The 128,082-nt window shown below is 38.7% G+C and overlaps 2 protein-coding genes and 1 long non-coding RNA gene across 3 annotated transcripts; 1 reads left to right on the forward strand and 2 right to left on the reverse strand.

Annotated features, from left to right (window-relative positions):
• The first annotated feature begins 1,600 nt into the window (after positions 1-1,600).
• LOC119141414 lies at positions 1,601-10,087 on the forward strand. The gene is made up of 2 exons (XR_005101922.1): positions 1,601-8,150; positions 8,247-10,087. It is a non-coding gene; the product is annotated as an uncharacterized LOC119141414 (long non-coding RNA).
• Positions 10,088-10,373: 286 nt separating this feature from the next.
• ARSB (arylsulfatase B) lies at positions 10,374-77,923 on the reverse strand. Its single transcript, XM_037373735.1, has 8 exons — positions 77,639-77,923; positions 74,451-74,637; positions 71,853-72,043; positions 71,083-71,290; positions 44,049-44,292; positions 35,185-35,255; positions 11,490-11,618; positions 10,374-10,931 (listed from the first exon to the last, which is right to left on the reverse strand). The coding sequence occupies exons 1-8, from the start codon at positions 77,897-77,899 to the stop codon at positions 10,666-10,668; spliced, it is 1,557 nt and encodes a 518-aa protein (XP_037229632.1). The 5' UTR covers positions 77,900-77,923; the 3' UTR covers positions 10,374-10,665.
• A 3,956-nt stretch (positions 77,924-81,879) lies between these two features.
• On the reverse strand, positions 81,880-127,516 carry DMGDH (dimethylglycine dehydrogenase). The gene is made up of 16 exons (XM_037372779.1): positions 127,380-127,516; positions 125,500-125,665; positions 118,440-118,538; positions 116,995-117,159; positions 116,335-116,539; positions 109,465-109,713; positions 108,080-108,278; positions 103,287-103,456; positions 102,980-103,133; positions 101,907-102,072; positions 99,205-99,335; positions 97,581-97,798; positions 96,441-96,598; positions 95,337-95,396; positions 84,082-84,216; positions 81,880-83,410 (listed from the first exon to the last, which is right to left on the reverse strand). The coding sequence occupies exons 1-16, from the start codon at positions 127,499-127,501 to the stop codon at positions 83,195-83,197; spliced, it is 2,613 nt and encodes an 870-aa protein (XP_037228676.1). The 5' UTR covers positions 127,502-127,516; the 3' UTR covers positions 81,880-83,194.
• Positions 127,517-128,082: the final 566 nt, after the last annotated feature.

Raw genomic sequence — 128,082 nt, forward strand, 5'->3', positions numbered from 1 at the left:
AATCTAAACCTCCCCTGGCACAACTTGACGCCATTTCTTCTTGTTCTGTCTCTTGTTACCTGGGAGAAGAGACTGACACCCACCTGTCTACAGCCTCCTCTCAGGCAGCTGTAGAGAGCAGTAGAGTCCCCACAAGTCTCCTCCTCTCCAGGCTAAACAGCCCCAGTTCCCTCAGCCACCCCTCAGAAGACTTCCCTAGACCCTTCCCCAGCCCCGCTGCCCTTCCCTGGACACACTGCAGCCCCTCTACGTCCCTCCTGCAGTGAGGGGCCCAAACCTGAACACAGGGTTCGAGGTGCAGCCTCACCAGTGCCCAGTGCAGGGGGACAGTCCCTTCCCTTGCCCTGCTGGCCACACTGCTTCTGACACAAGCCAGGGTGCTGCTGGCCTCCTTGGCCACCTGGGCACACTGCTGGCTCATGCCCCGCCGGCTGCCGACCAGCACCCCCAGGCCCTTTCCCACCAGGCCCTTTCCAGCCGCTCTGCCCCAGCCTGTAGCGCTGTGTGGGGCTGGTGTGACCCAGGTGCAGGACCCGGCACGGAGCCTTCTTGAACCTCATCCAGCTGGCCTCGGCCCATCGGTCCGGCATGTCCAGACCCCTCTGCAGAGCCTCCTGCCCTCCCGCAGATCAGCGCTGCTGCCCAGCTTGGTGTCATCTGCAAACTTACTGAGGGTGCACTCGATCCCCTCGTCCAGAGTGTTAATAAAGATACTGAACAGAGCTGGCCCCAGTAGTGAGCCCTGGGGAACACCACTGGTGACCGGCCGCCAGCTGGATGTAACTGCATTCCCTATCACTCTTTGGGCACGGCCATCCAGCCAGCTTGTAACCCAGAGCAGAGTACATCCATCCAGGCCATGAGCAGCCAGTTTCCCCAGGAGAATGCTGTGGGAGCTGGTGTCAAAGGCTTTACTAATGTCCAGGCAGACAACATCCACAGCCTTTCCCTCATCCACTGGGTGGGTCATGTTGTCATAGAAGGAGATCAGGTTAGGCAGCAGGACCTGCCTTTTGTAAATCCATCATATTACAAATGGGAACCTTTAATCCCACTCTACAACTGGACTAGGACTGGTTCATAAAACAAGCTGGAACCATGACTGCACTCAGGTTGAGTGACCAATATCCTGAACAAATTTTTTTTAAAACGCACTGGTTTTGGCACAGCCCTGTCTCTATTTCTCACAATATCCTCTCCTTTCCTCTCCCTCTTGTTATATGCACAACTAGGACACACAGCTGTTAATTAATCATTACTTAATTCAGAATCTTCTGAGTGCAGCCTGTGGGCAAAGATCTTTCATGAACACTGCATTTACTTGAAGCTATGGTTTTGAGTGGAAATACTCTTTCACTCTGATGATACAGAGGGATTTATGTGGTAATCGACTCCAAGACAGCAGTGGAAGGAAAAATACTTCAAGGGTGCTGCAGTTGTGTATGCATTTTAGGCTGAGAGTTATGGAGCTAAACAATGCCAGATGTGTGCTACATCTTGAGTTTCAATGATTATCATTGTATTGTAGTCATTTATGGCCAGGCTAATGTTTAGGATTAAACCAGGTGTTCCTAAAACATTTTCTTTCATTCTAATGCACATCAGAGTACATTTATGCAAAGCACAATGAAAATAAACTATGGATAAAACCAGCACTTACATATAAAAAGAAGCCATTATTTTATTTGAACATGCCATCACACAAACGTCATTAAATCACATTAAGTAAAAGGATGGTTAGTGGCTGCTATTAAAAAGTCAGCTTTTGCTAGTAGCTCATGATGCTTACAAATACATTTCTATAGGACATGAGAAGAACAGCTGTTAGATGATGTTGTTATAGCAGGGTCTCCACATCATCATTGCTTCTGAAAATCAGATACTAATACACTGAGTAATTTCACCTTGGTATTTAGAACCAGAGACTGAAAATGTGAAATTTAGAAGTACAACAAACTTAGATAAAGTAGAAGCTTGCTTTGTTTGGATTTGGGTTTTGGATTGGGTTCACACATATTTTATGTCACAAGTTAAATATAAAATGCATAATTCATTGAATAGTACAAAATTTCTCAATAATAATTGTGGTTTAATAATTAGACTTGACTCTCAACACCACACTCACTTTTCACAGCCAGCAAGATGGCTTCTTGCAATTTTATTTAATGCTATAAATAGAATAAACATTTGCATAGATAATCTTCCGTTTTGTAGGAAAATGATCTCAATTTTCTAGTGGCAGAATAATAATTGAAGAAATACTTGCTTTTTGCCATTTTTTTTACTATACCATGGCCTTTTCTTTACTATAAAGTGAATACTGAAAAAGTGAATTCTAAAAATTTCACATAAAACAATGTACATTAACTCCCTGTGTATTATGGGCCTGTTGTTAACAAGAAATTATAACTCAAAGGAATTTCAGACACATTATACCTTCTGCCTCTAAGAGACAATTTTTCCATCATTCATTTCTGCAAATGTTTCTTCAGAGTGGGCTACTTTCTAGGGCAAATATAAACAGAAATACAATTGTTCTACTCTCATTCCCTCCTACATTTTTCAAAATCCAGAGGGGATATTTTCATAAGTCTTTGATATCATAAATGTGCCTATTTTTTATTCAGTCAAAGGCTGTGCCATTTCAGCTGTTCTGGATGGGGTTTTTTTTCAGGCTGAATGTATGGCAAAAGAAAACTATCAGCAAATTCTTAGCCAGGCTTCTCCACTGCATTAGTCTCAGAGCTTTAGCTAGAAGCAGAATAATAGTAATGTGTATGTTGCTTCTATCCAGTTTAATATACCATGACTATGCTGTCTTCATTATAGAGTCAAGCCAAAACAGAACTGAAAAGGCAGGAGAATGACTTTGTTTCTACAACATATCACTGCTGGGGTCAGGAGGTGTGACCAGACCAGACTTAGAGCCATGTTGGGATTATTTCAGACAGTGCTTTATCAATCAAGTATGAGTTGTAAAACAGAGTATTTGAAAACAAAGCAAAGGGGACAAGAATTAAAGTTAAAATTCAGTACATCTATAAGGGCCAACTACAGGGCAGCAGTGTTTTCACAGTTTTGGGGATGGCAGTTACGATTTTCACAGCCTTTTAAAAAGGCTTCTCTTAACACTAATACACAGGACAGACGGGAAAAAATTATGATCCTCCAGAAATCAACTGTTTTCATGGATAACCCCGCGCTGATGAACAATATCAAGAAAAGAGTTTGGAGTCACAGAACTACCACGATTTTAATCTGCAGAGAGAAAAAAAAGTTATTTGCTATAGTGAGTTAAGCAGAGTCAAGCTGGAACTAAAAGTATGTCTGCTAGAGGTGAAGGCAAGCCTCTGATTTGATGCTTTCAACATTCATCTTCCCACCATCCAGAGAGCCCTGTTAAACCTTTATTCCCAGTGGGGCAGGATAAATGTAAGGTAACTTAAGGGCTTAGATGTCCCAGCAGAACTGTAGATCCTATGAAATGATCTGGGCAGGCCACAAATGTCCTGATCAAAGTTTTCCATTCATTACCATGGGCTCTATGCCCAAAACTACTCAACAAGCATTGCTGAATACTGAACAAGCTTACTTTGTTTGTACATGTATTCACTGCATTCTAACTTCTTGTTTGCTTGAAGAAATCACAAGAATGCATGGCACAAAGCAAGACAGAGCTCTTTTATTTTTATCACAGTCCTGAATGTCAGAATCTGGCAGCCCAGAACTGTGGCTTTGGTGTAGTACCTTGTTGTGGCTTTCAAGACTTGTCCAAATAAGCACTGAATTTCTTACATGCAAATCTAGTGATTCTGAATGTACTTTTTTCTAACTATAGTCCTGCAGACAAAATATAGCTGCCTTTTTTTGCTGTTGAGTTTAGCTAGAATTAGGGGATCAACATCCGGCAGCTGCTTTGATGACTGCAGCCAGTAGTCACTTTTTTGAAACTTGGCAGCAGATATATCACCAATATCTCTCTACTCCACCCCACAAAACCAACACTCTCTGGAGGGAACAGTAACGCAAAAGGAACTTAATGCACTATCCTCTTTGCCTCTGCTAACCATGGCATGCAATTATCACAAGGGCCGTCACTGAACTCCTCCATGGTTGGGTGGCTGACTCACTCTGCCTGCTCTGTGCCAAAATGTTTTTACTGTTCCTCACAGCAGTACTGCTTGATGTAGATGAGCTCATACACAAATTGTACGGCAACGGAAGAAGACACGTGAGAGCACTGGGATCAGAAAAAGCAGCTTGGGACCCCAGGGAAATCTCTAAACAGTATGTTTAACCAGGATCTTCCCATATAACAACGCAACTTGAAACTGAATCAAGTCCACTGCCTGCAGCTGACAAAGACCGTAAGCTGAAAGAGTTAAAAACACTCAGTTGGAAACCTGCTGGCAAAAAAACCCCCAAACTTAAAAACCTCCTCAAAGTTAGAACTGGTAGGTTTTTTTCCCTTCTCTTAGCAAAAGCACTACTTTCCCATTACAAACCTTAAGTTATTTATAGCTAGAGAGAAACGAAACCTATGGGTCCCAAGGGAAGGGCTGGGCTGTAGAAAGGGTCCTCTACTCCTCCACCATGTCACAGCTAAGGTTAATGCTATGAGAGAGACACAGCCTTGGGGTCCGCCTGGAGCAGGGCCTGCGGTGGGCTGCCAAAGGAGCAGGAAAACAAATTCTCCCTTGAAAACTACTACATCCTGGAAATGGTTTGGTGTTCCTAGGTTAAAAACAGCCCACACCTATGGCTAGATTCCGGATCACCAGAATTGACTTAATGTATTTTTTCTTTGTCAGGTTTTACTTCATTTAGATTGTTTGACTTCTGTATTCTCTGATTCACTTGCTTATTTCTCATTTGGGTTTCCCTGGCCCTCGGATTACAAGCATGGCTACATACACAGACTGCGTGTCCTTGCATGCCAGGCTCCATCACACGTGCCATATCAGTGGCTCTGTCACTACCACCACTTCCACCAGGACTCTGGTAAGTTTGCAACAGGGCATCAGAGGTCTAAGAGGATTCTCTGTGTAACCTCAAGCTCATTTACTGCTTCTTAATGAAAACATGGAAGAGCTTTGGGAATATACCTATATATAGCCTTACTGCCATTAAACCACTCTGTCAGAAAGTAAGATGAGAGGCAAATTCACAGACACCAACAGGGACTGCTAGTGGAGCTTCAACTCCACACAGACCACATGAGTTTGAACTCCACGTTCTTCTGTTCAGAGATTCTGAAGAGGATTAAACTCAGAATTTCATCCAAGACCCATTTATCAATATTTCTAAAGTTGGACAAATTATTTTCAGGATGAATACAGGGCTTTTGACTTCAAAACAGGTCTACATTTTCTGTTTTGCTGATAAATTTATCCCTTCTTTGTTTATGTGCATCTTTTTGTAAATAAGAAATACAAAATAAGTAGCCAGTGTGGGCATTCTTCCTAAACTTGGTTACTTTTCTGAAGCTTAAATAATTTCTACGATATAAAAATGAAGACTTTTGAATTCAAAATGCTCAGATGTTTGCTAGATTAAGAATGAATCTTAACTTGGAAAGGGATGAAATGAAGTTTTATTTAGAGAGTTCAAAATGCTTGCATTTTTGAATGTTACTCAAGTAACCACAAAACATATAAAAAATTCTTTATTTCCCAATTTGAAACAACCGTACAATACATATCTTTGCAGATGCCAACCTAAATGTGTCAGCCAGACGGGTTTTTTCTCTAACCCAGTTCAATTAAAATATTTTATGAAGGACCACCCATGGAAAATAATTAGGAAATAAAACAAATAATTATGGCACTGTAGCTGAGAAAATAATGAATCCTTGGATTTTAAAAAATAACAAGAGGAAACAGAGTCTCAATCTAATCCCAACAGAAGACAGTGACATGCCAGTCTCTTCCTAATAGATTAATTATATTAACTAATATATCAGCAAGATTTAAAATGCAGATTGTAGGACACAGAGAAAAGAGATCATATAAAAGCTCTGCCTACCTCTGAAATTAAAATTAGACATTCTTTAATCTTTTCTAACTTTAGCCAAGGAGCTGACATTAATGGGAGACTCAAACACATTAATTACTTGAGTTTTTACAAGTTAGTTGATGTTTCTTTTCTATGAAATTGTATATCAGCATAAAAAGAACAGTACCTGTATTAAAAATATCATTAACAAAAGTTCCCACTTTTGTGGATAAACTAACACCTTTCCTCATGTAACGTGAGTGTCAAATACTGAAGGACACAGAGAAATATAGGGCAGAAATTCCCCCTGCCCTCAAGTCCAGTCCCTTGTTATTATGGTAACCACAGCCTGTAATTGCTACTATAAACTAAAATATTTTATGTGGGTATTGACTGAGGACAGTTAGCTTTCTAGTCTTACCTGTCTGTTTGTGTAAACAGAGCGCTAAATAAATATGCACTATGAAATAAAGGACAATTCAAAACAAGTGTGAGACTAATGTGAATTCATTGGATCTACTTGCCTTATATACTGAGGAATGGCTGTCAAGTTCTCCATCTGCATTTTGATTGCAAGAACAAATTAACCAACACATGCTGAATGAATGAGGACTAATGTACTAAACATCTTTAGTTTAGAATAGAACCTCTGATATTTGGATGATTTATCTCAAAAAGGCATTTGAAGGCCAACCTGTATCATTAATGCATAATATGCAGAAATAGTAACTCTAAAAGTTGCACAAGGTGATTTGACATCGTAGTCTTTCAGAATCCTGTATTTCAAACCATATTACTAACTATATGCTACAGAAAATTAGGATATGAAACTTAAAGTTGCACTAAATGTAAAGTTATCAAATAGCATAAATCATTATATTGGTATAAAATAAACAAACTGCAATAATTAGGAAAGGGAACTGCAATAAAGGTTTTTCTAGAGCTACTGAAGGAAGATGCAAACTTCATCAAGGTGATGGAATACTTTATAATAAGGTTTTGTTGCTTAAGTTTTCCATCCCTTGATGTGGTCAGCAAATAACAGAGCCTGAGCCTCAGTTGTCATAAAGAATCTTCAAAAGCTCAAAAGTGAAACGCTGCTGTGCTCTGAAGCCTTTTTGGATCTCTCAAATTTACAGGACAACATACTCATTATTTTATAAGCTCATTAGGAAAGAAAACAAACACACATACACATCAAACAAGGGCTCAGTCCTCCTCGTACAAACTCATCTAACATGAATTCACTAATTCATGAGGTTTCTAACTCATAAGTTGTCTAATTCATAACTCGTAACTCACGCAATCTATGAGCAACATACTTATCTAGCTGATGATGAGTGCTCATCCTTCCCCCCCTGTCACAACACAGGCCTGCCCTCTATCACAGCGGGAAGCACGAAAACCTCAGTGGTCCAGCTGCTGTAGGATGTGCTTCAAACGCCTTTTGGGTAAGCTGAGGTATTTATACTTTCCAGCTTGGAAGTTTGGTCTATGTTATTTCCATAAGTTAGTGGATTCTGAAGGAACTGCCAATCAATAGCAAGGATTATGGCCACTGGAGACCGCAAGCTGCAGGTGATAATGGCTGTGTAATGACCTGTAGTCCTTCATGTGGGCTGCCTACATGTTGCTCTCATTTTGACTTAGTGGCGCTGCTCCCAACTCACATCAGGCCTTTGCATGAGCTGTGTGTTAGCTAAAATCTGAGCTGTTGAGTGAACAGTTACACATGATAGAAAGAAAAGCTTAAATGTATTTTGTGAAATGGAAAAACATGATCAGGTATCAGTTTGGACATCATCTTTGCAGAACATATATATTCTTTTTGATATTTTAAATACGTTGGTTAATATGAAAGTTGCCAAATGTAGTATAGTAAGACCTTCTGTCATAGCATATGTATTTCACCAGTGAAAATTGAAATTACCTGGGAGGAGGTCACAAACAAAACAAATGATTCTTCACACAGTGTCTAATTAAATTGTGGAAATGTGTGACTGTGTGAATACCAACAGTTTACAAGGTATTGTAAAGCTGTGCACTATGCCCAAAGACCCCAATGGAAAGGTTGTGCAACCTCATGGAAGAGAAAACTAAAGCCAACTAAAGATATAGAAGTTAAATCTCTGAGGCTCTGAGCAATTGTTTAGAAGGTGAGGGACAATTTGTAGAGCTTATCAAAGAGAAAACTGAAGCCAACTAAAGTTATAGAAGTTAAATCTCTGAGGCTCTGAGCAATTGTTTAGAAGGTGAGGGACAATCTGTAGAGCTTATCAGATGTGCTGGCCCTGGCCGTATACTGCTGCAACCATCTGCTTTCAGCCACGGATGGCTGATTGCAGAAGGATATTGAACCTTGGTCTGAAACAGAGTTCAAAACATCCAACCAGACCACAGAGAATATACATTTGCCCACTATAGAAGAATTATTTCATCCCAAACAATTTTTCTTCTTTCCCCATCTTCATGGTTGAAGACAGTGAAAGAATTAGAATAGAAAAAAGTACTGAAATAAAGAAGCAGAAGTGACAAAGGAGAGAAAAAAACATGAGGCTCTTTGGGAAAAAGACAAACAGCTGAACAGGCTTTTGGAGAGCTTTAGCTTCATTTAAACTTGTAGGAAATCAAAGGTGGAAAAGGCAAGCTAGATTTAAGACAGTGTAATGGAGAATCAACTGTACCAGAAAGCAGGAATTTCTGCTCATTTTTATATGCATTTTAAGTTTTCTTAAGTTTCATCTTCTTCATGTTTTATCTTTCAATTATAAAAAATGTACAAATTCTGTCAAGTCTGTCTCTTCATGAATCTGTTTGCTAACAATTAGAACAACTATTCTGAGGGGAACACTGGGAAAGGTGCGCAAAATTTAGTGCAGTTTACAGGAGTTGGTCCTGGAGCCAGAAAACAGGCAATTAGATCCCTACTTTCTGGAGAGGATAACAGGTAGAACTCTGCAGCCTGAGAACTTGGCTAAGGACACTAAGAAGCAGTACCAGAACTCTGGCCAGACTCAAGGTGTGAGACATTGTGAGAACTGGTGGGTTGATCTTGCAACAGTTTGATGAGTAACTGAGAAATACTGCTTGGTATGGTTTCTTCATGGCTGAGAGCCCACTTCAGGGTGAAAAGTCTCTACTATGGTAATAAAGAAACAAAATCTGAGTGAAAGGGTACTCACCAGGCAGGCAATAAACGTAAGGTTTTGTTCATCACAGAATCATGGAATAATTCATGCAGAAATTCATGCCCTTTGGAGGTACCTGGTTGTTCCTCACCACTACCACCCAAGCAGGGCCAACTTTAGGGATAGATGACACTGCTCAGGATCCTCTCCAACCATGGACTGAACACTCCTAGGATATGGATGTTGTAGCCCTGCAGTTACTGTATTTCATTAACCTCATGGTGTGATAGTTTTTTTCCTAATATTGAATTGGAATGCCATGTGTACCTTATATGCCTTTCAGCCTTGTGCACCTCTGAGAAGAGTCTGGCTTCATCTTCTCCATGCTCTCATGTTAGGTAGCTGAAGCAGCAATTTCCTCTTTCTTCTCCAGCATAAACTAACCCATTTCTTCAGCCTCCCCTTCTTTGTCTTCCTTCCCATGATCATCTTCATGGTGCTCCACTGGACTCACTCCAATTTGTCAATACTTTTCTTGTACAGGGAAGCCCAAAATATGATGTTATGCTCCAGTGCTGAATAGAGAGGAACAGACACTTTCCCTGATGTGGTGCCTACATTCTTGCTTACACAGAACGACATGTGGTTGGTCTTCTTCACTAAGAGGCCCCATGGCAACTCTTGTTCTATTTATTATCCAGCAGGATGCCTAGATTTTTTTCCCCCACAAAAACACTTTCTATCTGGTCATAGCCCATCATGTACTCCTGCATGGGGCTGTTTCACCCCAAGTGCAGGACTCTGCCTTTGTTAACTTCATGAAGTCTTTGTTCACCCATTTCTTCAGCCTGTGAAGATCCCTCTGCCTGACAGCCCTGCACTCCAGTTGACCACCAGTCTCTACACCCATTTGATACATTAACAGTGAATAAGGAATAGGGATTTTGCTGGTTTCTGGGAGGTTTTGGGTTTTTTTACTGTGGGTGATTTCTATCTGTTCCCTTTTCTGGATGGAGGTGCATGTTAAAGGCAAAAATTATTATGTCAACTGTTGGAATTTTTTCGTATTCTTTACAGATATGTAACAGCTTCCAATGCAATTTGTCTTCTGGACAAACATGAAAACAAAAATCAGTTTATTCCACAAGAAGGATGCATTCAGCATGTCTCTGCTGCCATGATTCCTGGCAGCTTTTTAAGAAAAGTAAACTCTTTCAAGGTTTTTAACTTTCTTCATTAATTTTTTTTTTTAATCATTATTGGTTAATTATCATTAAAAGTGTATTCTGGACAAAGAATATTTGAACAACAGATTTATAATTTTGCCAATATTTCACATACAATTGCTAAGAAGGAGAGAGGGGGAAAAGACCAAAATAAGGTTCCCAACATATTTGAAGAGTAAGAAATACTGAATTACTCAAGGAATAAGTTCATAATTAGCAGTAGTTTAATGAACAAGGTAAGAAATACGTGACTAGGACCCTGAGTCCATAAACCAGACTCTGCTACAGGGGTGTTCTGCAGGATGCAGTGCTGTGTACTACGCCCAAGGACCCCAAGCCCCTGTTGCTGCTGGATCACAGCGGGGATCCTCATCAGGGTAGAACACAGGCACTGAACGTTTATAATAATACTGAAGCCGTGACAGCAGTTTTTCCACGACATGAGGATATTTTTCAGACAAATCATTTTTCTCTTCAGGATCATGAACAATATCAAACAGCCAAAGTCTCTTTGTCGGTGGATCAGATGACTCAATTTTTGACTCATTGAACAAAGATGGTGGAGGGAACCAATGGCTACAGCCTGCAGAAACAGGAACAGACCAAGGGTTAATTCTCATATATGGACCAGCGGTGTGGAGATGTAGTTATACCGTAATCAACAAATTCACTAGGTCCTTTGACAAGCCACTGGACAGTGATTGTTGCTGCATTCCTTAACTCTAGCCTGGCAACAGAGTCTCTCTGGTCCAGGCCTACCTATACAGGAGTCCTATTTATACAAAAAAGGTGCACCATTGGGATTCAAACTTCCACGTCACTTAATTTCATATCAATTAATTTCATGGACTTTCTTCTTGGATTCCTTGATCTTTATGGGTCCCTTGCAACTTGAGATATTCTATGATCCTGATAGTTTCTACACTACTGTGAAAATAATTTGCATACAAAATATTTGCAAGATGAAAGATGATGTTGTTTGCATCTTGGAAGCGTCCCTTCTAGATTTTTGCACATGATCAAAAACCTGAGAAGTTAACAGAATAACTAAAAGAAATTAAAATATATTAAACAGAATTAAACTGTGTTTGAGGCAAGTGGGAGATATGACACACTGTACAAAATGGAGTTACTTCATTACCTGGATATCCAGTTAATAACTTCCATTTTCCATGTCGGATCGCTGCATGGATGGATATATTGAAAAGTGTATCATCCCATGGAGAAGAACTGCTCTGCGGTAAAGAAGTCCCGTTGTCAATTCCAAGACCTTAACGAAACAGTAAACTAAGTTAGGTACATTGCATATTAATGAAGTAATTTTTAGAATTATGTTGGAAAACAAAGCAGTATCATTAATTTATTTTTATGTATTGGATAAAAAATTTGTTATATAGATGTGCAAAGATCTGTGCTATGATTTACTGTATGTATTTAACTCAGAACTTAAACTGCACCTGAAAATGTTACCAGTGGAAAGTGTCATACCTGAGTCCAGATAACTGCACTCAGTTTGTATACAGATATTATACGCATATCTCATGTATCTACACTAAGAATAGTCATGATTGGAATTGCTAATTTTGCTCATATAAGTGTGTGTATCTTTTTCCCAGTTAGGAATATAGGACTGAAAGATCTCCTGAATCAATGCTACTCTGGGGGACCAAGTACCAAGTCCTGAATTGTACCCACATGCAGACAACTCTCTCTCTGAATTGAGCTGGCTAAAATACACACACATCCAGGTCTGGCCAGTGAGGTACTTCTGTGGGATGACACAGCATGAAGCATGTCTTCATGCTGTCTTTGGTAGAGTCACATATGATGTGACCCTATATCCAGACATGACAGAAAAATCTGAAGTGTCCCCTATGTGCAATTCCCTCCCAAAAGAAAACCTGAAGCTCCTTATAGGAGGGAGCTCAGAAAAAGCCCAAAACATGCATACACCAGGGATGATCAGGAGACCAGTTCTTTACTGAAACCAAAGGGAGTCAGACAGACAGACTGCATATCAGCTTGCATAAACAAGCTGACAGTTTAAGACATGAAATATAAGAGGTTTATATTAACTATATGAGTTGATACCTGTTTACCAAAAGAATACCAGAAGGCAACTCTATAATCAGACTAGAAACAAGATACCAGGAGGTGGAGAGAAAACAGTGTTGATTTTCTGGCATCTTTCAAGAGGTCACTTTCAATCAGTTTAGGAAATTTGAAGGACTTAGCTGACAGATTTTTACCACTGAAATGAAAAAGAGAACCCATGCGATGGATTCTCACAATGATCATGTGAGAATCCAGTATTAGAAGCAGAACTAGAGGTTTCTAAAAGAGTAGATTCTGTACAACACAGTGGGGCAAATACACATCTGATAAGACAGCAACAGAAAGTTTGGAAAGGAAATGCTGGGACAAAATCTCTCTATTTTTTGTGAAGGTCCAGTTAAGTTTCTACTTTATTACTGTGCTTCACACTTTCAGTCAGTTTTTCTTTAATAAGTACTTTTTGTGCATAACCAAGTTCCCTGCTTACATCTGACTTGTATAATGCTCCCAGATAAGGTACTAAGGGGGACTTGATGCAGAGATTATGGAGGATTCAACTCATCTTAGATCATGAAGCACTGAAGATGAAGGTCAAAAAAACCCAAACCCCTGTAAAAACAAGGGGTTCATAAATACCCCCAGAATAATCTCTTCTTGAAGATAAATCCACACACACCCATGTGATGTCTGTAGCAGATATGAAAGTTTAAAGATTAATATTGCTTACTTTTCAACATCATTGTTATGTATTATTCTGTCATACTGTTTGCATCTTTGCCATCTACTTTCTTAAAGAGCACAGTGAAAGACACTCAGCAGATCAAAACCCCACAGACATGTTTTTTAAACAATACATCTCAAAATCACAATATTAAGGCTTGTTCTAAAGGAAAAATTATGTGAGTTTGCATTTCTGATTTTAAGGTTTAGCATGGAGAATATGCTTCTGATTGCTGAGAAGCCATAGTATGTGAAGCCATAGTATTACACAAGGTGAATTACTTAACGTACTTCGAATAAACAGTATGAAAGATTGTATTTTTAGATATACTTTGAAAAATATTCTTAGCATGCCATGCATGAGACCTACAATAAGACTCAAGAAGATAAAATAATTTTTACCCCCCCTTATTTAGCCCAGGTAAAACCAAACTCCTAAACTAAGAAATGCTTTTACCAGAGCTTGTACTTGAAGTTGTTAGGTGAAATATTATCTTTCTTGAAAAGAAAAAGATCAATTCCCTCATATTGAGCCATTATAAACAGAACTCTGTCAGTCATGTTAACTCACCCATTGCAAGCACTTGTCCTGTGCCAAAGAAATGTACTATTATTCAGACAGTATATTCAGACCAGTACTGTATTGCTTCCCAGGCAGTACCAGTCAACTTTTATCAGACACACCAGCCATTGAAAACAGACTGATGCTTGTTTGAATGCTCTCTACAGAGGATATTTATAGGACTGCCAGTTTATTACATTATATAAGCACCACATAGAGAACTAAGATAAATAAAAATATTGCTTAATATGAGTTTTCTTCCCATCATATGCCTTTCACTTTAAGCTCAGATATTCCTTCCTCACCCTGCATTTGCCTGACTTTCTCCTCCTTGTCTTCAGCCCAGCTTTTAAGTTTCCACCTCTGTCTTCATTCTTCAGCTCAACCTTTCACCTAGTGCAGGTGGAATGCAAAATGCACAGGTAGCCTTCTCCCTCACTATATGAATTTTACAGGGATCCCTTTTCTGATTTGGCCAACTAAAGAAGTCACATTCTTTTTATTTCCTTTGCAAGATAAAACATTCATTCCCATCGCATCTAAGCAGTTTACCTCTACATCTGTTCTAGACTGTTGGTGTTTCTTTTTTTTTTTTTTTTTTTTTTTTCCATTATGGGTGACCAGGCGGTAACAACAGCCTGTGGACTAATTCAGGAGTCAGAGGACAGATGCTTTTTGTCGACCTGTGTAATCCAGTCTGCCTTCACATGCCTGCATACTGTCCTTACAGACTTATATATTAAAAATTCAATGCTTTTGCTTGTGCAATGAGGCTAGAAATTACATTTTTCTGGCATTTGAGCTTGAGTATATCAGTGGCTAATGAAATACTAAAGCTTTTTTTTTACCTTAAAAGAAAAATCCCACTGCCTCTGCCATGAATTCTCTTATTTTCAAACAGAAGGCACTGCTTCCTGAAGCTCAATTTCAAAGCCTCACCATCTGCCATATTTCTTTTTCAGTAGTGTCTTGGAAAATAATACAACTTTTATTAGTTACAAAAGCAGTGAAATTTTATTCTGGTATTTATTTTCAAATATTTAATGCTACAATGAATGGATTGAAATATTTTAATGTTTTGTTTGGAGTTGTAGGTCATCAAAAATATTCAAATAGCTTTTACATCTCTATAGAAAACCAAATCCTTCAGAACCTGTTGCCCTTACTAAGCAACTTTGGAGTTTATATCATATTTCAAGACCATCCTTAGTCTTAACAATCTTTTTAAAAGGAATTGAGTGGCCAACTTCCATTACCTGCAAAAGCAGTTTATATTCTAAATACTTTAAAAGCCTGGCCCTTTGCCACTTACGAAAACTTCAGCTTAGTTCTTTTATTCCCATTATCATACATTGTCTCTATAAACAGATGTATACTTCAAATTAGGATGTAAAAGCCTAAATAATTTTCAATCGCTAATTTATATCTTCAAGAGACCTGATTTTTCAGAAGACAAATGTCATCAACTCTGAAAAATCTATGCAAGATGCTCAGAAAGCATAAGTCAAAAATGTTAGTTGCATTTGCAAAAATAATTGCTGTTTTGATAACTTGAATAATCCACAGCATACTCTTCAGCCAGGATGTTGAAACATTTACTACTGGATAAGTATATAAATAACATTCTGAAAGACAACCAGCGAATACATGGGGCTTTTCTAAAAAGTGAATGATCTTTCAGTGCATTAAGCTGTGCTACTGCACAAAGTAAAACAAAATGGAACATAATGAACATAAGGCAAAAAAGCCAATCCTCACTGCATATACAGAAGAATGTGCTCTGAACAAGCTATTGCTATTTAGGAAAGAGTCTGTGAAGTTGTGATGAGCGCATAATGCCCAGTGGCAGTCAAGAAAAGCAAAAGCAGTATTAGAAGTCGCAAAGAATTGGACACTATGCCAATCACCCAGATCCTTGTTGTGCTTCACACAGGATACTGTGCAGTTTAGATCCCCATGTTACAAAATGGACACAGGAAAACCATGTGGGATACAAAGAGATGTGACAAAGAAGATTAAAGCTATGGAACAGCTTCTGTGGGGACAATGGCTAAATAAATAGGTCTCTTCTTCCTCAAAGATGGATAACTGATGAGGGATGTGACACAGGTCTATGAAATTGTGTGGCCATAATAAGCTGAATAAGGAACAACTGGTCTTTTCTAATTGGGGCAGAATAAATTATGAAGTCACATGCTCAAAATAAACAACAATATATACTTCCTTATCACAAACCCAAACTCAGCATGGAATTCCTTTCCATGGGATGCTGTGGATGCCAGAATTTTATGCAGGTGGAGTGATAAAAAGGGTTCACAAAGTGGGAAAAAAATCCATCAAGGATTTTTATATCCAAAATCACAACCTAAAGATCGGGAGCTCCGTTAGCTGCAGGTGGGGGGGGTCAGGCAACAGAAGTATATTTATGTGCTTGCCCTCATACACTCCTTCCTACACAACTGCTACTCTCAGCAACAAAATGAGCTAGACAGATTTTTGGCCTAATCATACACAAGACGTTTTACCAAGTTACTTTTTCAGGACAAGCCAAATATTTTGTTTACAAAAGAAAGTGCTATGTCAAAGCAGATTTATGCAATCCCTTGTATTATCTTAATCCCTGTATACACTAAACTGAAAGGGTCAAAACTTTCACAAAAGATAAGTATAGAACCACAGAATCAAACAATAACTCAAGCTGGAAGGACCTACAGGGATCATCGAGTCCAACTCCCTGCTCCTCACAGAACCACCTACAACTAAACCATATGGCTAAGAACATTGTCTAGATGCTCCTTCAACTGTAACAGGCTTGGTGTCATTTCTTTGAGAAGCCTGTCCCAGTGACTGACCAGCATCTCAGTGAAGAACCTTTTCCTAGACTCCAATCTGAACTTCCCCTGACGCAGCTTCATTCCATCTCCTCGTGCCCTATCGCTGGTCACCAGAGAGAGGAGATCAGCACCTCCCCTCCTCTGCCCCCCTTGAGGAAGTTGCAGGCTGCGATGAGGTCACCCCTCAGCCTTCTCTTCTCCAAGCTGAGCAAACCAAGTGACCTCAGCTGCTCCTCATAAGTATTGCCCTCAAGGCTTTTCACCATCTTGGTTGCCTTCCTCTGTAAGCATATGATTCATATCGTACAGGTTAACTGTAGTTTTACAAATATGTGAACATCATGAGTCACTTCTAGATTACTTTCAGTGCTAGTCTTAAAAGGAGGGATAATGTAAAGAAATGAAAATATTAATTTGTACTAGCAATGGCTTCCAATGCACAGATCAGTCCATACCACTGCAGACAAGTCAGTTCTTTGCTTAAGGCTTGTTTTTCACTTATACCAGAACATAAATCAAGAGTAAAGAATTTAAATAATGGATTCACGCTAGCTTTATACTACTGTGATAGATCAGAATCTGATACCTACATTATTTCCTGCTTTAGTCAGACAATTTTAAATTTAAAAAAGCCCCTACAATTTACATAAAATGTTACAAGTGGCAGGTTTTGCCATACTGAAGAAGATACTTGGTACATTAAATCCAGCAGTGTGTCCCAAAAAGTACTTAGTAACTGGTGATTCAAAGTAAAATAGAAAAGATAAATCAAAACTGCTTACTTTGCCCAGCTATCTGTTCTTTCACTTCACTTTCTAAGCACAAGGAAGATCATAAAAAATGATGCAATGTGCTTAGCTCTGGTTTTTTTCCTCCCAGCCTTTCAAAAAAGCTCTTCTGACCTCATTCAGTATCCCATGTGTACTCCTGATTTAACACATCATTCAGGTTAGGTGGGTAGCTCTTCCAGAGAAAAAAACTGTCTTCCCATGTATTTCTGCATACACTTAAGCCTTCTGCTTAACTCATTAGTTTACCTGTCCAACTGGGCAATGATTTCTGGGGGGAGAACACAGGAAGAAACATTTCTTCACATTTCTTCCCTGGTGATCAAATGTATGCTTGAGAATCAATCATCTACTCCTTTGTACATACAATCTTATTTTCCTATCAGAAACTTAACTAAAATTAAAAAATACTAATTTATCTGACCACCATGAAAAAGACAAAAATATCTGAAAATCCATTTCTTTTCTGTGTAACTCAAAACCTTCTAAATTCTTCTACTACTTCTGTGCACCAAAATAACTTTGTGACCCTTTGAAAAAAAAAAAAGAAGGGCTGATCCAGTTTTACTACATTTTACAGCTTTAGATGTCTTATCAGAAGCCCTCTACTCCTCTTCCTGTATGGGGCCTATAAATCCAGCTTGTTTATTTTCCTAAGTCTTATGATGTTCCCGACAGATTTCACTGATAGACTCTGAAATATTTTATATTCAGTCAAGAACAAACACTGGGAAAAAGAAAAAAAAAAAAAGCAGTTTTCCTAATGCAAGCAAAATAAAAAAATAGCAAAGAGAACAATAAAAAGCCACTGTAACACAGTACTTGGTAGGCAGGCTGGGAAAATTCAGATCTGTCACATATTTGCAAATATTTCCTATCATTTATTTCAATCTTTTGCTTTCTACTTTGCAAAGCACATATTTCAACTACCACATAACCATAATTTGTAAAAAAAGGTATAAGGATAGGCAACACCCATATTGTGTAAATTTGCAAGGTTAGAAAAAAATAAAAAAGGTACAATGTGATTTTTTCTTTTTAAAAAAAAGAAACCCTCATTCTTCAGTCTAAAAGATAAATTTGTGGAAACATTTTATTAAATGTAGTATATTTCTTAAGAGTATATTCATTTAACCTTTGGTATGTAAATTTTAATCATAAGAAGGAAAACGATAAACTGCAAATTTTCAGCTGAGATTTAAAAAAGGGAATATATATTCTTTATCTAAATATATAATATTTGCACAGATCTAATAAGCATAGACCAATTACCCTTCTCAGTCCTCTAGCTCTCCTTCCTTCTTTCAAAGAGACCAACTCAAGCAACTGGTAGAAACCTAAAATGTGGAGATATAAATAGACAGTACACCCAAAAATAAAATATTCTGCCTTAAGTCTATGATTAAGATGATGAAAACGATCCATGTTGAGAAGTTTCTTGGTTGGTAAGAGATCAAAAGGCACACAGTTCTCTCTAACATGCCATTTAGTGAGGTCCTGACCACAAGATTTAAAGGATCCAAAACAATATTGCTTGAGGCATGCTACATTTCTGTACGCTGTGGTCTACAATACTAGTGTGCAGGGAGGCAATGTTTGGTACATGACAGCAATGTTGTAGAAAGGCAATGAACATTAACTTATTATTTATTTAGGAGACAGAGCCCTGCCCAAAGAGTTAATCTAAATAGTTTAAGTGATTGTCAGATTTACTGTTTCTTCAATTTTCCAATACCCTACACAGTAATAAAAAAATTATTTCATAAGCAACTACAGATAATCAGTGCCCTTCATGGTCAACACAAGCAACTGAAGCTTCTACTTATGTTTTTTCATCTGCAGAACAGGGATGTTAGAAGTTACTGACTTTTGCAGTGTATTTCCAAAAGGAAGCAGTGACAAAATATCAGCATTCTCTATATTTCAATTTATATGACAATACATTGTAGCGGCAGCTTCAGCCATATGACAGGAAAAATACAATCACAAAAAGCTCCATTTAACTGCAACCTGCTTGATGGAAAAGACTGAAAAGCATGCATTAAAAAAAGCCACAAAACCTAGGGTGAATTAAGATTTTAGATGGCTCACACTCTTCCCAGTGCAAATTAGAAACACATCTATATAACAATACACAATATATCTATATAACATATATATGTTCTCTAATATATAATATAATCTATATAACGAAAACACAATAATAAGTACCTGCTACTGTTTTACAGGTGTAAAGTACATTTAAGAGTTTTCAGCCAAAGCAAGTATATCACCAATATTTCCTGTAACACAAGTGTCTGTGCATATTACACTACCTGGATGTCTAAATAGTTTGATACCTCACAGTTTACAATGCATGCCACACAGAGGATTCCCTAGGTATTCTCTTAGCAACTAAAAATTACCTCTGTAGTCCTCAAGACTTCCAGTTTAGCACAAATTTTGTGCAGCAATGCAATACTCCCTATCAGTTATTTGGTATTTCCAATCCAATATCTAAATAATACATAACATGTTCCATACAGAACATAAATTTTCTTCTCATACCTCATGGCCATCTCGGCCAAGAAACTAAGCAACCATGGGACAAGAGGAAAGAGCCTCATGGGGATACAAAAGCATCTAGTAAAACGGGAATCAAAAGTTTTGATTTCACACTGCAGAGGCCACCACTGGATTCCTAAAAGAATTTGTGCTGGGATCCATACTGTTGAACATATTCCAAATGACCTGGAAAAGGGACTGAACAGTGAGATCACAAAGCCTGTGGATGATCATAAGTTATTTAAAGATGACTGTAAATAATGACAGAAGGCCCTTATGAGACTGGGTGAGTAGGCATTAAATAGGCAATGAAATTTAACTTAGATACAGATAAAGTGATGCATGTGTGAAATAACAATCCAAAATTCACATATAAAATTATGGCTTGTATATCACCCATAACTGTCTGAGAGTGAAACCTTGGGCTCGTCACAGATTGAGCTGATGCTTTTTCACAATTAAGACAGCACCGATCAAAAAGAAAACTGAGTGCAAGGAATTAATAGAAAAGGGCTCATAATCAAAGCAAAAAGTTCTATGCAACTGGAAAACGGTAGTTCTGGTCTCCCCATCTCAAAAAGAATACAGTATGGCTGAAAAAGTACAGAAACCAGCAACAAAGTTGGGTGACATGCAATCTCTCATGAATTAAAATCCTCTGCCAGATGTACATTCTGCTTAATTAAATTTGTATGTTCTATGAAACTCCAGGGACCAGGCTGCTTCCATCCCCTGCATGACCTAAGGTTCTTCCCTTCTTGTGTGATGTTGAGCCAAATGCAATCAAATAATCAAAACCTTATTTTTTTAGTTGACAGGGGACATATCAATGTAACACACAGGCCATATAGTTAGAGTGCTCACTGCTCAGACCTCAGGAAGTATCTTGAGTGAAACCACATCATCTTGGTAGTTGTTAGCATATTCAGTGTGACTGCAGGCCCTACCTGACCTGACTAGACATCACCTACAATGCAAAACAGCACTACCACACAGTGTGCACCTACAGTGAGAAAATCTCATACATGCTGGAACACTGGGTAAGACATTCTTTACTCAGGAAATTCATTGTCTGCTTTTGCCAGTAACAGTCATATTCCAACCAGACTAGACCACATTCTCTGAACAAATAGGGTCTTGGTTACATTCTCAAAATCAATTACATGCCCTTTTTTTCAATCACTTAAGATGTTTTGTCAAAAACCCTCACATTACGGCTTTGCAAAATCTTTTTTTTTAGTAGATTCTCAGCTTGTTGCTATCAGAACAGTTAGAAGACCTCTCTGAGCTGCTGGTCCCCTGCCATGCTTACCCCCATGTGATGGTAACAGAGATTTCATCTTGTCAGCAGGCACCGCATAAGCCACAACTGTCACTAAGACAGTGTTGCAATAAAGCCCTGCTTGTTTGCAAAGATCTTTGGGAGTATCATTGGGACCACTCATGTTTTCATACATATCTCTGCTAGGAGAGGCTGGAGAGACATTGAGATCTGTAAGTGTGACAAAAGGCACATCATGGGGTTCTGTCAGATATGCCCTCGGAGCAAGGAACACAGCCCTAACAAGGTTGCAGCATGCAGCCAGAAGGCAAGAAACTACAGAACTGCAGAAACTAGTGCATGCAGTAATGCAGCTTATGCATATGTCCAAAAAAAGATACTGCATTTAAAATAATTTGATCTTGTGCATAGAGCTTGCCAGCTCACTGAAGACTGCCACTCCAGGAAGACAGGCTTTCAAAAGGTAGTGTCACCTGGCAATGACAAGTCTCAAGGGGCTAAATTAGATGTTGGTTGCTGTTTTTCTTTTTTTTAAATTCTGCTGAGATTATACTCTAAATCATTATGAGTAATTTAAAAAAGTTTCTTTACTCTGTAGAAATGTTTTTAATAGAGAGAGGTGAACAACTCTGTATGTCCTGGAGCAAAATTCTGCTTGGTAGTTTAACCAAACACTGGGAAAAAGCCACTCAGGCTACTTCCACTAGATCTTAAAAGAAACAAACAATAACTAGTATTATTTTCATAGTAAGGGAATGCTTATGCCTCCCTGCCTCTTGTGATCTGATCAGTACTCTATAAAAAACACAGAGATCCCCAGACAGAAGTCTGGGACTGGTGAACCAAAAGCCACTTACATACAAAACCAAAACAGAAAGAGAGTATTTTCTCGTAGGTTCATTATCATCTTTAAAATCAACATACTATTTTAGCCACGCAAGAAATCCCTATTGTATTCACCAGCTTCTATACATTGTCAGAAAAATGGTAATGGTATCATTCTCCTACTGCTTCCATTAAAATAAATCAAAGGTTTTGCACATCACAGATTCTGTTCTGATGCAAATCATTTAACTCTTTTATCACGATTTAAAACATCTACTTACATGATGCCCATTAAATAGAAAAGAAAGAAAACCCAAGCATTTAAAAAAATCACTGGTGACTACTTTTCTACCAATAGACACTGCATCCTCCAAATCACCTTAGCCTGTTTTTGTGCTACAATAGCAGAAATAGTAGGCAAAAAAACAGAGACTTTCTTAAATATTATGGAACTCCACATAAAAATTACCCTCATGAAACAGTCTTCAACCTCCTAGAAATCTCACCACACACACACACACAAAACCTGCATGATTGGCAGGCTCACTGTCCCTTGCTAATGCTCAACTGTGGAACAGCAGGAGGTCTGTTAGGGCTTGAAAAAACCCACACTGAAACGAATGGGAACCTTTCCATTAATTCCAGTGGGCTCTGGTTCAGACTGGTTAAGCATCAGTAGTAACAAAGAAGGAATTTACACCCTACCAACTTCTCTTAATCAAACAAATGAAGCTAAATTCCCCTTATCCATACAGTTCAGTAGACACAGTGTGTTTTCCATGAAACCTTTATGTGAAAGGCTTCCCCATTTGTATTCACAACAATAATTTCTGGCAACAAGACACATGTTTTAACCACCCATCCACCTCCCAGATTATCCCCAAATAAAAGTGATTCTGAAATAAAAACAAAAGTGCCAATACACAATTTACCATCTCAGAAGAAAAAGCTGAAGAAAAATAATTTTTAAAAAAATCAGTAAAAGCACACAATCCCATTAATGTTACCAAAAGTTGAGGCTTATGGATGAGCTGAGAAAACTGAATTCCAGAGTCATTCTCCCTGCTGCAAAATCCATGTCACTAAGTTCAGAAGTTAAGATCTATAAAACGTTTACTTAAATGTATCACTTGGTTTTCCCTGCAGCACTGAAACAACAGAATAAGGCAGATGTCAGGTAACAGACATGCAGCCAGAAAGGGAAACACAAAGTCAAGAAATGAACCATAACTTCACTGCAGTAAAATTCAAGAAGCCACCCTATAACTTTTCTTTGTGGTCAGTGCTGCTTCCCACAACCACATCTTCTGAACCTTCCTCCAACAGCATTTTTCCAACTGTCCATTAGTTTCCTCTCTGAAGGAGGAAATTCTCGGGTCATACCGAAAGCCCTGGTTAACTGCGTGCCATATAAATTATTGTTTTTCCCCTAAAGCAATTCAAAACAGATGCCAATTCAATGCTGAACTAATTTAATTTTCAGTAAATTGGAAATAAAGAAATGGCTCAGACTAATTAAATGTTTAACTTCCATACATTTTTCATAAAAAGAAAATTAAACTGAAAAGTAAGGGTTACATTTACATGAGGATGTACCTGACAAAATAAGAGGTTTTCTCCCCCTTCCAAAAAAATCTAGCCCAACACTGGGGATATGTTTCTGGGCTTTGAGGACCCACGTTCATGCCCTGTGTTATCCTTACTGTTACAAAGGGTTCTGAACTGGTATCTTCCATCTTTCAGGAGAGATTTCTCCCCAACAGACTGTATGAAACTCTAGGATAGAGGTTTTCTCCATATATTCTATTTCACATCATATAATACATACAAATGCTTTGAATGACCATACCAAAAATAAGCCTTTAACTTGGTGATGGGATATTTGGGTGGGTTTGGGTAACTTTGATTTCCACTCATACCAAATCTGTACATAAAACTTCTAATTTATATAAGGATGTAACCAAATTTAGCATGTACAACATTTGGAACATTCTTAACTTTTTATTACCTTCTGAATTTTAATTCAATGATTCATGTGTTTTTCCTAGCATTCATAGATGCAAAATATTCTGTAGGCACAGGGTGGTTTCCATTTGCAAATCTGGTCTATAGTTTGACTTGCAGGCAGTCTATAAATACGTCCAGATTAGGGACTCTAGATTACACCATAAACACCAGAATGGTACATGAAAAAAATAACCAGATTTCTTTCAGTACTTCTCAGTTTGGAAGTACCTGGATCTGGGTAGAACAGAGAGAAGGTAGCAGAGGTAGCAGGAAGGCTTAATGTGGGAACATAATATATAAGTATCTTTCAGCATACACTGTTTCTAGTGAAGGCTGTTTTAGTAATTGGAAAACTGTAGTCTTTACATTGTTCAGCTGCACACATAATAGAAGTAGTACAAATCTATGGACTAGGTCAGAAAAGACAGTGGATTTCCATTCTATTCGAATATCTTTGCTTTATGGTTTTGTATTAAGCACCGACATGCCTTAGTTTAACATGAGATTTTTTTTTCCTCTTAAATATCAGAAAACAATATATTGAACATCATTCAAGTTTTTAATATATACACTACACCACAGTGGTTATAGCATTAAGAGCAGTGACAGTACTACATTTTTCATTTCCACTGATATTAAACCAAGTCTCTTCCAAACACGCTGAAAAACACGATTGTCTCTAATGCAGTAATATAATTTACACAGTCCCTAAAATCTTAAACCGGTCATACGAATCAACTACTTACCTGCAAGATAAGACATTTGCAAAGAAAATTTTACTGAGAAATAAAAAATAAAAGAAAAAAAGGCATAGATAATATTTTTACAATTATGAGCCACACTTAGACCTTATATATCTTCCATTTGTAAACGTAAGTTCTTTTTAAATGCCTTGTTTGACAACAGTATGTAAACACATCACTGTTCTCCTTACATTTATAAATGGAATTGGAGGGTGGAAGATCTCCTATAGCTACAGAAGCATAAAAAGTCTTTGATACAAGTAAATGAGGATTCCCGAGGCAAAATTACCACTTGCTCATAAACAGAAAATTTTGCACTGTTTTACATGGATGCATTAGAAATTTTGTAGATGGTGCTGTACTGAAAAATTATTTTTAGCATTTCATACAATGGAAACTTCATAACAAAAATTACTTTTTGTTAGAATTGATTCTGTGAAGCAGCTGGTTGCTTAGTTTTCATTGAGAAATGTGTAAGACAAAGCAAAATCCAGCAGGAGTTTTAAGAAATTCTCCCTGTTGCTCTGGCAAAGCGCATACATTTTCTTACCATCGATGCAATTTGTGTTCCTCCTGCAACTGATTCAGCTCTGGGATCCAGTGCCCACAAGAAATTCATTCAGGCTAAAAGTGCTGATCTCACCAGGATCAGTTTGATCCTCTGCAAATTGTCTTAAGGTGTTTATTGGTAACTGCTGAACTTCAGCAAATCTCAGCTAATGAACTGTCAAAATGATATTAGATAGGTCTTCCACAAAATGCAGGAAATTTGTAAAGCTTCCTGATTATAATAGATAACGCTATAAATGTCTAGCCTATTCTTTCTTGGGATGTATGATTTGAAGTAACTTCGTTGTACTTCCTCTGAATTAACTGCTACTTCCACAACTGGAATTTTGGGAAGAGACAGAGAAATGGGAAGAGGTGGAGAAGCAGTCAGGAGAATATCTTATGGATACATATTACAACATTCACAGTCACCATCATCCACAATAAAGCTGAAATTTAGAGACTACTGCATGTCTCAGAAAATACATATATTTAAAAACCTTGATAAATACTTGCTCTATTAGATTTGTAGCTGTTTTACATCCATTGCAAATTCAGTCTTTCTGGGGGAAAATATACAGGGAAATATAGAAAAATAAATAATCTTCTACTGCGGGAAAAGTTAAATATCACAGTTTCCATGTCTGACTTTAATAGACAAACAACACTCTGAGCACAAGCAGATTATTTACACTGTTTTAAAGAAACTATATATAACAGTACCTTGTTTGTGAACAGACTGCTTTTTACATAGGCATTGCTTGTTGTACATTAATAAACCTATAATCAGTAGGTTATGCAGCGCTTCTTAGACTTTTGCCTTCTTATGAAGCACCAAAGACAGAAAATCTCATAGAAATCAAAGCTAAAAGTTACAAGGTGTAGCTTTGAAAAGCACTGCCTAATTAAGTAGCATTTTCCCTCTTCACAGTCACAAGCACCATCAATATGAGAGTTGAACAAGTTCTTCATGGTTACTTCTAGGCCTTCCACAGTGCTATGGACCACTGTTGTTACTGATGGTCTCTACTGCAGAAGACAACTCTTCTTACTAGAAAGAAAATGTTACATATTTTTTGAAAGGGCTCAAAGTCATATGAAGCACCTTCTTCCATCTACACTTCTACCTCCTCACACAGGTAAAGACAATTAATTTTTGCTTTTCTTCTCAGCCTTTTAAAGGCAACAGTTTTTTCCTTCATGACTATAATGAATAAAAGAAATTACATATTCTACAGTGTTTCTAAATGATAGCTCCTTTGTCAGTACTAGCCCTTTGAAAGTGGTGATCTTTCCATTTCAGTTATATCTGTATAATCTTTGTCTTTGCTCATCCTCACTTATAAGGCACATTTTTGAAGTTGCACATGTGTTTGCAGGTCTGATGCCTTAATTAACATGAGTCTATGAAAATGTTCCAGAAGAAAGGACAAGCTTGCTACACTTGCTTTGAAATGTGGATGGCTCTATGGGCTAACAAGGCCTTTGCATATATGTACTTTCAACTGATTTCTCTTTTTTTGAACTGTGATGTATGGAGCGATTCCTTCACCTCAACAAGGAATCTCTGAAAATGTCAAGGGCTCTCCCAGCCTATACTGTGATAATGAATTACTGAAAAAATAAGGGGCTTTGCTATTTCAACGAGGAAAGACATTTTGTGACCTTTTGATGCTTTATGGCAATAATGAGTTTTCTACAAAACTCTGAGTCTTTCTGTTACTTTATTCAAAGAAAAAAAACATTTGAGGAATGGCCATGACCTTAACCTTGGAAGAATGAATAGAATACTGATCTGGAAGAAACAGATGAACCCTGAGACACCATAACACCCTACCATCATGTTGACAAAGCTCAAGGCTGTGCCATAGACAAACTCACCCAGTAAAGCTCACCTATCTTAATTCACTTAGTTGAACACCATGAACATACAGAATCACTATTACACCTTTTAATTTCAGTTTTCTCATTGCAGTGTTTGATTCCAAAGGAAAGATTTATACTAGAATATCATGCTCAGTCTCTTACCTTTCAAAATGCATGCTCTTCTTAATTTCAACAAGAGTAAGCATACCAAAATACTCTCATCCCTGTTTCAAAGTATTCACCTTGACTTTTACAACAGATTGTATCTTTACAAAAAAACCCACCACACAAACAATTGAGTAAAATCCAGAATTACTCATAGTAGTAAAAATGCCTGTGAACATCCACAGGGTGAATTATTACATTCTTATAAAATCACAGAATAAAAAAAATATAATGTAGTTCTACATAAGAGCAAACATTAATACAGCCTGCAAGGTCAAACATCACAATATGACAGTAAAAGGAGACCCTTGACTTCCACTTTTGATGGAAAAATAAGAATAAAAATATTCAAAGTCTTTTGAACTGAATGGGAAAATATTTATGAATTGTTGAAGACATCAAAGACCATGTTAAGATGGCCTTATGTGTGAAATATCCAAATCCCACTTGCATCACTGTAAGGTGGCACTGTTCAAGTCAAAAATAACAGAGCCTGACTCTAACACCCTGTGCACAATTAAAACTTTAAGGTTTCCAGCTCAGAGATATTCAATTTGAAAAAATTAATCTAACATTTATGTCAAGACCTGCATAAAAATATAAAATATTACTGTTATGTTCACATAAGTATAGGATATAAGGAAGCATAAAAAACAAGCAGTACTGAGGGATTTCTGAATTCCAGTCGTGATACTGCATTAGACACTTTATCAAGTGACTTAACATTTCTAAATTCTAAAAAAGATTATCTACATCCCAAAGGAAACATGGAGATTAGTATTTATGAGGCTCACCAAAGGTACAATCCCTATATACTTAGTATTTAATACTGCAGTGATGGATGATTCACACTGACATGCAGGCAGGCTAAGAGCCAAGGCAACCACAGGCCAAACGTACCAACAGCAAGAGTTACACCCCAGAAACTTCATATAGCTGACAGCCAAAAGAAAAACAGCACTCATGTCTGATGTGAATGGCAGCTGAGCTGGCTGGAACAGCCATCTCCCATAACAGAGTGGAGCTAAGCTCTGCCCAGACTGTCAGACCAGCATGAAAAGCACTGTGTGAAGTGGTTGAGGACCACGCACAGCTCTAAGGTCAGATGTTGGCAACGCCTGCCTTATAAACCTAGACCGGGTCATTGCAATGTATGATTTTCTTATAATAAAAAGATGACAGAGTCCAGATGGGAGCATGCATATGTATAATTTTGTAGAGAAATGGAAATTTGCAGAAGCAAAGAATGCATCTGTCTTTTTCCCCATATTTGACCATTCTCCCATTCCAGCTGTCACTATGTAAGATCAGTCAGCTGACCATATTGGTTGCTTTTCTGCACATTCTTGACTCTGAACATCTGGGACTTAGCCTGGCACACACATGGAGTATATTTATCCCATTCAAAGCCCACACAAAGCATGCTCATCCATGCATACCTGCATCTTCTGCTACCACTGAATAACTCCATTGCTGGGGACTGTTTTTTCACCTTCTTTTTTTTTTCCTAAATAATTCTAAACCAGCTAGATCAGCTAGATTATCAGTAATAAAACTGGGGAAGAAATCACTTCTGGCTTGCAAAGTCTCAGGAATCATCTTTCACATGGGCAAAATAAGTAATAAATGGGGCCTAAAGGAGCCTAGAGTGTCTATTCCTTAACCAAGATGGATTATTCTGGTGTATGTATGAATATAACATATAATGCTACAGTCATTATAATGCAATTTTAATGCCCATGAATGATACATCAGTCCCAGAACGGAAATGTTGTAATATGTCATACGTTCATTCTGCATATAGCAGATATAGCCCCTTATAAGCAATCATTTATTTTGGCAATTAGTAGCACAATATACAAGGTAATGCCTTTTTTTCAAATGTCAAGGAGAGCAATGTAAAGTTTGATTAATTTTGCTCAAGGCAAATAAAAGTTTGGAAAAAAAAACGGAAAAAGTTTTTACAAGTTCTCTGTCTTGGTTGTCTGCCTCTATGAATAGATATCTTCAAAATAAATTGACTACAATTAGTAGCCTACAATTTTATTATGCCTTTGAAGTTTCAGTTTATGGTTATGTCTGGAATTTTAAATGAAGGTAAAAGTTTTTTCAGCCTAAAACAGCCCCACCCAACAACATATTTATTTTGAATACATCTTTGTAATTTAAAGATGACTCAAATTCTTTTTGAAGAGAAAGTGATGCTACAAGTGTAGTCTGGAAGATTTTATGAAATTCACTAAATTTAATTAATAAATTTAGCAAGTCAGATTTAAAAAAATGCAGTGTGTACTGATAGATTCTGATTAACAGCTCTGAATTAAAGGGTACTTTTCCTTTCACCATGTCATTTAGTCCTGATTCTCAAACTAAAATTACCTGCTGTGGGATATGAAGTTTCAATACTGCTTCAAGACAGGCCATCTAGCCATGACTGTGTGGTCAGAAATATGTTTGGTTTAGCAGTTAGGGGAATTTAGACTTAAATCCAGTTGTTTTTTAATTCAGCTGAATCACCAAAACTTGATGAAATGCCATAAGGCTGTCTAAAAGAAAGCAGATCTTTCACAATGGAAGAGCTGACGTCAGCTGCACAGCTGCCAAACCATCAACAACTTGGTGGTTTTTTTAAAGACAAAGTCACAAAAATGGCAAAGCATTTTTCTTTCTTCTTCCTTGCAATGCATGTAAATCAGATTTTCTATTTTTGCAACTTTTAAGTTACTTTATGCATTTTATTTGCACTTTCTTAACCTATAAATTACAGAGAAAATTACACTCTGTTTCAACGTAATTTTAGCTTTCTGGTTTTAATTTTCCTAGTATACTATCAAACTCTTAAAACAACAGAAAATGTGAATGTTTCAGACCCAAACCTGGAGGACTGTAGATCTTTCATACCAGTGTCCTGCTATTACATAATTGCAAACTCTCTAATAGATTACAGATCTACACTGAGACTCAGCAACTGAGACATATAGTCATAACTTTTGAAAATCATCAATAGGGTGATGAAGAAACATCCAGAAAGACAAAAGTGATGCCTTTTAGCAAGGAGGGAAAAGAGCAAGCACCTCTGAGGAGCCTCGGTCTCACTCCATCTGCAGAGCTCACCAGACTGGTTTAGTGCAGCCAAGGTCCAACCAGAAGATGTGGTTCCCCATTCCTTCCCCCTTAGGCTCTGGCTCCAGGTGCAGCCAGATAATGCTAGGAGGGTTGTCTCTCCCTCTGCTTCCCCATCTTCAACCGCACAGCCCTCCTCACCTTGCACTACCTCTGGCATCCATCAGCCCCTTCAATGAGCAGATTCAACCCACCCGACAGAGGAAAACCAGACAAGCAAGTTGGATCGGTCCAGTGCCATAATTGTTGCAAAATAAGCATCAGGAGTGTGTGTCTAAGAATGGGGAGGGGAGGAAGCACATTCCCAGCAGAAACCTGCTGGATCACTTCATCATGTATTATGAAACAGAAACCTCAGGGTTTAATTTCAGAGCCAACAGAATCAGTCTCACCTGTCCCCCCAAAATTCCTTCTAGTCCCATCCCATGTGCCAAAATGAGCTTTTGGCTATAAAACATATATTGGAAGGGAAAAAAAAAAAAAGAAACAACCAAAACCCAAAACCATATTATTAAAATCTGAATCAAGGTCCTGATCTAGTTCAAAGCCTGGCTCTGCAAGTAGTTTTGGTGACCCTGGGAGTGGTGGTGGAGCACTGTGGGAGACAGGATCTCCTCCTTGGTAGCAGCAGTGACCTACCTACACTAGCTTAAACTCCCTAAAACTACTGCCTCTGGCTGAGGTTCCCCAGTGGCCAGAGCTGATCTCAGCTGCTGGGTCCTGCAGCCAGTCCCTCCACCTGCCACCAGCCACACATTCCCCCCTGCTCCTAGTCATACAGCTACGGGACAAGTTGATTTGGCTGGCTGATGTGGTAGAAACAAAGGTTTCTTTCCCCTCCTCTTTCCCCCTGTCACCCAGAATAGTCTGAAGGTTGATCTGGTAGAAGACTCATGTTGTTGGCACATGATTTCCAGATGCAACCCAAGAGAAGGAGGAAAGAATGGGAGATAGGGAGAGGACAGGCTGGCCATCTTGGCAATAGTTTGCCACCAGACTGGCTTCATTATAAAGACTGCAACCCACCCCACTCCTCAACCTAGTTTTTTGGAGGTCCCACCCTAGTTTTTCACTCCACCACTTCCTCTGTTACACCACCGCAACTGTTGTAGGTCTGCATTGCAAACAAGTTCAGTTCATTGAGAGAAAAGATTGTTTTCAACCCTGACCACTCCACTGGGCAGTCAGGGACAGGAACCCTTTTATTAGCACTGCAGACAACAAGTGAGAAATTACAGTCTAAAACACATCGATACGTTTCAGACCTTCAGACTGGGAAGGTTTATATTTGAATGATGAAAGTCTGCCCTCTGAGAGAGAAGACAGTTACTTGAAAGAGTCAATGAAATAAGACCTGATAGCATTTTTTTTGTAAAATGGAACTGCAGACAAAATGTTTACAGTGTTTTCCCCCTTACACTGTTCAGTATTAACAATAGGAGGGAAGTACAGTACTTCGATAAAAGACTACTATAGGGCTATAGCATTTACCATTGGGCATGAGGTCCTGAAAAAAGGTAAGTAGATTAACCAGATTTGCTGGAGTAGCCCTTGCTGATGCCTAGGGGTTAGAAACCAGTGCTCAGTCTGAGAACTTGGAAAGCTGTATCATGTTACCCCAGAATCAGCAAACATGCAGGTCACGATCAGTTCTAAAAGACCACAGAGGCAAAGATGTAGTTAGCTCTGTAATCAAGATAGCATGTCCTACCTTTAACTTAACATTCTGTTGAATACTTGGCTGTAACAGTTGATACTAAATTAATTAATGTCTTTTGCACAAGGTCTTCCCTGAAGGAATGCTTATTTTGGTGTAAAAAAACAGAACAAAGCTCAGTTCCCTATTTCAGTGAAAAAAAGATATTAATTGCCTGAGATATCCCGTTATTCATGCTACTAAAAACACATAGTATCAGTTTATTCAGAGACAAAAATAAATGCATCCACTAAATAAAAATATTACTCTAAAAGAGTGTATACTTTATATATGCTATAAGCATAGACTATGCTAAAAGAGCATATACAATATACAACAAGAGTTCAGGAGAACCTGCACTGAGTGCAAGTACAACAGTAACTAATGACCTGTGTCTGCACAACTACAACAGTACAGCGTCTTCCTTAGTAATACTATGATCAGAACTTGTCTGATCATCCACAACATCCTGGAAGTTTTTCTGGTTATGTTTAACAGTATCTTGAGATTTAATTTCCTCTTTGCTCTTCACAGTACTCTGCAAACCCAAAGATCTTCTAGTCACTATTTTACTTTCTAATTCAATTTCTACAAATAAGAAAGTACTAGTATAATATGAATACTTCATCTGACACAAGATGATTTATGTGATGTGATTTTTTTTAAGTGGACTAGGACAAGATGGACATAAAGAAGGCAAAAGACTACACAGGAAGTGAGAAAGAACCCAACAAAATATACATACATATATTTTAGCATTGTAGGAAAACTGTACTCTCATTTTAAAACAGTTAGGACAAGGACGCAATAAACAGTCAAAGAAAGATCAGAACTCTATAGAGTGACACAGTTTAACACTTTGGTGCTAGGAAGACTGTATAGGCAGTTTATTTTAAGTTGCTTTTCTTTTTAAAACATGAAGAGAGCCATGGTCGCTGAAAATATGAAAGTACTTATATATTCCAAGCTTTGTGTCTCCCTAATCTAGCCATAATAGAGACACCAACATAATTTATCTGGATCCTAATTTTGAACTTATTATTCAGTTTGCACAAATGAAAAATGGACACTAAGTAGAAATCAGCTGAGTTACATATATAAATTACTTCTAATAACTCAGATCGCTAAATAGAAATTCTAATCCTTATATGACATAGCATAATTTCACTAGCTGGGTCAAACTCAGAATCATAATATGATGACTCATCCTCCAAAGCACAAAACCATTCCAACTTCCAGTTAACTTGTAAGGAAGTGAGCATGTTATGACAATAGATGAATTACAAAGAAAGCTGGATTTCTTGTCCCCAACACTGGACTATAAATTAACATGCTCTGTTGCATTAGAAACAGCACATTAATAAAAAGAACAAGGATCTGAAAAAGCACAGTTTAATGTGTATTTAGTCATGTATAACTGCGATACATCTTGTCAAACCCATCAGAAATACAATTACCTACTCTCAAATCCTTTAAGAATGGTATTGTAAAATCAAAACTAGGCAAAATGTAAGGTATACTAATTTGGAGGTCAACTTTACCTGTTCCTGACCAAATGTGCTTGAAGGAGAAAGTAAAACAGGTGGCACAAAGTAACCTGACAAAACTATATGCCTTTGCTGAGAAGAGACAGGGAAACCCTATACAGCACGTAAGGACATGTGGCTGAAGATTTACATTTCTGCTTTTAATTACTTCAGTTTTGAAAGGTACATAAAAATATGGCAAATTTACAGGCATGCATACCCCTTTGTGATGCTTAGAAGTGACACCTCATTCAGCGTACAAGCTCCACTTACTACAGCTGCTGCTCATCTGCCCCGCTCCTTGCCCTCATTGTGTGTAATGCACACAGAAAGTAAGGACATGCTACATGTAGCAAACAGTGAAGTATCATCAGAGTATGCCATCATGGCATAAGCAATATGGCAAAGTATTTCTTACACTTCGGTTCCTGAAAACCTCCTGTGCTCACCTCCCTTCTATTTACACCAAGAATTTGCCTACTCAGACACCTCCACTGAGCTCAATCACTGCAGTTCCCACAAGGAAAAGATGGTCTCTGAAGTATGCCTGAGAATACCACATCAGGGCATAACATTGTACAGGAATGCTACGACTCACTGAGCATCCTTTGAAGAGAAATTGGAGTAGCTACACCTTAATTCCATCAGTATGTAGCAATTAGCTGCAGGCAGTGCTGTCCAGCCAGCACTGAACAGGCACAACATTGCTTCTTCTGAGAAAAGCATCACAGAACCAGATGTGTATTGCTGAAGGCCACCTTACCCCCTTTCCATCCAGTTACTACAGCACAATGTGTACCTATCGTGCAGGCAACAGATCACTGTCCCCACTGCGCTACTTCTCCTCTGCCTGAGTTTACTTCTTCATGTAATAAAATACAGAAATGCTAGAAAAACACTGGAAAGGACCTGTTCCAATAATCTGTACAAAAAAAATCTCTGCTTGAGAGGTTTGTAGTCCTTAGCAAATTCATAATGTTGAATCATAAAACAGATAGTGCTCAGAGAGCTGTAGAATTGGCAAACTTAAGCTCCAGTTCATGAGATTATAGCATTAAAGATCCAAACTATGTGACTATGGAACAAAAGCAATCACAAGGCTTGGAACCACTCAGCTTCTCACAAACTCCATTTGCAATGTCATATTATATAGATGTATCAAGATATGTTAGGGACAGCTGTTCATTCAGAGCTACCTGTCAACGGGAAGCACTGAAGATAGGGTTTGCAGGGCTTTTTGGCAGTGTGCTTCCCTGCGCACCTCAGGCACATGGCTGTTCCTCAACATTTCCATGTCCCAAAGTGCTTTAAGTCATTATCCAGCAGTGCTTCAGAGCTCTCTGAAATAGGAAGCAAGTGTTGATCCTGATTCAGCACACAGCACCTGGGGGATGCTGCTTCTGTATTTTAAAGCTATTTACTTAAAAGCAGAAGGCATCCTACTGAATTTTGTTTCACCTAGAAGGAAATACTTCACTTAAGGAAAACAAGGAGTGTTCAGAACATCCACTGTGTGTTTCATGAGTCTTGAAAAATCCGTAGCATACTCACATGGGAAGTCATCCACAAACATGGGGTCTATGTTATGCAGCAGTTCCACTCTGGGGGAAGGTCTTCCTTCACTAGGAGAGATTTCAAAATGAAATGTTAATTTCCTTCTGCAGCTCATTATGATTCTGCATGTTTTATTTTAAGGCTTTTTGTCATCCTGATACAGAATGAGCTCATAACTATAAACTAATTGCTATCAACTTTAACCTGAATGCTCTTTTCCAGCCTAGTAGCAACAGGTTTTGCCCCCATCAGCCTTCCCTGACCTCACTGCTGTTTACTGGGATTATTCGTAAGTTTACAGAGTATAGATAGACGTATTGGGACTGCCTGAGCCCCATAGCAGCCCTCCTAGGGCTATGCTTTTTGAAAGGTGGTGATAACACACCGGGGTTCTGGCTGCTGCTGAGCAGCGCTCACCCAGCATTAAAGGCTGTCTCTCCAACCTCACCAGCAGGCTGTGGGTGGGCAAGATCTTGGGAGAGGACATAGTCAGGACAGCTGACCCAAAGTGACCAGTGGGATATTCCGTACCACATGACGTATGCTCAGACATAAAAGCTAAGAGAAAGGAGGAGGAAGGGTGGGCATGTGTTATTTACAATGTTTGTCTTCTGTAGCAACTGCTACAGGTACTGAAGCCCTGCTTCCTGGGAAAGTGGCCAAACACTGACTGCTGATGGGAAGTAGAGAATAACATCTTGTTTGCTTCTGTGTGCGTGGCTTTTGCTGTTGCTTCATTAAACTGCCTTTATCTTGACCTACAAGGGGTTTTTCCATCTTATTTTCTCCACCCTCTGTTCTACTGAGGAGAGGAGTGATACAGTGGCTTGGTGGGCACCTGGCATCCAACCAAGGTCAACCCACCAAAACAGAATTGGCCCTACCAAAGCAGGGTTTTACAGTAATCAACTTTAAAAATCAATTTTCACAACATAGGCTGGCATGGCACTTGCTATGCTCTCTGCATACCTGAACCAGTGCTAAAAGCATTTTGGCTAGGTGCCTCAAAAAACACAAAAGGCATTGGCTACCCCTCAAGAAACCCACCTCTGATTTGTATTTGAGGTCACAAGGATTATTTAATACTCTGAACCTTCTTGTGCGGGGAAAAGAAAATCATTTCTCTTTTCCTAGCCATTGGCTACATAGGTATGGAATGAGCCTTTGAACTCACTCATAAATTTTCTGAGTTCAGTAAATCCCAGTCCTAAAAAACTGAGTAAAAGAAACTTACTCCTTATGAAAGGCAATGTGAGTAGGAAGACATAATTAGAAAGAACCTTGGCTACATCATGACACAACAATATCTTATTATTTGAGCACAAACCTAACACGATTTTTTAGAAATTTCCAAAAACCTTAAATTCTTTTCTTTGTTAAGGAGCTTCATTTGAGACTAAAAAATTCAACTAGAACATCTAAACTATTTGACATTAAGAATAAAAAAAATCATAAATAATAATAAAAAGGTAATATAAATCTTAGTGGAAACCTACAAAATAACTGTGATTTTAATATAAAAAACACAAAATACAAAATTACACAATATTTACCTGTAATTGAAAATATTCTGTAACAACTGATTAAAATGAATATTGTTATATTCCATTTTTAAAATAATTTCTGGATAGTACACATTTTGAATAAGTAGAAAACTAACAAGGAGGATTGGACGAAAGATTAAAGGAATACAGGTAATACAGCCTTCCAATTAATACAGAGGAAGAAAAATAATTAACCTACAGTGTTAGTAATTCAGTGTATAAAAACTGCCATAAAAATGTTTTGCCCAAAGTATGCGTGAAATGTTAACCACCCCTAATATCTACAGTTATCACACTCTTAACTAAGGAATTCCTGGCCTTATTTAACCAAATTTTATCTTCATTTAAATAGATTCTTACTGTCTCTGGGTGCTCCATTTACAGCAGTGGTCAAGTGTGCCTTTCACCGTCTGTTCACAGGTAACAGTAACATGAACCAGTTAGCACAAGTTAAACCAGGATGCAAATTTATAGCATGTGAATGATTCTGTAGTAACTACTTGAGGACATATTCTTATTTTGCAGTTTCTGAACAGTATCTACATTTTTCAGAATCCTTTTAAAAGAATGCAAACGTCAGAGCTATGCTAAATAATCTAGTATCTTCCACCAGGGTCAAATACAGAAGAAAGAAGTAACTGACTCTGTGCGCTTCTCCTGTTTTTACACCCAATATTCATAAGTACCATGGTAGGTAGAAAGTCAAAACTGAGGATATTCATGCTGTTCGAGCTGACTAGTATTACTACCATATCATCAAAGGTAATTTCCTTTATGGCTTTTAATGTGGAGAGTGGATACTGCACACTAAATATGGCTATGAATGTTATCGCACAGCTAGTAGAACACAGAATGTAAAGATGACACCTGCATTAATATTTTTCATGCTGCAGTTGTCATTTTTATTGAATCCTTTTTTTTTTCTGGGACAGAATATTGGTACTAGCAACTTGGAAACATGGTTTATATATAATCACGAGAGACACTCCCTGAAGCTTATGGCATTACTGCATTAAGCTCTGTAGCACTATTAATTGGTTCTGACCTGTTTGTTCGGTTCGGGTGTTACTCCAGTAATTCTGTTGCACACAGCACAGGGGTTTATAACCAGCAGATGTTGTTCACAAAACAATAGCCAGAGAAAAGATGGTGGCATTGTACGTTGAAGAAAGTGGCCGGCTGACAGTAAAAGCTATCAGGAAGAAAGACACAATGTCCAGGGGACAACAAGTAGAGAATTTACACTTGTAGCTGAGTTCCCTTTCCCTGTGCTCCCTTCCATTTATGGAGCTCCATGCTGACCTTAGTCCCTGCAAAAGATACACAGCCTCAGCAACAGATTCACCTTGGCAGATGTTCTGCCAAGGATATTTTGCATCAGGAACATAGTCTGACCAACAGAGCTAGAATAAGTAAGCAGTAAGATTCTCTAGGGAATCCTGCTTTTGTGTTTTAGTAGCTTCCAGTGTAACCATATCTTGCAGTGCTCTAATTTTGGAATATTTATTTTTTACTCTAATATTCTAATATGCTGCTCCTCTCCCTAAAAATAAAGAACTTATTCTTTTGTTTGGTTATTATTCTACCATGTCTGACTGACTATTTAATTAAGCAGCTAAAGGTATTGTTTTGTAAAAAAAGTCCCCTATGTAAGAACATTTTGATGAAAGTATATGGACAAACTTCAGAGTTGGTATGAGAATCAGCTAGTTTATGCTGAGATATGAGATACGTCACTCTATCTTCTGCTTTGCAATCTTTTTAAAACATACAGAAAGATCTATTACTATTTAGTGAACGTGAACAAACATCTACATGACATCTTTCACTTTTATTGTTGTTGTTAAATAGGCAGAAGTTGTCCTTGGGAAGGAATCCAAGGTTTTTCAGGATAAATATGTTTATCTTGCACAAAAATATCCTCAGTGTCACTTAGCAGTATCTAAGCCTTTATAACCTTGCCCTATATTGTGTTTCTCGCGGTCATATCAGTACATGCTTTCCTGAAATAATTGTATTTCAGACATGCTGGAAATAAATACTATTCTCAGCTTTAGACTGCTCTTTTTTCAGCATTAATTCATACCACAACAATGAAAATTTTTTCAAACAGGTGTTTAATTCCTAAAATGAATGTAACCATTTGGTACATAAGAACTAAAATTGATCTTGCTTCATTTACCCCATCCAATCAATTCTGATATTTCCAACATTACAAAACTATAAACCTGAAATTTTCCCTGCAAAATGTATGCGTAAAACCTGAAAGCCTATGCTTGCTAACAAGCTTTGAATAAATATTAGTTATTTTGACGGCATTCTGTCCTGAAACTCTCAATGCCTATCATACTGCTTCATGTGCTCCACTATGTGGTTTTCCATTTCTCTGTTAAAGCAAAATAAAATCCTTTTTTCTGAGCACAGGCATACCAGATCTTCAGTACTTGAAACCAAAATATGTATCAAAATAATATATTAATCAGGCAAAATTTCTACATAAGGAAAATAATTTTGCCTAGTGTCTCAATTTCAATAGAGTAGCAAGCATCTTGAGAACAGATGTTTCTTAGAAATGCAAGGGCCTTTTGAAACACACTTGGAAGCATGCAGTACAGTTTATATTCCTTGACTGGCTGTACTTTAGTATTGTTTTCTATTAATTGTTCTTGGTAATCTCCATTACTATTTTTCTAAAATATATTAGTGATATTATCACTGTATTTTCAGAAATAATTTCTAACATGTACATTGTTTTAGAGGTTTCAGCTATATTGTAGTGTTACTCATGGCAATCTAAGGCATTAAAAAATACGATTCATGTAGAAGGTTTATACCTGAGATCGGAATGGTCTGATAGATGTCCAAAAATGGGTTGGTACAGTGATAGCATCCTAAGTTATTTTTTAAAGATATTAGAGATATTAAAGGGAAAGTTAAATTTCATTCCAAAGGTGCTTGGAGGAAAATAAAATTTCAGGAACTACTGGTTCAAAGATACACTGCAGCAAAAGTTTGCATGCAAAAGGTTTTTTTGGTGGCCTACAATATTTTACTGTTGAAAAATGTGAAAAAAAGTTATCAAAAAGGCCAAGACTAGTATGAATGGAGAAAGACTGGGAAGATCTGCATGTGGAAACAACAGCATGAACACAAAGCAGACAAAGGTTTCTCATAACGGCCTGTGTTAACAATGTCCAGATTAGCAGGTCAGCAAGACCCCAACACATCTAAGCCAGTTTCACAGGACAGGGACATCAGGACACAAAAGTCATGGCACTTGGTGACTCACAGAGGTGGAGGACAGAGAAGCAGCACCAAAAGGGTACAAGGCGGCACAACCAGAAACTGTGAATGGTTACCAACCTCAGAATAACACAGAAGGTATTACAAGAACTTCAGAAGCTGGAGTTCCCGCACCTCAGCACCATCACAAGAGATCCTACACCCAACATCTTGCCACAAGCATCGTGGTGCCTGGCTGCCAAATGGATGGCTTGAAAACCCCTACCCTGGTGCAGGGCTCCTGGGCAGGCTCCTTTAGACACACACACACCTTTTGGTGAGTGAGTGTCAGACTGTGAGAGTGCAGCAAAGCCTGCTTTATTTCCGTTTCTAGTTTAAATAAAATCACATTCCTCTTCTATTAGGTCTCTCATTGATACAATGTTGCAACAGTATTTCCTACACTACTAGGTCAGTAGATCAGTTTGGAAAGAGCAGACAAGCTTTTGAGTTCAAAGTCCCTGTCAAAGAGCTTTTAAGTAGCATGCAAATTTTTACCTTAGAAAAGAAGTTTAAGCAATGAGAGCAAGAACATTCTGTTTCCTCAGTTTCATGCACTGTATGAAAGAACCTTATAGTAACCTAAAAAGAATGCAAAAGAACGTATTTTTGTCCACAAGAAATGTGCTCCTGAACATTTTTTCGTCCTCCTAAACATCTTCGCTCCTAACCATTAACTTTCTTCTGGTTCTTCAAGTCAAAATTAAGTAGAGGAGGCATGAAATGAACAGTAGGATACACATTTACAGCACTTCTATTTACTACAAAAACTTATTAATCAGTGTTATGTTAATGTAATTACTAATTTGGACTACCAAACATGGCATAAATTTCATTTTGGTCTAGTATCTCAGAATTTATACTTAGGATTTCAAAATCTATATCTAACATCTACATTAGCTATATTGTGATCTATATTAAAATTATGTATTTTATATATTTTCTAAATTATATAATTTATATTTGTTATTATATATTATATATACTTTTCATATAATATATATTAAAATATATCGTATCTATATTTACATAAATACCATATTAACAACACATCCTTTAAATACTGATCATTTATAAACAGATATCAGACAGATACCAGAATGGATCCAATAATTTTGTGACTTCTGAGAGTATATGCATTGTCCCATATATTCTTTTGAATACCTAAATCAGGTTCCAAATGTATAACCCTTTTCCTTTTGATTATGAACATATGAAACAGTAGGCTCAGGACTGAAGTCCATGGAAAAAAATAAATCACAAGTATATGCAGCTATTTGTATTAGACTGGACTGAAAAAATACAGATGTAACACTGATTGGTTATTAATTTCCTTTCTTCAAATGAGGTAGAATCTTAGCAAATTATAATTTCACTCATTATGAGCCATCTGGTCCAAGAAAAGCAATATATCTGAACTTTCCATCAGACGTCACCAAAAGGGCACTGTGCCTTCATTGTTTGCTATCCAATATTCAAGTGACCTTTTGAGTTATGATCATGAAATTTAATACATTCATTTCTCCTGATTACATGAGAAGATCATGTGAAATTTGACATTTTAGCTGCAAGGTCAGCCAAAGAGCAGCCTGACAATTCACAAAAACTGACTTTTTTCCTCTCCATTGGTGGTCACCTACTCCATAGCAGTGCCACTGAACACCGCATTCAGTCCCTCCACAAAGAGAGAAGGTTCACAGGCCAGGAGCATGCAGGGGATGCACAGCTGTACCTGTCCTTCCCCACAAACAATTCTCCTGCTGAATAACCTGATCTGAGAAGCCTATAACAAGGAATACCTGGTTGAAACTAAACTTGAAGTAGACAGGAATTCTAGTAGCTGGAAGAGAAGTCTGTGGTTTAGGAGTAGCCCAGGATCTTGCTGATGCTGTTTTCCCACAGTAACAGCAGCACGTAAACCATTTTACTTTCTCTGGCTGGCTGGGAGTCTCCATTCCTTCCTGGCAGTTAATGGTCCCTGCCCTCAATTATACACATCCTTATCTTCTTCCACTTGGAAAAGAGCCACACAGTATACCTGGGCACCAGCCCATGAGCTTTCAGCAAACTCCAGCTAGGACAGAAAATTATCCCATAACTCCCAAGAAACAGAGGCAGCACTAAGAAAGAAATCAAAGTTAGCAGTTTCAGTACAGGTAATCCTACTAAAGGTACAAATAAAACGATTCTAAACTCAAGAAATAGGGTCTGGTTTGGGGAGAGGAGGGCAGGGGTGCAAGACTGGGTTGGGGTTTTTCTTTTTGACTTCAGGGTCTATATAGGGCTAAACAGAGACAGGTAGATAAACTCAGCTCTGCCTGCTGTAGTTTCTCAGTTTCAATTCTTAATCCCTAACCCACTTGTTTAGGAATTAATGCTGGTAATTCACAGTATAGGATGCTGAGACACAAAAAAATCAGTACTTATTTTAATGCACTCTGTAGAATATTGCAAAAAATTGAGCAATTACTACATAAATAGCTACATTTCTTCTGCAAGCTGGGTGGAAACCCTGGGAAAGAGACAAAAGGTTATAACACACTAATATAACATTGTATGACTGCTATAAAAACAGAACAAAGACTACCAAAAGAAACAAAACACTCATTCTCAAATGAACAGCAGGTAGGAAATAGAATTGGTAGTCCTTTTTTTCTGCTTTACCAGTATTAAACTTCCCATCCTACATGATTCTTATGTGCATTAAAACAATATTCGAAGTCCTACTAACATAAATATAATTTCTAAGAACACGGACAATAGGATTTAGCCCCATCAATGTATACATTACATGCAGCATAGCAGAGGAAGAAACAAAGTAATATAAACCAGTGCCACCATGTAATTTTTGCAAAACCTAGTGTTGGTCACAGAAGTTTAAAATTCTGCAGAAACTCGGGTTTTAAGGACTTTGTAATACATTTTAGTAGAAGAAAAGCTTTGAAAGATAAGAACTGACTGAGTGTAAGCCTTGACTGAAGATATCACAAAGGGGCAACACCAGAGTTTTTTCTGACTGTTTGTTCCAGTGAAAAAATCACCTTTACCAGTTAATAATTATTAAATTTATTCTTTTAGATTCTATTCTACTTACTCTGCTGAGCCCAAAGCTCCAGTAATAAGCACATATTCAGATGTGCCCAGAGCCTGCAGTATCCAGCATTTGTGATACTATTTTATTATTCTTTTCCAGAAGAAAAATGTACAGGATTTAACTCATTTTTCTTTGAATGCACAGAAGACTCTCCATTAACTGAACTAATGGGGTTTGGGATATCTCAGTTAATGGAGACAGCATGAGAGGTGCACAGTCAGACAGAGACGAGTAAAAGTCATTAGCTTGGTCTCAGTGTCAGCCCAGCTGGAGCTAAGCTGCTGCTTTTTTCCAGCCATCTAAGCATCCTCCTGAGTGCTCCAGCTTGCTTAAATCAGGCCCAACATCATGGCCTCTCAGGAACCAAGTCGGGTCTACTTTTGTACTCAATCTCACAGGCGTGTTGAGACACTAGGCAGCATGATACGGACCTGTTCAAATGGATACACTCTGAGCCAGCCTGACAGGTCCCGTAGTGAGCAAACAAACCATCAAAGTGAAATCCATGCTCAGTGAGTTTAATGTTTGCACAGATTTCCCACAAGTCCAATTCCAGGCGCATACTGCAGAGACACTCAACTGGGATCTGTAGAGAGCAGGACTGGGTCCATAAAATTTACTAACTTGTACTCCGTGCTGTGCAACATCAGTTAACATACTTCTGGATCACAGAGTGTTTCTGAAAAAGTATACCATGTTTACAAAGAAATTCAACATACCAAGTTAAAGCTGTATGGCAGTTCTGCATCTGTGGTCAGTATTAATTTGCAACCTGGATAATTCTCTCACACATAGCAAAGACAACTGCACTCATACCTTCCCTCTATTCAGGGAAAGTAAGATGTAATATTTCCCTGCACCTTGCTCCAGTTCTGTTCTCTGGGCTCATTAAATTCTTCCCATACCAGAATGCTAACTTAATGATATGACATGCACGTTACCTGATAGCTTTCCAAACATCAAAGCCATCCAAAGGCTTAGTGCCATTGATATGTCCTCCAGCAAGGTGCACCAGCGTAGGCAGCCAGTCAGAGATATGGATGAGTTCATGACTTTCTACACCTTTTTGTTTCAGCAAAGGACTTGCAACAAAGCCTACTCCTCTCACTCCTCCTTCCCAGAGGGTCCATTTTCTTCCTCTCAGTGGCCAGTTATTCCCACCAGCCAAAGTCTGTCCTCCATTATCTGGAAAAAAAGTCATTAAGAGGAACTATTGGCAAGAAGGAAACGGAAAAATCCTCATCACAACATTTATTCAATCATTTAAAAAAATACTTTCACAATATTGGTGTGTCATGCAAGTACTTGCATAGTGCTGTTAAGTGCTCATACAACATGTCACATGTTCAAAGCATGTAACAAGCATATGTTGATTCTTGCCAGAGTCTTAAAAATTACTACAATGAAAAGTTACTGCTAGGTAGAAGTTATACCATCACACAAGCCAATGATTTAGCAAGCCTTCGTTAAGAGCAACCTCTGATGTTGATTCTAAAAATCATTAGACATCCAAAGCTTCCAGAATCAAAGACTTCAAAAACTTAGTTCCAACCATTTCACAGGCACCAGGAAGAGTTGCTATCAATGCATCATTAGTACTCAGAACACACTGTTTTCCAAAGTGGTATGGTATAGTTATAACGGAAAACTGTTATTCTAGTGTACAGGAGAGCACGCATAGTCCCAGTTTAGAACTATTTTTTCCCTAGATTTTTAGGCAGCCATATTGATTTGTAATGTCACACAGGACAGACAGCTTTGCAGGCAGAAGAAGAAAGCCCTAACAAAACGAGTTGAAACCAGTTAAAACAGTTGAAGTGACTCAGAAATATACCAGATTTATTGTGTTTGATGAGAACATGTAAGATCTTTACAGAAATAGTTGAGTTGTGACTACAGTAACTCAGAAACATCTACATGAATTAAAGATAGCTCAGGTATCTCTGGCCAAGCTTCCACACTTAGAATAAAATCCAGATTCCTGAAGTTAACAGAATTAATGATTCTGTGAAGTTACTTTTAGTACTGCTGTACAGTTTTCCTTGTTTGAATCTATTGTAAAGATCTTAGAAGAGTCATTGATGGCAATTCTTTCAAGCATAATTTTTCTGTATTTTAATGAGGTTGAAGTTCTTTCAAATACTAGTTGTTGAACTGACATTCACTGTAATTTGACAAGTTTACATTGTATTTTCTGATTTTAAAAATGGGAATTTGAAGAAGAAACAAGAAGTACAAGTCTCACACCTTAAAAAAGAACTTTACTGTAACCACAACACAATAAAATTATGTCCTTTCTATTTCATTAATTAGGGATGAATGTAAACCCCCGCTGTGAACATCGTTCTACTGTACACAGAAGACCCTTTTTGTTCTACGAAAGAATAAAGTAGTGCATGTCTCTGTGAAGATGTTAAAAGGTGGAAGCCTAAGCTAAATGAAGCACTTGTCAAAAACAGCGTGAGTTGAAAAGTGTTAAGAGTTCTGTGGGCCAGCTAGCTTCCAGTTGAGCTGCTTGTGTGCCCAATACTCTTCAGTCAAAAATAAATAAAAAGCTTTATTGTCTTCAATATGAAATGCAGGCAACGAAATATTAGCTACCAGTATTTCTCACACAATGTTGAGCAGTGAGATCTGCGAATTTAAGTAGTTGCCAGTTACAAAACCCAAAAACACTCCCCCCCAAAAAAAACAACAACAACAACAAAACCCAAAAAAAGGACTTTCAACAATTCCTTCTACTCTTAATGTAAACAGGAATTCCTGTCAGGGGTACTCACAGGACAGAGCTTTCAGTAGCTTTTAACCTTCGATGGTCTTAAGAGTAAAAGGTATCTTATCTACACTACATTAGAGCACAGTTTCAACATCCAGTGGGATCAATTCTTAAGTTATTCTTAATATGTTGAATGTCTTCCTTGTATCAGAGGTTACTTACTGTACATATCGGTTTAATTCTAGCACATAAGATATGAATATCAGCAACAAAGCAGCAAGGAAATTACAGTAGTAGACTGTCTTTTTGAAGAATATAGAGAGAAAAGTGTGCATTTCCGCCTGGGTTACAGTAAAATCTTTATTATATTTTTTCTTTACTTTCTGTAGTTGAGTTGAAGACATTCACGTTGTGCCAGTTTCATTACACAATAAATTCCCTGAGACAAGGAGTCTTTCTAACATATATCCTGTAAAAATTCATGTGTTGTATCAGCATTCAGACAATTTTTAAAAGGGGGATTTTTTTTTCTTGTTTTGATGACTTTTCTGATAATAAAAAAACCCCAACATATGAAACAAGTTTCATCCCACTTGACTTCTCATGTCCACACTGCTAGGACATTAGTATTTCCTTCTCCATTGGGAATTCACATTCAAAAGACCGTTTCTGCTTAGTTTCTTTACTGAGTTATCAAGAGAGTGTTGAATGAGGGAAAAGAATGGTTTCTGTTTTCTGTTTTGATTATTGAAGTTTATTTCCTTTCTAGGTAGGCAGAACAGAGCTGATGTGTCTCTGGCAGTTTATATGCAAGTGATACCATTTTCCAAAGTTAAAGACAATTACTTCTATATGGGCTAAAGCAGGTCTTCAAATACCAACAGTTGTTAAAGATGAGAAAGTTACATAATAAGGAAAGATCATAAGGGAGTCTTTGTTGGTGAAATATTAAGCTAATCACTAAATAATAAGGGGACACACACACACAGAGAGTAAACAAGAAGCCACTGATTGCATGAGGTGCAGACGTGGCAGAAAGGCATGCATGAACAACCACTGCAGGACTGTAACTGGTGTTCTAGTCAGTCTTACCTACCAGGGTACGTCTAGACAGCAAGAGACAAAATGGATACCTGCTCTGTGTGTGTTCAGATACTCTTCCCCTAACACACATAGAACTGATGCATGCTAAAAGCTTGGATGGGTCCAAAAAGCCACTGGAGAGTTAAAGATAAAAAAACCAAACAAAAAACCAACATCCTGATAGTTCTTACATTAAAAGACATTACCTCTGTCTCAGGAATTTCTTCAGCCACAAACTGTTGAAGATTTGAAAGTGTTCACATAATGTTTTGTGAAAGGCACAATGAGTCCCAATACCCAATACCCTTTCCTAGGCATCTGCTGCCAGGCATTGTCATAGCGAGGGCATGCTTGCCTGGACGGATCCTTTATCTGTGGAAGTACAGCCACTCTTATGTTCTCCCAATACTAACTCCTCACGCTATTTTAGCAAAGTTTCTCAAATATGGAACAAACTCCAAAGTCCATATAGAAACCCCCAACAGTTTAAAACACACAACACCCACCTAGGTAAGAGACAAACAGGATCCCTTTTGCTTCATGTTCTACACTGGCTTCATATCCAATTCTAAATCCCCTTGAAGACAGTATTTCCTGAACGATTTATTGACATTTTTGCAACTGTTTCTCTCCATGACTCATCCTAATACCTAATCTCAGCAGACAGTCTCCAGAGCAAAGCTTTTGGAATCAAGGTACATACAACTGGAGGCCCTGGCTTGTAACATTTCTTATTATTAAAGCTTCAGCTTTGCTACTTCAGCTGAAAACACAAGCCTCCCTCAAGCATGATACTTCAATTCTCTCTTTCCTCTACATGAACATCAAATGTGACTTTCATTAAAAATAATAGGGAAATAGTCTGGAAAATGTAGTGAGCGTATTTTTTCCTATCTGTAAGAACCATTTTTGTAATTACATCTTCATAATTTAGACTTCAGTAGTACCCACAACAAATTATGTGCATCAGAAAAATCATAAAACCAGCTTGTCCCTAAAAAAAGGATGAAAGGGGAGAGAATAAGGCTATATACTTAGAAATTATGGTACTTGGCATAAGCATTACCTAGCTAATTTTTATTCAGTTTTGTTTGCTTTCTTAAATGGAAGCATCATACCTTTTTGAAGAGCTTTGTTGTTTGGTTTGGCTTGCTTTGATATGTGTTTAGCTACCTTTATTTTCTCACAGTATTTTTATCACTCCAATCATTGTGTATTATTTAAGGAGGAAGGTACCAGGATGCTTTTTTGCCATTCTGACAGATTTTTTTTTCTACAAGCTGAAATTTGTGACAATGAAAGAGAACACTGTGGAGAGACGTTCTCGCATATACAAGAATGGGCTGAAACAGAGTTTGCAGTAGGCATTACCAACAACCACAAAAAATGCACAGAAGACCTATGCAGAGTAAATGGCAAAATGACGGAATAAAGGAGAGAGACAGAAGCATCCTGACTACTTTAAAATGTAGTTTCAGTCAAAGTTGTGCACCCTTGAACTAACATAAGCCTTGTAGACTATGGAGGAATCTTTATAATGTAGTAATTTTATCACAAACACCAATGATATACTGCACTGATTTGGGAAGAGATGTCATTCCTACCATGGAAGGGAAAGCAAAAATCCTAAAGAGAAAAGGAAGCTCATTGACAGTTGTAAGCACTTGGGATGGAGCCTGCAATAGTTAGATTGGAGGGAACCATGTGGTCACAGACAGAACAGTTTCTTAAGAGCAGTAAATACTTATGAGGGTCAGGAATTGGTCAAAAGAGTCCCTAAGTACAAAAGCTAGGCTCATCTCTAGTATCATTCTCTGCCAATTTACATGAATCATGTGAGTACCATAATTCTCTTTTAATTTTGTGTTGACTTCAGTATTGAAGGAGTAGGAATCTGATAAGATCTGAACATATCTTAAAAAAAACCCCACACCACCCCCACCCCCCAGATTGCCACACTGAATAATTTCACTGGAACAGATACTAATAAAATTCATAGGTCTAACCCCACCCATCCACCCCCAAACCCAGTGTAGTTCTTCCAAACCCAAAACACCACCACAGTTTATGTTACTTTCTCCATACCAGTGTATCTGTGGGACATGTATCCTGATAACACAGACTGATAAAAAGCTCTCCAGATGAAATAACTTTTGTCTTCAAAATAGTCATGCACAGTACCCTAACCCCTTGAATACTTTTTAAAGTACTGGCAAAGCTGACCCTCAGTAAATACCATGTATTGCTATAGCAAAATAAAATTTTGAAGTGAGAACTTTTGTTTTCTGTTTTAATTAAAATATCTGCAAAGAAATCAAATGTTTTACTTCTAACTCTAGCAACTACCCAAACATGCCTTTAAGAAAAAAAAAAAATCTTAGACGGCTATTTCTACATTCTCTCACTCTCTTACACCTATTTAAATCCAATCACTTTCTCACCCATCTTAAAGTCTATGCAAAGCTGTTAACATTAAGATACTTTAATGGAGCAAGTAGAAAGATAGTACCTCCCTCGCAAAAGATTTTGGATGAAAACAGGACACATTTCCCACATAGAAAATCAGTTCAGAAAAACAGATTTTTAAAATCTATTTAATTCAATAAAAACCTTTCAACATAAGCAAAAGAAAAGCAAAGCAAACCTTGTGCATTTGAATATACCTTTTAAAATGAAGGCCAATGTTTTTTTCTCACAAACATCTGCTTTTGTAATTCATATTCATTGTCATATACATGAGAAAGGGCTTAATTTGTTAAATCTGTCATTTGTAAACTGTAAAAGATGTTTTGCAGGAGTTCTTAAAGGAATCAATAAACAAAACTAAACAGAGAGGCCCTTCAGTTTCTCCCAAACACTTCTCTGAAGTGTTGCCAGCTGCCAAACATTTTGACTAGGGCAGTATATATATGCAGTGATGTGGGATGTAGGTAACTAGTAAACAGTTTAATGACTAAAACCTCTTTGAAGAGCAGTTGGACAAAACAAAAAAACAACAACACACCCAGCAATAAAACAATTCTGAGAGCAATAACTAGTAAAGCACATATGGATTCAAGTCTTCAGAGGGACTTAGGTTTACTGAATTACCCTGGAACTGAAGCAACAGTCTGCTTCATACTACAGAGATAACCCACACTGAACTGTGGGAAAAACTTCATGTGGGATTTATACCTCATTAGACAACAGAAAAACGAAACAGGCAGAAGTGTTTGTCTTAAGAATGAACTCTGACAAATATCCTTCCCAGGATCATAACTATCTCTCACCTGTGCGCATTCCTTGCTAAGGCAAGTCCACAGTGGTTACTGAACTAGGGGGCAATATTAACAGCATTAATAGATGTCTCAAATCTTCACATACCAGAGCTCACTCCTCTGAAAAATTGTTCAAATTGATCAACAGGCTCAAAAGTTATTTTGGGAAAAGAAATTAAATTGAGGCATGTCCTGTTAATACTGCATAAAGCCAGTTTTCTAGGAAAGTAAGCTTAATCTCCCCCAGTTGTACAAAAAAATTATTGCCTATGTAGTGAAATGAAAAACTTATTTCAAAAGCTATAGAGAGCTTTGTGCTTATTTTTTGGATGGTAGGGGAAGAAAACATTTTCCAAAGAGCACTTAAGTACAGTATGGCCAACACACTTTCTTCAGCATGTGGACAAGTGGCTCAAGCAACTTCCCTTCTGCAACTTCTACTACCTGCACCTGCTGTCTTAGCAGCTTCTGCTCAAGATGTTGCCCCACGTTAATGCGCTAGAGGTACTATCTTCTCTGAAAATAGGCCAGAAACTGGTCTTTGCTTTAAAGATTTCCCTCACTGCTTTTTCACCAGCTCTTACACAGTACTGAAGTGGGTAAGCAAAACATGGTAAATAATATATAAAATGAGTTTGCATTTTTTTCAAAAGCAACAGCAGTGTGCCTCATTGTATAGCTGCTTATTTACTTCTAAAACTGGATCTTGTTTCAATTATACTATAGAAAAGTAACTTTTTTTTTTTTTTTTTTAACAGGGCATCCTTTTTATGTCTCCCTTGTGACCACTCAGGTTGCTGCATGCTTCTTATGACCACAACAGAGCTACACCCTGCAGTCTCGTTGACATGCCAGGCAAATCGTTCTAGACAAGTGCCTTGGAGAGGGCTTCCTGGAATTTCTCCACAGATTCATCCAGGACTGTATTTGGTGCTGTTATTAAGCAGTTTTAACTTCAGTACTTCTTTTCAATCTTTGTATTTTCTGAGTTCAAATGAGGATCTACCCATAAAGTCTCCTTACAAAAAAAAAAAAAAAAAAGAAAAAAAAGAAAGAAAAAACCCACCCTTGCTGCCTACATTGAGTGTGCAAATTGTGTTAGACAGTGAGAATACTCACAAAAATATGCAGCATTTACATACACTGTCCTTAACTTCTATTTATCCTCAACCTTCCATCCTCATAAGATGATAAACCCAGAGAGTTCAAGTTTGTGATACGTATTATACAACCTTGGTTAAATGGCAGAACTGTCATCCTAAGTATGTCCCCTAGTAATCCTAATCATCACGGTAAGTTTAACAACTGTTTACAGCATTTGTGGAACAAAGACTGATCCAAGAATACGGAAAATATTTACAACAGTAACTCTGGAAAGTACAGCAGCAATTAATTACTTCCTATAAGAAAAATAATAGTCTTTAACGGAAAATTAAAAAAATTCCAAACCCTCTTTCAGCACAGCAATCCAACAGGATAAGTACTTCTGGGCTGTTTTAGGTTGTATATCTTACAGCACAACAAATTATGCCTAAAAAAATTTAGCAAAACAAAAGACCAAAACTGCGTGATATCACACAGACACACACACATACAATCAACATGCAAAAAATTTTATGATAATGAGGTTAATAAATTTAAATACAGAACATCTCTTGGCTATCTAGGTTTATTTTTAAAACTAGCCATCCAGAAGTTTAACAGATATGTGTGTACATAAGTTGCATATCCACAGAGAAAGAAAGAAAGAACCAACCAAAATTTAAAGGAAGTATTCAATTAGGAATCAGTTTAAATAATAATAATAAAAAAAACCAACAAACCAAACAAAGAGAGAGAAAAAAAGTAAAGTACCGTGTGCCAAGAAAGTCTTTGACTATACAACCACTTTTTTATCCTATTCAGAACACAGCACAAAGAAAGCATTTGAAGTAATGTATCTGCAAGTGGAAAGTAAGAAGAAACTTAAATTTAAGCATCTAGGATCATGTAAATACAATCAGATATCTCAACTCAAATCACTAATCATTTACCATATACTAGTGCTTAATAACTTTAACCAACCCTTAGAGTCTGTAAAGATCTAGCCTAACATTTCTGGCTCTTGGCTACAAACACCAAGGTCTCTTTTTTTCCTTAAAACAGTCACAAAATACTTGCCAAATACTCTTACTGTATCTACTTTACATTTCAAATCCAACATTGGCATGCCCTAGCTTTTTTTCTCTTTTACACCTGTGCTTAAGCTCCTACTTTTTTGAATTGATGAATTTCTCTGAGGCTCCAAAAGAAAACTCCCATACCCTTTAATTTCTCCTCATGGGCCCCTGCAGTAAGCTGATCTAGCACACATCCGTCTGATATGTAAACCATGCCAAGCTCTGTTTGAAAGGTTTGTCTAAAACCACATGGTATTTTTTCAAGTAAGTACCGACCAGAAAAAAAACTAACTCTGAATTATTTTATAATGCAGGTTTGGGCATTTCAATATGTTATCAAATTAAAGCACCTTCAAAATAATGAGAAAAGGAACCTTTTAAGCTTCTGCTACTCCTGAAACTAGAGGCTGCCAACATACTAAAGCCATCAGCTGCACATCATCTAGCACGAAATAGGTGCACAAAACATTTGAAGGGGAAATAGGGTCAATAATAACTCTTGGCACTTGTTCCAGTTTCTTGCTTCTGATTAAGAGATTAATTGCTTTGTGAAGGTGAGAGTGAAAGTAGGGTGGCTTCTCTATGCTAAAAGGAACGACAAGGCCCCTCCTATACACTCCCTCTTTCCATTCAAAAGCAGCGCTGCAGATGCAACTCAGAAGACTGTCTAGTTTCCAGCTGCATCCCCCCCTCTCTCCCTACCAAACAGAGGAGATATGTCCATATGGTAGGCAGACACTCAATAAAAGGAGGACTGACAAATGACCACAAGTATGCTGGGAAGCACTGCATTTCAAGCATTAAGTTTTCTAAGTGCAGAGACTGTCCAATAGCTGGCAACATCTAGGTGTTTTTATTCAGTAAAAGCATTCGGAAGTTTATTTTGAATACATTTGGGGTTCTTCCGCTGCTTCTGGAAGCAGCGTGACTCTCTTAGAACAAACCTAGCGCTGTGATCCAAACATTATGGATCTAATTAGGAGGCATATTTATAGCAGCTTTTGGAGCAAAAAAGGCAGCAAGTCAGCCCATTGTTACTGTGCTTATGGATACCCTGTTCAATCAGCCAAAACTAACGCATCCATACTTCCAGCTGTATGGAAAATACCTGACCTCAGGCCTGCTGGTTTTGTATTTTAGGCTATATATTTAGGTAAGGTAAGAAAAGAGGATCCAATTTCAGCTGTGAGGACAGGCTGGCAGAAAAATTTTATGTCTACTGCTGATCAGAGCCTTGTAACAAGAAAAGTCATCCCTGGTTTCAGATGCAGCAGAAGTGTTAGGGTGTGTGTGGCCCTCAGGGAAGGCTGCCAGCCTTCGGAGATCACTATTGCACCTTTCTCCAGTTTCGTCTTCTGAGGGGAAGGGAAGAAATGACTACTTTGACCTAACACCTTCCCCACCCCCCCCCCTTTAAAAAGGAAAAAACAAAACCCACATTTCCAGGCCAAACCTCAGAATCCCGTGCAAACAGCAGAGGCGAATGATCTAACACACAAGCATTAAAGCTTCAGGGTTCTGCCCAGATAACACATTTTCCATCCCAATACCCTGTACACCTTTTTCCTTGGTGTTTACTTGAGGGAGCACTGCTTCAACTGCCTTCTGTCACTTCTCCGGCACGCAATAAACAGAGCAATCTGGAGCTAATTTAAGTGGTTTAGCACATCAGGATACAGCTGGGAAAGGTTTCAGGAGCAAGGCTGGGGAGGAAGAAGAGGACTGTGACGGACCAGCCAACCCGCGCACAGGAAGGCGGTGCAGATGGGCACCTTCCAGTAATGCTACTGGCAGCCAGGGAAAACTGACCAGTGTCAAAAAGCTCCAACCAGCCCAGGAAAAGCAGAAACCTCAACAGAAGGAATTAAGAAGTCTGCCCCTAACAGCAGGAGTGTCAGGGCCATCACAGAGTGTCAGGAGCATTTCAGCTAAGCCTTGGTCATCCAGCAGTAACCCAACTCCTCCTGCGTGTCTACGACTTTTATATTTCATGCACTATGAGCCAGATGTCTTTTTTTCTTTGTAAGTGTAGGCACATGCGTTGGCTTTACACAGTGCAGACTGTGACTTGATTCTGGCAACTGGACAGATTTACATCTGTTTTTCACATCACTTTTGCTTGAGAGGAGTGACTTGAGTTTTTAATCACTTGGGGCCCTAGCTATACCCAGAATATATCCAGAAGTGCTCAGTTCACTATAAGAAAGAAACAGAAGTCTGCTGGCATAAAGACATAAAAATGAAACAAAACTCTTTGGTTGTTACTTGCCACACGAGACATTGGAAAAAAGGGCAGCACGCATTAGAAGTATCTGCCCCTAAGCTAACTCATATACCAAACACATAAACCACAAAACCTGAAATTCCATCCAACAATTGTCTAAACCAAATACATCAATAAAAGAGTAAAGAAAATAATGTTCTTTATAACACTAGTCTTAAACTTCAGGGGGACAAAAAACATTAATTACTTTGTGATGTGTTGCAACTACTCTGTCTCCTGTAGGCTACTTCATTCTCCTACAGATGACAATGAAACAAAACAGATAGGTTTAATAAGCATGTATGGACAAGGTAGAAAATGCTTCAGTCTTGTACAGGTACATTCAGCGATGTTCAAGTCTCTCCCAACAGCCACCCCAGCTTTTGTTAAGTGCAATCAAGCTTACAGCAGAGGAAAGGAACTATTTGGTAAGTTAATGTGGTGACATAGAAACACAGGTAATGAAGAGAAATGGAAATTTACATCAATAATTTTCTTTCCCTTTAAATCTGTCTTTCAGCAATGGATTATGTTTTCCAGGTGGGAAAATGGCAGAAAGCATATTTGCTGAATGAGTATTTCAGAGTAATTTTTTGCTTGTTATTGGTTTCTTTAAACATCTTTACTGGGTGACAGGTATCAGTGGCTGAATAACACACTGCTGAATCTAAGAAAAATTATATTAAGCTGGATAAAACTGAGCCTATTTTCTTCAAATAAACAGAAAAAAACCTACTGTTTACAGCATGCCTAATATTCTCCTCCTTAATTTTGTCACATCAATGCTACATTGAAGTGAGTGAAAAGAAGGAACACTTAAACTCAAGATTTTTAATTTAATGATGATTTTTTTCCCGTCTACGTGCCAAAACATGTCCTCTTCTAATTGCTCCCATATTGAATCTCTGCAATATGCCTGCAAGACAACTGTGGTAGTTCAGTAAGGTCACCAGCAATTTCCTCTTGGCAAGTCCCAAAGTTTCTCCAACTTCATCATCCTTGAACTTTCTGCAACTTTTGATCATAATTACTGAATCCTGAAGTTGTGAAATCTCTCCTCTTGGTAACTACCTAGCTTTACAGACTACATTCAGTCCTCAAATATACAAATACAACTATTAGCACTTTCAAAGGGGAGCTGTTCATATGTATAATAGACAACTGCAGACTTCAAAGGAATAGGCAAATTTCATATTTTGCTCTTGGTGGGCATTTTGATTTTTGGTTTTGATGGGTTTGTGTTTGATGATCATTCCTTAGAAAGTTTATCCTGGAAACTCTATCCTTTACAGGTTAATTAGTCTCCCTTTTCATTCCTGACACTGAGAAAGAAGGAGAAAAATCCTTAATGCACTATCAGACTCTTCTGCTCAAGGACAGCATTTCACTATAAACAGAGCTTTAGCCTTGGATGGCCAAGAGTTTCCCAGTACACCCACACTTCAGAAATAAATTAATCCTTAAATTTTCAGAAGACATTTTGCTTTCTGTTCTCTGCAAATTCTTTGTCTAATGTAGTGATAAAAGCCATAAAGTGAATCCACTTTACGGTTCAGCCTCTGCTTGCAAGAGGAGTCTGTCTGCTATTGTTTGTCATCCCTGATGCCAAGCAATTTGTCAGAATTTATCATCTCTTTCATAATACTGACCAAACCACTCACATGACCCTCCATCAGCCTGCCCAGTCCAAACGTGCATTAGCAAAGTTCTGCTGCTTCAGTCAGGTGGGCAGGGTCATGATAAACAAGGGTCAGACAAGAGGGGACGTTGGCATCCTGTGTAGTGTGCTCCCCCCATCTCCACAATTATAGTTGCAGTTTTATCTTCTTCATAAGGACTTCCACACTCCTGAGTAACCACCACCTGACCCGTATATGTGTGTCCAGAAGTCCCATATTACCCCTGTTCCCACTTTGGCAAAGGAGTTACTAATTTTTCAAAAATCCATCTTCAAGCCTGTCTCAGGATTACTGAACAAGTGATTAAATTTGTCAATGCCTTCAGGTCCATGTTTCCGCAAAGCCTCTCTCCATTTACCTTAGGCTGCAGATGTGATCTTTTGGCTCTGACTAAACAAATTTAAAGATTAACAATAAAATAATAATTTAAAAAGTAATAAAAATAATTTTAAAAAACCCTTTAAACAGCTATTTAAAAGCTCTCAGATCACATAAGAGGTCAACAGTCCCTAAAATAGGCTGGTACAAATGCTCACTGTTAACCAGGTTTGTCAAAGTTATCTGGATTCATAAACTCAAACCACCACAATTATTAAAACAGTTCAAGCTATATCCAAGGTCACTTAGAGAGAATCGCAGGAAGCCACCCACAGTCCCTGAACGTAGCTGAGAGACTTCAGGGGCAATCGCGCCTGTGGGCAGGAAAAGGCCCTACCTAACCTCAGTCCCACTCCTCAGCATCACTGTCTACACAGCTATTCTTCCTCCTGAGGCATGCATTTTTCATTTTAATTTTTTTGTGTTTGCCTTCTTTCTGCAACTTTTGACTCTCTAATGAACTGTAACTGCTGGCCAACAGTTGTTTATCTCTCCTAGTCAATGTGAACCATTTGTGGTCAGTAAAACATAATTATCAAACCATTTTAAGCAAAGGCTTTGCTTTTTCAATCCATCGAAATCACTGGAATAGAGCTCAATAGCAGTATCAAGTGATATATCCAAGTCAGCAGATATGAATTCATACTATTTGCAGCCGGAACCGCAACTATGTAAAATTTTCATTAGACTCTTCCTAACAGAAGAAATATTTGCAGGGAAAGAAGGAAATAGCCAGAGATTTTGTTATTTTGTAATTCAGAAATAGAAGAGCTTTTAATATAACTTATCCTCTAGCTTTTTTATTGTACTTCTTTGGAGCTGTTTCTAGTATGTACTTAGATATAGAAAAGAATAACGTAAGTGGACATTGTTAAATATAGTTTATTGCATATATACAGATCTCTCTGGTTTATTCCATAGGGGATATATAAATAACGATAAAGCCTTTTCACTTACCCCTTTCAACCTAGATTTTCAAAGTTAGCACCACTCCCTTGACAGCTATGATAATTGACAAAAGGTAAGCTTCTGCCATTTCAGAGTTTCCAACATCAAAAGCACAGAAAAGTAATGGAAGGCACCTTTTTTCTTTACTCCTATGAGAACAGTAATGGAAGAACACTATTGCAAAAATTCAGACTTGACAGAAAAGCATGCATAGGATGTCATTCTTAAGAGCCACTTGTTACAAATGCTTATTTGATTGCAAAATGTGTTATAATGTTGCAATGCAAACAGAAAGCAGACTTAAAAGAGATGTAACTAGTAAAACTGTTATTAAATTTTGTGTATCAGATGTCAACATGTTCTATCTAATTGTTAATTTGATAAAATATCTTCTTGCAAGACATCAGAAGCAGTGCAGTGCTCCAGTACATGCAGCCCTCTGCAGCAATGTTACAATATCCTGTATAGGCTAAACACGTAGAGTGGATATAATACAATGATGTAAGACATGAAGTCAATGATGAAAGACATGCACTGCAGTTGCTACATTTATATGTGGTTGGTTAAAGCCATTTACTCTAAAATATGATTGAAATTACTGCTGCAGATTTGTGGTTCTTCCCAACCAAGTTCAAGCAACTCTGGAATCTTTACACAGAATTCAGGGTCAGCTCACTTCAATGTACACAAGGCTCTGGCTATATTTTAACTTAAGAAAATGCAATTAGAGATTAAAGCTAAGAGCAGGCACAGGCAGCATTCCACACAGCAGTAATGTTCAAAGTTCAGATAAAAAGGGGGGGGTGTTTCTTCCTGTTTAAAGAGAAATGTAAAGATAGATGCTGTATAGTAAGAGACAGATATTCTGGTCATAGGAGGCACATGAAGGTATCCAGAGATGTATGTTAGCGAAGGGCATAAATACAGTTAGTAGGAATGTATAAAGAAAGCACAAGAAAGATCAACATTGAGCTGTAAGAAACTGAAAAACACAATTTTTCAGCACCCTTACAAAAGGAGGGGAAATTAGCTTATTACTTCCAGTGTTGGCATGAAGAGCTAAAAAACCTGCAATGGACAGTGCAGCAAGAGCTCTCCAAGGCAGTTCCACATCAGACATTTACATGATTTGACATGCTCATCCGTGGCCAAATCTTAACATCCATGACAAACGGATACAGTTACTTTCAGACTCAGCCTGCTCAACTTTACCAGCTCTGAAGATGCATACTTTCTATCTTCCAGCTTTAGCTATTTTATAGATTTTTTTCCCAATACTAAAACCTTCCATTGTAATGCCCAACCCTGTTTCACAAAAAAAAAAAAAAATATCCTTCTTTTTTTGCATGCACAGGCGAAGGCAACACTAGGCCCATCTAAGGGTCCTCCTAAATCTTAAGAGAAAAAGATGATCAGGAAATTGTATGGGCAAGAGCAAAAAATTATGATACAAAACTTTCCTTCTACTTTTAAAGTCAACTAGTTTTCAACTGATACGATATCTTACTATGAATCCATCGTAATTTGGAATAACTAACATGCATTTATGGATTTTAGTGTTTCTTTGGGTTTTTTCAACTCAAAAATCTGTAAAATGTGTGGCTTCCTTGGCATTCAGCGTATCTATATTCTGATACTGTATGTAAATCCCGCTGGTGTTACTCTCCTATGAATTAGGGCAGAGATAGAAAATCTTACTCCTTTGACACATACTAAAGTGAAATTGTCCACAAATATGGATCTATTATATTCTATGCATAAGAATAACACGGAATAATGCAAAGTGAGAGAGAGAAAAGAATGACAGTTGTGCATAGCTTTATTTGGAAGTTCTCCATTTCTTCTGTGGAGTTTAGCTTTCACTCACATGTTTATTTGGAGCATATTGTAGAATATTCATAAATATATGGAACAGATGTACTAACCAAACCATACTTTATATGAACATACAGGTATGAAAAAAAATGAAAAAGCAGAGAAGGAAAACAGATTCAGAATGTCTCAGCAGGGATTCAAGTAACCTTTTTGAGACAATACATCCTTCACTAAGGCCATTTTACAACATCTGCAGCTTCTTTCAAATTGTTAACCCAGATCAGACAATATTCTGGTTTTTCCCCAACTGAATCAGTGATAGATTTTCCCTATGTTTCTATATTGATTCATAAAAGCAAGGGCTGTCCTTGATTGACAAAGTAAGTCTCTTGGAGAAGCAAGCTTTCTAAATAAATATTGAAGCTTTGTGTGAGACAGTTCTGTGCTGTTCTGTACATTATTAATCAGTTACAAAGGAAATCTAAAAATGTATGTACATAAAATTTCAGATTTCAGTCCATTTGCATTTGTTCTATTAAGCATTTATTAAAGAAGTACTGAAATACAAAATTATAAAAAGCTAAGTATTTCCCTTTTGACCATTTTGTATGATCTTCTATAATGCAATGCACTGGTGGAGTCCTGATGAACATGGCACAAGCAAAGAGTAAAGTCAGGACCCTGAAATTTAGGAAAGCAAACTTCCAGCTGTTCAAGGAGTTTGTCAATGCGAAACTGCCCTCAGGGACATGGGAGCAGAACAGAGCTGCTAGAGCTTTTAAGGACACTTTCCCTGGAGTGGGAGAACTCTTGATCCCCAGGTGTAAGAAAACAGGAAAGGACAGCGACCAGCGTCAATGAGTCAAGACCCACTGGTCAAACTAAAGAGCAAGAAGGAAATGAACAGGCAGTGGCAGCAGGGACAGAAATCCTGGGAAGCATATAGGGACATTGCCCTTTTGTGTAGGCATGGGGTCAGGAAGGCCAAGGTACAGCTGGAACTAAATTTGACAAGGGACACAAAGAATAAGAAGGGCTTCCACAGGTATGTTGACCAGAAAAGGAAGGTGAAAGAAAGTGCGCCTCCCCAATGAAGACAACTGGCACACTGGGAACAACCAACAAAGAGAAGGCTGAGGTACTCAACAACTTCTTTTGCCTCAGTCTTCACTGGCAGCCTTGCTTCCCACACCTCTCAAATGGACTACAAGACAGGGACAGGGGAGTGAAGTCCCTCCCACTGCAAGAACATCAGGTTCACGACCATCTGAGGAACCTGAACATACACAAGTCTATGGGACCTGATGAGATGCATCCCAGAATCCTGAAGGAATTGGCTGATGTAGTTCCCAAGCTACTTGCCATGATATTTTAGATGTCATGGCAGTCAGGTGAAGTCCTTGGTGCCTAGAAAAAGGGAAACTGCATCCATTTTTAAAAAGCTTAGAAAGGAGGACCCTGGAACCAACCTGTCAGCCTCACCTCTGTGCCTGGGAAGGTCATGGAACATAACATCCCAGAAGCTCTGCTGAGGTATATGTTGGACAGGGAGGAGATTCAAGACAACCAGCATGGCTTCACTGAGGGCAAGTCTTGCCTGATAAACCTAATGGCTTTCTGTGATAGAATGACTACATCGGTGGACAAGGGAAGAGCTATGGATGTCATCTATCTGGATTTCTGTGAGGCCTTTGACAGGGTCCCCCACAACATCCTTCTCTCTGAAATAGAGATGGATTTGATAGACAGACCATTCAGTGGATAAAAAAAAGGAAGAATTAGCTGTATGGACACATACAGAGAGCAGTGGTCAACAGCTCAATGCGCAGATACAAATCAGTGATGAGTGGTGTCCCTCGGGTCTGTACTGGGACCAGTACTGTTTCATATCTACATCAGCGATATAGACGTTGGGATTGAGTGCACCCTCAGCAAATTTTCAAGTGACACCAAGCTGAGTGGTGAGGCTGACACACCCGAGGGATGAGATGCCATGCAGATGGACCTGGTCAAGCTTGAGAAGTGGGCCCATGTGAACCTCAGGAGGCTCAACAACGCCAAGCGTAAGGCCTGCACCTAGGTCAGGGCAATCCCCAATACCCATACAGGCTGGGGAATGAAGGGATTGAGAGCAGCCCTAAGGAGAAGGACTTCGGGGTACTGGTGGATGGAAAACTGTACATGAGCCAGCAATGTGCGCTCGGAGCCCAGAAAACCAACCATATCCTGGGCTGCATCAAGAGAAGCATGGCCAGCAGGCAAAGGGAGGGGATTCAACATTCAGACTTGATGATTCCAAAGGTCTTCTCCAACCTAAATGACTCTATGATTCTGCCCCTCTACTCCACCCTGGTGAGACCCCATCTGGAGCACTGCATCCAGCTCTGGAGTCCTTAGTACAGGAAAGACATGGACCTGTTGGAAGGGGACCACAGGAGGGCCACAAAAATCATCAGAGGGGTGGAAACCTCTCCTACGAGCAAAGGCTGAGAGAACTGGGGTTATTCAGTCTGGAGAACAGAAGACCCTGGGAATACCTTATTGTGGCCTTTCAATACTTCAGGGGGTCTTATAAGAAAGATGTGCACAGACTTTTTAGTAGGGCCTGTAGCAATAGGACAAGGGGTAATGGTTTTAAACTAAAAGAGGGTAGATTCAGACTAGATATAAGGAAGAAATTTTTTTTATGGTGGGGGTAGTGGGGCACTGGAATAGGCTGCCCAGAGAGGTGGTAGATGTCCCATCCATGGAAACATTCAAGGTCAGGTTGGATGGGGTTCTGAGCAACCTGGTCTAGTTGAAGATGTCCCTGCTTTTCGCAGGGGGGCTGGACAAGATGACCTTTAAAGGTTCTTTCCAACTCAAACTGTTCTATGGTTGTATTAAATCAAGCCTTTCTAAGAAAACATAATAGCAGATACTAAAAAAAGTTAGTGCTCTGCATCACAGCTTTAGTATATATCCACTCCACTGAACAATTCCCAGTGATACTAAAAGCAGCATTCCTCTTTTTCTTGCATATTCAAAGTTCAAAAGTTGCCTACAGAAGAAATTAGGTTCTAAAAGAATAATGGCAACATACAAAAGAGGAGAAGTAGCTATCTCCTTTGTTAATGTTGGTTAAGAAACTAATTGATCAGTAAGTGCCATATGTGGCTATATCTTATTACATTTAATAGTATTTGATAATTTAATAGTATCCAACATATATGTAAATTCATGGAGGTAGTTTAAAACAACATACAGGACATGGAAGAAATACTAAAAGTCATGCAAGGAAGAGTTGTGATAGAAAACTTATTTATCATAGATCTGACAAAAAATAAAACAAAGTATATTTACTCAAAGTTTTTCTAAGCTGTTTTGAAGTCACCTATGGTGTTACGTTAGAAGACAGTTTCCCAAAGAAAGTAGAAGACATTTCACCATTTGGATATCTAAGATGGGCAATCAGGGGAACAGAGTCCCTAGTCTCTGGGTCCTAGTGAAGTAAGGAAGGAGCGAGTTCCTTCCCTCTCCTCAAGTTTCTGGTACATTTCCAGTGCGCAACATTGAGCTCTGAATCATGAAAGCTAAAAAGAAACTCAGACTTACGTGATTCTGGGACTTCTTCCCCATTTTCTTGATGTGCTACTGCATTAGGAGATTTTACAAGTTGTAAACAGCAAGTACAGAAACACACTTCTAATCCTGAATCTCACAGTATCTGAAGTGATCCCAGTCCTGTGCCACTGTCAGCCAGGGAGCAAAATTCCCTTAATAGAGGATAAATTACAGGGGATGATGGATTGAGGGCAGATTTTCAGCCATCTTTGTCCCACTGATCCAAAACAGTATGAACCACTAAACCAGACGATGGAAGATTTGCTTCTTTCTCTCCTTTGTGTAATTCTGGCTTTGTTTTCCAATACTAAGTTGTGGGGTTTTTTCTCACTGAGATTGTAATATTGCATTTGAAAAATCAAATGCAATTCACCCTCGAATACCAGTGACACGCAGGTTTCTTTAATTCACAATAACCAGACAACAATGGGTGTAACGAGTATAGAAAGAGACGGCAGAAATAAGATGGCATATCCAAGTCATCCACAGTTCAATCCCGTAAACATTAGTTACATGTTATATATCTAGTGATCCTTTCAAGAGCTAGGGCTTTATGAGCAATCATGCTCTTATACTTAATCAGAACCATATGGAGGTCAGTGTGAGGGTCCATTTGACTGAAGCAGAACTGGAAAGCATATTAGAAGTTAACTGTGAAATTATTTCACAGTAACTTCCAGAGCTTAAGAAGCCAGTCTAACAATATTAGTGTCTCAGTATTGTTTAAAACAAACCATGTCAATGAAGTGATTCACACTACTCATGGTATTTCTACAAAGCAGAGTTCTGAAGTTTGCAATGAAAATAAATAAAAGGAGTAACATGCAGCATGCAAACAACCTCAGTCAAAGATAAACAAATGACAGAATATAGGACAAAATCCATATCCCTATACCTTTCTTGCTGTTGCCTATACGTGATGGGCAGGCTACAGAAAAGCCAAACACCAGCAGTTCCTATTTCCGTGAAGTGCCAACATCACTTTTCCATAATGCACAACTGGGCTTTGTACAATTTTGTTTTAAGTGCTATTGAAATTATGGAAGCAGTCAATAGTTCATTGTAATAAAAAAGCAAAGAAGGGAAACTACAAAGAACACTTAAATAGTTAAAAATCCCCACAGTTATATAACTGACATGATACCACTATGTACCATTTAATGTGTACTTATTTAAAAATGAAGCGATAGATATAAGCAGGAGACAAGTCTACATGCATAATTCTCTTACACAGAAGGCTGGATGTAACACTACAATCAGTTGCCAATATCAACAAAGCAAGCATGCAGTTAGCTGTTGCTTTTTTTTAAAAAAAAAAACTTTCTTAATTTTCTGTGTGAATTTCACATATATGAAAGGGAATTAAACAGCACTTGCTAATGCCAGACACAATACAAACAAGCACCAGACGGCTTCAATGCACAGCTCTGTAAATGCATCTCATTTTTGACCTCCAACATTCTTGCCGAAAGTCTAGGTCACAGAACAGGACTTCAGAGCCCTTGCTTTATTTAAGCTCATGCTTGTGACTCACAGTAAACAGAGAGTGCTGTCGATAATAGCAGTAAAAGATCACATTTGGGGAAAACTTCTCCCCTCTGATCTTCCCAGCATAAATAATGCTTATTCTGTACATGTTCCAAGTGCAGAACTCCCACTGAGGTTTCATTAAAAAAAACCCCAAAGAATACAGAATACACAGCAGACATCTACACTGAGGATAAGAGACTCGCAGCATGAATTAGAGAATAACTTCACCCTTAAACTGAACTCAAGTTCTTCCCTGCTTCCCCACACTGCATCTGAAAAATCCATTTGTTGTTGCATTTTTCAGTCATGCTGCAAGTGTGACAGAAATGCAAGCACACTCCCTCTGATGGCTAACACAAAACATATCTCCAATGAAACAAACCAAAATCATGTGGTTAAGATCAGATGATGAAAAAACATATGTTGTATACTTCAGTCTGATGCTGTATGCTGTCAGTGGAAAGAGTAACCTTAAAGGTTCAACAGAAGCAGCAGAAAAGCCACTCAAAAAAGTGTCTTCAGAGTGCTGATGCTTTATTATGTTTTCATAATCTTAATACAGATTTTTGTGTGTGTGTGATGGAAGAAGACTGAAAGCTTTTCCATTAGAAGGACAACAGAAACAGAAAACTGCACCCTTTACTATAAAACCTAATGTAATTCTTCTCATGCTTCAAATACACCCATAGGGCTTTTACTTTCCATCAAGGGAACATAATATCTCTCCTGCATCACAGCACCATTTGCTGAGCAACTTCAGTGAGCATTTACAGAGCAACTTTTACTGAGTTGTGCTCACATAAATCAACTTCTACAGTTTTTTGTAACTCACCAGAACAGCCTCTTTATTCTCCTGACTTTACTGAAGTGGAAAAAAAAAAAAAAGAGAAGGAAAATTGATCTCATGGAAAAAAAATGCATTTGATGTATACAAGATTCCAATAGTTATAAATTTAGCCCTACAAAAGCTGCATGAACAATGTCCTTTTTCATCCTATTGAATTTTTTTTTCTTCTTTTTTTTTTTTTTCCCTCCCAGTACAGCTTTCACGATAGGCACAATCCTAGCACAGACAGTTTCAGGCGACTGCTTTCATTGTAAGCAGTCTCAGTAATTAAATAGGTCTCAGTAGTTACAGACCCTGCTGTGTCAGGTCTACACTAGCATTCATCATCAGTAAACACCCAGAGAGAAATTTTAACCTAAAACCAAAGGGAATAACCTGACAAACTGTTCACAGATCTGCAGTAAGCAAGTTAAATGAGACATAGTTGAGAAAACTTTGGACTTGTCCCAGTGACAGAGCACTGAACCTGACCACTGACTTGGGTGTAGAAGATTCTGACACAAAAAATAATGGCTTCTTAAACCCTATTATGAAGAACAAACTAGTATAGCTTAATAGTAATCACACTAAGACAACCTTTGGAGAGCTGTGGGAAATTATTAAACATAGTCAACAAGTAAAATGAGTTGTTCTCAGCATTCATCTCAGTCTGAGAAAAAATTTGCTAGGATAACTACTAGCATGGTTAAGTCAAAGCTTTACTCAAAAATGGCCAGCTTGTGACTCTGGGCAAAATTTGCTTCTGAGTTTCGTTTGCAAGCAAGCTTCACTTCAAGCACTGGCATTTGCTAAAAACAAGAAAAAAATTCAGGATTCCCCACGTATTGTAATTTTTAGACACAAAGGGAAAAAAGATGCAATGTTCTGTTCAGGAACTCAGGATTGGAGTATTGGGTTTTGCATGGAAAAAGCAGGGTGGATGGGGAGGAGTTAATGCTGGAAGGAAGGGAAGATAAATGAACATTTCCTACAAAACATTTTGGGTTTTCAAAGGATTTTAAATCCAGAGCAGGGGGTACTGGTGGTGGTGCAGATAATAAATACATTGACTATCTACACCTCAGTTTTCATTTTGAAATTAATTTCCATCATAAGATAACATTTCTGCCCTTGATAATGTATTCTTACAAAATTGGTCTAGATGTCTAATTGCTATTATCTGCATCATACAGCAGAGAAGATATTTTTTTATTTCTAAAACATTCATTCCTACCACCCATACTTTAATGTGGAAAAAGCTTAAAAAAATGAATAAAAGGCAATACTGGAGTACAAAACATCAACCACATGCGCCTTTCACTATTTACCATTGACATGCAACAACTCTGACCAATGCAAGTACAATGATCAGCTGCAACTGTTGCCTGCAAAATAAGAAGCTTAAATAATGAAGAAATAGAAATGTAATATTTGGGAATATAAGGTTCAAATAAGTAGTTTGATTGAAGGTGCTTGCAGCTAAGGCAGCCATGCTTATTTCCTCCTAGGGAGCAGCAGATGCTCAGACAGCAGATGCCCAGGCATCTATCTTCCTTGATGGCAATACTCTGAACTTCTCAGAACCTTCTGACAAGACCAATTAAAGCAGGTCCTCAGATCTGTAATTGAGCAAGTTTACTAAAAAAATATCTGACAACACAACCTTCAAAATTAGTACCTCTGACACCACAGTCAGAGAATAACTGCTCTAACCCATCTGTCCTTCAGCTGGCTTGGACAATCTGCAATTAAAAGTCTCTCTCAAGTCTCTTACCAGCAAAAGAGAAAGAGCAGGAGGTGATTCAGGAACAAATACATCAGGGAGAAGAGAAAAAACTGCTTGAAGGGAACCAGTGGAAGTCAGATCCCTGGCTTCCATCAAAGCAGGAGCTGGAAATAAACAAAAAAATCCCAACATGACTTTTTTTGGGGGAAAAAAATCTAGGGGTGTGACAGAGAAAGAAACTGCATAAACATCAGTATGTCCAAAACAACCTGTGCTCTTATTAATCATAATTCTAAAATGATAAAGAGACCTTCTTTTGGAGTGAAAACAGTCATCACTGTCACATGCTCCATTATGGAATGGATTCATGTGTTTTCCTCTTAGCAATATAAACCAAAGCTTGAAAAGTTCCACATATTTTACTGTTCAAGCCCTCTTATGGCAACTACCAGACACTACAGTGCTAATCCACATGAAAGAATTAACAGACATACTGGAAGGAAAGTGGCAAGGAGTTTAGCTCCAAAATTATTTAGTATATTAAAAAGCTTAAAGTTAAATAAAGAAAAGGATAGTAGCTTTAATACATAACTGAAATTAGACATCAGATTCCTTTGCTCTAATGTTAGCAAGTTTCCACGAGAATTACTTGCAATATGTTGCAGAAACTATAAACACATGCTATTTACAGCAAATCCCCACTTCTTACCTCAAATCATAGGTTTATATTTGAAGCAAAATTTGGTCTCTAAGCCAGTGTTAATAGTGCTGAGGTAAATTTGTACTACTTGAATGCTTTTTATGACCTTTATTTTAAATCGAGTCCCTCTTCAGCAAAGTTGGTAGTTATAGTGTCTTACGCTTCCTAAAAAGAAATACAACCGCTACGTCTCATTCTTTTCTATCTCAGGTGGGTCACAAAGGCCATGGGTACCCAAGACAGTGCTGCATCCATTTTTATCTGTTTTGCTTGAACAGGCAATGACTTCATTTTCACCCCGATCTCATTAGCGTAGACTCACTTGTATCTGCAGTATAAAAGGTGCTCTATAAAAGTAAATTCTGTTTCTTACCACACCAGTCAAAACTGTTGAAGCTACTACTTGATACACAAATATAACACCACATACCATCAAACTAGCTTATCTTTTTCTTATTTAGCTGTAGCAATAGCTTCTGTATCTGTTCAAAAAGACACCAGAGATGTTGATTTACACAATAAACTGATGGAGTCAGACCTTGCTAATGATCAAATTACTACATTTTTGGCCTAATGTCTCCATCAGGCCACTTTAAAGAAGAACCAGAATTCTACAGATTTTACAAGGCCCTTTTAAAATCTGCAGTGTTTCCATTTGCCAACTGGCATGTTTGCAAGGCAATCCTGGTTGAGCCCTAACATATACAAATAGGAAGAAAAATGAAAGAGTTTAATAAAAAGAAATCTACCTTGACAGCAAAGATGACATCATGTTCTGGATCACTTCAATGAGCACCCACTAAAAGGAGATCTCTAATTTTGGGGTTGACACTTCACAGTGAAGGAATCAACCAAAGACTATGTTAGCTGCAATGCTACTTGCTATAGCACACAATAGCAAATGATCACTTGTACATTGGGGGGGGGGGGGCGGGGAGGAGGGGGGAGGGGGCAGGATTTTGAAGCAGTGAGAGATGCAAACATTCAAGTGCAAATTTTGGCCACACCTGAACAGGGAATAGTCATGAATCTAGTAAAAACTACCATAAAACAAGGATCTTCACTTCTTTTTCCTCTACAGATTTCCAACACTACAGCTACCAAACCACACAGGTTTATAACAAAACAGAGTGCTTTTATGATCCTATGTCTTTAACTACTATGCTGAAGAGACACATAGATACTGCTCGTCAAAATTATGGAAACACTTTATTCTTCCCTGGATTCTCCCTTGCAGTCTTCACTTAAATCCTTAAATTGATTCCTAACCCCACAACATGAGAAGAACTTTCTTGGAGAGCATTCCTGATTGTAGGGGAGAATGTGTCTCTCTTGCTGTACTGACCAAGAGGAGGGTCTCCCAGTGCCAGGAGAGCACTTGGGGCAGGGAGATGGGGCACAGCTTCCTTGAGCAGGCATGCCCTCAAAAGCTGAAGGCTCTACTTCTTATGAAGGATATATTTATATCATACTATAAGTATACACCCATATTATAGCTACCAGTGCACGCTGACTCCCAATTACAGAAGATTTGAAAGCTGTGCAGAGATCTCACACAGCACAACTCTCTGCACAACACGCTCAATTGCAGACCTTCTCGTGTTTCTTTTCAACCACCTTCTAATGCCCATTTTAAAACACACCACCTGCAAAAGCCATAAATATAATATAGAAAAGCTGAACAGATTTCATGCTGCTTCTTTTTTTGCCTTTTTTTTTAAATGTTTAATGGTTTCAACGTTTGGTCTTTAATGCATGCAATGTTTTATGCTTGTAAAGAATACTTGTTTGAAGTGAAGAGAGAGGATGGAAAAACCCCAAATCACTGTCCCCTGGCCTGCTTGACCTAGGCCCCAATTTCCCTGCATTTCAGTCACATTATGCAGTTATATGGCATATTGGCAGTTTAAAATGTCAGTTAACTCAAGATAAGTCCCATTAGATAGGACAGACACTGGATTCCCCTGATCATTTGACTCTTGTTGAAATATACCCGTAATTGACTGCAAGATGACTACTGTTAAAAGCAGAGTATACTGTCATTGTTTGGAGAAAAGATGTTTTATAAACAAAAGAATAAAATTGCCTATTTAATTCTGTCATACCCTGTAATTCCAGTTCAGATGTCTTTAGTTTTATTCCACAATGTACTGAACAAACATTACTGAAATAACTTTGCCAGGATCCCATCAGCAAAGACTGGATTCTTTCCATATGGAATAAATATTGGTATCATTTTCCATATGGCTTTGCTTACTTTCAGTTCTAAATAGGAAAACATTGCAAACAGAAACAGGCATAGAAGAGTTATCAAATCCTGTTAGAGCCAAAATGTGGATACAAATGTAACACCGTACGGCAAACAGGTTCGGACTCAAAATTAAATTCCAAAATTCCAAGTGCTATAAGAAGCAGCTGCTAAACTCAAAACACATCCCTGCACTTCCATCAAACCTTGGGGTTTGGGGTTTTGTTGTTGTTAATTTTTTTTAAAGTGTTCACAGAAAATTAATTTTCCATTTTGACAACCCTAACGTGTAAAGCCTGGGCAAAAGAGCAACTGTAAGCACTGAAAGGCCACTTCCCATTCCCAACCAAACAACTATGTTCCTGAATCCCGGCCAAGCAGCTGTATTTCAAAAAGGTTCTGTTTCATTCCTAATTTGGAAACAAACCGCTTTGTAACATATTATTTGAGTTACCCTAATAATCTAGAAATCATGCGCTAGTACATACGAAAACTTGGCCTGTAACTTGGCAGCCTACACTGTATCATCACATATTAAGCTTTTTTATTAACAGACCTTTGCTTCATGGGAGTAAGGTGCCCCTGAAGCATTTCAAGCAAGAAAAAAATTACATGTTACATGACAGTAAGAGAAAGAAAGAGTTTTGGCTTTAGACTGCTTTCTGTCTGTTTGTTCTTCTTCATGCAACACATGGCAATTTATAGACTGATCAGACAGCTACGTGTAGCTCAGGACAAAAGAATTTAGGAGATCGCTCTCAGTAAGGATTCAATTCTCAATTTGCACAATACCAATTTTACTCCAATAGAGGAGTATCCCCCATTTGCACAGACACTTCTTCAGAGTTGTTTCCATCATGCTTGAGAAAGCCATAAGAGGGGAGAGAGAACTTGTTCCTTCTGGTTTAAAGTCCTGTTTCATTTTCATTGCTCTTCCAGTTAGGAAATACATGGGGGATGGACAGAGAGTCCAGATGTCTCTGCAGTCAGCTTGTTAAACACTGTATCAAAGTTATTACTGGAAGAATACTTAAATGAACTTACCAGTAGAGAAAACAAGAACTGTGTTGTCCCAAAGACCATATCTTTTCAGAGCATCAGTAAGATTTCCTACAGCTTCATCCATAAGAGTCACCATGCCTGCATAATGGCGCCTCTTTACATCTTTAATGGAAGCATACGGTTTCATGTATTCTTCAGGGACCTCAAGAGGTTCATGGACAGACTGAAAAGCAAGGTAAAGAAAGAGGGGCTGGGGAGGAAGGGATAGAAGGGAAATGAGTTCAATATGAAGTACTAAATGGAAAAGTTACTGCAGCAAAAGTAGCCCTGATCCATCAACAGCTGCAGGCACTGTGTTTTGATTTCTTCTACACTTCTCTCTTCTAGTCTCTGAACATAAATGAATAAAACTTTGACAAAGGAATTTTGCAAAGCTGTGGAAAGATATCAGGTGTATCTTTTCTTCATAACATGGTTGTTAACAGTTTCTTTCAATGAAACTTCTCCTACTAAACTTTCCATTCTCGTTTTAGAAGGGCAAACTACACGCTAACTTATTTCTATAAATTCATTACTTATATTACTAAAAAAGAAATGAAGAAGCGTAGCGGGCCAGGGCTGTGCAGCCAAAGTTGATAATGACAGCAGACAAGGCAAGTTTTACCAGTGCTACTTCTCACATTTAACTCTACACAATGCTGAATTGCCCCAGATAACGACCCAAGCACAGAAACCACCATCAATATATCACTAACATTTCTTTAAGCATTCTTTAGCGTTGAAGTTACTGAAGTAACAGCTGCTGACTGTACCTTCTCGGTTTTGTGATTGGCTATAAGATCTATAGCTCTTTCTGTGAATAAATTAGTGGAGTACATGTTTTTAAACCCAGTTGCAACTTCTTCTCCATCTCGGAAGTCCAGAGCACAGCGCGTTACGTTCTTTGCTTTGATGACGACACAACGGTCGTGAGAATAATAATCCTCACTCCCCAGAAGATAGCCTAGAACACAAAAAGGTGTCAGGTAAGTGGGCCAACATCATGCCACATAAACAGATACATCGCGGGGGGGGGGGCGCTGGTAATCAGAAATAGATGTCAAAATGTCAGTGGTTTTGAGCTGATTCACTCATTCAACAATTGACCGTCTGCGGTGAGATGCCCTGACAGGTCTAAGTAGCTCAACATTTAACACTTATAGAGTTCTTATTACTAATGCAAGTAGTAATTTCAAAACACACGAAACAATTTGACAGCATTTCAATAACTTCATATTTATAACTCAATAGCAAAGACATTACCATTAAACTAATGCACAGTTAGTAAAGGCAGTGACGTATCTGTGTACTGCTCTGATTTTTAGCTGGGTAATTTTGTGTATTTGTGTTCTCACACAAAACGTCTCTATTAGAAAGTTTGGGATTTTAAAAATTTATTTATTAAAAAACATCCAAGTACGAAGCATTTTTTTGTCAGCTGTAATTTCTGATCCAGTGCTGACACCAACTGGTGAAAAAAGGCACTACTAGTTAAAGATGCCCAGAAGAAACCAACTATGAAAAATTCTACAGGTATACATTTGGTCCTATCAAGGGCTATACTGTTAAGCATGGAGTGTCTTTGCTTTTTTATTAATCAGAAACAAAAATCCTCACATTATTTGAATGTCATTAATTACTACTTTTGAAATTAGATTTCAGATTTATCCCCTAATACCCTGAAAAAGCAGATAAATCTGCAAAAATATATTCTGAAGTTCTGCAAAAGCAAACTAAAACTGGTGACAAAAATCCAAAATGTAGGAACTTCACTTTAGCATTTATTCGGCAGCTTCAACTAGTTAGTTGTGCAAAAAAGTATGTACAGAGCAAATGAAGTTCTGTTTTAAATACAATGTAAACTTCTAATAGATTTTTAGGAGGGGAAAAAGTCTTTTCTTTCAAAGCATAAAGACTGATTTTGAGGGCAGACTGCCTGGATCAGTGTACTCTGAACTGCAAATTTTTTCATTTTGAGTGCCCACTGGGGGAGACACTGTGTCAGGTGTGTCGAAAGAATCAAATGTGCCTAATTGCAATCAATGCCTACTGGAATTACATGAACATTATAGGATATTAAACTGCTGCATTCTCTGAAAAATAATGTCACACCGGATACCCAGAGCCAGCCTGTATTAAGGCTCCTGCATTAAGAGCCTGCTTGGTTGCAGGGTGAGATCTCATGAGGAGCACCAGGCTATCCACACCTATACCATCAAAAAAGATCGCAAGCTCCTGCAAAGGGACGGAAGGAGCCATATACCTTTAAGTAGTGAACTGTTATATTATGATCCATATATATTAACTCAGTTCAGTTGTGAAACTACAGCCCCAAGCTCCCTGATGAGTCAGAAGAGATAAACAATCTAATGGAACAGTTCTTCCCACCTGAAGTGTGGATCAACATTGTCAACACAGCCAAGCTCTTCATTCAAGTACCTAAAGTCAGACAAGAGCAACGCAGCCTTCTGCTTAAGTTACTCAGTACCTTACTTTCTCAGCTGTAGAGGTAAGCAGCAGTACTATCAACAGCTTGCAAAGTTATTTTGAAGACAATGAGCTGTTTTGAAATTCTCTATTCAATGAAAAGTATTTTAAAAACAACCAAGTGGAGACAGACCACCCTGCATTCAGTACCATGCAGATGGAGATCTATTGCAGGCAGCAATCTGTGGCGCTTCTGCAAAACTAATGAACGCCCAATCAATACTGGGACAGAAGCCTTTGTGAGAGGAAGAATAAACAACACGTAGCTACAAGTTGCTTTGTAAGTAACACACATTTGGACAATCTAATTCTGGCATTATTTTTTTTTTTAGCCTGAGGGTTTCACTTTAACTTGCAAGTTCCTGCAACAGACCTTTTGGATACTGTTTTACAGAGGCTCTCGCACCACCTTCCTTGCCACAGGTTTCAGAAAACCAATGCTACTCTATTCACAAAGCACTAACATAGTGTGATGTCTGTTTCTCTCTTAAACATACCAGCTTTTAGAAGTGTAACATTATTTGCAGAGTAAGCCATGTCTACTGTCTGATTTAACAAAACATTCAGATTAAAGACACTTATAAAAACAAACCAATCCCTACACCTTAAATCTTCTAGCCATCTGAAACCAAATTAAATGCAGATCACAAAGAGAAGTATTTTCTTTGGAGCCACTCAATAATTATATTTTCTTCAATAATTGTACGGCCTGGGCATGCATGTAAGGCACTATCTAATTTCAAGCAGTTATACTTTGTAAACATGTATGCCCAGGTATTGATTTACTCATATGCCAATAGTAAATCTGCGGTTCTTAGAAGAACGGGGCGGTTTCTCATCATTTTTAACACTGCATTTATTGCCCATGTAAATCTAACCATTACCAAAGTAAGTGTCAAATCCTCTGCGGGTTGGAAGGCATTCTTTCTTATACATCCCTAAATGCCATTTCCCCACCATATGAGTAACATATCCCGCCTCTTGAAGTAGCTCTGGGAGGAGTTTCTCATCCAGTGGCACACAGCTCGGCTGGCACGGCCAAATTATCTGGTGTTGTAAACCTGTGTGGATCTAGCAGAGAAAAGAAGGATGAGAGATTAGTTAAAACCCAGCAATGGGATCCCACAGGCTATTTTATAAGCAGGTGCAAAAAAACCCACAGCTACACCAGAGGCTACCATCAGTATTAAGGGCTCCTGTTTTTACCACTGTAGCGTTGAGGAAGATGAGGAAGCCACAGGTGGGGAGCAGGGGTAGCACAGAGGACAAGGAAATAGCTCCACAGGGCTTAATAAGATCTTCCCAGCTACAAATCAAGTGCAATTTAAAAAAAAAAAAAAAAAAAGAAAAAAGAAACAAAGCTTGTTGCGCTTTAATCTAAAATCTAACAGGTAACAATTGCTAATGTGGTGATAGATTTTAAATGGGATGGAGATGAGCAAAAAGCACATGGCAGGTGAAGCCACCAAGCTTTTGTCTGGATCAGAGAACAGTCACCAGAAGTAAGGATGATAAAAGGTAAGAAAGCTATTTTTGCATTACTCTTATAAATTAATATCACATATACACATGTATACATTTACATATTTAAAATGAATGCAAGCACTATAAAAAGCGTTTGGATACTGGGGATGACACAAGTTTGAGACACTGCCTAGATCTGACCTGTAAGGGTTCCATATAAGCTTTCAGTTGTAACAAGTGGTGAATTTTCTATCTCTTTACAAAAGCATGGCTGACAACAGTACTCCAAGTTGTACATTTTGCTTGATGCAAGGAACCTCTTCAGTTACTGTGTACTATAAGATGACTTATGTCAACTCCCATTATCTCCTCCAGAAAAAACTCTACCCTAAACCTAGACCAGCACACATACACATACAAGCATAAATATCCTGTTTATTTACTACTTCTAGTAATCTGTTTCTGTCAAAGCACCAAAACCTCCAGGACTCCCTAGAGCACAAGACATCACATTTTATAACTACTCCAAGCACTCCAGCATAGCAAGCTGTGTTAATTTTTAAAACATTACTTTAGAAACACTTTGAATTGACATTTAAAACAAATAAGCCTCGATCTCTAGGCAAGTGGGTAAGCAGACTCTTACAAAGGGCCTACTAGTTACTAATTTTCTTTGAAACAGGAACTGGAAAAAAAGTTGCTGGCTTGTTGTTTGGGGTTTTTTTTTGTAAATGCAGTATTACAAAAATTATTGTAATTTGTTCCACTGTCTCCAGAAATAAAGAAAAAGGGGAGGAAAATAATAAAATAATAATAATACACACACACCCCCAACACTTTCATAAACCGATACCTTTGCCCTTCTTTTTTTATGGACTGCAAGGTGACTGTTAAAATTCCACCTCCAGATAAGACCAGATTTAGGTCACTTTCTCAAATCTGTGAGCATTACTTAATCATATTGATAGGTAAAACATAACAAAATCCCACATATTTGCTACATAATTATTTCTTGCACAGAATGTCTTCTTAATTTTATAAAAGAAATTACTGCAATTTTCTAGTATTATTTTACTCATTTGTAACAAGGTCAACACAAAGATGATTAAATTATCAAGTCAGATGCATATGATGAATTTCAACCTGGACTGAACATTTCTGACTTCCACCTTTAAGTTCAGATGCAGCAACATCCAGTTCACCCTGAGCCATTTCTAGGTAAACGTATTCAGAGTATGAACTGTATTCTAGAAATAGTCACAATGATTAAATGTGCTAGGTTATTTAATAAAACAGTTTAAAGAGTTGGTAAAGAAAAAGTCAATTACATCTTCCTATTCATTATTATTGATTCTTGGAGTCTCTAGGAAGAGATCAAATGTTGTTTGGAAAGGGTAAGTATCACCTTGAACAACCTTCCTGTAACAACAACAGGCAATATGCACTAATACAGGATGACATTTATTTCCATTCTGAACAGTTTCTTTGACAAATCACTATGGTTAACATGAATGTGCAGGAATTTTTATGAGGGAGAGTGGAAGTTTCTGCAGTATGCATAACCCTTTGTGAGTTTCTTCTTTCCGTTCCTTCTGTTCTCTTCTTTCCTTCCCCATTTTTGCCAGAATTGCAGTAATGGAGGTGGGTACAGTGGTATGATAAAGTCCAATTCTTATACCTGTGTAACTGCAATTGGAAAAAAAATAATGGGAAAAATAATGACTATAACTACAAAGCAGATAGACACCCAAACTAAGGATCAGTCAGCGTGCACTCCACCACAATGCACGTACATCTACACCTATGGTATCATATGGAGGAGAATGTACGGGTTAGGATGTGTTTGAATGCTGCACTGGAAAAGAGACTGCATAAAACTGAACAGGTGGTGCTGATCTGCTTCTGGCTGCACCTTGACTGCACGCCTGCCCGGTTCAGAAGTACATAACAGGAGATGACTAGGACAGGTATTTCTCACAACACGCTGCTGGGCCTGTTAATCCCACTGAAGCACCTCAGCTTTTTTGGAGCGTAGCAAACTGCACTAAACCCACGTTTAGTTCACTCCCGAGCTAGCAAGCCGAAAGTGAAGTGAGTTTGGGTACAAGCGCCACTGGGTCACACACAGCAGCCTTCTCCCCAGCGCATCTTCACCGAGGTACAAGCGCCAACCCCACACGGCGCTGCGGGCCAAGCGGGCGAGAAGCGCCCGCCGCCACCTGCAGACGAACCCGGAGAGGCCGGCAGGGCGGCGCCGGCGCCGGGGGGGGGATGGAGGGACCCCCCGGGCGGGGAGGACGGAGGGACCGCCGGGGGGGGGAGATAGGGGGACCGCCGGGACGGACGGACGGACGACGGAGGGGCACCCGGGCGAGGGGGGACAGCGAGACCCCGGCGGGAGGGGGACGGACGGAGGGGCCCCCCGGCGAGGGGGGACAGCGCGACTCCGGCAGTGGGGGGCGGAGGGACCCCCGGGGGGGGGAGGGCGACCCCCGGGGGCGGGGACGGACGGAGGGGCCCCCGGCGGGGGGCGTTCTGCGGGCATCGCCGCGCTGGGGCAAACCTCCGTGCCCGCGTTTCGCCGGGCGCGCCCCGGCCCGCGCCCTACCTGGTAGCGGCCGCTGAGGAGCTGGCTGCGGGAGGGCGTGCAGAGCGGCTGCGTGTAGTACCGCTCCAGCCGCACGCCGCCCGCGCCCAGCGCGTCCAGCCGCGGCGTGCGCACGGCCGAGCCGTGCCAGCCCACGTCGCCCCAGCCCAGGTCGTCGGCCAGCACCAGCACCAGGTGCGGGGCGGGCGGCCGCGCCGCCGCCGGCCGCAGCAGGCAGAGGAGCAGGCAGAGCGGCGGCAGCGCGCCCGCCCGCCGCGCCATGCCCGCCACCAGGAACTGGGCCGCGGGGACCGCCCCGGGGACGGGCCGCGAACGCGCCCGGCTCCTCCCGCCGAGCGGGGCGGGCTGCGGGGCCGGCGGCGGCGGCGTGGGCGCGCCCGGGCCGGGGTCGGGCCTGGCGGGGCTGGGGCTGGAGCCGGCGGGGTCCCGGGCCACCCGCTGCGGGGAGGCCGGTTAGCTTCGACGAGAGACTGTAAAGTTGTTGCCGGTGTTGGCGGAGAATCCAACCGAGCGATGCGGGAGGTCCCTTCTGATTCTGCCTATCTTCAGTCCCCGCATCAAACACCGTCTGAAGCCAGGGAGCTGTTACAGGGGATTCAGGGGACCGTCTGCAAGCTCGTCCTGCGACTCGGCTGCGTTTCCAAACAGTCAGTGCAGCAGGCGTTGGATACAGTGCATTCCCCTGCAAGTAACCCAGCTGTCACTGCTGCCTTCGTAGGAGGCCAGCGCAGCACATCCAGGCTTAATTCTGCCGGCAGAGTTTTTTCTGTGCATAAGCTGAGGGGGTCGGCTACCACACAGGCATGGCCTTGCTGCTTGCCCACTCCTGCCACGGCCTGGGAAATACACGTTCCCACTGTCACTGAAGATGCAGCTCAGCTGTGCAAGGTGGCAATTATTCCTGTAGGAGAAATTGCAGTGGCCTATCTCCTGCCATCATCAGCTGCTGCTCTCGTCACCTCCCCCATCTGACCGTTCTGCAAAATCCTAAGTGACCCTGTTCGGTTTTTTTTTCTCTCGGTTTTGCCCACATGAGAAGCTCTGATCTAGATCTGGCTGTAAGATGGTGCTTGCAACTGTTACTGTGTAGGAAGTGAAGCAACCCAGAAACAGAAATAACAGCTATGTCAACAGGGCGGTTTCTGCAAACTGTAACTTTCTAAAGCAATATTGTAAATGACCACTAACTTAAATAAACCTGATATAAGATCTAAGAATGTGAAAGGACAGAAATAGCTGTCTGATGGTTTTGTTCACCCCTGGAACATACACATTTCAGTGTCCAGTTACAGATCAAATAACCATGTCTTTCGCATTTGGCTGGAATGGTGCATACATGCATTCCCAAATTTATATAGCCATTTGGCAAGAGGTAAAAGAACAATCCACATTAAAAAACTGTATTTCTTGGTAAGAAAGCTATGAGTATGCTAGACTCCTGTCTATTTTCTTTTTGATTGACAAGTGTCTGTAGAAAGTTCCTGCTCCGATGAATGAAGTCTAGTGGATAAGCCTAAGTTTACCAGATACTTTTTTATATTTCCTGTATTTTATATAATCCTAATGGATTCCCTGTTGGTTTGAAAACAACAACAATGATGAATTCTGCTACATTTTTCTACAGTAAGGGTGTACTACAGTCCACAGCTGGTATTGGAACAAAAAGCAACAATACTGTCTTAATGTTATTTTTCCCTGAAGTAAACTCCAGGATTGCTGTCAAACTGGTGTATGACTGTGAGTTATATTTTCTTTCTTGAGATGTGATTCATACTGTTCAAAAGGCTGCAAAATTCTGGTTTGTCTTGATTTTAGTTCAGATCCCATCACCAGTCACAGTTGTCTCACTGAATTGTTTGTTTTACTAACGTCTTCCCTGCTCTTATTACAGGCAAAGTTCCATTCAAATGTTAGCACATTCCCGTGGAAACCATTCTTGTTAATTCAAAATAATTACTTTGAAAATCTACACAGTGCTGGTGAAATCAGAAATGTTGGATACAACTTCTGCAATAAAATTCATAGTAGCTATTCACCTGACATGTCTCCAAAGTTAAGGTGTTCAAGTGCAGCTGAACTCATATTCCCTTGTAGAGGAGTGTCAAGAGTTACTTGCTGGTTATCCTGCTCTACCAGAATTGGATAACCTGGTAAACTGAACCATCTGAAACATGCACAGCAGATGGATACTGCACAGTCACAGTCTGGATGTTGCTGCCTGTCATGTTTTCTCAGTGGTTTGGGGATCTTTTTATTACTAGTTGAGGGATTTGGAATCCCAATTAGAAACTACTATTTATATCAGAGAGTATTGTCTTAAATCAAAATAATAAATTTGGGGTTGAATAATTTGCATGCTGCTTTGAGGTCAATGATTAATGAAGTCATTAGAGTGACCCACAAGATTATGATCTCTGTGTTGATTTATCATTCCACACAAGACATGAACATGGGACTTCTAGCCATAGCATATGGAAATTTGGAACAAAAATTCAAGTGGTAATAGTAGTATCTACTCTGGTGTACCAAAACTCTGGAGATGGAAGAAGAGACAAGGAAAATGACAAAAAAATGTGTCTGAGAAAACTGCTTTTTGACATGTCCTGATCTCTCCACATACAGAAGTTTGAGTATTTCAGAAAATTTCCCAGATGACCAGCTGTCTTTTTTCACCTCATTCCAGAGGTGTCTCCTCTTCTAGCTAATGGGGTTGCAGAAGAGTCAGAAGATGTCCCTGCCAGTGTTTCTACCCTGGAATTTCTGTTTGATTAGTTAGAAGCCCTCTTAAAAACATGAATGTACTAAAATGTTCTTGCTCCTATTCATTTCCTCTTGCTGTATCTTGATACCACAAGTTTATGCAACACCATATCACAACCTGTAATGAAAAGCAGTGACAGGAAACTATGAAAGCTGCTGAACACTCCTTCCTTCTCATTTCTTCAGGTTTATCATTTTTTCGGTAATCTTGAAAGATTGACTTATGTGTGTGAACTTCCCTCTCTGTGGGTATGATTTGTAAATCTTCATGCCCTTACAGTTTAGTTTATGCATGCTGTGCAATGTGCTGCAATGTTGAGCTATCCTGATAAATACTCAGAAAGCTGACTTGGATATCAGAGCAGTGAAAAGGAAGCCAGGTCAACTAGGAAGCCCTGTCAGACACATGGCTGTCAGAGCTACAGTGCTTCTAACACTCAGCCATGCTTGCTTAAAACTATTTCAGGTATCTCCGCTTCTGAATGCATTGTTAAATGGAAAGTACAGTCATCCTTAAGAGGCAACAGTGTGCAACAAGCTGACAGATACTCCATTGTCTTATACGGTCAGTGATGAACAAGGAGTTGTTTCGGTCTTACAAGTTGGCTGCAGGAAAAAAACTTTACTTTGGATTGCCTTGTCCCAGAAACAGCAGGAGACACTTTTGACTGCTTCCCTAAATCATGAAACTAAATGAAAATTAACTGGGCAAGGCTCTATCTTGGTGAGACTTGGGTGACAGCAGCTGTCAGTGAGAAGCCCACAAGGGCATTGGTGCCTGGGCCTGTATAATACTACACTGTAAACCGAGACAGGTAGCTGTCTGCATCAGCTACAAGGAGAAATTAGGGGTTGGGAAGTTACAGCTGGAAATGCGGTACAAGCCCATGGAGGGTACAGTTTCTGAGTTCACATGACTGTAGGAATTACATCTGTGATTCATTAAACTTGCTCAGGCTGCAGGAAGTCTGCCCCTTCTGCTTAGTTAGACTCATCCGGTTGATATGTTAATGAATAGCACTTCTTTCTTCCAAGCTGAAAAAGGAGTTACAAACATGATACTAACTTTCAGATTGGGATGTGGAAGGAATAGTTGAAACAGAGTTTTGGCATAGCAAAGCTTATTAGGAAAGCATATGTGAGAGCTTGTCTCAGGATAACCTACTGTATATTCCAGGAGGTGACTTCTAGTGAATTTGCATGTTCTCGAGAAATAGCAAAATCCAACACTATGTTCCTAGGATTTGCTCTCCTCCTCTGTAGTGTACATAAAACCATATAGCATTACATTGTATTTTAGATTTCTTAAATGCTCAAGGAAACATGATGGATACGTGTCTCATTACAGATAATGTCATCTTTAGAAAAAGTAACATCTCTGATCGATTCAGCAAAGTAGAACTAAATCACTAGTGAAAGGATTACAGAGAATAATTTCTGAATGGATTTTTCATTCAAGATAGTGCTACATGCAAACCTGCCAAAGTTTGTGTATTTTATTTTGACCTGCTTTGTAAAAGATATTCAGAACAGCACAATGTAATGTCAACTTACTTTAGCAAAAGTAAGTGTTTGTTATCAGAATTGTGTGTCTCCTGGTACATTCTATTTACACATTTCCTTCTTTGCTGATGATTTAGAGGTGCCAACTCTTTTGGAGAAAGTACATTTTGGATATAATTCATAAGTCCTTCCAAAACATTTATCTATAGCCTAAAGGGGAGGGTTTCTCTTTGTAAGTTGGAAATTGTAATGTTGCTATTCGAAAGAATTGTTGAGCATATTAATGGAATTCAGAAGAGTGTTTTAATAATTTAGTGTGTTCCATCATAAACATTACCCCAATCCTGATTATTTGGGTTATTGAATATTTAACACTGAAAAAAGCTCCTCTGCTGTGGATTTAAATATTTTTTCATTGTTAGTATTTCTGTGTGACAACATAGGGCTTTTACTGCTGTTCCATCTATAATTAACAGGAAAAGGAAGAACTGAATTTCTGTGGTGCCAGTCTAGCATTTCAGATTTAGAACAGTAAATCCATGACACAGTACTTTAAGTGCTGTTCAGAAATTGCACAACAACATCCTGTGTGTTGTAGAATATTACATGTAATCTACCAAATGATTCATGTAACATAATGAAGAATAGGCTTCCTATAACTGTTTCACTAAAAAGAACTAGATTTTGATCTTCTCTGAAAATTTCTGCCAGGTTGACACATGGGGAAAAAAATGTTAACAGTTCAGTTTGCCTTTAATGTTGCCTTTATTACTTTTGATGGTTGCTGGGATGTTTTTCAGTTCCTAAGGAAGCATTTCTCTGCAGAACTAGTGATTTTATTTTAATGATAAGTTTGCAATGTCATGTTGTAAGGAGCCAGGATAAACTACTTTACCCTGAGGGCAGGTGAAGGAGGAACTGTGAGCGTCAAGGAGGAGGAAGAAGTTGCTGTTTTATTGTCAGGAGCAACTTTTTCCTTTGCATTAATTCAGATCTGCCAGCCAATGTGGGAGCAAGCTGAATCAAAGATCTACTCATTCCCTGCCACCTTCTGCTTACAAGCACTGCTGAGAAGGGGAATGCATAGTGGTTCATGAACTCTGCTCAGATCTCTAATATGAACAGCCCATACAAGGAAGCAAGAGGGTAACACCATTGGATTTCTCACTGATGTATGGCAATGAGGATCTTGTGTTTAGTAATCAGCAAATCTGAGTAGTTTGATTCTCTTAATTTCATGCATATTAATGGAACTATTTCCTACTGCACAATTTGGTGTGTCTGCAGCTGTGTTTATATTTTGGGACTTTCATCCTTTCTCTGAAGGCGCATTCTCGTTGGTTCAGTCAGCACCAGTGGCTCTTGTACAATAGTTGCTGGATAATTTTTTCCTAAAAGTTCAACTTCCAATTTCTGTCCAACTTTGCTGAGTTCTGTGGGAACATATGCAAAAGCCAGACTCTGCTGAGCACTATAACTGAAACTTCCAGATGTGGTGTTGCCAATAACCTGAAAAAAACCACAAACATTTATCTTTATTTTCAAGATGCAGTGAGGTTTTCTTAAAAAATAGCAACAGCCAAAAACCCAAACAACTACACATCTCACATACTAGTTTTCGTTTATACACTTCGGACAAGCAACTTTCAAGTATGTCATGCAGTTCATAATATTCTCTACCGTGGGTGACATCACCTTAAACTGGGAAGTTTTTGCTCCTTGAAAAAAGTCTATTCCTATTGTGTTCAATTAAGTTTTCATTGGAACATACACTATACATGTGCATATGTTTGTTATATACAATAATTTATCGGCTAGTGAATGTTTCAACACATAATCTGTGCTGAAGTGTGGAGGCCCAGACTTTGCTGTTCTGTTTATTTTAAGTGAATACCAAAAGCGCTGTTAGGAAAATGGTGAACTTGCAAAAGAAGAGAATGAACGACAATACTTTAGTCTGCCCCAAGTCTAGTTTCTGATACTTGATGGTATTTCACATCTTCTCTGTAGATATTTAGTTAGTCTTTGCTCTGCTTTAAGATTAGGAAGAGTTTATCATAGCTTCAAGTTGTTCTGTGCTATTAAAACAAAATTGATGCATTCGCACTTGAAACAGAAAGTTAGATTCTGTTCACAGGGAATTAACCTTAGATTCTTGTAACATGACCTGTAGTCCTTACCTTGCCATTATGCCACACACTTTCATTTCCTTCTGGATCAACATTATCTGTTTCCAGGGTCAGATATACCAGTCGTCGCTTGAGCCCCTTCTCTTTAATCTGCTTCAGCGCTTGCTTTCCTGTAAAGTCTGCTGGCTGAAAATAACGTAAGATAATGATGATATATAGTTATTCAGGTTCTGCAAAAACTTCAGAGATATAAGCATTTAAATTTATCTTAATTTGTTTTCCTGTCATTTGAGTATTCTGCATGAAATGCAGATGAAATCAGATGTTTGACAGATATCATAACTTGTATCTAGGTATTTTTATATTGGTACATTATATCAGTATATTGTATCTTGGTAACTTTATTCAGTATATTAGTTTTCCTAGATATCAGTCCTTTAATATCCATCATTCCAAATGCAGTAGAAATACATGTGTAGTGAGATGTGTGTTACAAGACTTTCTGCCCAGTTAAGGTTGCGAGCCAGAAGACTATGCATCATTTCAGTTTCTATAACAAAACCTGGAATTCCTAAAGCCTGGGCTCCCTCTGTGGACACACATCCTTTTTGAAGCCACCACCAACCATGATAGTAACTTGTTACTATTCCACTTTGGTGTCTCTGCCAGGCTGCAGAGCTGGCAGTCTACTCCCTATTCTTGTTTTGAGGTATGTATGGTTTTTTCCCATATCTACCATTTTATGGTATAATAACGTTATTATTATTAATAACGTTAGCTAAAGAACAGTACTATCGTTTGGAGTTTCCTTTTTCAGTTTGCCTATAAAGGTACAAGAAGGTTTTCATATATCTGTAAGTGGACTGCATAAAAGTGTGACAACTACTGGGGGAGCCACTAGTAAGTCTCTGAATCTTCAAGGGTATATATGACAGAATTTATTGTATGTGATGTTGAGCTGATTCCACTGAGCTAGCCTGATTCCACGGCCAGGTTCACAAATATGAGCTTATTTTGCCTACCAGTAGCTGTGAACCTGGCTTGTCTCACACAATTACCTCCTACATCTTAAATGTAGCTCAGGTGACTTCCTTAGTTGGCTGGGTAGAGAATAAATTGGAAAAAGAAGCCATAGAAAAAACCAGATGCTATAAACTTCGTGGCCCTGGACAGAATGCCTCAAGAACCAAGAGAAAGCCCCTTTCAAAGATGCTGACAGTTTGGACAGAGGATAAAATCGTAATCGACCTGGGTATTTCTATTGACTCTGCACTGCATATTAGGAACAGTGGCTTATAAATTCCGCCTACTAATTTTCTCTTTAAAGTTATAGATCAGGCAGAACAAAAGACATGTATTCAACTAATTTGCGAGATCTACACCAGCCTGCCCCAGGGGCAAGAAACACAATAGCAGTTACAAAGTCCTCAAGGTTTCCAGCCTTTGCTGAGACGACTAGCAGTGAAAGCTATTCAAAGGCAGTTGATCTTAGGTCTGAAGCAGCAATTATATTAATCTGATGAGTATTCAAGAGAAAAGGAGGGCAATATTGTTGAAGACATCAAAAATACTATTTCTGGTAATGTTCTTTAACTTCTGTAGAAGATTATTGCACTGTCAGAATTACAAGCAACACGTTATACTTGTACTTGGAATAGATTCTTATGCAGTTAGTTCATGTGTTCCTATTCCTGTAGTTCCTGTTCAGGTTCTTGTCAGCATAGGCTCAAAAGAAATTGCTAAAGCAATGACTAGTTTTTGAACTTTGCAAGATTAGACTCTGTAAGCAGTTGTGGAAAACAGCTTACGAACCAGTTAGTCTGAAAATCAAGGTGGACCAACTAAGGATGAAGCAGATACTGCAAGTAAGGATCACAGATGGCACCTTTTGGGGAAAGACAGTATGAAATACAGCTCTGATCAGAAAAAGAAAGGACTGTGAGGATTCATTTTAGAATGTAACTGTCAAGATGGTGCTGGAAAATATAAAGCAAAGATCTCAGATGAGACAATAACCAGCTAGTAGTTCTCTCTCACTTTTCATAGAATTAAATTTCTACTACACAAGAACATTTATGACATACCCACAACTAGAAATGCAAATAAGACTGTATAGCATAGCATGACACACAGACTAAAATGCTTTGCATGACAGAGAGAAATACCAAAGAAGGAAATACTTTACAGGCACACTTAGCTCAGAATCAACTCCTTCCTATACATGCTAATGTAAAATTTTATGTTTAGGCGCAAGGAATGCAACTGTGGAACCGAACACAAGTATTCAAACACGATGTCATATGTCCTAGGGCCTTCTGACTGGCCTCCAGCTGCTGCCTGGAAGAGGTACAGTCTCCCTTCAGTCCTGATTCACATTTGCCAAGCCAGTTTGGATGTTAGTGATACACTAAGGCATCTAAACCAGCAGTGTGAACGTCTGTAAATTCCCATCTTTAGATCTCTTAGTAATAAAAGAATACCAACAGAGAGGACTCTCTCAGAACCAGCTTCCCACAGCATTCTTCTGGTGTGCCTTTTTCCTCAGCTGACTCACCACGTTTTGCAGAATTGTAATCGATGATTTTGGGGATGTCTCATAGCTACTGCTATACTAAGACCATGGTTCCTTTTTTTCTGGTGTGTTCAGATACTTGCAGGTGCATAGATGTAGAGAAAGATGAAAGCTTTATAAAACACTTATCATTTTCATGTTTGGAGTTGTTGTGGGTTTTTCTAATTCAAGATTCCTGGTTAATTTTTACCTCTATGAGTTCCTCACTTAGAAATGGAAAAACAGTTTCCATAAAGGTTAAGGCAGCAGTCATAATGACAGCCTTGAGTATGATGACCTGGTAACAGATGTGTACTGCTCTAACGGGTCACTTCCTGATTAACTGTATAGGTGACAGTTAACTCCTGTTAATACACTAATTACTAAAACCTTAAGGTTGACAGCAAAAACAATTTTGACTTCCATTTCTTAATTATCTTTTAGATATAGAAACCATTAGAGCAAGTCGCTAGCAGGTTTTAGGATCTATGTGTCTCTGGATCATTTTTTGCCTAGTGGTTACTGACACAAAATTAAATTCTTACTCAATTAATTTTAACTGAGCCAGGCTTTTGGCCACCTGGAATAAACTACTACATAGTTCTTAAGCTAACTGGAGATGGATTTGGGGGATTTCATGTAATGGGTTTGTTCTTTGTTATTTTATGTTCCTTGAACGTTAAGAATATTCTTGTCTTTTTAGACGTGTGCTTGGAAAAAAAACCAAGAGGTGATTTAGAATTCAAATGCAGCAAAATATACATAAATATATGCATATATACACAAACTCTCCCTGCAAAAATGGGTCTATATAAATGCATATGTACATACATAAATACATACATATATGAACATAGATAAGTATGTGTGAAAATGTGTATATATAATGTAAGACAGCAATTTAAACATTCTTTAAACATTTAAAGCATCTTAAGAAATTCTAACCACGTCAGTGTGACTAGTTCAGTCTTTTTGTTTTACAGTTCTTGGGTAGCCATGTCAATTGTACTCTAACTTATTCCCACTGTTACTCATTTTCTATTTATGAGTGTGTGTGCATGACATCATTAATTCCAATCAAAACAGCATTTTGGAAACTGATTCATTCAACCTTAGTTTGGCTATTCTTGGTAACAACTACTTCCTGTTTCTAGGAGTTTGGGTCAGTTTGGGTATTGCTTCTGTTTGTTTTAGCTTCTCACAGTAAATATAATGCAAGAAAAAAATCCCATTCATAACAGTATAATTCAGTACATACATTAAAAAAAACCCTCAAAACCAGAAGAAAGAGAACAAAAAAAAAGGAAACCCCTAAACAATTTCAACCTCAAATAAACATCAAATTTAAAGCTGGTCTTATCGCCTCTTACTTTTAAAAAAGTAATCACTTGACATGTAGTAACAATGTAAAACTTTTACTATTTAAAGCAAGGACTTGCGTAATAACCTAAGCCTGAAATACAGAAGACTTTCCATCCTCTTGGCACAAGCTCCCAAAGCATTAAGCTTTGGTAGATCTAATGTTTTTCACACTTCATAGTACAAGATAAAGACAGCATCTACTGCTTAGCTTCATATTCTTTGAGTGCAATTCAGCAGATAATAACAAAAAGATGCATTGTGCTTTTTACTTATGCACAGATTATAATAGAAAATCTATCACAAAAACAGATCAGTTGGAGTTTTTAAAATAGGATATAGCTAAAGGGAGCCCACTGATTATCTCATCTGTAAACATATCAGACATACATACTTGCCTTGCCCTTTCCTTGTGTAAAGTTACCACGTTCGCTAGCATGAGATAAAACAACTTTAAAAAAAAAAAAAAAAAAAAAAAAAGAAGAGTTCAGGAGACAATAACCAATGAGGTGATTTTTTAGGCACAGTGATGTACCCTAAAAAATTCAATTTACTGTGTTTCAAGTGTGTTTGGCTTTTAATGGCATGCAGTTCCTAATTCTAATCCTAATCCTCTGTTAAAGTCTTTGTGCCTTAAGGGAAGAAAAGGAATAGAAATTATCTATAAAACTTCCAATATTTTTTTTAGATTGTTCAGTTTAGCAGAATGAAGTCTAGGTATCTAGGAAGAAGAATGTCATATTCACTCAACAACAACTGGCAGAAAAATAATGCAAATTTCTTAATAATGAAATGTTGTAATTTATTTGGTATGCTACTTACGACTGCAGGCATACAACCAAATTAGGTACGCAAAGCCACTCAACTGAGTAAGGCAGCACCAACATCTGCTGCTATCTACTATAACCATCATGTTACAACACACTGGAGACAGAATCAATGCAGTATTTTTAAATTAATTATTCTTAGCTGGATGCTCCTGAATAATTTCAGGGTAACACTCCAAATGATACCCCCCTCACGTGACAACTGAAGATCATCTTCTTCTACAGGTAGAAAATATTGGACAAGTTTCTTTTTCTGTAGCAAACCAAAGCTACAGTTTAAACCACACAAAACAGTGTTCTAAGGGAGATGTGGCCAGTCAGTATGTATGACGCCTGCGTCACTGCATCTTCTATTCAATCTACCTAAGCCTTTCTTGTGTGCAAACAGCCCACTCTAAGAAATTGATACAGTACAAACAACTGAATGAATTCTGAATTTTTTTGCTCAAAATTCCTACCTTAGTGGGTGCTTATTACCTTACATGGCTCAACAAACACACTGGGAGTAACCTAGGTGTGCATTTTATACAGATAATAAAATCATTGCGGATTCTTTCCAACTTGTTTCATACTCTGTATAAATTTGTGGAATAAATCCTCTCTTTTATGACCCTCTGGACATCAAGTGAAGTAACCATAGAATATGGTTCCACTCCTAAATTTTAATTTGAATGGGGACAGAACTCAGGTGGAAAAGTACACTGAGTAAGTATGTTACAGGTATAATGAACAGGGATTGAAAGCAAGAGAGGGAAAAAAAAGTACCCTTGCCCCTTCTCAAATACCTAGCATCTTTCTATTACTCCATCCTTTTTCAGATCCCTCTGCTTTTACCTAGGCTTCTTACCCCTACTTCAAGTAAAGCCTCTGCCCTTTCTCCTCCCTCCTTCCTACCTTTTTTGTATGATGTAAAGCTGGTACAAACTCAACCTTACGCCAGGTTATGGGGTGGGGTCACTGATCATTACAGTAGTCACTCCTCTCAGTACAGGAGGGATGCACATAGGAGAAGTGAAGGAAGGGTGGACAATGGCAGTAAGGGGGAGCTACAGAAACTCTGGAAGGTCAGCCTGTCCAGCATCGACTGGGAGCACTGCTCTCAGCACACCGGGACAGCAAGCGCCAGGCATTCCACCCACTAAGCCTGCTCTATAGGCCCTAGCTTGAATTTTAGAAGTGAGAAGACTAAAAAGAATTATTTTCTATGGTCCCACAAACACAGTGATTGTTTAAAGGGGGCAAAAAAAAGAAGAAAAAACCCTCAGCAAATAATTAAGGAGTGTAAAACATAAGCAAGTGTTTTTCTGGTTTCCCCTACTCACTCCCTGCCACCCTGTTTCTGGAAGTGTAGGGTGTTAACCAGATCAAAAGAGTAGCATTTTACATGGATGACGATACAAATGCCTACATGTGCTGCAATGCTGCACCAACCCATAGCCAGCTTGTACATCTTTTCTGCCACTTTCCCCACCCTCTGTCTCCACCTAGCACTGGGTTGTGTTTGCGGCCAGAGCTCCAGAGGCTCATGGCAGGACTGATGATTCTGCTAGTGGCTCCCTTTTTGGAGGGCATGCTCTCTGCAGTTGTGCCAGTTCACACTTTTTTGGCATTCTTTCCTCAAACTACACCTGTGAAATTACAACAACAACAACAACAACAAATCCTTTTCCCTAAAAAGATTTATTGCTTTGTGCTTTAATAAATCAGTACATATCACCTTAGACCACCGTAACATCATGAGATGGACTGACACAACTGAGGGGCAGTTCTGGCAGTCAGGGAGGAAACAAATGACTGGAAAGAGGAGAGCATGACACTAAGCTTAAACCCGCCACTGGAGGAATAAATGGGTGGAGGCACAGCTTAGAACCACTCATCCTAGTTTCCTGTGAAATAACAAGGTATGTATAGTTATGTCGGAGGTTAGGTCAATACTCCAGGACTGCATCCTGGCACTCACCCATCTGTGTGAAGCTGCTGGGCATGATACAACTTCCATTCATAATGAATAACCAAGCAGTTAAATGCTCATGTGTCTAATAGGTGCAAATGTGAATAAAATGCCAAAGCGAGAAAAAGAGGTAGGACTTGTAGTCTAAGAGGCACTTTTTGACATTGAAATTCAGGCTGTCACTGAGTAGGGCTGGTGAAAGTGAGACAAAAATAGTGATAAGCAGATATAGGAAAAGGAGCAAGGAACAAAGATTTATGAAAGCGGTAGAGCAGACCTAAGAAAAAATGAGATTTTCTGGGTATTGTAAAATGTGGAAAGAAGCTTGGAATGGGGAACAGAGAAACTGACCCAGTAAATAAACAGGGCTGCAACAAAGAAACACTGCCTCTGATAAAGACGTTTCCTCCTGGTGGAAACAAACACTAAATCTTAGCTACACACGCAGATGCCGGCCTGGAAGAGCACCCTAGAGCAGAATCCCAAAGGGTTTCTCCATCGCCTACCGCACTCCCCGCCCAGATGGCCGCGAGCTGTTGCTGCAGAGACTGACCAGCAGATGGCAGCCTTGGACACAGCAACACCGCTCCCAGAACACTGCCAACAGAACACCTACCCCTCCCCGGCCGGACACTCTGGATGGCTGCTGGCACTACTACACTCACACGGAAAACCCTTCTGAGACTTCACTTCTGTCAGCTACCCAAAGTGACATGGAGTTTTTTAACTCTGACATTAAATGTTATTGGAACTTCTGGTCCATTATGCTCAGGAGAAAAATAGGCTGTTTTAAGAATACTGAATTAGCTAAAAATAATCAACCACTTCAGGAGACAAAAAAAAAGACACATGCTAGCAGGTTTTGATGATGCAGTTGGCTTCATTTTCTTCTGTGTGTCCATAGTGAACGTAATAATCAGTGATAAGTTTAAACTGTGGCAAGAAAACACTTCCTAACATAAGAATAGCGAATCACTGGAACAGACTGCTCACAAGAACTGTGGGATCTTCAGGTCTTTGTAATTTCATACATGACATTTTTATACATATGGCAAGGTAAACACAGATGTACTTGATTCTGCCACAGAACAAAGGTCAGGAGTAAATTAACATCTGGTGATTGCTTATATGTTTTATATAATGGATAATCCATTAAGTTTAAACCAGGGGTTTGAAAAATAAAAAGCATTCAGAGGCAATATTCTATATCTTTGACCACTTGAACCTGATCAAGTGCAAATGTGCGGTAAAACTTGAACAATATTCTGGGATGTGGAGCTAAAAGAATTGCAGCTTTTTCTTCTTTAAAGATACTCTGTGAATTTCCAGCCACAAAAACCATTAGGATTCTATCAAGTATTTAGTAGCAGAGTGCTTATTCATGAGAGGAGGCTATCTAACTTACTAAATGATATGGAACAATGAAAAGAAAAACAACAGGCATTAAAAAATATCCTACCCCTAAACTCAACAGATTTTGTTAAGTTATAAAGATGTTGTATACTGTAAATTAGAAATTAATCCTGTTACTGCCCCTTCACTTTGATTTAATCACAGCCTGTCCTGCTTATCTGTGCAAGGGAGCAACTAACACCAACACTGAGAAAAAAGGACTATCAAGGAGAGTCTAGAGGAAACCACCCAGAACAATAACACCATATCTACAGCCTTACTGATAAAATGAAAGTTGCTACAGAAATCTTGTCGAAGCAGGTTTACTTATTGCTGTACTACAATTTATTAGGCTGTGGGGGAAAAAATGATACCAACTTAAGATTTTAAGAGCTTTCCCTGTTACTCTTCACAAAACAATTACTAGTCTGTATGTACCTGAAGATGATGCATACACTAAACTTTGTAAACACAGAGAAATATCAGGATTGTATTGGGAATTTCCATCTCTTCATATTTATTTCCCAGGTATTTTTAATGTCTTGTCATGGAAATTAAAGTACTTTTTGATTGTATTATCTTCACTGTCATGTGGTGGCTAATTCACTTTAATTTGATTAGAAACTGTTTACATTTTCTATGACATACCACTCGAGATTCACTTATGCTGAAGTCTTTTTGCTCATTTTGTGAGTTATTTCAGCTACTTGTTGCACAGTAAGAAGTGCTCTAGTAACTCACTGAACAGTGTATTTTGATTAACACAGAAACCAGCACTGTCCCCACTCGGGGGCGCATGCTTATAGGAATAGTCCTTGTCAGGAACCCCACAGACCAAGATGTCAAAAAGCAGTATTTCAGTATCTGCTGCTTGTAGTTTTTATCTCGTTTGCCTTTTTTGGGGAGAGTTTCCTTAACAACTGGAACAGGTGATAACACAGTATTTTGCTTGTCTTCAGTCACAGTGGCCTGTAAGGAACGCTGAGGTCTATGCCATGCCAAACGGACACCAAAACCAGAGGCATGGAATTGGGACTCATAGCCCCAAACTGCCAAGAAGCAGAGTAAATAATCTCACATTGCACTTCACACTACAGTGTTTAGACCATGTCCTGTATCTGAGTTAGCTCAGGTACCTCTGCAGTGTCAACATACAGTCACAACTGCCCTCATCTGAGTCAATAAATAAACATTGATTATTTCCTTTTTCACATCAGTTCAGCAAAACTGGCAAATGTTCTAGGCTGACATCCTGCATCTATGCTGGAGATTCATTCTATGTCCATTTGTCTACACTGTGAGTAGGAAATGCTCCAGAAAGCTGTTCCAACCCTGCATTTCAACCATTCAGAGAAGTGTGAGGAGCAATAAAGAACCAAGCGCTTCATCACCTTACTACCTTCACATATTCTGCATGGACATCTTGGCAAGCAACAGCTTCCTCTGCTTATGGCTACTTTCCTGCTTATACTAAAAAGGAAGAAAAAAAACAACCAACCAAACCCCCAAGAAAACAACCATGCATCAAATGGAAGTGGAAAGAATAGTAATAGTAACATTTTTTATTGCAATCCCCTGCAATCCTGCTAATACTTTCCTCAAGACAGGAAAGTCCTTGATAAGTAAATAGAACACAATCCTGTTCTGTAAGATTCTGTATTTCCCTTCTGTGTGTCACTTACTCTGATTAGAGCAATATTACATTACCCAATGGAGACAGCTGCAACTCTACTACATGTAGGAACTGCCATTCACATCCCTGGGAGCACCTTGCCTCAATCCTGCATAGGCTGAAGAACTATTTAACATCTATAGACAGGTTCAACAGTTGGAGAGAAAAAGCATCTTCCTGGGCTTGACCCTGTTATGGTCTGCGAAATTGTCTCATAAAGATATAAGCATCCTTTTAGGATTAACATGACTCCATAATTCTTGCCTACCCAAAGTTTAAGATTTGTTGTTTATTTGAAGCTGTCACCTAAAGTTTGGTATTCTTTTTATCAGTTCCACTGCGTCTCCACATAACATGGCAAAAAATATCAAGGGTCATTTATTATCTGATTTATTACCATTTCAGGTATAAAGGGAACATACATAAGAACAAAGTTTGTCCCTGTATCACATTACATGATTGTAAAGATGAAATGTTTCACAAACATTAATTTTTCTTCTTGATCTCCCTCATGTAAAAATGTTCTCACTTGATTTTACTCAGGTGAAAAACTGAGGCAAAAGATTAAGTTAGAAATAACCCCTCATTTAGAGCACCCAACTTGAAACACCTAGGACCCAATTTTCTACATTAGAAACTTCACATCCACTGTGCAGGCAGCTGCTGTTTGAGTTGATGGGCCAACTGGTAGCAACAGATGGCATTAAAGCTGCACAAGAAATGATTTCACCAAGTTTAGCGGAAAGATACTCAACTTTACAGTTTGGGCATTTAGTCTGGGATTCATTTGGACCAGAAAAGAGAATTACAAGTGAGTTCTTTATCTATTAGATGACCACAGAGTGTGATTTGATAAAATATTAATATAAGAAAATGAGGATGCTTATAAAAAGAGATAGAATAACACAGTTTCATTTTTACTGCACATTTAAGTTAAACTATTCCCATTCTCTAAACTTCCAATCAGGCATGAACAAGTTATGAGCAAAGGACCTCTTCAGAAATTCTGTGAACAACTAATTATTTTTATAACCAATACCTTAATTTAACTTATATTTGACTTATATTTAAGTTGTCAGTCAGCAGTTCTTCTAAAAAAATCTATTGTTTTTCCGTAATTGCTGTGGTAGAGCGGTAGCTGGGGAAAATGATACTACAGACAACTCCTTTAACAAGAAGAAGCAGGTAAAACATTTTTACTATATACACTGGCTTGTTCAGCTTGTATACAGATACTATATGTTTACAAAAGCACAACTCAATTTATCTTAAAAAAATGTCAAAGAGTTATTTTTCATGCAGACAACATTTAGTATTTGCAACTTCCTGATCTAATGTATAATTTTATTAGCAAGAAACATGGGAAAACGCAAAACATTTCATTAAACAAATCAGTATTTATAAAGTAATTATTCATATAATTATAAATATTATTTACTTGCTCAGTTCATTTTCTAAACCTATTTTATTTTACAGATAATGACATTTTCCTTTTCAAACACTTAAACAAATAACCTTGGACATAATAAACACTTTGAAAATAATAATACATACCTTGTTTAGCTTTACAAAGTATTCCAGTCCAGCTTCCAAGGGATTAGTGTCACAGTTCATCTGTTAAAAAATATAAATTCACGATCCATACACGATGGACCACCACAGCTTTTGGGTCGGGGCATTTTATGTCTTCCACATTGCGTATATGCAACTTCCATTTGAATACACTGCAAGCTTCCAATATGTGATTTCAACAGAATACCTACTATTTTGCCTAATATAAAGTATAGGTATGTAAATCATTCATCTAAGTTTCAATATACAAAATAAATACATATTTCAGTAAGAAACAGGATTTTTCATCAAAGCAGAATGGAACCTGCAGAAGACTGAATAACTGAGGTATGCACATCAATTGCAACACAGCAGAATGTCTTAGCTGAAGACGAAAATACAACACAAACCCAATTTTATTCACCACCTTCCCATTAGGTGTAGGGGGAATGATTTGTTAGGCAGCATTTGAAGCACAAATGAAAATAATTATCACAGGGCAAACAAAAAGGACTCCTAAATGCTCACCACTTCACCTTCCTGAGTTCTTTCATTTTCCAAAGGAATCAAGAAGAATTTCAGGTAAGCAAAAAATTATACTGATTTTCCCTAAATTGTATAGCCCCTCTGAGTAATTCCTTATTGTGAATGTGCAAATTCAGCAGAAACAAGCTAACAGGAAATGAAAAAGTTCCAAACACACTATGAAGCCTGAATAATTGGTCTCTCATGACATAGTTATTACCAAAATAAAATATTTTCAGAATATATTAGCCAAACCATTGATTACAAAACACTAGAGCTTAGTAAAACCCTTATAATTTCGTTATACACAAGAGGAAAAGACATCAGTGAATCAAAGTAAGTGTCTCTTTCCCAGCAGTGTAATGCAGTATGCTAGCTATTTTTATTTAGAAAAAACACTGTTCCGAATTATAGCAGCTTTTCCTGCTCAAGGTAAATTTTTCCATGCTATATTGAGAAACTGGAATAAATACTATCTGTGCTAACTCTGATTAAAAGATGTATAGTCATAATGAAATAAAATAAAATAATTAAAAAAACCAAACCAGAAATAATAATAATGAAGAAGTTGCATTTCCTGACCTCTGCCCCCCAGGCTCGGAAACCCTTTTCCAGCCTTAAAGCATTCAAAGCATATGTTCCAAAGTTGTCAATTCCCTCTTTTTGGCCAGCTTCCATGATTGCACTGTAAAGAGCTACAGAATCTTCTTTCCTATGATAGAGCTCCCAGCCCAATTCACCTGTTACACAAACAAGATTAACGGTTTCATCAGCTCAACAATGAAACAATCCTAATAAATACAGTCCTATCCTTGGTAAAAAGCAAGGATCAATGCTGTAAGTGTTAACTCACATTCTAGGGTCAATTCTGCAATCATATAGTGAGTCCAATTCCCTAAAAGAACCACCAGAGGATTCGTGCCCTAGATTTTAAACAGTGGTACTATTACCCTAATTTAAACTGTTAACTGAAATCTCAGGGGAGTGGCAGGGGGAAGGATCAGAATAAGGGTTAAGAGAAGTCATGTAACAAAGTCACAATGAAAGATGAAGCTTAAGGGCATGGGACTTGGACTTGGCAGTGCTACATTAACAGTTAGACTTGATTTTAAAGGTCTTCTCCAACCTAAATGATTCTATGGTTCTATAAACATGATGACTTGGCAAGCGAACAGCAAATGTAACTAATTGTAAATAAGCATAAAATTAATGTATTGTATCATATTTAGTACAATAGAAAGAGAATATGAATTACAAGGTCTTCAGTTGCTTCAGAATGCTCTGAATTCAGTCTGTTGCAGTAGAGATGGGCATTAAGAGAAAAAAATAAAAAGTAGCTGAGAAAAACAAACACTCAGCACTATAGTGTTACATTTTCAAGGCACGTGACAAACACTAATATATGGTAATCCAAAAACAATTCTTGACGTTGGTTTTGCAGCAAATACCACAGAGGTTATCAGAACTGGCCTTTTGTTCTGAAAAATAAATATTTACACTATAGGGTACTCCAGAGAAAAAAGTCTTGGAAAACTCAGCACAGACCCTGACCACATCACATTTGAAAATCAATGTACTGTGTTTCCTCACACATTTATATATAACATGTAATGGACCTGTTGCTTATGAATACATGATGAGATTTATTTTTCAACATAACTTTAGTTACACTATTTTATTAGTTGTCTCTTTCCTTAAAAGCTTGTTTTCGCTATTGCTTACCTGTGTATGATATTCTAATGGCAGTAACGGCAATATGAGAAAGTTTCAGATGTCTAGACTGGAGAAACTTAAATGAACTGTCACTCAGATCCTCACTTGTCAACTTCTGGAGGACCTGTCGGGCATATGGACCTGCGACACCTAGTACTCCCATCTCATCTGTCATGTTTTCTATTTCAACTTTGTATCCACCTCTCATCACTTGCTCTTCTACCCATCTGCATGTAAAACACAACACTGATGTTAATTTTTTAATGAAAAATAACTCATTTAAATAAAATTTAGAAAGAAATAGTTTGTTGTGTTCATCTTCACATAAGCTCCCACTTCCACACCTCCCTAAAACCAATTGAACTATGTGCTACATTAGATAATCAAATCCATTGTTGATGTTAAACAGTTTCCTCCTGAGATACCAATACAGGAACTTAAGCATCTGGGATAGGAGAGAACTTAAATCGGTGAAACAGTATTTTCAACCTAAGAGAAAGAAGTGATCTCATAGGACTGAAGACAGATTTGCCTTTGGATCCAGAATGTGTTAATAAAAAGTCAATGTACAAAAAGAGTAAGCAATAACACAAAAAGAGTAAGCAATAAACACAATGAACATAAGATGTCTCCAAATAATCCTATGTCAACAGATATGTACAAGATTTGTTCCCTCCAGAATGCAGTATTTAAAGTATTAGCAGGAAGTTCAGTTTTGATTTAATCAAAAACTTCAGCTGCATATTGTCTTTCAGGAAGCTCATAAAATAAATGAAATTAGTATATTTAAAAATGTTATGAAGTACTACTTTGTTAAGCAATGTTAAATCGTCTCAGGCACAGGGCAGTACCAAACAGGACTGCAGAAATCCTGCAGAAGTAAATGCATTAGATCTGGTTCTGCCATTTGGTTCCTGAATGTACCAATGGTCCTACTATTATTCATCGTGTGTTGGGGTAGCAAATGTCAGTCTTTTATGTGTTGACTCATTTTGAATAATGGATTTGTCAGCAATCTCCAGTAAGAAAAATTCTTTTTCTTAGTATGTATGTACAGTCACTAATAGCACTAGAAATGTTACATCCAATGCTCATCTATGAAAAACATTTTAATGAAGTGACCCTGGAACTGCTTCTTCCTTTCTTTCTGTTGTTTCTTCTCTTTGTGACCCCAAAGCCCAAAGTAGAAGACATTATCACATTATCAGGAAGGCTGCATCACCCATCTGTATTGGCCAGGTCAGTGCCTCTGGGGTCATCGTGTTTAAAGCCAATTTTCTTTTTTGCGTAAGAGAAAACACTAGAAAGGAACAACCACTCTGCATTCCATCATATGATGCCAAACACAAACAGGTTCAACAAAACAAGAACTTCCATCAAAGCATATTACATAAATATCAGTAAATTCTCCATCTTTTTACATCAGCAATAATCCAATATCCAACTGCTTATACTTCAGGATTCAAATCAACCAAGTTTCTAAGAAACCAAAATCAACAAATCAGTAGAATTCTTGTGAACTTAGTGAAAGGTTTGTTGAGTAACAATTAAGAATTTGGCACTTAGTAAAAGGGTTTCTATATTCATGTGACTGTATAGCACTACGTATTTACTGTATCAAAAATAAACTAACCTCAGATCATGGAGTTCTGACCCTGAGCCAGTCACAAGCATAAACTCTCCAGGATACAGTTGAGAGACTGTTAGCTCAGCATAAACTTTTCCTCTCGGTGTTAACATATGGCTTATATTTGTTGAACCTACCTACAGAGTAAAACTTGCAATTATTAAGAATGCACAATAACACTTTTGAATTCTTAAACATTATGAAATGTATGGAAATACGTCTTCACTTGAAAAAACATTTTTTTTATGTTTCTTCTGCTGTGCCAAAATAGGAGTGGGTAGGTACACTATTGGCCAAGCTTAAGCTTTACAGTGGAAACCTCATATTTTTCTTTATGGAAAAATTTGAAATTTTGAAATAAGATAAAGCAAGACCTTCATAAATGTATGTTAATTGCATACTAGACAAGGTGTTCTTAAGCCACATTTGATTTAAGAACGCATTTTCAATGCAAATTCAACCAATTTTAATTTGTACTCTGATCATCAGAGTAAAAAGTTCTATGTGTCTTATTGACATAAATATTCTTTTTGAATCATGTGAATAAGGCTTTCAGATCCTAAAATTATAACATATACTTTGCCTCTTACTTTAAAGAAAGACATACTGCGTTGACTTATGCTTTCGTGGCCCTACTTTATGTCTACTTTTATATTTTATGTAGTTGCTAACTATGAATCTACATCTCTGTATATTTGTATCAGGCTCTGTGCAAAAACATGATCTCTAGAGGCAAAATTTCAAATAACAGTCACTTAGCTGTGGCCATAAAACACATACATATTCATACAGATATCATCTATAGAAACAGAAATATGAATGTGCCATAGCTGTTGTTCTGGTCTGGTTCCAGAGGCAGAATTTTATCTCTCTTATTTCATTCTGCTTTCACAAGGAACCTTGTCAATCACCCAGCCAGTGCCCAGATTCCAGACAACAAATGGAAAAAGGAAATTTATTGCAGATGTTAACATTCTTCTGCAAGGTCATATTACATTAATATAGTTACTGGCATGTTACAGGCAAATAGTTGAATTTTCAGGATCTGATGCTAGTCACACTCAACCTAGTTATGATACAAATATATCTCCAGTAACTTCACCGAACTATTCTATGATGCAAACAAGCATGAATGGTACCAAAAATCAGACAGCTTAAATAACCAACTGTTGTGAATGCTGGATTTTAAAGTGGACTCATAAACTGTTCCTTCTACTTTGCCATCTAGCTTTCTTTTTCTCCCTAGCAACACTGATTAAATTCCACAGAAAGCACTTGCTTTGTTCTCATAATTTCCCATTCACTTTTGCTTCCCCTCGTCTGCCACACAAACGCATTCAGCATTATCCATGCCCACTGATGACACAGTTACCCCACCTGTACCTCAAGCCAGAAAGAAGATAAACTTTCAATCTGTATTGCTGTCAAAAAGTATCAACCAAAACATATGACTATATGGCAATTCAGGTTCCTCTTTCTCCTAAAACTATAGGATAGAATCCTTGTGTACAGCCTTTCCATCCAGTTGGCTTTGACCTCTAAGAAGTCACCTACCTTCATAACTATAGTCTCAGTGCAATTAATTGTTTCCTTCTGTTTCCCCATGCTGGCATCTGAAGCAGCTACAACCACCATCTACAACAAAATCTTAATGAAAGTCTGTGCTGAAATGAGCAAACCCCATGTTGGTAGCACTTCAGAAAGGAGCAATCTGCTTGCTAGAGGTGTATCTCTGAGGTTAAAGGCACTACATGAGAGTGGCTGACAAAGCAGGAAGATAAAGGGACTCATAGAGCACTACCATAAACTGAGGACCAAGAACAAGATTCCTGGGGTACTTTGTCACAATATGCCATTTCTGAGAACAGGATCATATCCTGAAGATCTGTGAGCAGCCACACTTGTGGAGAAAGGACAGGTGGGAGCTGAAAGCTGAATATCCTGAATATTTGCAACCCTGCCTGCTCCCGGAAGCCAGCTATAAAATAGAGTCAGTATGTGGGGGTGGAAAACAAGCATGGGTCAATCAGAAAAAAACCCGACAAATCTGTTCCCTTGGGCAACCAGGAAGAATACAACATCCAGCTATGGTCAGGCAAAAGCACCTTTCACTTCTCTGTGCTGCTGCCTCAGGCTGCCACAGTACAGCACAGTTGTAGGCGGGCAGCTACCACACCATTCTACTATTTACTACTGTAAAAGAATTCCAGCTGAGATTCACTTAGACTTCTTTAGACAAAGATTTGAAACACAAGAGGTTCTCTCTGAACATATGGAAACACTTTTTTACTGTAAAGGTGGCTGAGCACAGGAACAGGTTGCCCAGAAAGCTGGTAGAATCTCCATTCTTGGAGACAGTCAGAAGCCAGTCAAAAGCTACCCGGACACAGTCCTCAGCAATGAGCTCCAAGTGAACTGTTTGAACAGGGGCTTGGACAAGATGACCTCCAAAGGTCCCTTCCAACTTCAACCTTCTATGATTCAATGATCTGTGTCTAAAGGTACTTCTGCTTCAGGTTGCTCAGTATAAACTCCACTGCTCATGCTCTTAACTGAGTAAAATACGTCTCCTGACACAGCAATTTCTCTAAAGGATCTGTTCACTACCTGAAAGATATGGCAATGATATTATGCTTCATTTTCCATTTCTGAAACAGATCTTGTTTGTCTAAATCCTACATTAAAACAGTTATCACTGTCCCATTTACCTTTGGAACAACATTTGCAAATAGATGATCCAGCAGCTTAACAGAATCTGTGCCTTTTACTTTAAACTTGCCAAATGGAGACAGGTCAATCACACCGACTTTTTCCATAACCTGTTTATACTCGCGACCCACAGGGTCAAACCAATTTGTGCGCCGAAAACTGGGTCTGAAACAGAGCATTTAGACACATAAAACACAATTTTGGAATTCTGTGCTCTTTGCAGCAAAATGTAGTCTTCAGTTTCTTCAGTTTAATAATCACTCAAAAGAGATAGACATCCCTAATTGTAGGTAGCTTACCCAATATTTTCCTTGGTCTAACATAGCTTAATTATTAAAATCCTTAAACAACAGAGAAAGATATGGGTTGACATTTTATCAACCATTTTGTACAATAAACTGTGAACTGTTCAAATGTTAGAAGTAGTAGTCTGTCATGTGTGAATTTACTGCATGATTTGTTGCCAAATCATTTATTTGAGTTTAAGGTGTCAAGGGCTTTATTTCTGAACAGCAAAGTGTGTCTCTTCATTCCTTTATGAGCTTCACTTAGACTGGGACTCCAGTATCCCTGTAGAAAACATTCATTTGCTGGATGATGCTCCCTAATGCAAGCAGGTAAATAGATGAGCTGGGGGGAGCGCACAGGGAAGAGGGGAAGAGGGGAAGAGGATTGTGCTTCTCCTTTCCTGAGAACTATAGAGAGAGGAATAAGGTTTTTCATGAAACCATTATACAGTGCTGCTGATATAATGAGAAAGGGAGAAAAATACAATTTTGTGATTAACAAATAGTTCTTTAATCTCTTCCTTGAGCTAGGCTGCTCCCTGATACTGGAAGCCTATAAGAGTTACAGGATAGCTCAATGTGTTTTGAAATGTCTGCATTAAGAATGAAATGTATTCTAAACTACAGAAAAAGAAGAATGGAAGATGTACCTCATAGATACCTTTAGCCAAAATAAATGAGAAATGTGTGTTTCTTATTGAATTTAAACTCATCGGGCCCTTGCTGTCATGGCAATTTTGAGGGGTGGGGTGGGGGAGGTGGGGGCGAAGTGATCTTTCATTTACTTGTATCCAGTCTCATCTCCAGGTTTGTAGAACCAATGAGGTTGCTCCCATCCTGCATGAAATCCCATTGAACACTTAGACTTCAGCAAATCATACAGCCCACTGGTTCTCTCTGTTGGTCTCCCAGCAAACCTTTCTTCTTTGGGGTAACCAACTGCAGGGGAAAAGAAAAAACAAACCAAAACAAATGGCATACTAAGATCATCCTCAAGATAGAATACATGTATATAAAGAGAGAAATATAGAGGCAGGCTTTGTTAGAATCCATTTTTAGGATATAAATGTATTTTAAAAAATACCTTCTTACCAATGTTATTAAAACCATAAGATTCTCTTGCTTTGGCTGCTGTGTATTCTGTGGTGGTCCATTTTCCATAGCGGTTGGGATCTAATTCTATCAGGTCAAATGGAGGCTCCCCCTCAAGAATCCAGTCACTGAGGTACTTTCCTATGCCACCAGCATGTATAATGCCATATCTTAAAAACAAAAAAAAGTCCTGCAATGCCAAGTCTTTTTTGTTGTTCTAAAAATCAGTACTAGCATATACTACTAATACACCCCCTGAAGTATTTTATTTTTTTCTCTGGTTTTTATGTGTTTGTTCATTTGTTCTGTTTTGTCTTGTTTTCCAAGATTACATACTTTCCTGGCAGATACTTCTACTGTACCACTGTCAGCAGCAGAATGTCATTGGTAATACACAGTTGGGGTGCTTAAGATTACAGCAAGCTCTTTCTTTCCCTGAAGTTCAGAATTTAGCAGTCTTTTCCAGGGACATTATAAATCTTTAACAATTAACACTAAAGAAGGCTCTCAAACTTCTGATACCCATGAAATACACTTTCTAGTCCTAGAAAACTTCTTATTCCATCAGGTTTGACTAAACCAGACTCAGATTTGAAAACCAGACTGAGACATTCCGGCAGCTACAGCAAGTATTTACATTACAGCGACAAGAGCAACAGCAGCAACAGTCAGGATACAACACTACTGAGACAGCTTTAATGAAGTTGAAATACCCCCAGTGCTTTTTATATTGCTCCACAGAAAATCTGGGTATGTAGAGGAACTGGGGATAAAACTAGAAGACTTGTGGTGGTGCTAGAGTTTGAAAGCTGCCTTTTCTCACCTGAATTACCTTCTCTGTTCACTACAACTACAAAGACAGCTCATTCCAGAAAGCTTATGCTAAAAAAATAAACATGTAGAAATTTTCTGTTACCAGTCTGTAGCAAAAGCCTGTCCTGTTTCTACATAACGAGTGTGTGAAGGATCACACTGTAGAGATCTCGTTAGAAACCTACATTATAAGGAAGCACACCAGACAGCACAGGTAGATGCTCAAAAGTTATGAAGTGACAGATCTGAGGTTTTCTTACTTAAACATTGTGTACATAACTCTAACTTTCAAAATGCTTGACATCTTGACATCCACCGGGAAAAAGCTGTGTGTGAAATGCGCTTCTGTGGGGTACTAGAATTGAACAACTGGGGACAAGGAACTTTGTTGTGCTGCCATATGTGTATGTCACTACTCAGTCTACATATGACCAAACAGTACCATGTAATGCTAGATTATAGACATCTCAGATTTGACACTGAAATGCTTAATCACAAATAATTATTAATACCAAGTTATTTAAAGCCTCTGTGAATCAGTTTGCCATGAATAAACAAAAAAGTGTCAAAATAGCTTTCTGTGTAGGGAAGACATGAAAATAAATACTTAGTTATTTGTGAAATGCTCCAATAAGCACAACAGAAAAGTCCTTGAAGAACTAGTAAGTCTGTCCAAAACCACGTTTAGGTTGGCATGCAGCAATTAAATCACAGACACTCAAATGGAACAGTGAAGCTAAAAAGAATTACTTTGTCAACTTTCACTCTGAATTCTATGTCTTCAGTTAAATGGGCAAGGATCTTATGGGGAAAAAATGAAGTAAACATTTAATGCTAATGCATATGCATAAGATGAATGAATTCAGGTTACACAGACTATTTAGTTGTGGCACTTGTAGAATGCCTGACTTCATAATATTCATGAGATTGCTTTGATATAGTGGGGGTTTATCCATAATTTGTTTATTTATTTAAATAAAACAGAAATATCTAACAGCTGAGTACATGAAGTCATTCTGCCAAACACTTTCCTTTAGGCTGTTCAGCACAAATCTTCAGACTCTCAGCCACAAGCATCTATCACCACAGCTGGTGCAGTTTGGATGAGTGCTTTTAAACTGCCACTCTGCAAGTACTACTGAAGAGTTAGCCATTACTGGTGTTAATTTAATTAGACAACTCTTAGTTATTCACAGGTACAAGTTTTGTGACCATGGCTATGATGCCTTCAAGAACAGCTTCAGAAGAAGTTTTAGCCAGTCTAAGTCTCCCTGCACCATTCACTGCAGCCAAAGTCACAGGGGAGCACAGCACAGGCACCACTGCATGACTCTGGGTAGTGGCAGACCAAGTGCAATTAAGTTTTTTAGCTTCAGCTGAAGACTGCTGAGCTGATGGCAGGGTAACTCCAGGGGCAAGACAGCTTGGGAAGCTGCTTTGCAACACGAAGTTGCTACTACAGGTGCAGCATCTGCGCTGAATGGTCTCTGCACTCTGCAGAGCTTTGCAGCACAGACTCTGTACAACCAGTTGATTTTGGTGCTCCTAGTTGGGCCTACGTTATCAGAGATTTTAATTATGCAGGGTACTTGAATCCCTTATTACCTCAGGTAATGGAAAGCTGATTGTATTAATATACCCACTACAGTTCTGCTACACAGAAATGAAACACATGCTATGCAGGGATAGGATATTGTAAGCAGCTGTAAAGAGTGGTACAGTTTAGGAACCTCAGTCTTCATTATGAGGATTCAGAGAAAATTTCCTTAATGAACGTGAACTGCCCTTACCTGTTTTTCTTCTCTCCTTCCATTCCCTGCCAGATTATGTTCCCCATTGCCCCTGTCCTGTTGTTGTATCTTATTTGCTTATGAGTCCTTGCTTCTCACCAATTTTCGACTCATTCCACTCCTTTTTCCTAGGAAATGAGTCCCTGCACACCATGGTTCCTCTTCTAGTGTCTTAGTCCCAGGTTTAATACTTTTTCTACCCTATTTCTGCAGGAAATCTACTGTGGCTGCATAATCCTATGTTAGATAAAATGCAGGAACCTTAGTGCAAGATTTAGTGAGTCTCTATTCAGTGTTTATGAGCTGTAACGTAAAAGCTTGTGAACAGGCCTCTTGAACATATTTTGTGAGGAATGGTAGAAAGTTGTATCGTTGGAAGAAAGGTCACTTCTGCCAAATGTTATGTTCATTCTCAGAAAATGGGGAGATTAGAGCTTTTCAAAAGAAAGACTTCACCCAAAAAACCTTAACACAGAATAACAACATACCTTCCAATAATCTTGTTCTTTGGAATGGTTACACTGGTTTGACTTAAACTTTACTGAATAAAATTCTAGCCTACTCTCTTTAACTTTTTCAAAGCTATAGGTAACTGAACATGGAAAGCATTGAGCAACCTTAACAATGAACAGTGCTACAAGCTCTGCTAACTATACTTATTAACTTTTTTGCACATTAAAATGCCTAGCAAGCTGCTAATTTTAGATAATAAAAATCTCTGAGCTAACGGCACTAAGTCCTCTGTCACAATGTCCCTGCTAGCTGACTATGAGATAAGGATTTGCTAATGCACACAAAAAATTACAACACTCGTAGAAACACTGCAGTGACCCAGTACCATAGAACAGTCAAAAGTCCCTGAAAAGCAGACAAAGCAATCCCATGACAACAACATAATTTTGATCTGTGCCTAAACATTTAGAGATTAATCAAATTCCTGAAATAAGTTGTTTAAAGAAACTGAAACATGTAACACTGGTCTTCGGTATTCCCTATATGGAACTCTGATTCTGCTCCTGTTGGCATCTATGAAGAAAAACAGACTCCAAAGTCTGGCAGCAGAGTAATGAACTTAAAAAAGTCTTCTTGGTGAACAAGGACTAGGCAAACCACTTTTGTAACTATAAGTTCTGCAAATGTTACTAAAAGATAACATTTTTTTTTTAAATCCAAGCAGCAAAGGTGAATACGTTTCACAATGAACCATTGCAAAATTACCAAACCTTTTTATTTTGAGGGCCTCAGAAAGCATGTTAGTAATACTGCCTTATCTTATGATCTGAGGGTTTGTTTAGTTTGGATTGAAAGAAAACTGGAAAAAGCTTAGCTGGATTTTGAACAGCAAATTAGGCAATTGGAAAAACAATGTAAACAGAACGTGTTCAATAACATGTGCCTGGAATTGTATTCAGTCCATTCTATCCATCTTGAATCAATGGTCAAACTAAGACAATTAAGTAGAAGTCGGTTAGAGTTTTACCACCAACTTCAGTGCTACCAGAGTATATAAGATATACATCACATTCAAAGAAAATATCATAATGGGCAGGAGAATGATATCAGTAACACACCCATTCCTCTTGTCACACCACCCTCTTCATTTGCTTTCCTCCAACACCCAGCAATATAATTTTTCAGCTCAACCTTCAATAGTCAGAACCATTATTGTGTTCCTATCCCTAGAGCAGTCAACCAGTATGGTACCAATGCCTTCTGCTTAGTATGCCTTTAACTCTTCTTCCAAAAGTTTTCCCTGTACCACTCATTCTTGCCCTACTTCCGTGACACCAGTTTCTGCATACACCAAATATCTGTTGAATACAATGTAATTCAAAGCAATACGTAAAATGAACTGGAAAGTATATTGTAAAACCCAGCACTTCTATGATTTCAGCTTGCTGCACAGACAGTACCAAGTACCACCCATTTCTTGCTGCTTCATAAAGTGTCACAGATACTGGCCTCCAGAATAAGAGGAGGAAACAACCTGAAAAAATAGGGAGAGTTATGAAGAAATAATAGAGAAGGATAAGCTTCTATTATGTAGGCAGTGGTAATTAAGACTATTTCAAACTACATTTTACATAAAGTATGTGCAAAACAACCCTCAAAACCATAGAAATGTGCAAAGCTTGAGCTGACTGCCATTTTAACAATATGACAGTCAAAAGTCATGAAGAATTTACTCACCCAAAACCAATAGCTACCCAGTAATTTCTGACACCCTGATGTGGTCCCACCATAGGAAGAATGTCTGGAGAATAGGTGATAGGACCCGCAATTGTGTTTACGATGTCTGCTTTTTTCAGAATGGGGACCATTTCCATAGCAGCCTCAATATGCTCCATTATTCTGTCTAAATCAGGCTCAAAAAGTTCTTTTCCAAAACCTGCACAAACGTTCAACACTTATTATAAACTTCATTACACTGAAAGTACTTACATGTTAAATACAGTTGTGCAATCTACACATATCAAAGTTATATAGAATTCATCAGTGCGTATGTTCAAGCCTTTGCCACCCTACATAAGGAAAATGGCATGCACAAATCCCTAGTTACCTGAATGATCAAGTTTATTGTCACTGCAGTTACACTGTTCTTTATACATATTTGTTTAACCCTAAGGTCATGCAAATACAACAATGAAGTAGAAAGGAAGTGGAGAAAGTAAGACCCACTTATTTTTCTCAATATGCCAACAATTTGGGGAGAGGAAGAAAGATACTGCCTGTGTTGGCTTATGATTTCCACGGTGTTTAGTGAATTCCTGGACATATTTCACATTTCATTCTGGGCTCTAAGCATTATTGAGCATCATTCTGTAGAGGGACTTCACACTACTTTAACTGCAGTAAGTTCAGGAAGCTGTAGCAGTACAATCCAAAACCCAACAACGCTGACTGCTTTTCCTCAGGAGATGTGTTTTTTTAAAACAGCAACACTATTGACTTAAAGCTTTCTGTCTAGAAGTGAATGGAAAGCTGGAGCCTAGATATAACACAGCAATTACTTTATTTTTTTTTAAATAAGCAGCAGTATGACACAGTTAGGATGCTTTTGTACAAAAATGCAATACAAAACTACAGCTCTCTTGCACTTATATCTGAGCATAGCATTTCATCTAGGACATATCTTTACTATACCTGTGTTCCTATTAGACAACCACCTTATCTCTGGGGGAACAACAGAAATCCAGAGCCTCTGTCAGTATGCTGGAGAGAACTGTAGCTTAAAAAAATGCCTATTCAGTTCCAAAAGGCTACATAACACAGATTTGGTGACTGCATCTAATCAAAACACATGAGTATCTGTTCAGAGAGTTGGGTAAGACTATGTTATAGATGTGTATTTTGTGCCTATCTCAAGTAGGTTTTTTTTATTTTACCTTTTTATTTCTATTCACTCTTATCATTGATTACAACTATTCTTTGAAAAAAACTTTCTGCATTACAATCCTGCATTGCAAATATTTTCTATTTTCCGTTACATATGGCAGCACAACAGGATGGTATTTATACACATTAAAATGTGTGCTAGTGCTTATCAATTTTAAAGATGTAATGTTCTTAATTACCTGGTGGGACTCCATTTGCTACCCATGAGTCCTGCAGCTTCATCTTCTCCTCACTTTCATATGGTCCAAATAAAAGACCATCCCTTTCTTGCCTTAGATAATATGATCCTTCTAAGTCACGAATCACAGGTAATTCTGTCTTTAGGGCTTTCACTTCAGGGATAGTTGATGTCACAACATACTGATGATGAACAGGTATGAGAGGGTGTTGCAGGCCAATCATCTTGCCTATGTCACGGGCCCAGAAGCCTAGAGAAGATAAAAACCAACACAGAAATATTCAAACAGTAATTTCAGTGAATGGAAAATAATAGTAAGACATCCGCAGGAAGCACTGCACTTTATGGAATGTGACAAAGATTTTTTTCCCCATACTTTAGATTTTTAAATTATTTTTCATATTATCCAGCATAATTTTCCCTCCATAATTCCATGTCCTTGTTCTTAATTATACTACCATATATTATTCTAGTATATAGGTATTAAAAACTATAATAGGTAAAATACAACTTAGGCTTCTAAAAGTTGAGAAGATAATTTAATTGACAGTCCCACAAACCAAATGGTTTATTTCAGTAAAGTAGGTCTGTAACGCAGTCCTAGCAAGGTCCAAGACACTGAAAAATTAGAATACATTAGCTCACACCACAGGTGTTATCCTAGCCTCTTCCTATCAACCAAAAGAGCTAGCATGCTTTCCCAAGACAGCAGTCAAGTCCTAACACCCCAATAAAGCAACTTAGAGAGAGCAACAGCAGACAGCTGCTCCTCTTTTGCATACATCATGTGACTCATAATAATTATGTCTCTCACATAGTAATTAATTCATTATGATGTTTGTATTAGTGAACAGTCAGTGTGCTCCGCCATAGTTGTTCAATTAAAAGTTCTGATACAGCCTGTGACCAGAAAATCCAAGCAACAATTTCCCTGCTCGTTGAAGCCTGCTCAAGGTTCTTCACGTGCACTACTAGGCATAAGTTACAGAAGACCTAGTTCTTCTCTGCTAAGGGTAAGCTGGTAAGACACATTCACTTAGTGAGGTACCTTTGCAAAAGTCAAGGAGTGGAAGCCACATAAATGCCAAAAATATTAGTTTGGGGTCTACATCATGGTTCATATTTGCTGTGGGGTTGGAGCATACAGACCTGGGAATCACACAGATACAAACGACTGGGATGGCAGCTTCTCTAAGAAGCTTGGAACATCCCTCAGCCCCACTCTCCTGACTCCTTGAATCAAAGGTCTCATAAGTGGGAATGAAGGAGAAAAATCCAATGAAGCAGGAGTTTTAGGGGAGTCTGGCAGTGAGGGTCGGGGAAATGCAAAATGGAAGAGGTAGCAGGGCCTTACAAATAGAAGGTGATGTGCTGTATGTGACCCAGGAAAAGAAGGCAGATCAGCCTGAAGTCAGGTCATGTAACCAGTTGACTCCACACTGTTTATGAAAATATATCTGCAGCAAGATTTGCTACCTGACACAGCTGTCCCTTCTCCTGGAACTTACACTCATGGCGCCTACTTTAACATACAACTTCTTTCCTGCAGCTTACTTGTCTTAACCAAATGCTCCCACCTATCTCTGAAATTGCATACTTCCTAAGATCTGGTCAAAATCTATCCCTCAGAGCCCTGAGGGTATTAAAAGGCATTAATGGCCCTGAACAGCCTCACCTGGGACTTGCACCCACACCCCTGCCCATGGGCCCAGGAGCCCCACCTCAGGTCAGTTCAGGACCTTCAGAACCTGTCTGAGCTGGATTGATTGCAGGTGTGCCTGTTTACAGCTCTGTCACAACCGTGCCTGTGCCTGGCCATGGACCACATTGATCCAGACCCTGATCCGTGGACTACTTCCCAGCTTGACCTCAGCCCAGTCTTGTCTCTCTGTGGCGCTGCCTGTTGATCACTGTCCAGCATCTGACCCTGGTTACCGTCACCAGACGTGTTCCTGACCTGTGGATCAACTTTTTGGCTTAGCCTCAGCCTGGCATCATTGCTGATCTGCCTGTGCCTCATCCCCACGAGCCTGTCTGGAGATCTGGACTGTGGGGTGATCCCAGCTGCCGGTCCTGGGCCTGCCTTGCTGCCTCCCCCGTGCACTGCAGGATGGAGCCCTTGCTGGCTCAGCCCCGGCCCTGCCAGCCTTGTTACTGTGCTTGGCTCCTCGTCCTACGGGGAGCAGCCAGCCCACGCTGCCTGCTGACATTGCCTTGGGAATACATCCTCCCGTGCCTGGCATGGCATAAAGCCAGGGAGCTGGGAGAGCTGAGCTGGGCTGTGCTGGCCTTGTGCCATTTCCCCGCACCAGGAAGGCCTTCAGTCTCTTATTTAATGTCACAAACCAGCCTCTGGGTCTAACACCCGCAGTTTTTAAAAATGCGAAGTTTCTGAGGGAGAAGTTTTCTGTGGCAACTCAGTTCACAATTGCAGACAGCTAAAGCAAGGGAGCAGGAATTCCAGGATAATGATAGAGAGATCTGCACAATTAAAAGCCTCTGCCAAACCAGTACCTGTTGTTCTGCACTTACCGTATGTAAGGCTTTTGCTTCTTAGTGGCACTCTCACCACTTGCAGGAGGCTTACCGACAGAACGCTTGTTAGGTCAGTGAAATTTGCTCAGGGAAGATCACACCATACTCATATGGAGAGTGATCCAAAACATCCTCAAAGCTACTGAAACCTGATTTATGTTCCCTTACACAAAAAGCAACCAAAAAATGTAATAAAGTTTAATTTCTAGCACATCTGCAAGGGTTTCCTCCATTACCCATGACAAAAAAAATGTGGATTTAAGTGGAGGTTAACAATCTTTACAGAACTTCTTTTGATTTGGGCATTTCCATGTAACCTACAAAGAAAATTAACTTAAAGTAAGGTAAGCTAATGTTCCACAGAGGAGAAGGAAAGATGCAGTAGCAGAAAATTCCATCTCTAGTATCATGCACTGCCTTCCTGCCAAAATTGCTTGGACTTAAAGACATATTTGGAAAAGAAATACTGCTCTGGAAGTGTGCTTCTAATAAATACAATTTTTTGCTTACTCATTAAAACAGAATCAGTAGGAAAATATAAAGAGCAAACATATTCAAGCTCCTCAAGGAAAATAAAAATGGTTAAATTAAAGACTTAATTTTAGGTCTTTGAAACTTAAATTAAAGACTTAATTTTAGGTCTTTGAAACTTAACTTTGTCTCGCTCAAAATAATGTTACATTTCTTAGCCATTAAATTTGCAGAAGTACATTACAAACACAGCTAATCTTAAATTACTTTTGAATTAAAGGCAAATAGTTTAGGTTTGCTCAAAATCAAACCTTAAATATTTTATACTCCTAAAAAATAATTTATTATAAGCGCTTATTTAATTGCTTAAAGTAACAACAGCTAACATTTACTAAATGAAAAATACTACAATTTCTTTCTTCAAAGTTTTTGAAGCATGTGCAAAAGCTATTACAAACAAAAAAATGGCAAAAGGAATAATACATTCGCTGAATCAAAATTATAATTGGAAGCAGATGCCAAGTCCTATCACACATAGTAGAGATAAATGAAGACATAAATTATATCTCTAGGATATTTTTGAAGATTAAATCGTAGAGATTGCAAACATCTGATGCTAAAATATTTAGTGGTGGTATTTCTTAGCATATCTGCTGAACTATGTAAGCAGGCTATCTCTTGTTTTCAAAAAAGAAAATCTGCCATTACTATCTATATATAAATGGTTGTATATACAGTATCTACACGTCTGCAAACGTGCTTATATACACACACATACTGTATATATAAACTAAATTCATTATTTTTGCAGACTTTAATCAAACATTCCATTATACATAGGCTGCAAATCACTTCAACAGGCTCAGTACCAGTTAGTTCACGCCAGGGATTATTTATTAGGCATCTGCTTTCTTCCAAAATGGAAATCTCACATAAGGAACAGCTAAAGATTGGTTGAATCTAGTTTGTTCCAGTTCCACAGCAGATGTCTGTTGGGGGATGAGGGGGGAGAGAGAATGTAAAGAGCCTTTGGATATATTTTTCTTTGCTAGTATTGCAACATGAGCCTAAAACATGAGCTCTGAATTATACCAGTCATGATCTGTGGTGGAATGAGGCAAGGCTGAGAATAAGAATGAATGTTAGCTGAGAGAATATTTGTAAGATGTATGTGTTATACAGTATTGATTTCACATCCTTAGCCAGAATGTTAAGCAGTATGTGCTTCAAATGTTCATTTTGGCTTAACAGTTAACCGCACAAGAGAATGAACTAAATATATTGTTGGTTTAATAACTTATTAAATAATAAAGATGAAAATATCACAAGGGTGCATTCTAATTTTTGCAAACAAACTCTGAAAAGCATTTACTAGAAAACTGCCTAATGTCAGCTTGATACATAAGCCAAAGAAAGATAACTACACTACAAAAATAAGGAAATTACTACATCTGTGATACTTCAGCTATATGATGCAAAGTCAATAGTTAGGAATAATGAGTGCCTAGAAGTTTGTGGTCTAAATAAGAAGTCTGATTGCCAAAAGAGCTGCCTTCTCATTCCATAATCTTGGATCACTCCCAGACCAATATATCCATAGTGAGTAACAAATGACATAAGGATCCTATTAGTAAGAGAGCTTGTAATTTTGTAACTGAATGCTGTCCCATAATTCATGCCTGAAAGCCATGAACTGAGAGTCCAAAGGCAGTCAAATATTGATGCCTCTCATCTTCTAAGTGCTTGACTTTGTGGTCTAAGTAAAATTCTTTTAATTTGATTTCCCTGTTTGTGTGGTTGAATGCTTTCGAAAAAGCATACTGAACCCTTCTAGTCCCGTCTCTCTCCAAAATGTCATTATGTGGCACTCATGAGCATGCTTAGAACCTTAAGGTGAACTTTTTTAGATCCCTACTATTTTAGCTTGGCATATAGCAATAGCAAGTGATCACCTACATATTGGGAGGCATATGATGAGAAAGCACACTTTTCAACGGGTTTCCCAATTAGTCTCTACTGAAAGCCTGGAATGATCTAACATGGGGCTGTCTACATCACAGACACTGAAAGAAAGGTCACCCAGTAAAGCTCAGCCTCTCAGAGTTCAGCACTTTTATCCCATTCCCTCCAAACTTCTCTCTATCCCAGTCTTCTGCCTTCCCCATCCCTGCTTGTCCCATACCTGTCTTTCCTTTCTGCTCTCTCAAACTCTTCTTACTCCAGTCCTAACGTCATTCTTCTGCTATTTTACCTCTGTCTGCAAGCCAGTCTCTCTCATTTGCAAATCCTGTCCTACTCCTTCTCTTCCTTCCAATGTACTCCCACCTACATCTCCCTTGCTACTCCGCCAGTCTTTCATGCAGTTTCACACACAACCATTCCCCAAGTATCCTTCCTCAATCTTTTTGTCCAAGAAGCTCCAGCTCCAGTTCCCTTAATGAAACACGTCAGATCCCTTTCCACTATCTTTCTCCATGGTGGCATCCCCACTGTTGCCATCCTCACAGTTGCTCCTAGTTTCAGGTTCCTTCTTCAGCAAGTCCTCTAGCACATAAGCATTCCACTTGCTGTCAGTGCTCCCAACCACCTCCAGGAACCTTTCCCAGGCATTTCACTGTCGCAGTCTATTCCTCTTCTAGTCCAACTTACTATAAATCCAATTGTCAGTCATGGTTATTCTACCCACCAACAAGAAGAGTCCCTGTCTTGCTCAACTTCTTCATGTTGTCTGTTTTGCACTAGAAACAGATTTTTTTTCTTGTCCACTGCACAAATGTAGAAAGGAATTATAGAGACGTATCCTTGGCTCTCAGTTCACTTGTCCCATCTGAGCAAGAAGAGAAAGTCCACTTGAGCCATCATAGCTTCCTACTGAAGCCTGATTATTCGTTCACTGAGATGGGATGTGTGAAAGACTCATGCCCTAAAAATGCAGGTATGAGTCAGTTTGAGACAACAGCCTGCAAAAATGTCATTCAAATGGTAAATATTGAGCATGTTTTCAAACAACTGAAAGAAGAAAGTCTTCTACTATGAAGTAGAAGGCACGCTTCACATAGGAGATGCCAACAGTTTGACCAGTAATATATTTTTCTATAACTTGTATAAAGCAGCATAAAACTAAGTGAATTGCATACAGGTTTTTAGATCTATCAGCTTGTTTAGGGAAACAAACACAAATCCAAAGGACTCTTGCCCAAAAGTTCTTTGAAGCAGAAACATCAGTTTGGCTTCTTTAACACAATGAAGAATAAAATTTACATATGTAAAAACAAGTCCTTTGATTCAGGAAATTTTCGTTACATGAAAAAAATATATTGTTCATCCAAGTGCATGTTTAAAATACTGCTCAAAGGGCAATAAACATCTTCTGTTTCAAGGATATGTGGATAGAGTTAAATCTTAGAGAAAGACAATACTGAAATAGACAGGGCTATCTCACTTGCTGCAAATCCTCAGTCTCGTTGAAAAAAACAGTGAAGACATTTATACTTCGTTTTTACACGTAATCTCCATTCCTAAGTAGCTTTCGTAAGATTTAGAGGACAATATGCATGGACAGTAGCCTCTCTTCTACACAACGTACTGTAGACCAGTAAAGGTCTCTTCTGCTATTAAAATCTAACAAGACAGCCTGACTAGTAACTACTGGAGACAAGCCAGAAAGAAGTATTTTTGATGCCTAAGCAAGGACAATTTAACGTAAGAGCTAAATTTTCCCAATACTGTAAAGTAGTATGTGCAAAGTACATTTTATCACAAACCAAGTGAATATTCAAAAATATACTATTTACCCCTCTAATCCACACCATGTCAGCTAGTTTGTAAATCTGAAGACTATACAAATGCTTACATTAAATCCTACCTGCAGTATTCACAATTCTCTTTGCTTGAATTATTCCAAGTGGAGTTTCAACTTCCCATGTCCCATCTGATCGGGAGTTCAGATTAGTCACTTGGACTGGGTAATTTAATTGGGCACCGTATTTTCTGGCTCCTGCAGCTAAGGCCATAGTGAGAGAATAGGGATCAATATGACCATCTCCAGGGTTATATAGGCCAGCTAAAACCTAAGTGGAGGTAAAATATCACAAAATGAAATAAATTAATATTTATCAAAAGTAATGATTTTTTTAAAAAAACACTTCCTTTTTTAAATGCAGTAAACCTTCAGGTAATCAAAAAAAAAAATGTTCAAAATATATAATAATACCAGGGCTACAGCTTTCCAACTTAACAAAGGTCTAAGGAAGTAAAATTGCCCAGTTCTCCCATGCAATGAACAGTTACAAGCTTTAATATTATAATACTATATATATTTTAATGACTAATATGCACATTGGCAAACATTATGCATTAAAATGCACGTGAGTCTGATTTTATATTATAATGCATCTTTTTTTCACTGGAAACCAAGAATTTCTTGTACGATTTGTATAAAGGGAACAGAACTTATGTCTACATATCTGATAGACCAATAGTTAATTGCAATGGAAGTTATTTTTCAAAAAATTAGGTTCTTTACCATATCCATATTCAATAAGGGAAAGAGCTCTTGTACTTTCTCAGGCGTGATTAGGTACTGCTCTGTTGGGTGCCAACCAGCACGAGTCATTTGGTATTTGAATTCATCGACCCTAGTAGGGGTTGAAGCAATTCTGATGCTGCCAGGCTGATGAAACCCCACAGCCTAAAACAAAGAGCAAAAGTGAATTACTGAAAGAGCCTTTTTTTATCTCCATAAATGTATGTTCCTACACTATGGAAGTCTACAGGAATTTTGCCACTAACACCACTGAAAAGAGATTCGAGTAAGTTAGGTGCTCTTGAAGGAACAGGGCTTAGATGTAAACAAGAGAATATAATTTTTTTTAAAAAGTTACCAAATTAACTTCCTAGGTTCATACATGCTATCCTCAAAACAGTTGTAAAACCTTTTCTTGAATGTCATGATACTATTATTTTTATTAAGATTTGATTAATATTTGAATTTATGTGCTCATAACATTTCCAGAAGTAGAACCTGATAAATCTCAAAAATAAATATAAAATAGTTTACATTAAAGTCTATCACCTCCATAATTTTCTATTGAGATGCTGCAGCATATCCGTAACTGACTGAGCACCTTTATTGACACAATGAATAACCACACACCTTTTTTTGTCTTTTTAATAAAGTAGAAGTCTTTACATAGGTGGACACTAAATGCTCATGTTCTGGTATACACTATTTACTTCACATTTTCTATATTACATCAAAGGATATAAATATGGCTGAATAAGTCTTTTAGTGGAACTCACAATGATAACTTGTAGTATCTCATCTAGCTGGGCAGTAGAAAGAATAAAAAAACATTTCATTATATTTATCAAGCTTGCAGACCAGTACAGTGTGGACCGTGCAATTTCTGCTGCAGTCTGAAGCAAGCATGAAACAGTAGATGAAATCTATATGGCTGACTGATGCCAGATAAAAAAGATAACTCCTGTGTTTCTCTGCATACCCATTCCTTAAGTCACTAAATAAAAACACATCTCTGAAAGGGATGGGAAGAATTGCAGCCATCTTCTCAAGTACAGACAGCATCATATCATATGAGTTTTTCAATGGATGTGTTTAAAGCAGGAATGTATCATAATCAATCCATTCATTCCAGATCCTTGATGCTATTTTAATTCCTTACCAAGTAAAGCTGCAGGCTCTCAGCTTGCTGAGCTTCTGAGATGTTTTATGAAAACCATTTTCTTAAACTTTAGAGGGACCTGGGAAACCATCTAAAACACTTAGTGACTAAGCACAAGAGTATAGCATAGGTATGCAGACAGGAGAATGTATTTCAATAAAAAAGGGAGCCTTATGATAGCCATGAACGCAAACATATACAGCTTGACAACTCCACACTTTTTTGTAAGAGTATTGGTAAGGTTAGTATTGATCTGAATTAATACTTTCAAGGTTAAGGAGATTACCTGTCCAGTCTCTTCCTCTAGCTTTTCATAGAGTTTGATGCTGTAGGAATGGATTTTCTTCAGGTTTATTCCAGGATGAAAATAAGTAGTTAAACCAGCCTTAAGTGAGAAATAGGAACATGGAAATATGATTAGAAATGCAGCTTTTTCTTTTCCTCCTTCCAACTGTCATTCAAAAAGGAACTGTCAAGATAGTGTAAAGAAAAGAAACACATGGACAGCACCAACTGCTACAAAATTAAAAATAAAATCCTTTCCCTACTTATGGCATTCTTGTTCTCTGCACACGTGTTTTTCCACCTGTTTTTTCTCATCAAATTTGTCAACCCATGATACTGTTGCAGTTGTTCTCTCCTATGGTTTCTTTTCTTCCTTAAATTATTCAGCTGTTTCAAATCTTTGGAAGAGACACACAACTCCATTCCTGATCAATTAAATCAACTGATTATCTCTATATATCTCGTATCTTTTATAATAAAAGGATCTTTTCCTTCTTGCAAATAGAAATGGGAGAGAAACCAAACCTTGACAAAGACTAGATCTTCACAAGAGTTACTAGTTTACTGGAGTATGAACAGCAGCGCAGTAGAAGTCATAAAGAGCAATTGCTGCTGCATTTTTGAAGTAGCTTAAGAAATTACGTATTTTGCACATCATTTTACCAGGTCTGGCTTTAGAAAGCTGTCAAGACACTTTGGGTTCATGCAAAGGTAAAACCAAGAAGATACTACAGCCTGTTCCATATTTAAGGAAATTGTTCCCCTGCCTACAGTAGAGACAGTTGCATCAATCTAACGACATTCATAACTGCAGACAATAAGCACTTTAAAAAAACAGAATTAAAGTGTTAGTGAAGTTAAGAATATGTCTTTGTATCTCCTGAACTTGACACCTCACTTAAACTCTTCTTCCAAGTGAGACAACAGAAATAGAAAATTATTTTAGCTTTTCAAGATGTGTAACTACACTGATTTAAATTCTTTATTTATATAGTGCATATTTTGCTAACTAAACCAGAACTTATTCATAGATTAAATTTGCTTTCAAGGGAGCTAGACGCCAGAGTACACCTTTGAGTTCATTGCCATTCTGAGAAAAACCCACAGCAGGAAATATAAAGGTGTAAAGTAACACATAGAGTAGATTTTGATAGTTTCTAGGTTGCCTAGTATGCATCTACATTAACTATTCTTGATTTTAAGTTGTCAAATCTGTTCTGTGCTACATATTTTAAAGCTTTAACTTTTAAAGGCAGTGGAATAACAGTATACATATGGATAACAAAAGCAAGATTTAGTGGTCTTTTAAGATGCATTTTAATTCAAACTAATTTAATTATGCTAAGAACCTACTAAATTTTACACTTCTCTGTAATTAGTATCAACATATATTGCATGAATTAAATCACACATCCTTATTTTTTTAAACCATGGTCTCCTCTGACCCATCCTTCTTGGAGCAGCTTCACATTTAAGACCAGACCCCTTTCTTCAGAAACACTTAGCTTCAAATTGCTCTTAACAAATGGCTTACACTCAGATACCATTTCCGTCAAAAAATATAAATCATACTCACTGCCTGAGATGACAGGTACTCAGTATCTTCAGAGCAAAAGCATGATAACTGTCTGCCATTACTTATTGTATGTCTTTATGCTAGCCGAGGTTTTAGAAACTTTTCCTGCCTTTCTTTGTGAGAATTTTATTTTTCTGATACCTTACACGTTTATATATGATAGCCTTGTGTACCACATCACTGAAATGCCAAAATAAACCAATGGAAAAAAGTGAAAAATTAATAATTTACCAGTATTCTATTTTTGAGTTGTTCCTGTATTTTATTAATAAATTTAGGTCTAGTTCCCTAAATATGTTCAGTATTCTTCATTAACTCAACAATCTGAGTTTAAAAAATGATGACACAAATCTGTAGAAGGGAGATAAACCTGCTAATAGCCACACTAAGCACAAAGCAGGCATGTTGCATTCAGAAAGTCCCTGGGCTACATTAAGTCTGGAAAAATATTGCTAATCCTTATTATCACATAGGATCATCATCATACTGGACACTGCTGGAGACTAAGTATTTGACCAAATGCGGTTTCCATCTCATTTGATATATGTTGTAGACACATATATTTTAATTACCTCAGGTGAAAACCAAGGGCTGTTTCACTGCAGAATTTGTAATTAAAAGTTGTTTGTTTCTGAAAATGTAAGTCCTAAGGGCCTTTTTTCTGTGCATAGAGAATAAAGAAATAAATTAGGCATTGGAATGTTTACAGTTCTGTAGCCATGTACGATACCTATAGGTAATTAATTTCTTGTACCTGCAAATTTTGTCATGTCATATTATTTTTACTGTCTTCTTTTATTTATGTAAACATTTTCTGGTCTACTGGGTTTTTTTTTCAAAATTTAGTAATATATTTTCCAGATGTAGGGAAATTCAATTTTCATGGTCACTATTATTAAAGTCATTTTGAACCAAATGAACCACAAATCACTTGCAAGTTAGCTACAAAACCATACACATTCAAGAGCATTTAATTGCAGGAACTAAATAAAAACTTCTCTCTCTGACATTTTTAAGTGAAGAAAAGAATTTTAAACACATTTGATGTCTTTTGGCTTCTGATAATGAATGTTTCTGATTTCAGGAATGCATTTGAGAGACAATTATAACCCGACTGGACTATATAAAAATTAAGATCATAGAATTATAAAATAATGACAATAAAACAAATAGACTGAATGGGACCTCAGGAGGTCTCTATCCAACCCCATACCCAAAGCAGGGTCAGCTACAAGATCAGACCAGGTTGCTCAAAATTTTCTCCAGCTAGGTCCTGAAAATCTCCAAGGACAGAGACTGCACTACTTCCATCACCAAGCATGGAATTTTGCATTTGTCCTTGTTAAATTTAATAAAGTTCCTCTCCTTCAGTCCTGCCTAGGTCACTCAGCAGGCAGCCCTGCCCTTCAGTGTACTAATTGGCCCTCCCAAGTCTGCAAATTTGATTAGCATGTACTTCATCATCTACTCCAGATCATTGATAAAAATATTAAACAAGATGGGTCCCAGCACAGACCACTGTGACACTGCACCCATCTTCAGGCTCTGGGTAGAGTATGACCCCCTTAACCACTACCCTGTGAGCCCAACTATTGGAAGTCTTTTAACTATGTAGTTGTCCAGCCATACAAACCATAACATCTGAAGTGGAATACATGAATATTATGGGAGACAGTGTCTAAAAATTGCTAAAATCTAAGCAAGTGACATCAGCTGTTCTCCCCTTGTGTATAAATTCATTTTATTATAGAAAGCAATCAGGTTTGGTCAGATGTGATTTACACGTGGCAAATCTACGCTGACTGTTCCAAATCACCTTTTTTCTCCCTTATCGGCCCAGATCTGAGACTCGCTTCATGGTTTTCCCCTTTAGCTCCATTGCTCATCCCTTTTGCTTTTGTAAAAGATGCATACGTATGCCCTTCTCCAAACGCTGGACACCTCCACCAATCTCCACAGACTTTCAAAGGTGAGATACACCTGTAGCGTTGCAATGCCATCAGGAGCATTATTGGATGCAGCCCATCTGGTCCAATGTATGTGCATGAGTCAAGCTCTCCCAGTAATCCCTGCTTTTATCGTCATTGACTGCTGGTAGTTCCTCTTCTCCTTGAACCCTGCTCAGAGCACAGATGCCTGAGAAACCTTGTCAATGAACACTCAGGCAAATAAGGCACTGAGTACTTCAGCCTTAGCAGTGTGCACTGTGTCTAAATTACCCACCTCGTTCAGCAACAGTCCCGCAGTTCCCTCGTTTAGCCTTTTGCTGCTAACGCAGTAGAAACTCTTCTTGTTGCCTTTAATGTCCCTTACAAGTCTTAACTCCAGTTGATCTTTGGTTTTCCTAACATCCAATTCACATGCCCAGACAATTTTGCCAAATTGCCCCTTTGTAGCCTTTTTTTGCTTCTACCTCCTGTGTACTGCATTCTTGCTCCAGAGCTCACTCATGAGCTTTCTGTCTGGTCCTGATGGCCTCCCAGTGTATCTACTTGTTTTCCTGAGTTCCAGTGTGAATCATTTTTGTATTTGAAGGAAATTTACTCCAGGTTTTGCTATATTTTTGTAAGACAGAGATTTTGTTATTGTAGGTGAACACAATCTGGGAAAATAATTTTAAGAATGGCCACTTTGCTATGAGAATTGACAGAGATTTTAAAGCATTTTTATAGTTGAAATGTTTATGCATGAGTTTTTTTCTATTGCAATCTGTTTCAGATTTTATACTAATGCCATTAGTAAATTAGCATTCTGGAGGAAATTAGTACGAACACTGTTACACCCTATTCCCCCTTCTTGCAAGTCTGGCCAAGTTGTAACAAGATTTTATTTGTTTTGTGCCGTGCTTTATTAACTGTCAGCAGCAAAATCAATTGCATGTTGCAATCAAAAGTATCACATAACAGAGTATGTTAAACATTTTCTTAGAAAACACCTTTTAAAAAAGTGACAACACAGAAAAATCTATTTGCTGAGTAAATTACATACATGCCTTGTTCAGTCCCTTGAGTTTCAGTGAGACTGCAAATAATCTGACCTGCAGAATAGTACAATTTCAAGAGTTCTTAAAGGCTAGGTCTTGACCTAATCTACACATATATAATAACCACTACTTTGTCATAGTTACATAGGTATAAAAATGAGCAGCACTTGCTCTATTATTTATATCTTCTTAATACTGGTAATATAAAAATGTACACATTTTCTGTGCTGTTTTAATAACACACATGAAAGTCAGCCAAATTTATCTCAGACCTGAGAAGTGGAAGAAAGTTTTGGCAGCAACACCAGCAGGAATATGATCTATATGAAACATGATCCCAAGCTCTGGCAGGACTTAGTGGACTGTGAAAGAGGGAAAATGTGGTACAGCAGAGCAATGTCTGAACCAGACTCTCAACATTTGTGACTGCAAGCAATATACTATGTGCCATTTCACGAGCTAACAATATATAATTTTCATCTGTATCTGGTATTGTAACACTGTGAGGAAACCAGTGATACATGTATGGTACCTAGAATAACAATGAACTCACAGTCACCGTTTTGACCTTATCATCTGAAACAGATTTATCAACTTCTTCATCTTCAGGCACAGCACTCTAATACTGAGTTAAATGAAAACAGACAGTATCCCATGTAGTTTACCTAACAGTTACTCATTTCAACCTCTCCCATAACTAGGTGTCTTGACACGTTAATCGCATCAAATCCTGTTGCACAGGTGCCACAAGGCAGCCCTCTCCATAGCAGCAGTACTGACATTTTCTCTGCTGTGCTTCAGGTCCCTCCCTACCTTTGAAACAGAGTTCTTCACTCATTGCTCCATTACTGCATTCACTAAGAAGTGAGGGCAAAAATACTGAAGGAGAGGTTGCTTTACATAGTTATAAGCAATAAGCTAGAGACAGCGAGTATAACCAGAACAAAGGAAAGATTTAGTAACCACCCTCCATTCATGATTTTGGTTTCTTATTCAATTAGGGTATTTTTATTATTTTTTGAACACATATTGTTCTGTATATGCACTGGGTAGATAGAATTCAGTCTGTGCTTCACTCGTGTACTTAGGTCAAAGTACTTCTTTGAGCATTTCTTAGTTATGTTTCAATACACAAGACGCATGATCTGACACTTTGCGTGGTGGTGCTCTGTTCGCTGAACTGCATCAGCTGTGGTATGACTGTCTAACAGAGATGTAATTACTGAATCTTGTTTTTCCTAACTCTATACAATGTATTTTCTTTTGCTTTGTTTGCTGAAAGCTGAGTAAAATGAAGTATAAACCCACTTATACATTTCAAGCTGTGATTTTTTTAATTTCATTTTTTACTTCTGTTCTCTTACAAGGCCACAAACATACAAAACACCTGCACTAAGATGAAGTATTTCAAACTTCAGACTTCCTCCCCTGAGAGAAGTATGAGAATACAAATAAAATACAATCCGAGTCATTCTCCTTAATTTGTTCCTGAAAGACACTCAGATAATACAGTTACAAGTACTGCATAAATGTTCTATTGTATTAACAGAGCAATTCTATGACAGCAAATTGCTAAGTTTTTACTCTTCCATAGTGCTACACAGAGCGATAACATACTCCCAATTTCATCTAAGCGTAGCTGGAAATGAATGGAAAAAGCATCTGTTATTGTGACAAGCTTTATTTAATTTCATTACACTATCTACTCCAGACACTGACATAGAAAATATGTCAATTACATACATGCATGTCATGCACCAATATGTCCATGTGATTAGCATTATTACAGGAGGTGTCCCCACCCCACCTTTATCACACGTATGTCTTTTTAGTTGTTTTCCTTACGAGTACAGACAAACATTCAGCCTTAAAAAAACACCCAGAGTGTACTGTTACTAGCTTTGCTCCTCCAAGATTTTGTGTAAGGTCAGCAGTGGCAGGAAAGAAGGCTCTTGTCTCTACTAAGAATAAGTTTCTGGGACAGTGATATTCTCTGAGAACTGGACACTGAAGCTGCTTTTTAATCACCTCTTTTTCAGGATGGCACATACATAAAAAATAATTACACATACAACAATGCCAAAATTCACATTTCTGGTTTATATATGCCAATGCAACTACCTCCAATGATAAAGTCTGCAGTATAAATTAAATTACCTTAAAAATAAAACCTGAAATTTAAAAAGTCTAAGTTAAAATAAAGTTTAAAGTCCAAATCTGGTCAACAAAAATCTATAACCATACTAACGGTTACCTTCCAGTAATTTCAAAATACAGGATTTGTCCCAATTTTTACAAATGAGAAAAGTGTACTATGGACAGCTGAACCAACTTTTCAAAACTCATACAGCCAATCTATAATTCAGTGCTGAAGTCTGTATCTATAAAATAACCAAGATAATTGATCTCTGGAAAGCCAGGGAATATAAAGTAATGAAACTTCCACTACCATTAGATATATAAACTGCTGTTAATCTGAGAGATTAACAAAACATGTCTTACTGCATGCCAAGTAGATCCTGCAGTGAGCTCAGTTTTTTCTAGCAGAACAACATCCTTCAAGCCAGCCTTAGCCAAGTGATAGGCTAGACTCACACCAACACAACCACCTCCGATGATCACTGTATCTGCTCTATCCTTCCCCAAGGAAGGAGATCGGGTTTCTTTCCTGGGGAAAAAAAATAAAAAATAAAATTACAGACAGTTACAAAAAGACAATTGCACTTTTGTCCATTTCTTTTGTTCACTGCTCCAATCATAGTATAACTTGATGTCTCCTTGGGAGTCTAGACACACCTGACTTAAAACCTAACGTGTTCATGCTTACCTTCTTGTAAAGTAAATGTAAAGGGTCATATACATAAACAATAGTAATACAAAAAGCAAAGCAAGTTTGCCTGCACTCACAATATTAAATCATTGTTATTTGTCCAACATACCCTTACATGTAGATCCTATTTCTCAATAAGAAACTGTACCCCCAAAATGACAGTGTCAAAACCTGACTTTTCAAAGGTGCTATAGTATATGGAACAGAAAGAATAAGTCTTTAAAAAATGTCAATGTAGTAAGGTTCCTTAATAAATTTTTAAAGCCAATGCCAGCAGACTGCATCAGTGTGTGCATTCATAAACAATGAAACAATATTTATTTTCATGTTCTGTCTATTTTGACATATTCTACTTTGCTGAAGTCAAAACCTTATAGGAACAGGTATCTGTCAATGGCTCACACCTGCTACCACACCACACTGCACCTTCACAACCACTTTAAGCCAGCATAAACCAGAGCTGCTGCCATAGGCAGCCCCATTCTCCTTCATCTCATCTGATCCTCCTCTCTACACCCCATCCATAAAACAGCCAAGTGGCAAGCCAGATCAGGAAATCTATCCCAATTTTTAAAAAAAGGCCATTGTTTTTGATGTGAGACAAGGTAGGACCTCTCAATACAGTAGCAGTGCAGATTACCGTGAAACCACAGTATCTGTCTCTTCAGGATAGTTAATTAATACTCAGTTTTCTCTCTCCCCTCCTTGTACATTGCTTTTGCAACTTCCCTGGCTTTCTAATGTGTAACTAGTCTTCCACCCATCCTCCACTTTAGGAATAAAGGCTATTAGTTGTATGTATTATGCATGGAGATCTTATAAAATACTACTTTTTAAACACAAGTGCAGGAGGAATATATGCACCATGCTTATTCGCGATGTGGCAATGACTGAGAAGTAAAACAAATGGGAGCACTGGACACCACAGGTTTTCTGTATCCAGCACACCACACGCATGCGCGAGTTCTTTTTTGAGATTACCTATTAATTTTTGCAACTTAACAGTAAGCTGTTTAACAGCCAGATGTGAGACAGACACCTACACCGGCTCCTCTACTGAATTCTGAGGCACACAGTAACCAAGGTCAAGCGCAGAGGCTTTCCTCATGCTTTTGCGCTGTGAGTTTGAGATTTCCTCACTGGACTTTCCACCCTTGTCAAACCTTTCCTTCCAAACGCGGGAGCCCAGCAGGAATCCCGGGGGTACCTTCCCGATGAACTACGCGGTTCACCCCGATGTCTGCCCGTGCCAGCTCACACCGGCAATGCGTTGCTCACCGAGCGGCCCGGCAGACGAGGTGGGTTCTCCCCAGACCGGCTCCGCGCTCACCCGGGGCCGGCGCTGGGTCACACTCCGCAACGCGGGGCGCGGCGGAAGATGCGCCCCGGCCCCAGAGGGCGCGGCCCGGTGGTCTCGGCCTGCCGCCGGTGGCGCACCCGGGGCGCGCCCGCCGCCCCACACAGCCCCCGCCGGCAGCGCTACCGGCAGGTTACTCTGCCCGCGCCTCCCCGCCGCCCCCCGCCCTCCCGGCACAGCCCGGCCCGCACTCACCGCCCCTGGGCGCCCGCGCCGCCGCCGAGGGGCCGCAGGGCAGCCGCCGCCGGGGGGTCGGGCCGGCCGCCGCCGCGGGGGGGGCGCAGCCGCCGCAGGGCGCCCCGCAGCACCGCGCTCATCCCGCACACAGCCCGCCCGCAGCAGGGATGCGCAGCGCTGGCGCCGCGCCTCGCCCGACGGCGCCCCGGCCCGTCCCTGCCCCCGCCCCGGCCAGCCCTCGCGGAGGGAGGGCGCCGGCCCGCCCCTGGGCTGAGGCGGGGGCGGCCGGGGGGCGCGGAGCGGCCCCGGGCCGTGCCGGGGCGCCCGGCGGGGTCGGGGGCCGGGCCGCCCGGGGGTGTCGCCCACAGCGCTGCCCACTGCGGCCCGCCTCCTCCCCGGGCTATAAAGTGCGGCCCGAGGGCTCGGCGGGTGTCGAGCGTCGTGCGGAGCCGTCGGGGAGGGGGCGGGCAGCCGGCGTCCCTGAGCGAGGAAGATGCTGCCGATCGGGAAGACCACGAAACAGGGGAAACGGGTAACTGACTCTCCCACCTCCCTCCCCCGCTCAGCCCCGGCGCTCTGCTCCCCGCGGGTCCGTCCCGCTCCGCAGGCCGGGCAGGGGCGCCGGGAGACGTGCCCCGGCCGCGGCGGCACCGGGCGGCAGAGGTGAGCGGCCCCGCGGCGGCACGGGCAGGGCTCGGCTCCGGGCCGCCGGTTCGGTCCG

The sequence above is a fragment of the Falco rusticolus genome, chromosome Z (assembly GCF_015220075.1).
Source record: "Falco rusticolus isolate bFalRus1 chromosome Z, bFalRus1.pri, whole genome shotgun sequence".
NCBI lineage: Eukaryota > Metazoa > Chordata > Aves > Falconiformes > Falconidae > Falco > Falco rusticolus.

What these genes read in the sequence shown, in the direction of transcription:
- ARSB (XM_037373735.1), bottom strand. Translation starts at nt 77,899, where the DNA reads ATGGCGCGGCGGGCGGGCGCGCTGCCGCCGCTCTGCCTGCTCCTCTGC. An exon ending in AGGATTTGACACTTACTTTG is followed by an intron (nt 72,044 to 74,450) that starts GTAATGGTTAGA and finishes TTTGTGTTCTAG; the next exon opens with GCTATCTTCTGGGGAGTGAG. An exon ending in GTTATTAACTGGATATCCAG is followed by an intron (nt 10,932 to 11,489) that starts GTAATGAAGTAA and finishes CTGTTTCTGCAG; the next exon opens with GCTGTAGCCATTGGTTCCCT.
- DMGDH (XM_037372779.1), bottom strand. Translation starts at nt 127,501, where the DNA reads ATGAGCGCGGTGCTGCGGGGCGCCCTGCGGCGGCTGCGCCCCCCCCGC. An exon ending in TGGGTAGCTATTGGTTTTGG is followed by an intron (nt 103,457 to 108,079) that starts GTGAGTAAATTC and finishes TTTGTTTTTAAG; the next exon opens with ATATGGCATTATACATGCTG. An exon ending in GGAGATGAGACTGGATACAA is followed by an intron (nt 102,073 to 102,979) that starts GTAAATGAAAGA and finishes GCTCTGTTTCAG; the next exon opens with ACCCAGTTTTCGGCGCACAA.